The 132,677-nt window shown below is 39.1% G+C and overlaps 2 protein-coding genes across 5 annotated transcripts; one reads left to right on the forward strand and one right to left on the reverse strand.

Annotated features, from left to right (window-relative positions):
• Positions 1-38,834: 38,834 nt before the first annotated feature.
• Positions 38,835-113,771, forward strand: rasa1a (RAS p21 protein activator (GTPase activating protein) 1a). 4 transcript variants are annotated; one of them, XM_062050943.1, is made up of 26 exons: positions 38,835-39,832; positions 82,654-82,806; positions 86,914-87,049; positions 87,191-87,261; positions 87,529-87,646; positions 87,773-87,804; positions 89,741-89,793; positions 89,886-90,036; positions 91,678-91,756; positions 91,978-92,101; positions 95,500-95,656; positions 95,740-95,827; positions 97,316-97,396; positions 97,487-97,644; positions 97,724-97,800; positions 97,906-98,078; positions 98,160-98,319; positions 98,505-98,647; positions 102,456-102,571; positions 102,685-102,771; positions 103,660-103,727; positions 104,919-105,007; positions 105,078-105,155; positions 105,753-105,887; positions 109,793-109,872; positions 112,941-113,771. In XM_062050943.1, exons 1-26 carry the CDS (start codon positions 39,372-39,374, stop codon positions 112,987-112,989), a joined length of 3,117 nt encoding a protein of 1,038 aa, XP_061906927.1. In that variant the 5' UTR covers positions 38,835-39,371; the 3' UTR covers positions 112,990-113,771. The 4 variants fall into 4 exon arrangements, 3 of the variants coding, with proteins under 3 accessions (XP_061906927.1, XP_061906928.1, XP_061906929.1); XR_009826565.1 differs by having other exon boundaries at positions 38,836-39,832; positions 109,793-110,067; XM_062050945.1 differs by lacking the exon at positions 38,835-39,832 and adding an exon at positions 67,815-67,952 and having other exon boundaries at positions 112,941-113,770.
• On the reverse strand, positions 112,156-121,443 carry ccnh (cyclin H). Its single transcript, XM_062050946.1, has 10 exons — positions 121,307-121,443; positions 120,996-121,114; positions 119,675-119,797; positions 119,506-119,579; positions 115,934-116,147; positions 115,701-115,864; positions 115,557-115,627; positions 115,367-115,472; positions 112,322-112,385; positions 112,156-112,245 (listed from the first exon to the last, which is right to left on the reverse strand). Exons 2-10 carry the CDS (start codon positions 121,110-121,112, stop codon positions 112,219-112,221), a joined length of 960 nt encoding a protein of 319 aa, XP_061906930.1. The 5' UTR covers positions 121,113-121,114; positions 121,307-121,443; the 3' UTR covers positions 112,156-112,218.
• Between the last annotated feature and the right edge of the window lie 11,234 nt (positions 121,444-132,677).

Genomic DNA, 132,677 nt, shown 5'->3' on the forward strand with positions numbered 1-132,677 from the left:
CCCCACCTTCTACCATCCTAGTCATGTCCGTTGTGTCCTTGGGCAAGACACTTCACCCTTGCTCCTGATGGCTGCTGGTTAGCGCCTTGCATGGCAGCTCCCGCCATCAGTGTGTGAATGTGTGTGGGAATGGGTAAATGTGGAAATACTGTCAAAGCGCTTTGAGTACCTTGAAGGTAGAAAAGCGCTATACAAGTATAACCCATTTATTTATGTTTAATGTACCGTAAGATTTTTTGTTAAAAATAAAGCCAATAATGAAATTTTTTGTGGTCCCATTTATTTAAAAAAGTATCGAAAAATATCTAAAAGTATCAAAATACATTTTGGTACCGGTACCGATACCAAAATATCGGTATCGGGACAACACTACTGCAAATTGTTAGTGGCTTCTCCTAGACTGCTTTTGTATGTGTGCAGGCGCTCCCTGACTAGACCGCCATAACACCAATCATTCTATTTGGGCTGGTAAAAAATTGTATTACATAAACTTTTTGCAGTTGTGAAAAATATTGACAATTGTCAAATGTGTTTTGTAAAACCACTAATGGTAATTGATAAACTATGTGTTCTTGTAATATTTTTTGCTTAGAAAAATGTAACTGATGAAGTTGCAAACAGCACCTTTAAGCGCAAACGGTAGATTAGGGCCCTTACTGCAGATTTTAAAATACTACCAAGTACATGAGTAATCATTTAAAGGGGAACTGCACATTGACACTACACTGGAATCATTCACAATTCCTATCCCTATGTAAGACAAGAACACATAAGTTTTTCTTTTTTTATGCAGTCATTCATTTCATTTTTCATTTATTTATTTATTTCAGGCAATGACTAAAAAAAGTACAAAGTTGACAACACATAATAATATAAATTAATATAGTGCAAAAGGTAATGTATAGTATGTAATGCATGATTGTCCAGCTTTGCCTGAAAGGGAGTGGGAAGAAGATCATTTATTTAATCCCACCCCCAGTTCTCCATTCAGTGATTATTCACATGAGTTTCACTCTTACTTTGTTCAAGGATTATAATACAGATGTTGTATCATAGTGGCATTACCACAGGTAACAATGATTATTACATTGTAACAATAATTTGTATCAACAATGTAGGAATAATGAATATACCAACAATGGTAATAGACAACAAAGCAGTAATGGTAATAGACAACATAGCAATAATGGTAAGGAAACATTGAGTCTAACTTGTAAAATACAGCTCTCCTAAAAAAACATCCAAAAACTGCCAACAATACACCATATACATATTGCGACCTGTATATTCATTAATAATAATCGCTAACGCAGACTGACTATTTTAGTGGCGCCATAGAGCACTAACTAGTTTATGCTGCTATATTGACATATTGAGCCGGTGAGCTGCTGCATCACCTCTAAATTAGTAAAAGTTAATTCTAGATTATAATTCATGCCTCTCACCTGGATAGTAGAAAGTTGTGGCCATAAACCGAGAAGTCGGTCAACTTTGATGTTCAACTTAGACCCGGACATGGCGAGAAAGACACGAAAAGGCACTTTTTTTATACCCTTAATAATAAAATACTACGTTATTGTGAATGTGCCTGTTACAACATAAAATATATACTTACAGCGTGTATATGAAACAATAATGGAAGCTTTTGGATGTTTTTTAGAGATAATATGTCTGCTAATAGGTGCCATTTTGCGGTCCTTACACACGCACCATAATAATACTTGTATGTTTAGTGCGGCAACAATCCATCAAGTGGTGCGGCTTCATAGCTTACCAGAGTCGTACTAAAAACATTTTGACGGATTTTTGAGCACAGTGTTTAATGTTCTATATTCTCAAAGCAACATTTAAAGTTTTGCCCTTGTTTACTGGCGTATCTCTTATGTGTGACTGCCATCTACTGGTCACACTTATCATTACGCTATGTACCAAATATGATAGCTTTGAGGTTGGTAAGCACAACCAGAATTATGCCGTACGTTAGGCGCACAGGGTCATAAGGCGCGCCCGCGTCGAAGTCACGTCGTGACATTGCTGGTTTTATGAGCAGAGGAGCATGTTCGGCAGCGCACAATTACGGAGTACTTACAAGCAGACCCAGTGTGTAGACAGAAAAGGGAGAATGGGCGCATTTTGGCTTAAAAACTAACGATAAAGGTGAAGTTATAACACTGAAACGCCCTCAGGAAGAGGTGCTTTAAGACATGGCTAGCTAGCTAGCGGCTAACGTCCATCCGCTGTCGGCAGTGTTTTAGCTACTTCTAAATCACTAATCCTCGCCTCCATGGCGACAAATAAAGTATGTTTCTTACAAGTATCATCCCTGCAGGACGAGGAATAGCTTAACATTCTTCAATACACACCGTAGCTCACCGGCATCACAATGTAAACAAATTCCACGGGTGGATCTACACCTAACATCCACTGTAATGATATCAACTACAGGCACGTATATAGTCGATACTACTATGATTACGTCGATATTTTTTGGCATCACAACATATTCTTTTGGTTTTTTTAAATGTATAGTATGTTTATAAACTCAGGAAATATGTCCCTGGACACATGAGGACTTTGAATATGACCAATGTATGATCCTGTAACTACTTGGTATCGGATTGATACCCACATTTGTGGTATCATCCAAAACTAATGTAAAGGGTCAAACAACAGAAAAATAAGTGATTATTACATTTTAACAGAAGTGTAGATAGAACATGTTAAAAGAGAAAGTAAGCAGATATTAACTGTAAATTAAAAAGTAGATTAATAATTAATTTTCTACCACTTGTCCTTAATAATGATGACAAAATTAATAGAATGATAAATGACACAATATGTTACTGCATACGTCAGCAGACTAATTAGGAGCCTTTGTTTGCTTACTTACTACTAAAAGACAAGTTGACTAGTATGTTCACTATTTAATTTAAGGACTTAACTGCAATAATAAACATATGTTTAATGTACCCTAAGATTTTTTGTTAAAATAAAGCCAATAATGCAATTTTTTTGTGGTCCCCTTTATTTAGAAGAGTACCAAAAAGTATCGAAATAATTTTAGTACCGGAACCGGTACCAAAATATTATTACAACACTACTACGGGGTGAGGTCTGGAATTTCAACGATCTAATTTCCTATTTTATCTCAAACAGTACAACACTTTAGCATCTTGATAGCTACTCGAAATACCCTAAGGGCCAAGATCCCTGCAAATACAGTAGACTATTTATACCCAAGTGCCTATTGTATGTAGCCATGTCCCACATGAGATCATGATCTGAACGTGACACACGTGTGAAGGTAAGTAAGGCAACTCGGAGGAACGTGTCCTCACCACGGGAGACCTCTGACTTGTCAGCGCGTCTTTGGGGACGCTGCATTATTTACACCGGGCCTTCCTGTGACCCCAATGAGACATGACAGGAGCTACAGGAAGCTCATAAATTAAACACGGGGGCCTAAAAGCATAGGGGTGGGGTGGGCGGTGAGGGTAAGGCCCGGGGAGACGGCAGAGCAGTGAGGCTGCCAGATTGCCGCACGTCCCGGGGGGGCAAAAGGGAGGTGAGACAGGAAGGAAGGGACGTAGGAAGAAAAAGTAGAAGGGCATGCTAGAAAGCAACATGGACCCTTTTGGGAGCTTGTCATGAGGCAGCCCGGCAACAGCAGCCCTAATTTAGCCAGGAGACATAAAGCCCTTCCGGATGCACATAAAACATGATGTCATACATTGAGCGGCGGGTGTGATGTCTCAGCTGTTGCACAAATAGGCTTCTGGTGTCATGCAGCATGCTCAGACGCCACGGATGGATTGGATAACCTCATTTAGAGCCTTACTCACTGATGCACACGCTCAGGCCCATAAAAAAAAAAGAAAAGAAAAACGTCCCCCTTCCTTTAAGTGAAGTAATACAATTTGACTAATGGGTATTGAGGTCACACACAATTTGATGGGATGGCGACTTTTTTGTGTGTGTGTGTGTGTGTGTACACACATGAGTGGGCTTTTATAAGGGGCGGTTTCGCAAATGTTTATCAAGCCTAACGTTTCTGTGGAGATTAACCCATGATGCAAATCACTCCAAGAACTATGATGTCATTATTCTTTTTGTCCAGCTTGTATTAGAGGGCAACAAGCAGGGTCCTTCTCGACCAGGGGTGTCAAACGTACGGCCCGCGAACAGGTTTTACCCGCCCCGCGTGATGAGTTTGCCAATTATTAAAATGAGTTGCATTTTTTTTTGAGTGAAAGAAACTGCTGTTCTGAATGTGTCCACTGGATGTCACAATAGCAATTCTGTTAGGACCAGCAAGAGGTACAAAGTAAAACGTGGCTGTGGCTCCTCTCCCTCGACCCAAATGAAACTTTAAATCTATGTCTTCTGCTACGAACACATTGTTATTTGGCACCCTCACTCCCCCATAATGTCTCTGTCAAAAACGAGAAAACTTAACCCTTTTGAATAGTTTTTACCTCTGTTTCTTACGGTTTGTTGAGTTAGCACTGGATTGATACAGGGACATGACAAACGAGGTATTTAATACCTAGAAGAGTTTACATGTCTTGTTTTTTGTTCAATCCCAGAAAGACTGTGACTTAAAGTTTAATCCTGGCTTTATAGATACACTCAGACGAAGTCTAAGCTCATTGTGTTTTTGAAACTGCACCAATTTCCTCAGAATTTTCAACAAACTTGAAGTGTTTTGTCCAGAGGATTATTTGTGATTTGTATGTTTTCATAATGTGCTAGCTCTATTTTTGGCCAAAGGAAAACAAAGTAAACAACTTGGAGTTATCTTTATTTTTAAGTTATCATGCCATGATTTTACAATTACGGCCCACTTGGGAATAGATTTTCCTCCATGCGGCCCCTGAGCTAAAATGAGTTTGACACCCCTGGTCTAGACCATAAAATGCAAGGAGTAACCAAAACAAAACTGAGCAAAAAAATGTGGTTGGCGGCTTATAATTTAACAAAAAAAAACTGTATATAAAGAGATAGATATATAAATGCAAGTAGTGTTTATATTTTATACAGTAAATATATAGATACCAAAATAGACTATGCTGTATCCATATTATTCAAAAGAAAACAAGTCTATTAACAACAACGTAATTATAATATTTATTTCATTATAATAGTATTTCATTAATATTTTACAATTAATTACTAATATGAGTATGCTTAGTATTAGGGATGAAACAATTAATTGGTTCATTCAATCAGAAAAAAGCTTTAATTTATTTCCGGTTGATTCAATTATTTGTTTAACAAATGTAACATAGACTAATTGCATTGGGTGCCCTAAACTTTAAGTACGCCAACGTAGTTTCCGCACGACCGCTGCAATTGAGAGTACATGAGAGCGGTGGTGTGTGGGTGCTGTGATGTGTGTGTCAGCAAACAGCTGAGAGATTGTTGTTTTTTAATCTATTTTATTAATGCACCCATGTTAAAAGTGCAATTTTAATGTTGATGATGTGCATTTATTAAAAACAAGAATGAAGGTTATGGCATGCAGAAAAATTGTTTATTTCAACTTTTTTCCCTAAATTACGAATTAAGGCTTTTTTCCGATTACTCCATTACAAACTAACAAAGTAATCGATAGATTACTGAAATAATCATTAGCTGCAGCCTTACCTACATGTTTCTGAGGAAACGTTTAACAAACAGAGCAAATCTAAACAAAACAAATGTAATGAGTTAATGCCAAAAAAATTATATAATTCATGAAATAGAATTGTCAAAAATATTTTTAAGTATTTTTATTATTGTTGATGGATACATTTTTAAAATGCAATTATTAGGGTGATTATGTGTGTTTTGAATAAAGAATTAAGGTTATGGCAAGCATAAAAAAAATATATTTTCACTATTTTCCATAAAATACGCATTGAGGCTATATAATACTCGAATAGTTAAACAAACATAAACAAACTAACAAAAACTGAAATTAAAAAAAATGTGTAAATGCCAAAAATATATTAATTCATCAAATAAAATGTTTCCAAATGTTTTAAATAACTTGATAAGAATATATTTAACTGAAATAGTCATGCATATAAACATTCATTACGCATATATATTGTTTATGCGGAAACAAAAAATGACAAATAAATTAAATACAAAAATAATTATATTGACATTATTGGTTATAATAATGGTTGAATAATGTGAAATAACTTTCTTTTTTTTTACTTCTGTAGAATTATTGTTTTCACCCTGTCTTACAGTATTCATCATATGTATATATTTTTACACATACTGTACAAAGATATAAAATATAGGTATATATTTACTCATCATTATTTTGGGAATGTTGCTAGATTGTTCAAACACAGTTTTATGGAATAATCTAATACATTCATAATTATAGAAAGAAAGAAAGAAATACAATGAAAATTAGAACATTATATTAATGGTGTTGTAAAGTCAGTGGCGTGCAGTCACGGAAAGAAAAAAAAAGTAAAAAGAAAAAAAAAAACATTAAATTGTTATATGTATCCAGTGATTATACTAAAGTTATTTTCCATTTAACTTCACCAGTTTTAGATTATTTTTATTTTTATTTTCACATTTGCCGTTTATATACTGAGAAGAGACGGTGCGGTGTCAGCAGCCAGTTGAGGCACGTCACTGATTTGTGCCTCAACATGGATTGTGCGCAATGACTCGGCTAACTGCTGGCCTGCTGTGCAGTGAGACCGTATTGCTATATGAATTATATTATACATTTCCATAGTTTAGTTAGCATAATGTACAGTGTATTTTGTCAATAACTGTATGTGTGCAACATATTTTTAGTGCTGAGCGACCATAAAACTGCTGCCAAGACACACTGTGTGAGGCTCGTCTCATAACCCCGCCTCCTGGTGCCGGTTAACACTCCCGCCGCAGAATAGTGATGGGATCGGCAGTTCTTTTGACTGTACTGAATCACTAGAATCAGTTCCTTAAATAGATTCGTTCAAAAAATTTGTTCACCGAATCACCCCCCCCCCCAACCCCCCAAAAAAAATTGGGGGGGGGCGTGCGTAGTACAGACAGTACAGTGCAGACATTCGCGCACTGCGTAGGGACTCGCGTTAATCGAACAACAACAACAGTTGCAGTAGAATGGATAATAATAATAATAATAATAATATGAATCAGAATTGATCCCCAAGGAGAAATTTATTTTTGTTACAATAACTGTGTAAATAATAGCCTATGTATGTGTACATACATTAGTTATTATTTTTATTTTAAATCTTCTCAAAACAGCCTGCTTACACTTTACCCCCCGCCCCTTCTTTCTGTCTCCTCTACTAGTCTACTCTCATTTTGTTTTCATGTGGCTTGTTTTCATGGGATCGGCAGTTCTTTTGACTGTACGAATCACTAGAATCAGTGACTGACAACGCCACACTGTGGCCGCAGTTGAGTATGTGTACCGAATCTCTTCTGCAGTTCTTTTGACAGTACGGATCACTAGAATCAGTGACTGACAACGCCACACTGTGGCCGCAGTTGAGTATGTGTACCGAATCTCTTCTGCAGTTCTTTTGACAGTACGAATCACTAGAATCAGTGACTGACAACGCCACGCGGTGGCCAGTTCAGTACGTGTACCGAATCTCTTCTGCAGTTCTTTTGACAGTACGGATCACTAGAATCAGTGACTGACAACGCCACACGGTGGCCAGTTCAGTACGTGTACCGAATCTCTTCTGCAGTTCTTTTGACAGTACGGATCACTAGAATCAGTGACTGACAACGCCACACGGTGGCCAGTTCAGTACGTGTACCGAATCTCTTCTGCAGTTCTTTTGACAGTACGGATCACTAGAATCAGTGACTGACAACGCCACACGGTGGCCAGTTCAGTACGTGTACCGAATCTCTTCTGCAGTTCTTTTGACAGTACGAATCACTAGAATCAGTGACTGACAACGCCACACGGTGGCCAGTTCAGTACGTGTACCGAATCTCTTCTGCAGTTCTTTTGACAGTACGGATCACTAGAATCAGTGACTGACAACGCCACACGGTGGCCAGTTCAGTACGTGTACCGAATCTCTTCTGCAGTTCTTTTGACAGTACGGATCACTAGAATCAGTGACTGACAACGCCACACGGTGGCCAGTTCAGTACGTGTACCGAATCTCTTCTGCAGTTCTTTTGACAGTACGGATCACTAGAATCAGTGACTGACAACGCCACACGGTGGCCAGTTCAGTACGTGTACCGAATCTCTTCTGCAGTTCTTTTGACAGTACGAATCACTAGAATCAGTGACTGACAACGCCACACGGTGGCCAGTTCAGTACGTGTACCGAATCTCTTCTGCAGTTCTTTTGACAGTACGGATCACTAGAATCAGTGACTGACAACGCCACACGGTGGCCAGTTCAGTACGTGTACCGAATCTCTTCTGCAGTTCTTTTGACAGTACGGATCACTAGAATCAGTGACTGACAACGCCACACGGTGGCCAGTTCAGTACGTGTACCGAATCTCTTCTGCAGTTCTTTTGACAGTACGAATCACTAGAATCAGTGACTGACAACGCCACACGGTGGCCAGTTCAGTACGTGTACCGAATCTCTTCTGCAGTTCTTTTGACAGTACGGATCACTAGAATCAGTGACTGACAACGCCACACGGTGGCCAGTTCAGTACGTGTACCGAATCTCTTCTGCAGTTCTTTTGACAGTACGGATCACTAGAATCAGTGACTGACAACGCCACACGGTGGCCAGTTCAGTACGTGTACCGAATCTCTTCTGCAGTTCTTTTGACAGTACGAATCACTAGAATCAGTGACTGACAACGCCACACGGTGGCCAGTTCAGTACGTGTACCGAATCTCTTCTGCAGTTCTTTTGACAGTACGGATCACTAGAATCAGTGACTGACAACGCCACACGGTGGCCAGTTCAGTACGTGTACCGAATCTCTTCTGCAGCAGCAGTACAGTTTAATTGCAAATCAGCATTATTATAATGATGATGATAGCTACTAAACAACAACAACAGTTGCAGTAGAATGGATAATAATAATAATAATAATAATATGAATCAGAATTGATCCCCAAGGAGAAATTTATTTTTGTTACAATAACTGTGTAAATAATAGCCTATGTATGTGTACATACATTAGTTATTATTTTTATTTTAAATCTTCTCAAAACAGCCTGCCCTACACGTTACCCTCCGCCCCTCCCCCTCGCGTCGCTGCTGCTCAGCCTGCACGGATTTTCTTTAACTTTATGTGTTGAGATAATGGGGACGTGTGTTTGTTTTCATGTGGCTTGAGTCAACATTAGCCGTTAGCTTGGAGAATGAATGGAGAACGGATGCCAATGGCATGAAACATATCCCCGCGACGGGGGAGAATCACTCGCGGCATTGGGGCAAGCATAGCAGAGAGCGAGAGCGTTGACGTTCACTGAGTGATTCATGTCGTTAATCCGCGGTGAACGAATCGTTCGCTCAGTCCCTCCCCCCGCCCTCTAATTGGCTGCGTCGTTCGCCGACGTCGAGGGTTCAGTGAGTCACAGAATGCGCCAGTTCCACTCATACCGGCATGGTCGCGGCGGAGCTCAACTGAACTGAGAAAGGAACGAATCAGTTCATGAAGTGATTCGGTTCAGTACGTTCACTCAAAAGATTCGTTCTTTCGAACGAATCGTTCGCGAACGACACAACACTACCGCAGAATGCATCGCCCGGCGGGAGCGCCACACCAACCAAAGCCCACACCCAAACCCTCCACGTGCAAGACCGAATCCACCCAAAAAAAGTCACTTAACAAGAAGCCAAAAAGTGCAAAAACAACAATGCTCGCGCGGCGCGCCGGAGGAGCCGTGAACAGGAACACAACATTAGGTACACCTGCAGAATGCAGCGCGGATTTCATATTTCATTCATTCACAACGCTCCCGCATTTATAAGTAAAGGTAAGACCATAATAACGTTGTTTTAATTAAATGTGCTTTATTGTGTGCGACACTTTGTAAGTGTAAAGTTAAAGTTAGGTTAAAGTACCAAGGATTGTCACACACACACTAGGTGTGGTGAAATTTGTACTCTGCATTTGACCCATCCCCTTGCTCACCCCCTGGGAGGTGAGGGGAGCAGTAGGCAGCAGCGGCGCCGTGCCTGGGAATAATTTTTGGTGATTTAACCCCCAATTCCAACCCTTGATGCTGAGTGCCAAGCAGGGAAGAATACTGGTATGAGCTTTTAAACAAAACCCGTTAACTGCTGCCAATCAAATTGTGAATACGATACTATTTAGGGTTCATATGTTTGTAAATCTGACTGTGATAAAGTCAGTGCCTCACCTGACATGAACGTCACCGCACGCCACTGTGTAAAGTATTTCAATGGGGTGGCCGTTGGAGCCATAATTCAGGTTTACCATTGAGGGTGTGACAGGGAGGCACCCTGGGGAGGTTTTTGTCATTCCTAACAGACCCTAATGGAGTGTTATGCTCTAAAAGAAGCAAGACATTCAGGATGTGTCCGGAACAGAATATTATAGATCCTGCACACACACACACACAAATGCATACACACTATTTTTGATGTTGTATGATATTTGAGAGTAACATTTTTTTAAAACAAGAATCGTCAACCTCATTTATGATCCCCAGAAGAGTCTCTTTCCCAGCACATCAATGACGGCGTGTCCAGATGAGATAAGGAAGCGCCCAGACCAGAGTCATGCCAGGGTGATATCATCCAATCATCAAGCTCAAACATGGGCACTGAGCCACATAGTACATTATCATATACATCAAAGACCCCATCTCTCACTTCCCCTCTTTATAATCTGGACGTTTTGCTAATATCGATCCATTTATCCTGTCCTATAAAATGGGGATTTGTGAGCGTGATATACGTGATAATAAATTAGGCTTATCAACTTGAACATTAAAATATTACTCCAAACCTTTTAGGCTTAACAGAGCTTGTCTTATTGATGCCGTCCATTAGTTGTAACAGTAGTCGGTCTTTAGAGTATCACTTGTCCATCTACTTGTACTTAAGTGCTCTTAATCCCCCATGAAGCCCATCTGGACAATCATTTTTCAGGGCATTATGACAGAGCACAACTGCGCAAATAAGACAAACCTGGCACGAGCAGTATCTTTAGGTTGCATCTTATTGGCCATAGAATACATAAACATATAGCAATATGTGCATACTGCATGTTCTGGATTAAACAATGAAGCCATTAGTTTTGAGTACGGCCGCTGCAATCGAGCATACATGAGAGCGGTGGTGTGTGGGTGCTGTGATGTGTGTGTCAGCAAACAGCTGAGAGGTTGTTTTCTAAGTTTATTTTATTAATGCACCCATAGTAAAAGTGCAATTTTAATGTTGATGATGTGCATTTATTAAAAACAAGAATTAACGTTATCTAGGAAAAAAAAAAAAAAAAAAGCATAAAAAAGAATGACTGTGCATGTGACCTGTGTGCTTGGTATTTTTATGTATTTTATGTTTTTTTTATCTATTTATCAGAGTACCATGTTCTTATGTTTTTATGTGTTAATATGAATTTGCACTAAATTAGTTTGCTTGCAATTTCGTTGTACAAAGACAATAAAGATATATTCTATTCTATTCTAACGCATGCAGAAAAAGGGTTTATTTAAATATTTTCCCTAAAATACGAATATAGGCTTTTTACCGATTACTCCATTACAAACTAACAAAGTAAGCTATCGATTACTAAAATAATGAATAGCTGCAGCCCTTCCTACCTGTTTAAGAGGAAAATATTAACAAACAAAGCAAATCTAAACAAAAAAAGAGTAATGAGTTAATGCCAAAAAATATATAATTCATTAAATAGAATTGTCAAAAATATTTTTAAGTAATTTTTTTATTAAAGCATACATTTTGAAAGTGCAATTTAAAGGCTGATTATGTGCATTTTGAATAAAGAATTCAAGTTTTGGCAAGCATTAAAAAAAAATATTTTCATCATTTTCCATAAAATATTAATTGAGGCTATAAAATACTCAATTACTTAAACAAACATAAACAAACTAACAAAAACTGAAATTTAAAAAAAGTTAGTAAATGCCAAAAGTATATTAATTAATTCATTATGACAAAGCATAACTGCGCAAATTGGCAAACCTGGCACGAGCAGTATCTTTAGGTTGCATGTTATAGGCCATATAATACATATACATGCAGCAATATGTGCATACTGCATGTTCAATCAATCAATCAATCAATGTTTATTTATATAGCCCTAAATCACAAGTGTCTCAAAGGGCTGTACAAGCCACAACGACATCCTCGGTACAGAGCCCACATACGGGCAAGGAAAACTCACCCCAGTGGGACGTCGATGTGAATGACTATGAGAAACCTTGGAGAGGACCGCATATGTGGGTAACCCCCACCCCTCTAGGGGAGACCGAAAGCAATGGATGTCGAGTGGGTCTGACATAATATTGTGAAAGTCCAACACATCAGCGAAAGTCCAGTCCATAGTGGGGCCAGCAGGAACCATCCCGAGTGGAGACGGGTCAGCAGCGTAGAGATGTCCCCATCTGATGGACAGGCTAGCGGTCCACCCCGGGTTGGGAGCAGAGTAGAAAAGAAAAGAAAAGAAACGGCAGATCAACTGGTCTAAAAAGGGAGTCTATTTAAAGGCTAGAGTATACAAATGAGTTTTAAGATGAGACTTAAATGCTTCTACTGAGGTAGCATCTCTAACTTTTACCGGGAGGGCATTCCATAGTATTGGAGCCCGAATAGAAAACGCTCTATAGCCCGCAGACTTTTTTTGGGCTCTGGGAATCACTAATAAGCCGGAGTTCTTTGAACGCAGATTTCTTGCCGGGACATATGGTACAATACAATCGTCAAGATAGGCAGGAGCTTGACCGTGTAGTATTTTATACGTAAGTAGTAAAACCTTAAAGTCGCATCTTAGGTGCACAGGAAGCCAGTGCAAGTGAGCCAGTATAGGCGTAATATGATCAAACTTTCTTGTTTTTGTCAAAAGTCTAGCAGCCGCATTTTGTACCATCTGTAATCTTTTAATGCTAGACATAGGGAGGCCCGAAAACAAAACGTTACAGTAATTGAGACGAGATGTAACGAACGCATGGATAATGATCTCAGCATAGCTTGTGGACAAAATGGAACGAATTTTAGCGATATTGCGGAGATGAAAGAAGGCCGTTTTAGTAACACTCTTAATGTGTGACTCAAACGAGAGAGTTGGGTCCAAGATAATACCTAGATTCTTTACCGAGTCGCCTTGTTTAATTGTTTGGTTGTCAAATGTTAAGGTGGTGTTATTAAATAGATGTCGGTGTTGAGCAGGACCGATAATCAGCATTTCCGTTTTCTTAGCGTTGAGTTGCAAAAAGTTAGCGGACATCCATTGTTTAATTTCATTAAGACACGCCTCCAGCTGACTACAATCCGGCGTGTTGGTCAGCTTTAGGGGCATGTAGAGTTGGGTGTCATCAGCATAACAGTGAAAGCTAACACCGTATTTGCGTATGATGTCACCTAGCGGCAGCATGTAAATACTAAAGAGTGCAGGGCCAAGAACCGAACCCTGGGGAACTCCGCACGTTACCTTAACATAGTCCGAGGTCACATTGTTATGGGAGACACACTGCATCCTGTCAGTAAGATAAGAGTTAAACCAAGACAAGGCTAAGTCTGTCATCCCCAATACGCGTTTTGATACGCTCTAATAAAATATTATGATCAACAGTATCGAAAGCGGCGCTAAGATCAAGAAGCAGCAACATAGATGAAGCATCAGAATCCATCGTTAGCAATAGATCATTAGTCATTTTTGCGAGGGCTGTCTCCGTAGAGTGATTTGCCCTGAAACCGGATTGAAAAGGTTCACAGAGATTGTTAGACGCTAAGTGTTCATTTAGCTGCTGTGCTACAAATTTTTTCAAGATTTTCTAGATAAACGGAAGGTGGGACACCGGCCGGTAGTTTACAGGAGATCAGGATCGAGGTTAGGTCTTTTGAGTAGAGGATGAATAACCGCTTTTTTTGAATGCTAGGGAACAGTGCCAGAGGAAAGTGATAAGTTTACAATATTAACACTGATGGACCTAATATACAAAAAGCTCCTTGATAAGTTTCCCAGGAATTGGGTCAAGTAAACATGTTGTTTGTTTGTCCCATTTACACATTTTGACAACTCCTCCAATGTTATTTCATCAAAGAGAGAGAAACTATTTTGGAGGGCGGTATCCGTCGTATATACAGTCGTATCTGTGTTAATATAACCCAGTTGTAGCTGAGATGCATTGTCTTTAATCTCTTTTCTAATGACTTCAATTTTCTTATTAAAGAAATTCATGAAGTCATCTGCTGAGTGAGTGGAGCTACTGGGAGGAGTCCCTTGTTGGGTTAGCGATGCTACTGTACTAAACAGAAATTTAGGATCATTTTTGTTGAGGTGGATGAGATTTGAGTAATATTTAGCTTTAGCTGAGGTAAGCATGCGTTTATAAGTTATTAAACTGTCACACCATGCTTGATGGAAAACCTCAAGTTTGCGTCCAGCTTTCTACATGATAATTTCTGGGCTTTAGTTTCCTCTGTAAACCATGGGTATGCCTTTTAGGGGCCCTTTTAGCTTAGCGGTGCTACACTATCAATGGTGTCGCGCAGGGCGTCATTAAAGTTGTTAGTGAGGTTATCAATAGAGCCCCACATAATTTGGGAATGGTGCCATTACCCGAAGGCAGTAGGTCAGTAAGGAGTCGTTGTTGTGTAGCATTAATGTTGCGGCTGCTATAGTAGTTATTATTATTATTATTAGTTGTTGACAATGAGTCAGAACTTCGAATTTATAAGGTAATGATCGGACCTTACTTTAGTGTACGGGAGTATCGTAACTTTAGAGGTGGGTGACACCCCTGACAAGCACTAGATCTATCGTATTACCGTTGCGATGCGTGGGTTCATTTATTATTTGTGTAAGACCACAGCTATCAATTATAGTCTGGAGCGCCACGCATGGAGGGTCGATGGGGGTATTCATATGGATATTAAAGTCCCCCATTATGATTATATTGTCGCGGTGTGTCACTAGATCAGCAACAAACTCTGAGAATTCACTGATGAAGTCCGAATAGGGCCCAGGGGGGCGGTAGATAACAGCCAGGTGGAGAGGCAGCGGTGTGACAAACCTCAAAGTGAGCACCTCAAACGAGTTATATTTATTATTTAGGTTAGGTGTAAGATTATAGTTTTCATTGTATATTAGTGCGACACCCCCTCCCCTTTTAAGAGGTCGGGCAACATGTGTATTGGTATAGTTAGTAGGAGATGCCTCATTTAGCGCAAAAAAATCGTCTGGTTGAGCCAGGTCTCGGCGAGACCAACGACGTCAAGTTTGTTGTCTCTAATGACTTCATTAACTAACAACGTTTTTGGAAGATAATGATCTTATGTTTAAAAAGCCCATATTATAGGTAGTGGGCTGTTTTGAGGATTGTTTGTTGAAATTATCCGAAGTAGCAATATTAATAATGTTGCGTTTATTATGCGTAGTGCACTTTAAATAGTTTCGACCATATCTAGGAATTGATACGACGGGGATATTCAGATTGTTTGCTTGATATTGCGATAAACTGAACGCATCATAGTTAGCTACCTCAGTACAATGTATGTCTGCCTCTGACACGGTCACAAAAGAAAAAACATTATGTGAGTTGTGTTTTATTCTAAGAGAATTGCTATGTGTGCAGGGATTATCCAGCCTGACGCCGGCTAGTTCTAGTTCAAATGGCTTCTTACCCGGAGACTCCACGCTTCTTTGGTTAGCTTTTCTCTTTGTTGTTAGCCCAGCTCGGCATCCCCGCTTCTGCTTCCGCTCGCACCGCTTACGTGGTCTCCATTGGCGGTCACCGCTAGCACTTGACTCCGCTGCTACAAAGGCCGCTCGATGTAGCCCACGAAGTATTCCCATGCTAGCGAGGAGGTCCACCGTACATTGCATCTTTCAGTCTATAACGACCCGATCCATCCACATCCAGAATTGTCTGTCTGTATGTGATCACAGAGTGTTCAGCTTTGAGCCAGCCATGAAATTGACAGAAATGACGGGTGTTTTTTGCCAAATCGCTCTACACTCCCAAGAGCGTTAGCAAAGCCGCAGCATCGCCATCGCCATGCGCCGCCATTTTTATGTTCATGTTCTGGATTAAACAATGAAGCCATTAGTAGGAGCAAATGACAGACGGACTCGTGGCTGCTGTAAAAAGTGGTATGGTATACGACAGAGATGGGCAAATATTTTGACTCGGGGGCCACATTGAGAGAAAAAATGTGGCCGGGGGGCCAATGTGTATGTGTGTAAAAATTATACGTACACGTTTAGCTGTAAAAATCTGCTGTACAGTATGTGTTTGGGTCACTTTTTTCAGGAACACTATACCAAAAGTCACAATGTTTGATTGAGTTCTAAAAACTTTATGACAGACCACCTCAAAAAAAAGGAATGGAATATTACAGTTTTTACTGAATGGGACAACCCCAAATTTGAATTAAAATAAAGAAAGTGGGATTTACAATATTTACTATGAACATTAAAACACTGATATTAAAAACATATATAAGTCGCTCTTTTACTTCCAGCTCCTCGATAGACATCTTTTACAATCAAGCAAAACAGAACAAAATGGAAAAAACAGCAAAATATGATTGCAAAGTGTAATAAACACCTACAATATGATATGTTACCACTTTTATGCAGAACTCTGTTGTAGAAATCTGCTTCCGCATCTGTTTCAGGCTGGCTGCTCTGAAAACAAACCCCGCCCACTCTGGTTTGTTCCTTGTCTGAGCTGCTGTGACGTAGATTACCGTAATAACTCGTACAACACCCAAAAGCACAGATTTCAACCGTTGAAATACTTTCTATAGTTCAAGACTTACGGTATTTTAAAAACAGCACTGCACATCATAATGGCAGCTACAGTTTTGATGTTAAAGGTCTAAAAAAAATTATGTAGAACGTCTGGCGGCCGGATTGAAAATCTTAATGGGCCGCATGTGGCCCGCTGGCTGTATTTTGCCCAGCGTCTGCGATCTTTCTTGTAAATGCACAAGTACAAGGACATTTCATTTTCACCACAAACCCTTTCAAGATTAGACAAACAAACATTGTACAGGAACGGCGATGGCAACTCGTAAAAGGTGGGAAAAAAGGTTACGCTGGAGAAGGATGAGTAAAACAAAAGTCGATCTCGGATTGAGCTCCTTTGAGGGGGGGGGGGGGGGGGGGGTACAGACTGGGGCCGAGAAAAAAACTTGTAAGCCGATAAGCACATATATACACGTTGAAACAGAACGCACAAGACTTGCAACAGGAAGGGAGGGGCCAGGCATTCGGCCCGAAGCTGCCAGCCACTAGAGGTGCTGCTCCGTTGTCCGTCATACCACGTGGGGTGAAGGTGAAGGTGTGGGGTGGAGGTGGGTGTATGTGTGCATATGTAGCCATGGTCCATGGTGTGTGTTAGGTCTGTAGGCCTGCAGTCGCTCTGCATGCGGTGGCAAAGGAACAGAGCTTTTCTTTCCAGGTGTTGTTGACAGGGAAGGAGTTTGTTTTGCCTTCGCTGCACTGTCCTCGAGGGGAATCTTTAAGCAACCAGGAAAAACAATCAAGATTATTTATTTATTTGACAGGGACAGTACAATTAATCATTGCTACCTATAGGTAACCAATGTCAAAGTACATAAGACTTCTAGCCACAGGCTAATTTGCAATCCTCGTCCCTGGTTAGGCTTTTAAAGAAAAGTTGAGAAAAGTGAAAAACACATCCAAAAGGACTAAGACAAGTACGAAATAAAAATACATTAAAAAATAATTGGCCCCATTTGTCCATTACTACAACCCAGTTCCAGTGCTCACACTTCTGATTTTCCTTAAGCCACTTTTCAGTTTTGTGGAGAAAAGTTTAATGTTCGGCTGTGACTTTGACTCCAGTGGCAAAGAGTTCCATAGATGTGACGCCTTCACTGAGAACGCAGACTGACCCAAAGTCGTCCGGCACCTTTTCGGCTCTACAGCTCCCACTGACTGCAGATCAAGTCTGCCCACCTTCACTACTGTATCTTGTATTTCTTTACACATCACATCTATTTCTTTACACATCACATCCATTAAGACACTCAAAAATAGCTTTTAAAAATGAGAAATTTATAAAATTACCAAAACTCATCGTGTTATATTTTTGGATAATTTGGCAATAATTCAGTTTGTTTATATAACGACAACAGAGGCTTCACTACACATTTCGTGGCCTGTCCCCAGACCATGGCACAATAAGACATATGGGATACAATCATTGCAGCTTGAACAAATAAACAAGGTCTAATAAGCCTGAAACAGTTTATGTTTATTTTTATGGTCTTAGTAATTTTTATGATATGGCCATCAAACTTTAGCTTAGGCCCCAAAATAACACCCAAATATTTAAATTCCTTTACTTGTTCTATTTTAATTTGATTAATGTTGACCTGAATTTCATTTAATGATTGAATTACAATATTTGTGTTTCAGCGAGCAAAAACTAATGTAAACTTTTCACTCTAATTGTCTATTTCTGGTCCTCAAACTCATCCTGCAGGGCAGACAATCCGATGTTATCCAACATCACTAAAGTCTGAGTGTCCCACAGTTCCTCCAATCATTTGTGGCAGCTTTGGCAGCTATTCTCCAAGAGTCTGTCATGTGTCCAGCAACAACCGTTCCGACAGGACAGACAGGTTCCCCTGAACCTGAGATCTTGTCAATTTTGTTGAGAGGCAAGTTGATCAATTGCATTGTTTAGATTTTGAAGAGCAATGCAACAGGAACATTTACTTTAGTATCAATGTCATTCATAATTTCAACATGGTGCAACTTTATCAGCAAGCACTTGGACCACAACAACAAGAAGACCAACTGTTCATGTTAGTAGAACATGAAATTAATAATGGTGACAATGACAAGCAGATTAACACTTCAAAGTGCAACTTTCTATCCTGAAATTTGGACTGGAAACCCACCAAAATTCTCAAATAGTCAAACTAAGTCGTGTTTAACTTGGCCGCTTTGTGCTTTTTTTATGATGCCAACACAGAAGTGCAGGAAAGTACAAGTAAAAGTGTGATGAGAGTAACATTCAAGACGCGCTCCGAACTGCTAAGTACTGTACAATATGGCTAAGTGGACGTTAGGAATCATCAACAACAGCAAAAATAATATTGCCAAATATAAATGATCAGGCACTGAAAAAGTCACACGAAAACATGGCGGTCACTCAAGATTCGACATATCGCATAAGACTTCAGCTCAGTAAGCATTTAAAGGGTTAAGGGGCCTGTTCTACTAAGCTCTCAAATAACGCTAAACAGTCTTTGCAAACTATAATATAGCATGTACTTATACACTACCGTTCAAAAGTTTGGGTCACCCAAACAATTTTGTGGAATAGCCTTAATTTCTAAGAACAAGAATAGACTGTCGAGTTTCAGATGAAAGTTCTCTTTTTCTGGCCATTTGAGCGTTTAATTGACCCCACAAATGTGATGTCCATGTTTCATCGACATCACATGGACAAATATAAGACCTTCTGGAGGAAAGTTCTGTGGTCAGATGAAACAAAAATTGAGCTGTTTTGCCACAATACCCAACAATATGTTTGGAGTAGAAAAGGTGAGGTCTTTAATCCCAGGAACACCATCCTTACCGTCAAGCATGGTGGTGGTAGTATTATGCTCTGGGGCCTGTTTTGCTGCCAATGGAACTGGGGCTTTACAGAGGGTAAATGGGACAATGAAAAAGGAGGATTACCTCCAAATTCTTCAGGACAACCTAAAATCATCAACCCGGAGCGCTTGGGTCTTGGGTGCAGGTTCGGTGTTCCAACAGGACAATGACCCCAAAAGACACGTCAAAAGTGATAAAGGAATGGCTAAATCAGACTAAAATTAAGGTTTTAGAATGGCCTTCCCAAAGTCCTGACTTAAATGTGTGGACAATGCTGAAGAAACAAGTCCATGTCAGAAAACCAACAATTTAGCTGAACTGCACCAATTTTGTCAAAAGGAGTGGTCAAAAATTCAACCAGAAGCTTGCCAAAAACTTGTGGATGGCGACCAAAAGCGCCTTATTGCAGTGAAACTTGCCAAGGGACATGTAACCAAATATTAACGATTGCTGTATGTATACTTTTGACCCAGCAGATTTGGTCACATTTTCAGTTGACCCATAATAAATTCATAAAAGAACCAAACTTCATGAATGTTTTTTGTAACCAACCAGTATGTGCTCCAATCCCTCTATCACCAGAAAGTAAGAGTTGTAGAAACTCAAGACATTATGTTTTTTACAAGTGTATGTAAACTTTTGACCACGACTGTGTGTATATATATATATATATATATATATATATATATATTTATATATATATATATATATATATATACATATATATATATATATATATATATATATATATATTATATATATATATATATATATATATATATATATATATATATATATATATATATATATACACTACCGTTCAAAAGTTTGGGGTCAGCCAAACAATTTTGTGGAATAGCCTTCATTTCTAAGAACAAGAATAGACTGTCGAGTTTCAGATGAAAGTTCTCTTTTTCTGGCCATTTAAAGCGTTTAATTGACCCCACAAATGTGATGCTCCAGAAACTCAATCTGCTCAAAGAAAGGTCAGTTTTGTAGCTTCTGTAACGAGCTAAACTGTTTTCAGATGTGTGAACATGATTGCACAAGGGTTTTCTAATCATCAATTAGCCTTCTGAGCCAATGAGCAAACACATTGTACTATTAGAACACTGGAGTGATAGTTGCTGGAAATGGGCCTTTATACACCTATGTAGATATTGCACCAAAAACCAGACATTTGCAGCTAGAATAGTCATTTACCACATTAGCAATGTATAGAGTGTATTTCTTTAAAGTTAAGACTAGTTTAAAGTTATCTTCATTGAAAAGTACAGTGCTTTTCCTTCAAAAATAAGGACATTTCAATGTGACCCCAAACTTTTGAACGGTAGTGTAAATATATATATATATATATATATATATATATATATATATATATATATATATATATATATATATATATATATATTATTGAAATATGAACCACATATCACCAACCAGTGTCACAGCGAGTTACACTGTCTTTTTTTCAGTACACTATCCCAAGTAAAGGAATTCTAAATCTCAAAATACATATATCATGTACTTTCTACAGACCACTGGAGCATGACTATCCTATTTAACTTCCCGTGCCAAGCAACTCTCATATACTGTAATAAATGGAGAAGTCATGCTTGCACAGAGCTGCCTCTCCAGAGAGTGTGACTGAGCAGGACATGTGCTTGGTCGTTGCGCCTACCCCCACCCACACCTCCATATGTGCATTCGAGTGACAGCTGCAATATTCCCCATTTGCCCGTCAAGAAAAAAAAAGGGGGCGGGGATGGGTGAGACACAGAAAAGGCTTTAAAATAAACCTGAATTTCACATTAACCTTGTTTGGTTTTTACTTACAGACAAACATTTTGGTAGCAAATTCCTGAAAAACGCTAAAGCAGAGGTCGCAAACCATTTGGATATTTGTTTTATTCTTAAAAAAAAAATGCTAAAACTAAAAATATTTGTGTTTAAAGATATAACTTTGTGTCAGCTGTGTAATAAGTGACCTCATTATTAATTTACAATATCAATATTGGAGCCTTAAATATTGGCCGATACCGTAATTAATCTGAGGCGATATCAATACATACTTTTGTTTTGTAGTTTGGAATGTTAGAAAAGATTTGATGAAGTGAAAATTACTCAAACAGCGAACAATGACAACCTTTAACATATGTATTATTAATAGTCTGGAATAGACGACCCCAAAAGGGACAAGCGGTAGAAAATGGATGGATGGATGGATGGATGGATGGATGGATGGATGGATGGAATAGACGCATGCTTTTTTTTGGTGTTGTTTGACAACACCGAGTGGCCACAATAATTTACTAAACTCATGATGCATTAAATTGAGTGATGAGTACATGTTTGTCACCTTTGAATACGCCTTAGAGACCTTGTGTCTGAATTTTATATTTGCCTATTTTGACAAATATCATGTTTTAGACCACAATATTGTTAAATTAAGGACACTTTTATATTTATAACTAACTTGCGCAAATCTGATACTTGTCATGTTGCTTATATCAGATAAGGACAACCCTAGTTATTATGTAGTATCAAAAGTTCAGCTTTTTCTCACTACATTATGTCTTTTTTTTCCAATTTTTTTCTTGCATTTCTACTTGTTTTGTTCGATTTTATTTCAACAATATGGTGCGGACCAAAAAAAAAAAACAGCTGCGGGCCACAAATGGCCCCGGGGCCACACTTTGGACAACCCTACACTAGAGTACTCCTGTTGTATAGAAGAACTTGGACCACTGTAAACACACTGCATTGACAGCAAACATAGCACACTGGGGTCCAAACTTGTGGTTTACATAACTGAGGTGTTCCTCAAGGCTCCCCTTTGATTTTTCACCGTTTTTGGCAGTTATTTTTCATAATGTGAATAATCTAAGGTGTTGCTGTAGCTTGTTTACTTCAGGCGCAGTCAGTAGTCATTTGTTCAACTTTTAGGGGTGTGGGAAAAATTTGATTTGAATTCAAATCGCCATTCTCACGTTGTACGATTCAGTATCGATTCTCATTTTTCAAAAATCAAAATCGATTTTCTTCCCCCGCTCCCGGCAATGTGTATGTGCCTTCTGGGCTACCGTAGGTATTGTGCAATAAGCAGCTTGGCTACCTGGTGGCTAGCTATTAAGGGGAGTGTAGTGTTGCTGTGTTGTCGCTAAAATGCAGGTAGAAGAAAAAGACACAGAGCAGCCTAAAGAAGAAATACAACCGCCTCCGCGGACTTTGAAAGCAAACGTTTGGAGACGCTTTGGATTTTACTGTGGCAAGAAAGGGCTTGACATGACTCATGCAATGTGCAGACTTTGCAACACTAAAGTTAAGTATTTTGGGAATACTTCAAATCCCTGCGCTCACTTGGACAGACAACACCCAGAGTTATCAGAGGAAAAGGATCATCCACTATCAACACTGGTGGCTGATCAACGCACACTTCACCACTTTACAAAATGACCACCCAGTTCTGAACGAGCAAAGAAGATAACCAGATCCATCGCTTGTTTCATTGCAAAAGACCTGCGACCATACAGCGCAGTGGAGAGAGAAGGCTTCAGGTTCATGATCAAAACTATTGAGCCACGGTATGACATCCCATCAAGCTCAGAATGTTGTACCTTCACTTTACAGAGACAAAGCTAAAAGTGGGGGAAGCTGTGACTAAAGCTAGCAGAGTAGCTAGCAGACATTTTATAACTGCTTTTGTGTTTTGTTAAGAAAAAAAGAGACATAACTAACTAGTATTTGTGTAATTTTATTTTTGGAAGTGGCATGTTCTCAGAAATATAAAGGCAGCTATTTGATGTATGAACCATTTATTTTGTTGTTTTACACAAAGAAGTAGTTCATAATGAACAATTACAGTATTTTTGTATAATTTATGGTAATGTTTGGGCAAGTTCTGGCACAGACTGGCAGCTAGCCGAGCCTACCAATTGTATTCTATTGATGTTACAGTCACAGGAGTTGTATTACTGTATTTTATTGTTCTGGTAACTGAGTGAGTAGTAACTGAGTGTCAAATTCAGTCAGACGTTAAAACGTTTTGTTCTAGTTAAAATTTGTGCAGGCATGAATATATCAGACAACATATTGTTGTCTTGGATTTACATTTGTGTGTTTACATTATTGCAATCAGTTGATAAAACATTGTCCTTTACAATTATAAAAGCTTTTTACAAAAATCTACTACTCTGCTTGCATGTCAGCAGACTGGGGTAGATCCTGCTGAAATCCTATGTATTGAATGAATAGAGAGTTGTTTTGAATCAGAAAAATATGTTTTTTGAATCGAGAATCGAGTTGAATCAAAAAAATCTATTTATAATCGAATCATGACCCCAAGAATCGATGTTGAATCGAATCGTGGGACACCGAAAGATTCGCAGCCCTACTGGTTTTATTGGTAACAGTGTTGGGACTAACGCGTTACAAAGTAACGCGTTACTGTAACGCCGTTAGTTTCGGCGGTAACTAGTAATCTAACGCGTTATTTTTTATATTCAGTAACTCAGTTACCGTTACTACATGATGCGTTACTGCGTTATTTTACGTTACTTTTTATGTAGTATAAAGTGTGTTTTATCGGAGCGCTGCAGTGTCATCGTTCTGACGTGCGCTCTGTGTGTCTGGGTGTGGGTGTGAGTGTGGGGAGGGAGGAGAGGGGGGGGGGGCGTGTCTGATCATGGCGGAGCCAGAAGTCGAGTTTGTTAACATGTAAATATTTTCACTAATTTTCTTTTGTCGAGCACAAAGAAAATAACATTTTAGTTAAATGTAAATTGTGCTTTGGATCAAAGCTCCCATCTACTGCCCAAAACAGCAATTCAAATCTGCTGAAACAAGCTACATAAGCACCATGCTTCGACGAAGCTAGTAAAGAGAGACAGAGACTCCAATGCCACTTCACCTACACCCCCACCATTTAAGGATTAACTCTGCCTCTGCTCATCATTCAGCACTGAAGGTCTGAAGGTACACACTCTGTCAATCAATGTTCCCTCTAATTTTTCATGTGTGAGCAAACGCAAAAACTCCCTGAGCATTCAGTGGAGCCCATGTGAGCAACATCAGACGTGCACACTGTGGCTACACTAGCAGCACACTTGTCCCAAACCTGACTAAATAACAACTTCAATCTCCATCCATCCATCCATTTTCTACCGCTTGTCCCTTTCGGGGTCGCTGGAGCCTATCTCAGCTGCATTCGGGCGGAAGGCGGGGTACACCCTGGACAAGTCGCCACCTTAACGCAGGGCCAACACAGATAGACAGACAATATTCTCTTATTATTATAATCAAATGACAGCAGTCATTTCCATGAGATGATTTTCGAATATAAGTGTTTAGGCCCACTTACAATGACAATAACAAAAAATATTGTTTTTCATGAACAGTGTACTTGTATTGTTTGTCTGGGTGGAGGTCCTGCTTTGGAAATCATTTGTACCCCTTTCAGACATTGCATTTAGTTCCCATTAAAACATTCACATGTTGTACAATGAGATGTAAGCAGGGGATCATGTGTACATTCCTGCAACTTCCTGTCTGTAAAAAATATATTTTTATTAGTATTTATTTAATATACTAACAGCATTTCATGATTAATATTTATAAATTAAGGTTCCTAATAAATGACACTAGAATAAACACACATTTGATTGGTAAATCATAGTGTAACGACCTGGAATTACACTTAATGCGTGGTGTTGGAGTTGTCCGACTTTTTGAGTGGCTGTAAACGCATCACTGGCTAAGTGCCATATGTGCATGTGTTGGCGCAAGTGAGAAAGAGCGAGCGGTATAACAAAGTTGCTTTTGTTCTGGTTTGTACTGCAGAAAATGACCACTTTTGCTAGATATAATTGTATTTACTAATGTTTTGGTGATGTGTTTATGGCCGACAATAAAGAGTTTTGCTCAGTAAAGTGATGGATGGAATTCATGTCCTCAAAGCGTCTCGACAGACGGTACAATATTTGAACAAGGATGACGAAAAGTGTTTTCTCTGTTGTGTCCGTGTCGTGTCGAAAATTGTTATGCGCTTATTTTTTTATTTGATTTTGTGCGTGGCATACATTTGCCGTGCACAGAGGACGCTTGAGCAGTGCGCAATTGCACAGGCACAGGGAACGTTGCTGTCAATTCTCTTATATACTCTTTCATTCTAGACTTCTAGAGTGTTTGATTATCACATCACTCTAAATGTATAGACTATAAAGTTCACAAACATAAAGAGGGATCCTAGTGGACCAGGCCAATCTTCCCTTATCTCTAAACTAAAACTGGGGAAATGTGTAGAGTGTTCTGGGCTTCAGACATGATTTTGTGTCAGAATTCCTTGAGGAAAAAATGCCTGGTTAGGCTTTGTGTATGTAGTGTTTGCCTTTCTTGCTTTACAGCTATGCTGTTATTATGCTGTATGTTACTTATGTATGTTATGTTGCAGCTATTTAAAATAGTTTTGTCAATTTGTTCTGGCCAGAAACAAATTGGCCTTTGTAACATATCTTTGTCTTTGTGTGTTGTATGTAGACCACATTGCTAAGCAGAGTTCAGTGATGCAAATGCATGTCAAGTAGATCAACAGATTGTATTATTCTCCAGTGCAATAACAGTACTGAAATGAAGGCTAAAAGGGCATTAATGGGAGCCTTAAAAAAAAAGAAGAAAAAAATAAGTAACTAAATAGTTACTTTTCACAGTAACACATTACTTTTTGGTGTAAGTAACTGTGATAGTAACTAAGTTACTTTTGAAATAAACTAGTAACTGTAACTAGTTACTGGTTTTCAGTAACTAACCCAACACTGATTGGTAACACTTTAGTATAGGGAACATATGCACCATTAATTAGTTGCTTATTAACATGCAAATTAGTAACATATTGGCTCTTAATTAGTCATTATTAAGTACTTATTAATGCCTTATTCTGCATGGCCTTATTATACAACCAGTAAGCCATTAACTAAGAGTCTTCCCTCAATAACCTCAGAATTATTGCTTATTTACCCTAACCTTAACCCTTATATGTTCCCCTAGTGTCCAAATAACTCTAAATTAAGTCGGTAACACATTAATATGGGGAACATATTCACCATTAATTAGTTGCTTATTAACATAATATGTTCCCCATACTAAAGTGTTACCGTTTTATTAAATACACAAAATAAGTCTAATAGTGTGGGGAGAAATCCAGCCCTCCGGTCCTTAGCTTTCTGGAAATGTAGCTGAATATCCCTGGTTTTGGAGCCTATAGCTGCTATGTGGGTGAGAGGTGGGATACAGGTGGTCTGCAGGCCACACATAAACAACCATTGGTAAACATATGCACCATTAATTAGTTGCTTATTGACATGCAAATTAGTAACATATTGGCTTTTAATTAGTCATTATTAAGTATTTATTAATGCCTTATTCTGCATGGCCTTATTATACAACCAGTAAGCCATTAACTAAGAGTCTTCCCTCAATAACCTGAGAATTATTGCTTATTAGTAAACCTAACCCTAACCCTTATATGTTCCCCTAGTGTCCAAATAACTCTAAATTAAGTCGGTAACACTTTAGTATGGGGAACATATTCACCATTAATTAGTAGCTTATTAACATAATATGTTCCCCATACTAAAGTGTTACCGTTTTTATTAAATACACAAAATAAGTTAAATAGTGAGGGGAGAAATCCAGCCCTCCAGTCCTTAGCTTTCTGAAAATGTAGTGGAATATTCCTGGTTTTGGAGCCTATAGCTGCTATGTGGGTGAGAGGTGGGATACAGGTGGTCTGCAGGCCACACATAAACAACCATTGGTTAGACAATTAAAGTGTCTTCAATGAACCTAATATGCATGTTTTCGGCGGCTTGCTGGAGGACTAATAAGACTCAAAATAGAAACTATATCCATTGTCATCAAATCCCTAACCTGTGTCATCGCCAGCCAATCAGGAGTCCTTTGCAACGTGCAGATCAGGCACATGTTGCACATAAGCCAACCCGAGTATCAAAGGTGTCATCCTGCATCAGTAACGCGGTGGAAATAGGACATTATGTGCAGCCTGAAAGATGCATCAAACCACATGCAGTCTTGTTTTCGTGCTCTTCATTTGACACTCAAAGCCCCATTTGCAGCAATATGTAAATAAGCAGATCCAAAGCAAGGTTTTTTTTTCCCAAAGCAGGCAGAATTTTACAACCAATCACAAAATCCCTTCAAATCTCATATGCTCATTAAAATTTAACAATTTCATAAATCCCATGCAATGTTGGTAAAGCAGACCACTAATCCTTCAGGACCTTTGCTCACGCTATCCCTGCACATGCCTTTTTAAAAAGTTTTATATACGCTGTGAATTATTCACTCCAAGTCCTGATGGGACTACAAGTATCCTTATTGAACTGAGGCCAAGCGGGTTCATGCACGCGTGCACAGGATGCGTCTGAATGTGAGACACATGGTTCGATGTTTAACTCTCACTACTAACCATTAGGTATTCACTCACAGTCTAAAGAGCTCCAATAAGAGACACGGATATTAAAGAAATAGTCTGGACTGACATGATGGTAGGGTTGTCCCGATACCAATACTTTAGTACCGGTACCGGTACCAAAATGTATTTTGATACTTTTCGGTACTTTTCTAAATAAGGGGGACCACAAAAAATTGCATTATTGGCTTTATTTTAACAAAAAATCTTAGGATACATTAAACATATGTTTCTTATTGCAATTGAAGAACAAATTTGTCCTTAAATAAAATACAGCGCATACTAGACAACTTGTCTTTTAGTACTAAGTAAATAAACAAAGGCTCCTAATTAGTTTGCTGACGTATGCAGTAACATATTGTGTCATTTATCATTCTATTATTTTGTCAATATTATGAGGGACAAGCTGGAAAAATGTATTATTAATCCACTTCTTCATTTACTGTTAATATCTGTTTATTTTCTCTTTCACCATGTTCTATCTACACTTCTGTTAAAATGTAATAAACACTTATTCTTCTGTTGTTTGATACTTTACATTAGTTTTGGATAATACCACAAATTTGGGTATCAATCCGATACCAAGTAGTTACAGGGTCATACAATGGTCATAATGTAAGTTCTCATGTGTCCAGGGACGCATTTCCTGAGTTTATAAACATAATATGAATTTTAAAAAAAGGAAAAAAGATTTTGTGACAATAAAAAATATCAATGTAATCATAGAAGTATCGACTAAATACACTATTGTACTGTATCATTACAGTGGCTGTCAGGTGTAGATCCACCCATAGCATTTGTTTATATTTAGGGGTGCTAGCTTGCGGTTAGCTATCGTATCCTTTTTTGGTGTATAGTGAAGCATGTTTAGCTATTCCTCGTCCTACAAGGATGATACTTGTAAGAAATGTACTTTATTTATCGCTATGGAGGCGAGGATTAGTGATTTAGAAGTAGCTAAAACACTGCCGACTGCTGATGGACGTTCGCCCCTAGCTAGCTAGCCATGTTTTAAAACAAATTAAGTCAATAATTTATTTTGCGTATGTGGGGCGATGACGTTAGGTATAGGGTGTTGATACGACGTTGATTTTACATACATGTCCTTTAAAAGAGATTTCGAAACAAGGTCAATTGAGATAACGTTGATGTCTAACGTTGGATCCACATTGTTTGTTGGGAAATAACAATATTTCAATGGTCAAATCCACGTCACAACCTGACATTGAATAAACGTCGCCAGAAAGCATGTCGTTTCAATGTTGTATTTGTTTGTAGAATAGTGGTTGGGAAATAACAACATGTCAATGGTCAAATCAACGTCAAAACCCTACGTTTATTAAACGTCATCAAAAACCATTGTGTTTCAATGTTGTATTTGTTTCATAGAATAGTGGTTGGGAAAATAACAATATTTCAATGAACAAATCAACGTCTCTACCTGACATTGAATAAACGTCATCAAAAAACGTGTTGTTTCAATGTTGTATTTGTTTTGTAGAATAGTGGTTGGGAAATAACAATATTTCAATGGTCAAATCAACGTCAGAACCCAGCGTTGATTAAACGTCATCAAAAACCATGTTGTTTCAATGTTGTATTTGTTTGTAGAATAGTGGTTGGGAAATAACAAAATGTCAATGGTCAAATCAACAAATCAGCCGGATTGTAGTCAGCTGGAGGCGTGTCTTAATGAAATTAAACAATGGATGTCCACTAACTTTTTGCAACTCAACGCTAAGAAAACGGAAATGCTGATTATCGGTCCTGCTCAACACCGACATCTATTCAATAATACCACCTTAACATTTGACAACCAAACAATTACACAAGGCGACTCGGTAAAGAATCTGGGTATTATCTTCGACCCAACTCTCTCGTTTGAGTCACACATTAAGAGTGTTACTAAAACGGCCTTCTTTCATCTCCGTAATATCGATAAAATTCGTTCCATTTTGTCCACAAGCGACGCTGAGATCATTATCCATGCGTTCGTTACATCTCGTCTCGATTACTGTAACGTTTTATTTTCGGGCCTCCCTATGTCTAGCATTAAAAGATTACAGTTGGTACAAAATGCGGCTGCTAGACTTTTGACAAAAACAAGAAAGTTTGATCATATTACGCCTATACTGGCTCACTTGCACTGGCTTCCTGTGCACTTAAGATGCGACTTTAAGGTTTTACTACTTACGTATAAAATACTACACGGTCAAGCTCCTGCCTATCTTGCCGATTGTATTGTACCATATGTCCCGACAAGAAATCTGCGTTCAAAGAACTCCGGCTTATTAGTGATTCCCAGAGCCCAAAAAAAGTCTGCGGGCTATAGAGCGTTTTCTATTCGGGCTCCAATACTATGGAATGCCCTCCCGGTAAAAGTTAGAGATGCTACCTCAGTAGAAGCATCTAAGTCCCATCTTAAAACTCATTTGTATACTCTAGCCTTTAAATAGACTCCCTTTTTAGACCAGTTGATCTGCCGTTTCTTTTCTTTTCTTTTCTCCTCTGCTCCCCTCTCCCTTATGGAGGGGGAGTTGCACAGATCCGGTGGCCACGGATGAAGTGCTGGTTGTCCAGAGTCGGGACCCGGGGTGGACCGCTAGCCTGTGCATCGGTTGGGGACATCTCTATGCTGCTGACCCGTCTCCGCTCGGGATGGTTCCTGCTGGCCCCACTATGGACTGGACTTTCGCTGATGTGTTGGATCCGCTGTGGACTGGACTTTCACAATATTATGTCAGACCCACTCGACATCCATTGCTTTCGGTCTCCCCTAGAGGGGTAGGGGTTACCCACATATGCGGTCCTCTCCAAGGTTTCTCATAGTCATTCACATTGACGTCCCACTGGGGTGAGTTTTCCTTGCCCGTATGTGGGCTCTGTACCGAGGATGTCGTTGTGGCTTGTACAGCCCTTTGAGACACTTGTGATTTAGGGCTATATAAATAAACATTGATTGATTGATTGATTGATTAGAACCCAACGTTGATTAAACGTCATCAAAAATAATGTTGTTTCAATGTTGTACTTGTTTTGTAGAATAGTGGTTGGGAAATAACACAATTTCAATGGTCAAATCAACGTCAGAACCCTATGTTGATTAAACGTCGTCAAAAAGCGTGTTGTTCCAACGTTAGGTTTGAGTTGCTCAACACCAGGACCTAACTCAACAAGTTCTCAACGTTGTTTCAATGAATACCGTATTTTCCGCACTATAAGGCACACCTAAAAACCTCCAATTTCCTCAAAAGCTGACAGTGCGCCTTATAATCCGGTGCGCCTTATGTATGGACCAATATTGAGCCACAACGGGTCTCGCAACTACGGTAACTACGCCGACTTCATTTTCCCCCTTCTACGGCTGCTTACCGTAGAAGAAGTTCTTCTTCTACGGGGGAAAATGAATTAGGCGGCTGCTTACCGTAGAAGAAGAACTGCTCCTTCTACGGGGGAAAATGAAGTCGGCGGCTGCCTACTGTAGTTGCGAGACCTAAACTTTATGTAAAGACCCAAAAATGGCTCCTATTAAGAGACACGCTTTCGACGCAGAGTTTAAACTCAAGGCGATCAGTCACGCAGTAGAACACGGGAATAGAGCAGCAGCGAGAGAATTTAACATTAACGAATCAATGGTGCGGAAGTGGAGGAAGCAACATAATGACCTGCGCCAAGTAAAGAAGACTAAACAGAGTTTCCGAGGGAACAAAGCGAGATGGCTACAGTTGGAGGACAAACTCGAACAGTGGGTTGTTGAACAGAGAGCAGCAAGTAGAAGTGTCAGTACAATCACTATTTGTTTTGTTGACATTCCCTTTAGCGCAGCTCCATCTAATGGATGCATAACGTAATCCCAGCCTCTACTGTAGTGTCTATTCTATGCGCCTTATAATGCGGTGCGCCTTATGTATGAACAGAGTTTTAAAAAAGGCCATTCATTGAAGGTGCGCCTTATAATCCGGTGCGCCTTATAGTGCGGAAAATACGGTAATATTAAAGACCAAAGTGAAGCCACAAACAAAATCTTGTTTAGGTCCCCACAGTGTGCAAAGATACGAATATGCCCACAAATCTCAACAAAATTACTGGAAAACGTTAAAGGGGTAGATTATGGCCAGTGATGCAAAGCCTGTTTATTCCCTTTTGAAATGATGCCCCTATCGTAAAGAACATCACAACCTGATACCTAACTCTATCCTCCAAGATCACCTCCACCGAAGAGAGTTTATCCATTATTTACTCCATAATTGAGAAGTAGAAAGGGTATAACATGCTTTTTGTGCTGGATTCCCCAACACAACCATGTTGGTTAACTTGCAACAACTGGTTGAAAATTGTATGTCATCCCACAGCAGAGTGTGAACAGAGGCTATAGTGTGGTTTTAGTTCTTACACACAGCAGGACTGCTTGTTAAAATAATATGCTATCTTGTTATTCCTCATCCAATCCATCCAAAACAAAAAAACAACAAGCAAAATTAAGGCCTGTAGAGTAACTTTGTTGTTTGTTCCGGCTGCATCCTGGAAAACCCCTGATATCCACAAACGAGATGAATTTTCATATTCATGTGAAGATGACTGTCTCGCTTCTTTGGTCAGTCAGGGAAAACCAATTACCCATATCCTGTCGAAAATCTTATTAACTTCAGCCTGAGCATCCACAGCACACTGTCACATTCAGGTTGAAGATTGTGACTAAACAGTAAGGCCTTAAACTCCACATAAACAGTGTTGCTTGTTTGTGTCGATATAAAAAAAACAAGAATCTCACTATTCTCCCTTGTGTAATACGTATTTTACCGAAAGAAAAAACAAAACATCAGTATCCTGAATGACCCCAGAGGAACGCAAAGCGTGATTCACATTCAGGCCCATCTAGCCACGTCAGATTGGAGCCATTCTTCATGAGCGCTCCTAAGACACAACCTACACTCGTGATAGGTTGACAAACAGAGAATACTGCAAATCAGCAGAGCTTTGGAGGCACAGATCGGGGTTGACATCTCATGCATACTGTATATATGGATGCTTTTATAGAAATACTGTCAAAATACGGCAAGCAAGAGAAAGAAAGAATAGGGTTCACACATAAAAAACAACAAGAAGGGACCAATTACTGTATATATTCCAGTTGGTCTACAATTGGACAATGGCGATGGCCGCTGCCCTCAGGCCATAACTGGAGATGGTTGGTAAAGACTGTCTACTGCTGTAGCTGGCGAGTACTCCATAGGCCTTGATGAAATCTCTGCATCTATATACATACAGTATACTGTATATATGTGTGTGTGTGTATATGTACACTTGTTTTTGCTCCCATATTTCACGAGTTGAACTCAAAGAACTAAAACTTTTACTATATACACAAAATACCTGTGGCCGGCCGTGTGTTTCCCACCTAGGCCTTCAGTGATGTCCGACTTCAATGATTACCTCTCAAATTATGTCACCACATGACCATTGCTTGAGAAATACTATACAGAAACACATTTACGCACTATTGTGCATTGAATCACCACCAACAGTGTACAAAACGGGTTATTTTGTGGCGCATTTAAAAATCAATAAACCCGCATCAGCAATTAAAACATATCTTATGTGGTACTGTCAAATTTAAATCGCAAAAAACATATTAAACGTGAAAAAATAAAGAAATGAAATATCTGAACTCACAATTTGTAGCACCCATTAGAGATGTAGTTTATCTTTCAATATCCTTCTTGAAAATGGCCTTGTAAATATATGTGTCGTCTCGTCTAATCATAAAAAATGCAGACGAGGCGTGTCGGCTGAGTTCTTAAAGTTTACTCCACAGCGTGCTCATCAAAAACATCCCGCTGCCGGCATGGCTACATTCAACCTAAACGGGGCTACTGCGCATGCTTTTCACTACTGTGGCATGCTGGGTAATGGAGTTCTTATGTTACCTAACTCATAACATCACAATATATATCTGCCTTAGGCCAGCGAGAAGGCCTTACTGACAACAACTCGTGATCTGATTGGCTATCGCAACTGTCTGTCAAATGTTTGTGTCCGTTCACTTACAGTGCACGGACGCCCGCATTGTTGATTCTGAAGGCCTCGGGCAGATTTCGTACAGCATGGCAACATAAACTAGCTGAATTCTGATTGGATTAAAAACTCTATAACCTAAAAACAACAGCGCTGGAAGGAGCATAATATGACATGAAAAGAATATGAATACTTTTAGATATTTAAGGAAAGTAAATAAAAAATTACTTTTATCTTTAATTATGATCAGGATTTCTGGTTATGTTAGGCCAGCGGAGAAGGCACACCACTGCAAAATACCTATTCCTCCCAAATATTGTTCACAAATCTTTCTAAATCTGTGTTAGTGGGCATTTCTTCTTTGCCAAGATAATCCATCCCACCTCACAGGTGTGGCATATCAAGATGCTGATTAAACAGCATTAATATTGCCTTAGGCTGCCCACAATAAAATGCCATTCTGAAATGTGCAGTTTTTCTTTATTAGGGGTCAGAAAAGCAGTCAGTATCTGGTGTGACCACCATTTGCCTCAGGCAATGCAGCACCTCTCCAACGTGCCAGACACCATTGAATGTGAGCATTTGCCCACTAAAGTCGGTTACGATGACGAACTGCAGTCAGGCCGAGACCCTGATCAGGACGATGAGCATGCAGATGAGCTTCCCTGACACGGTTTCTCACAATTTGTGCAGAAATTATACGGTTATGCAAACCAATTGTTGCAGCAGCTGTCCGGGGGGCTGGCCTCAGACGATCAAGGAGGTCCTGGGCTGGCGTAGTTACACGTGGTCTGCGGTTGTGAGGCCGGTTGGATGTGGGCGGTATAGCTCGGTTGGTAGAGTGGCCGTGCCATCAACCTGAGGGTTGCAGGTTCGATCCCTGCTTCCGCCATCCTAGTCACTGCCGTTGTGTCCTTGGGCAAGACACTTTACCCACCTGCTCCCAGTGCCACCCACACTGGTTTAAATGTAACTTAGATATTGGGTTTTCACTATGTAAAGCGCTTTGAGTCACTAGAGAAAAGTGCTATATAAATATAATTCACTTCACTTCACTTATACTGCCAAAATAAGCGCTTTTGGAGATTGCTTATGGTAGAGAAATGAACATTGAATTCACGGGCAACAGCTCCGGTGGACATTCCTGCAGTCAGCATGCCGACTGCGTGCTCCCTCAAAAACTTGCGACATCTGTGGGATTGTGCTGTGTGATAACACTGCACATTTAAAACTCATTTGTATACGCGAGCCTTTAGATCTGCCGTCTCTTTTCTGCTCTGCCCCCCTCTCCTGCGTGGAGAGGTTTGTAGGTGACCACAGATTATGCGCTAGCTGTTCAAAGTCGGAACCACTCATCTGTAGGGATGATGTTTGATAAGAAATTATCGAGTTTGAGCCTATTATCGAATCCTCTTATCGAACCGATTCCTTATCGATTCTCTTATCGAGTCCAGATAGATTGTTGTATATGGAAAAAAACACAATATTTGGTTTAACAAATCACTTCACATTCTCTACTGCTCGCTACTATAGTATTACCATATCTGAGTTATTGTGCAGAAATGTGGGGAAATAACTACAAATGTGCGCTACATTCGTTAACCGTGTTACAACAAAAATTAATTAGACTGATACATAATGTTGGATATAGAGAACATACAAACACTTTATTTATTGAGTCAAAAATATTAAAGTTTGATGATTTGGTAAACAGCTAACATGATGTGGAATTAAATGATGGAATGGATGAAGTAAAGAAGTTAAACATTGTACTGATATGATCCAGTTTAAGAGGTTGTTCAAATGAATAGTGCTTACAAAGTACAAAGAAGAAGAATTATGAGAAATACTTTCAACCTTATTGAAAATAAGATTTTCTTCATCTCAGTATATTAATAATGACTGAATTAATTAATTACATATTACAAAACTGTTGTATATACTAATTCACAGATATTTTATTATAAAAAGGTCAGTAAATGATGTATATATTTGTAAACGCAATGAAGTGGGAAAGGGGTAGGATTAAATAAGCTTTACTTCTTCCTACTCCTGTAAAGTGAAATGATATGAAACTGTGATGTATTATGATGTGGTCGGATCATTGTTTAGTTATGTTCTGTTAGTTTTGGACTTCCTTAGTTGTTTTGTGCACTTCGGGGGTTTGTTTTAGTCACCATGGTTATTTATGATTTTAACCTGCCTTGTACACGCACCTGTTGCTCATCAGAGACTCTATTTAAGCCTGCCTTTTCCGGTCACTCGTCGTGGCTTCATTGTTTGCATTTGCAACAGTTACGTTGGCATTCTGGTTTTCGAGCTCATGATTCCTGTGCTAAGTTACCTTAGCTTCTAGTATTCCTGTGCTAAGTAAGTTTTTGCTTTAGCTTCTCGTGCGAACGGCACACTTTCCTTTTGTTTCGTTCCTGTCTGTTGTAATGTGTATGATTTATGAGAAATAAATCATCTCCTACCTGCACGCTTTCGCCCGGAGCCGTCAGTTTTGCGTCCCGGGAACTAACCGCAGCAGGCTGCACCCCACCGTGACATATGACTGGGCTACGTGACGTCATTTCTTGTGATGTCACACGGGGCATTTCTTGTCGGGACGGGAATCGTTCCCAGTGATTCCAATAAAGAACCAACTCTTTTTCTTTACTATAGTGGTCTCGATAACGGGTACCAGTTCTCAAAAAGGGATTAGAGTCCGAGGACTTGGTTCTTTTCGTATCGAACAACCGGGAAAACCGGTTTCGAGCATCATCCCTACTCATCTGTGCATCAGTTGGGGACGTCTCTGCGCTGCTGACCTGGCCCCACTATGGACTGGACTCTCACACTATTAACTAGATCCACTCAACGTCCATTTCACCGGTCGCCCAGGGAGGGGTCCCCACATCTCCGGTCCCCTCCAAGGTTTCTCATTGTATCCCATTGGGTTGAGTTTTTTTTTCCCCCTGATGTGGTGTCGTTGTGGCTTGTGCAGCCTTTTCAGACACTTGTGATTAAGGGCTATATAAATAAACGTTGATTGATTGATTTCAGAGTGGCATTTTATTGTGGGCAGCCTAAGGCACACCTGTGCAATAATCATGCTGTTTAATCAGCATCTTGATATGCCACACTTGTGAGGTGGGAGGGATTATTTTAGGAAAGAAGAAATGCTCACTAACACAGATTTAGACATATTTGTGAACAATATGAGAGGAATGTGTCTTTTGTGTGTCTAGTAAACGTTTTAGATCTTTGAGTTCAACTCATGAAAAATGGGTGCGAAAACAAAAGTGTTGTGTTTATGTTTTTATATGTGACTGTATATATCCATCCATCCATTTTCTACTACTTATCCCTTTCGGGGTCGCAGGGGGTGTTGGAGACTATCTCAGCTGCATTCAGGCGGAAGGCGGTGTACACCCTGGACAAGTCGCCACCTCATCACAGGGCCAACATAGATAGACAGACAACATTCACATAGTAGGGCCAATTTAGTGTTGCCAATAAACCTATCCCCAGGTGCATGTCTTTGTGGGAGCAAGCAGGGGTGTATATATATATATATATATATATATATATATATATATATATATATATATATATATATATGTCTTAATTAGATTATCAAAAAGATAGTGCCCGATACCGTGGTAGAGCGTAATATGTATATATATATATATATATATATATATATATATATATATATATATATATATATATATATATATATATATATATATATATATATATATATATATATATATATATATATATATATATATACATGTATATATATATATACACATGTATATATATATATATATACATGTATATATATATATATATATATATATATATATATATATATATATATATATATATATATATATACACATATATATATATATATATATATATATATATATACACATATATATATATATATATATATATATATATATATATATATACACATATATATATATATATATATATATATATATATATACACATATATATATATATATATATATATATATATATATATATATATACACATATATATATATATATATATATATATATATATATACATATATATATATATATATATATATATATATATATACATATATATATATATATATATATATATATATATATATATATATATATATATATATATATATATATATATATATATATATATATATATATACACACAGTACAGGCCAAAACGTTGTGTACACCTTCTCATTCACAACACAACTGATGGTTCCAACCTCATTGATAAAGCAAGAAATTCCACTAATCAACCCTGATAAGGCACACCTGTGAAGTGAAAAACCATTTCAGGTGACGACCTCTTGAAGCTCATCGAGAGAATGCCAAGAGTGTGCAAAGCAGTAATCAGAGCAAAGCGTGGCTATTTTGAAGAAACCAGAATATAAAACACGTTTTCAGTTATTTCACCTTTTTTTGTTAAGTACATAACTCCACATGTGTCCATTCATAGTTTTGATGCCTAGTTTGGATTGAAGAGCTCTGGGCTCGCTTGGCTATGTCTGCCGGGCGGCTGGAGGGGATTGGGCGAGGGGAGGGGAGACGGAGCGGGTAAGCAAGCCAACAGTCACCAACCTGCAAATCAACGCAAACTTCGCTTTAAAACAAGCCACAAATGTCTACTTTGACCCATCGATATGCTCGGACCGCGCCGTGGATTTAGGCGGCAGCAGCAGCAGCGTGTCGTTCATGGACACTTCTCGACACGGACGAGGATTACACACGGCACTGACAATAAAAACAACGAGGGAGAATTCCGAAAAAATAAAAGTATTTTGATATTTCGTCTTTAAACATGTTTGCGTCTCGATGAGAACTTTAATCCCAGGAAACAATGAAGACCGAGCGAAGAAAGAAGTCAAGTGTGTGTTAGCCATCCTTACCGTTAGCTAACCTTAGCAGGTTTGCTAAGCAAGGTTAGCTCGTCGGCTAACGCGAGCTACGTTTTTTTTTTTTTTTTTTTGACTAACTTTTTATTGTTGGAGTCTAAGCACTGACGAAGTGTTCCAACAAGAGAGGGGAAGGGCGGGCTCCCTTCTGGACTTTCCCCGGAATGATGGCAGCGGAGGTCAGCAGCGAAGAGACGAGCTCGGTCACAACAGGCGGAGGCCCGGAGACAGCGGCCCCGTCCCCCTGCTGTGCCCAGTCGGCCAGAGTGAGAGCGGCTGATCTGGGTCAGAATTTTAACACATCCCCGGACTCTCCCCCGGATATCAGCATGATCTACCCGCTGTCCAGTGGCGGAGGTGGACTGTCGGGGTTGCAAGGATCGAGCTCAGGGAACTTGGGCGGCATGTGCGGTTCTCCCACTTCGGAGGCACCGCCGGCCAGTCAGATTTCACCCACATCTCCAGGCCCGGATGGGGGGACCGACTTACCTCCACTACCACCGCCGCCTCCGCCGCCTGGTTTAACGGGTCTCGGCGGTACTCTGGACGAAAGCGACATGCAAGATGGGCCGGAGTACGAGGAAGAAGAGGTGGTGTTCCCACTGTCTGCACCTCCCTCTAACCAGTGAGTATCCTCGAAGTGTGAATGAAGACTTGCTCAATGGCACCTGGGAATAAACATTGTTACTCCTCATGCCCTTCTTCGTAATTGTTTCAAAAATGGAGCTGTGGTTATTAATAATTTTGATTACATGTGCTGAGTTGTCTCTTGACCAATACAGCTTTAATAGTCACTGTTATTCTAATTTTAAAGGGGAACTGCACCTCTTTTTTAAATTTTACCTACCATTCATAATACTTATGTGAGACATGAACACATGTATTTTTCTTTTTTGATGCATTCTAATAACCTGACTCTCGGCAGATCCTTGTAGTTCGCTGAGCTCCACACAAGGATCTGGGACTTCTCAATAGGAGACGTATTTCAGAAGGCGGGGCCTTGTAAACAAAATCATTGCATGTGATTGGATAAATCACTTGTCCGTTAACTTGAATGACGTGCTACTTCAACCACTCACATCGAAATCAACCCGTGACGCTGATGAGAGCGACACTGGGAAATCCAAAACAGAACAGCCAACATATTGGATAACGACAGAGCGAAAAGTTAGAACTTTTACTGAAACCACACAGCAACGTCTGTAGACGATCGATGTCGTTTGTGCAAAGAAAATATGCAGAATCAATGTCAGCAGACGACTGCTCGCTGCGTGCCGCCATTGTTGTTTGAATCAAACAGTCGCTTCGGCGCTATTCACATCTATGAAATCCCGCCCGGCGATCCTGATTGGTTCATTATTTTTTGCTATCTTGAAGGAGTTTGCAATGCCCTCAAGCCCAGATCCCTGTGTGGAGCTCAGCGAACTACAAGGATCTGGTAAGAGTCAGGTTAGCATTCTAACTCGTAAATAAACCTTAACAAAAGCCAGCTAACAATGGAGTCAATGGTAGTTGCTCTATTCCGCCTATAAAGCACTCTAAACACCTCCATAAACATTTGATTAGTGTTGTCCCGATACCAATATTTTCGTACCTTTAGGTACTTTTCTAAATAAAGGGGACCACAAAAAATTGCTTATTGGCATTATTTTAACAAAAAACCTTACGGTAAATTAAACATATGTTTAATATTGCAAGTTTGTCCTTAAATAAAATAGTGAACATGCATGACAACTTGTCTTTTATTAGTAAGTAAACAAACAAAGGCTCCTAATTTAGCTGCTGACATATGCAGTAACATATTGTGTCATTTTTCATTCTATTATTTTGTCAAAATTATTAAGGACAAGTGGTAGAAAATGAATTATTAATCTACTTGTTAATTTACTGTTATCTGCTTACTTTTTATTTTAAAATGTTCTATGTACACTTCTGTTAAAATGTAATAATCACTTATTCTTCTGTTGTTTGATACTTTACATTAGTTTTGGATGATACCACAAATTTGGGTATCAACCAGATATCAAGTCGTTACATGATCATACGTTGGTCATATTTAAAGTCCTCATGTGTCCAAGGACATATTTCCTGAGTTTATAAACATAATATGATTTTTTTTTAAACGAAAGAAGATCTTGTGATGCCAAAAAATATTGACATAATCATAGTAGTATCGACTAGATACGTGCCTGTACTTGGTATCATTACAGTGGATGTTAGGTGTTTAAGGACATTTAATCATTTTCGGAAGTTCATTTTGTACAAAGGACACTTCATAATTTTCGGAAGTTCATCTTGTACTTTGGCATTGTTTATAGGGTTAGGCGCAATAAGTGTTCAACTTCAGCCTAAACCCTTTCGGTCTGCAACATTTTAATTTTCAATCTATGAATGTACAACTGTTTGTTTATTTTGTTGACGATTGACCGAAGAATAATAAACTATTTATATATTTATTTGATCCACCAATGGCGTTTGTTTACATTGTGACGCCGGTGAGCTACGGTGTGTAGTGAAGCATGTTTAGCTATTCCTCGTCCTGCAGGGATGATACTTGAAAGAAACGTACTTTATTTGTCGCCATGGAGGCGAGGATTAGTGATCTAGAAGTAGCTACAACATTGCTGACTGGGGCTGGACTTTAGCCGCTAGCTAGCTAGCAATGTCTTAAAGCACCTCTTCCGGTGGGCGTTTCAGTGTTATAACTTCACCTTTATCGTTAGTTTTTAAGCCAAAATGCGTCCATTCTCCCTTTTCTGTCTATACACTGTATCTGTTTGTAAACTATTCCGTGATTGTGCACTGCGGAGCATGCTCGTAAACCAGCAATGACACGACGTAACGACGACGGGGGTGCGGGGAGTGGCGGACTGGTACTTTTCAGAGGCGGTATAGTACCGATTATGATTCATTAGTATTGCGGTACCATACTAATACCGGTATACCGTACAACCCTACATTTGATATACACGCTGTAAGTATATATGTAATGTAGTAACAGGCACATTCATAATAACATGTAATATTTATGTATTTTGGTCATTTTAAAGCCCCACTTAAGAACTTTTAGTTTTGGTTGATTTTGGCGGTACCAGTGGACCAAAGCGGTAGTGTTTTTTCCAGAAGGAAGACCACATTTCCCATGAGGACTTGCGCATATGGCATCAAACTAGGGGTGTAACGGTACGTGTATTTGTATTGAACCGTTTCGGTACGGGGGATTCCGTTCGGTTCGGAGGTGTACCGAATGAGTTTTCACACAAACATATTAAGCTAAGCTAAAGTCTTAACAAGCTGCTCCGCTTCCTTCTGCCTGTCTGTCAGTACACAGCACCCAGCATTGTCCCACCCACACAACCATCTGATTGGTTACATACAGAGCGGTAACAGCCAATCAGCAGTGCATATTCAGAGTGGTAACAGCCAATCAGCAGTGCATATTCAGAGCGCATGTAGTCAGTGCTTAGCGTTTAGCAGGTAAGCATCAGGCAGCGGACTCTCCCCAAATTATAATAAACACCTCCCAGTCAACTACTAGTAACAACACTATGAGCCCGTTGACCTTCTAGAAATATAAACTGCAGCTCAGCTCGCTCGCAGTCCTGGCTTAAGGTGAAGGCTAATTCGCTATTAGCGTAACGTTAGCTCATTTTGCGGTGTGTGTGTGCGCGCGCGTGTGTGTGTTACGGACAGCAAAGCCCTGTCTGTCTGTTATTTCACTTTACCTTTTTCTGTGTTGATTGAGCTGTGTTGAAGTAGCAAAAAATGACTATGTTAAATGAAGAGTTTCTGTCTCTGATAGTTGATATAATAATGTAACTGCATCATTAAGCCTACATGAACTCCATGGTGTTCAGGGATGAATAGTCTCTCCTATTGCTATTGTACTATTTTTTTCAGCTATAGTTACATTAATCATTAGTAATGGAGCAGCCTAGTTTTGAATGGCAGGGTCCCTGCTATCACATGTTAATAAAAATATAACATTTACATACTGTAATAAAAATCAACTACAGGCTTCCCAAATGCTGTAATAAATTAAGCATGATAAGTTGACTTGAAACTGTTTAATGTTGCACTTTTTATATGTAGAAGAAAAGTTGTCATTTTATTTAATCTGAGCAACAATTTGAGGCAGTTTAATGTGGATTAACGTGGGCAGAATTATTATAGTGTTCCCAATGTTAAAAGGATAAAGCCATTGTTTACAAATTTGGTAAATAAATAACCCAAAAATGTATTATTTGTTTTCTTACTGCACCGAAAATGAACCGAACCGTGACCTCTAAACCGAGGTACGTACCGAACCGAATTTTTTGTGTACCGTTACACCCCTACATCAAACTGACATGATGTCCGCTGTAATATTGGCACAAACATTACATTTCTAATGGCTATGCTGACTATCAAGAAATTATCTTGGATTGCGCTACAAACATGACACTACTACCAAGAATGTATCAAGGCGGATGCAGGTTCAAAGAAAAGAAAGATCAACAGGAGAGTTTTTTTCGATTTCCGATAGCTAACATTAGCATTATCATTTCAATGAGCATCAAAAGTCACTTACTATTTCAGCAGGAAGAGAGCCAAAGCAGAATCAGCTATACATCCATCTTCATTTTTGAGCTCACGCCAGCGATTGAAAGCTGGTGCAATGTTGGTCCTTGACTGTCCATTTGTCCGGGTAGGCTCCGTTTTTCTTTTTTTGTCTTTTCAAACAAAACTTTTTGTTTCTTTGGTTGTTTTGGTCATGACAGCAGTAATTGCACATAAGCCTTCTTCTTCTTCTTTTAGTTTTTTGGCGGCACGCAGGTGTTTGCATCGATGTCCATCTTCTTAAAAATTTGGGGAAGGGGCAGTGACGTATGCTGTAAAGCAAGTCAGCACATTTGTAGTTTTTTGCATGGCAGGCTTCCTGCCACCCTCCTCAAAGTCGCTAAATACCAGGGAAAGCGATACAGATCCCTCAGACCGTGACAGAGGTGTCCTTCAACTAGTTGTAAGTTGATATATTATCCCAAAAGTTTTGAAAATATTTTATGAAGGTATTTAGTGCTGCTTTAAGCATACGTTAGCATATTAATTTCAAAGACACATCACAATGTTCGCTTTTCCCTTCAACGATAACTACTAATCATGCAGACTTAATGAGAGCCATCACAAATTACTTTGGGACAAATAATGGACAGACTTTGATGACATTTTAAGGAAAATGGCCAAAAGAGGTCCTGGAACAAGTGCTTTTGTAGTAGTTATTAATATTCATTGATGAGCTTGTAAACATATTTGTTGTTGACATTCATTCTGTCACCATACACAATAAGTTGCATTCACATGATGTCCCGTCCGGCTCATTAAATATGTGAGACCAGCGAGCGTCTGTTGTCATAGCGTTCTTGACGGCATTTTGCCTTTCTCGAAGAAAAATGCCCTATGCTTGCGTTGTTTTAGGCTGTTGGAACCGTTCAAAATGCGAAAAGGATAAATGTTTTGTCAGAGTTCCTCGAGAGGTAATCAAGAATGGCAAAAGAGTGCAAGATTTTATGAAAAACGACAAGAAAAGTGGCATGCACTCCAGTCCAAGGGAGCAGATCGAGTCGAAGAATGCACAAGTTTACAGCAATCACTTTGTTAAAGGTTTGTTTGATTTACTTTTAACGTTTAGTATTTCCCATTTAAGTATTATCTTGATACTATTTGTATTTTATCTTATTTCGGATTTCTGAAAATGCATTTTTTCTACAAGTTTTTTGTAAACCACCAACTCAGCAAGTCAAAAAAAAAAAGCAAATGTGAGCAAAATCTAAAAAAGTTAAGTAAGCTTTTACTAAAAGCAGCAATCATAAATTAAGCTTTCAACACGTACACAATGTTGACAGCTATAGTTATATTTTGATAAAGATGGGGAAAACATGCCAACTCGTAAAGAGCAAGTGCAACAAACGTATCTGTATGTGAAGCTAAATCATGAAATGCAACCTTACCCGAACAAAAACGATGCATGATTTATTTGGGAGAGTCTTTTTACTAATTTCCTTGACACAGCCACGTGCAAATAAGTTGTAGACCTCCATGCTTCTCCAAGTTTTCATCTGTTTTGTAGTGTAGAATGACGTCCGGAGCACCAGATAGTTCGACTTGTCTAGCATCCTTCATATCACTCGACAATTTTTTTTTTTATAACGTATAGGGATAGACTCCATTGCCTTTTTTTGCTCGTATCTGATTTTAATAATAAGATCCAGGCTCCTTGTCCACTCAGAGACTTTGTACTCTGTTTGCTGCACAACAGCCATATTTGGTTGGTGGCCCACCACTTTGTTTACTTTGATTCAAAAATCACATGACGGTATACAACTTGTAGACAAACAACCAGCCATCCACTTTAAGTGAATCTAGGTTTAATACCCTATTTTTTTTGGTTTGTTTCCTGGTATGTACAATAATGCTAAAAGTAACCACAATATTGCAACTTTTTTTACCGTAATTGCTATGGTTATTTTGTTCGAAAAAACCTTTAGCGCTGATGCGCATCTGTGCGCATGCTTAGTAACATTTGGTAGCCAATTTTTACGGGTAACACATTTTATCACAACAACATAACCTTATATTTTTGAGCCTGAATATAAGGAGGAAGAGGTACAAGTTAAGAAGCTGTGCTAAATACAATAAAAATACAAACTACGAACATAACATCACTTACTTTACAATGTCTGCTCTCACTGGGTTGCCGACGGATGGGATGTTCATATCTTCTCGTTTATGCAGAATAATCATAATCCACCAGGAGGTGTAAGAAAAATGGTGCCCGCAAATGAAAGTTTTTTTGTGTCTTTCTTGCCATTTCTGGGTCCAAGTTGGTCTGTGTTAGTGCTTACAATAACAATATTGCTAATACTTGGTCAATATTCCGGTCACAACATGTAAATGGAGTATTGTTGGCATTTTTTTGGATGTTTTTTAGGAGGGCTTTATGAGTGCAATATAGTACTCTCATTAATTAGCTTTATCGTTAGCCACTTTGTACTTGCTGTATACTACAATTTTTAGAATGCATAAAAAAGAACATATTCTTGTCTTACTTACATAGGGATTGTTAGCAATAGGCAACATTTTAAAAAGTGCAGTTCCCCTTGTAAGAATAATGACTGTGACTATTATAGGTATGCTGTGCTTCAAAGACAAAACACACTAGTTTAAAAGCGTTATGTCCTCTTTTATGAACAGAACTGAGTCTGTATTCTAGAGTGATAAACATGGACTCTGTATTTAGATTCACCATGTGAGAGTGATTACAATCAAGACTTGATGACACGGTATTAGAATTTCAAGTGACAGGTGCTTGCGTCATTCAGGGTGAGGCCAACATTTGTCATGCTGAAATCGGATGTAGGGTTGCACAATAATCGTTTTTGAATCCAAATAGGATCATTTAATTATGACAAAGTTATAAGAAAAAACTTGTTAAATTGAATTTCCTGAAAACGCCTTCTTTCTGCCGCAGTGCTCTCCATAGGCATATAGCGCGAGTTTCCCATTTATTAATTTATTTGTCAAAAGTAGGGCTGCAACTATCGGTTATTTTAGTAAGTGAGTAATCCAGACGTTTTCCAGGCCACAGACCCCCAAACTGATGGCAAAATGGAGTGGGCACCCCCTACATCAGGGGTCACCAACGCGGTGCCCGCGGGCACCAGGTAGCCCGTAAGGACCAGATGAATCGCCCGCTGGCCTGTTCTAAAAATAGCTCAAATAGCAGCACTTACCAGTGAGCTGCCTCTATTTTTTAAATGTTATTTATTTACTAGCGAGCTGGTCTCGCTTTGCTCGACATTTGTCATTCTAAGAGAGACAAAACTAAAAAAAAATCTAAAAATCCAAGAAAATATTTTAAAGACTTGGTCTTCACTAACTGACAAAGAAACAGATAACAGATTTGGTGTCCAGTTCAAAGTGTGACATGATTTATTTAAAAATTTGAGAGTTGACTTTTGTATTTTACATGAGTTATTATTTGTACAAACATGGTGCAAAGTAATTCATGATTTGTTCAAAAATGTTAGTGGCTATAACATTATAATGGGATATTGTGATTTCACAAGACTGTCTTAGAAGTGATCATTTGAAAATGTTAAATTTGAAAAATGTGCACTTAGAGAAAATATAAAAATAAAGTGTTGCATATTGATATTTATCTGTTTCTATATATATTTATTGTGAGAAATCATTAAGATGATCAGTGTTTACACAAAGATAAATATCATTAATTATTAATAATAACATAGAGTTAAAGGTAAATTGAGCAAATTGGCTATTTCTGGCAATTTGTTTAAGTGTGTATCAAACTGGTAGCCCTTCGCATTAATCAGTACCCAAGAAGTAGCTCTTGGTTTCGAAAGGTTGGTGACCCTTGCCCTACATATATATATATATGTTTTGTAAAAAATTGTGTTTTAAGTTAAACTGATCCAAAGGTACCTTTGCCGAATTATCCTGGACAGAATACAAGAAGAAGAACCTCCTCTCTGAGCTGCCACCTTACCGTGGTAGAGGAGTTTGCGTGTCCCAATGATCCTAGGAGCTATGCTGTCCGGGGGCTTTCATGCCCCCTGGTAGGGTCTCCCAAGACAAACAGGTCCTAGGTGAGGGATCAGACAGAGCAGCTCAAAGACTTCTATGGAAAGGAAACAACAAGGATTCAGATTTCCCTCGTCCGGACGCGGGTCACCGAGGCCCCCCTCCGGAGCCAGGCCCGGAGTTGGGGCACGATGGCGAGCGCCTGGTGGCCGGGCCTGTCCCCATGGGGCCCGGCCGGGCACAGCCCGAAGAGGCAACGTGGGTCCCCCCTCCAATGGGCTCACCACTCATGGGAGGGGCCATAGAGGTCGGGTGCATTGTGAGCTGGGCGGCAGCCGAAGGCAGGGCACTTGGCGGTCCGATCCTCGGCTACATAAGCTAGCTCTTGGGACGTGGAACGTCACCTCGCTGGGGGGGAAGGAGCCTGAGCTTGTGCGTGAGGTAGAGAAGTTCCGGCTGGATATAGTCGGACTCACCTCAACGCACAGCAAGGGCTCTGGAACCAGTTCTCTCGAGAGGGGCTGGACTCTCTTCCACACTGGCGTTGCACGCAGTGAGAGGCGACGAGCTGGGGTAGCAATTCTTGTTGCCCCCCGGCTCAGAGCCTACACGTTGGAGTTCAACCCGGTGGACGAGAGGGTAGCCTCCCTCCGCCTTCGGGTGGGGGGACGGGTCCTGACTGTTGTTTGTGCTTACGCACCAAACGGCAGTTCAGAGTACCCACTCTTTTTGGATACACTCGAGGGAGTACTGGAGAGTGCTCCCCCGGGTGATTCCCTTGTCCTACTGGTTGACTTCAACGCTCATGTTGGCAACGACAGTGAAACCTGGAGAGGTGTGACTGGGAAGAATGGCCGCCCGGTTCTGAACCCGAGTGGTGTTTTGTTATTGGACTTTTGTGCTCGTCACAGATTGTCCATAACGAACACCATGTTCAAGCATAAGGGTGTCCATATGTGCACTTGGCACCAGGACACCCTAGGCCGCAGTTCCATGATCGACTTTGTAGTTGTGTCATCGGATTTGCAGCCTCATGTTTTGGACACTCGGGTGAAGAGAGGGGCGGAGCTTTCTATCGATCACCACCTGGTGGTGAGTTGGCTGCGATGGTGGGGGAGGATGCCGGACAGACCTGGCAGGCCCAAACGCATTGTGAGGGTCTGCTGGGAACGTCTGGCAGAGTCTCCTGTCAGAGAGAGTTTCAATTCCCACCTCCGGAAGAACTTTGAACATGTCACGAGGGAGGTGCTGGACATTGAGTCCGAGTGGACCATGTTCCGCACCTCTATTGTCGAGGCGGCTGATTGGAGCTGTGGCCGCAAGGTAGTTGGTGCCTGTTGTGGCGGTAATTCTAGAACCCGTTGGTGGACACCGGCGGTGAGGGATGCCGTCAAGCTGAAGAAGGAGTCCTATCGGGTTCTTTTGGCCCATGGGACTCCTGAGGCAGCGGACAGGTACCGACAGGCCAACCGGTGTGCAGCTTCAGCGGTCACGGAGGCAAAAACTCGGACATGGGAGGAGTTCGGCGAGGCCATGGAAAACGACTTCCGGACGGCTTCGAAGCGATTTTGGACCACCATCCGCCGCCTCAGGAAGGGGAAGCAGTGCACGGTCAACACCGTGTATGGTGCGGATAGTGTTCTGCTGACCTCGACTGCGGATGTTGTGGATCGGTGGAGGGAATACTTCGAAGACCTCCTCAATCCCACCGACACGTCTTCCTATGAGGAAGCAATGCCTTGGGAATCTGTGTTGGGCTCTCCTATTTCTGGGGCTGAGGTTGCTGAGGTAGTTAAAAAGCTCCTCGGTGGCAAGGCCCCGGGGGTGGATGAGAGCCGCCCGGAGTTCCTTAAGGCTCTGGATGCTGTGGGGCTGTCTTGGTTGACAAGACTCTGCAGCATCGCGTGGACATCGGGGGCGGTACCTCTGGATTGGCAGACCGGGGTGGTGGTTCCTCTCTTTAAGAAGGGGAAACGGAGGATGTGTTCCAACTATCGTGGGATCACACTCCTCAGCCTTCCCGGTAAGGTCTATTCGGGTGTACTGGAGAGGAGGCTACGCCGGATAGTCGAACCTCGGATTCAGGAGGAACAGTGTGGTTTTCGTTCTGGTCGTGGAACTGTGGACCAGCTCTATACTCTCGGCAGGGTCCTTAAGGGTGCATGGGAGTTTGCCCAACCAGTCTACATGTGCTTTGTGGACTTGGAGAAGGCATTCGACCGTGTCCCTCGGGAGGTCCTGTGGGGAGTGCTCAGAGAGTATGGGGTATCGGACTGTCTGATTGTGGCTGTCCGCTCCCTGTACGATCAGTGTCAGAACTTGGTCTGCATTTCCGACAGTAAGTCGGACACGTTTCCAGTGAGGGTTGGACTCCGCCAAGGCTGCCCTTTGTCACCGATTCTGTTCATAACTTTTATGGACAGAATTTTTAGGCGCAGTCAAGGTGTTGAGGGGATCCGGTTTGGTGGCTGCAGGATTAGGTCTCTGCTTTTTGCAGATGATGTGGTCCTGATGGCTTCATCTGGCCAGGATCTTCAGCTCTCACTGGATCGGTTCGCAGCCGAGTGTGAAGCGACTGGGATGAGAATCAGCACCTCCAAGTACGAGTCCATGGTTCTTGCCCGGAAAAGGGTGGAGTGCCATCTCCGGGTTGGGGAGGAGACCCTGCCCCAAGTGGAGGAGTTCAAGTACCTAGGAGTCTTGTTCACGAGTGAGGGAAAAGTGGATCGTGAGATCGACAGGCGAATCGGTGCGGCGTCTTCAGTAATGCGGACGCTGTATAGGTCCGTTGTGGTGAAGAAGGAGCTGAGCCGGAAGGCAAAGCTCTCAATTTACCGGTCGATCTACGTTCCCATCCTCACCTATGGTCATGAGCTTTGGGTCATGACCGAAAGGACAAGATCACGGGTACAGGCGGCCGAAATGAGTTTCCTCCGCCGGGTGGCGGGGCTCTCCCTTAGAGATAGGGTGAGAAGCTCTGCCATCCGGGGGGAGCTCAAAGTAAAGCCGCTGCTCCTCCACATCGAGAGGAGCCAGATGAGGTGGTTCGGGCATCTGGTCAGGATGCCACCCGAACGCCTCCCTCGGGAGGTGTTTAGGGCACGTCCAACCGGTAGGAGGCCACAGGGAAGACCCAGGACACGTTGGGAAGACTATGTCTCCCGGCTGGCCTGGGAACGCCTCGGGATCCCCCGGGAGGAGCTGGACGAAGTGGCTGGGGAGAGGAAAATCTGGGCTTCCCTGCTTAGGCTGCTGCCCCCGCGACCCGACCTCGGATAAGCGGAAGAAGATGGATGGATGGATGGATGGAATACAAGAACCACTAGATAAGATTTTCAGGAAGGAACAAGCAGGTTTCCGGAAAAACAACTCCTGTACAGATCACATTGCATCACTCAGAATAATTGTCGAACAGTGCATCAAATGGCAGTCATCGCTATTCATAAACTTTGTTGACTTCGAAAAGGCTTTCGACAGTCTATACAGAAACATCCTATGGAAACTGCTCCGACATTATGGAATTCCAATAAAACTGGTCAACATCTTTAAATGCATGTATGATGGATTTACAGGTCAAGTCATCTCTAATGGTAAGCTCTCGGACACCCTCCTTATAAAAACAGGAGTACGGCAAGGCTGTCTACTGTCACCCCTCCTCTTCCTTATCTCCATCGACTGGACAATGACAATTTCAGTGGATGGCCAGTGGACAGGATTACAGTGGAACCCTTTTGAACAACTAGAAGACCTTGATTTTGCTGACGACCTGGCTCTGATCTCAGGAACACACACACACATTCAACGCAAGACCACCAGATTGCATGAACATAGTAAACAGATAGGCCTCAGGATAAACACTGGGAAGACCAAGGTCATGAGGCTCAACACCAAATCCTATCAACCTATCACAATCGAGGAGCACCCCCTGGAAGATGTGGTCGAGTTTGTCTACCTGGGAAGCAACATCAGCACATATGGAGGAGCTGATAAAGATGTCAAGCTGCGCATCAGCAAAGCAAGACATGCCTTTGGAACTCTCCGACCTGTATGGCTCTCTTTCCAGCTCTCCAGAAACACCAAAATCAGAATCTTCAATACAAATGTAAAATCTGTCCTTCTTTATGGCTGTGAAACCTGGAAAACCACCAAATCAATCATCCATAAACTACAAGTGTTTATTAACAACTGTCTCCGGTACATACTGAGGATTTGGTGGCCCAACAAGATATCAAATGTAGACCTGTGGAGACTCATGAACCAAGAGCAAATTCAAAATTAAATCAAAAGCAGAAAGTGGGGATGGATCGGCCATACACTTAGGAAGGATCCGAGAAACCTAGCAAGACAAGCCCTGGACTATAACCCTCAAGGCAAGAGGAAGCCAGGGAGACCAAAACTCAACTGGAGGCGGTCCACTCTTGATGAACTGACCAAGATGGGGATCTCCTGGCAAGAAGCGAAGACCATCGCACAGAAGAGAGTGAGGTGGAGATCCATGGTAGACGCTCTATGCTCCCAAGGGGGCTAAAAGGATTAAATAAAAAAAAAAAGGTACCTTGTTATTGTCCAATACTAAGGTATTCAAATACAGTATAGTGCCGTTAATAGCACATAGAGTGCTACTTGCTAGCTGGCAACTAGCAGGCTACTCGCTAGTTGCTAATGGGCAACTAGTGTGCTAGACCCCCTGTCAAAAGAGCTGCAATTATTGGTTATTTTAGTAATTGAGTAATCTAGGCGTTTTCCAGGCCAAGGGCCCCCAAACGGTTGGAGAGTTGGAGCAGAGATCCCCTACATATATATCTTGTACAAAATTGTGATTTAAATTAAATCTGTCCTAAAGGTTTGATTGATTGATTGAAACTTTTATTAGTAGATTGCACAGTACATATTCCGTACAATTGACCACTAAATGGTAACACCCGAATACGTTTTTCAACTTGTTTAATCAATTCATGGTACGTTGTTGTTGTTGTTCAATACTGAGATATTAAAAAAATACAGTATAGCGCCATTAGCTCGCTGGCAACTAGCAGGCTAGTGTGCTAATCACTAGCTATTTTAAATGAACATAATAATACAATATATTTATTATTTATTAATGTTTTTATTCTAAAAAAAAACAAAGAATCAACCAACAATTTCACGACCCCCCTGCAGGGGGTCCGCAGACTCCCTATTGAAGACTTCTGGAGTAATCTATTGATTAATTTGTTCGATATATCGAACAAAACACACTTTCAATGTGGTATTTCTGACATGCAGTAGAGCAGTTGTCTTTTTGGAAAAATAGTTAAAATAAACAAATATTTCTCTAATGACCGTTATTCATTCTTCTTATAAATGCGCATACCATTGAAAATGCACTTTTATCACAGGAGTATTGCTATATTTAAAAAAAAAAAAAGTAAAAAAGTTAACAAAACAGTGTAGACAGATGAACATGAACCAGGTAATAATAAATAAATAAATGGGTTATACTTGTATAGCGCTTTTCTACCTTCAAGGTACTCAAAGCGCTTTGACAGTATTTCCACATTCACCCATTCACACACACATTCACACACTGATGGCGGGAGCTGCCATGCAATGCGCTAACCAGCACCCATCAGGAGCAAGGTTGAAGTGTCTTGCCCAAGGACACAACGGACGTGACTAGGATGGTAGGTAATAAATAACCAATACTGTATATAAATAATACAATAAATATGATTTGAAATCTTAACAAACCAAACTAAACAAACATACTCTGATAAAGTATGATACGTTACAATGTATATAACTATTTAACACATCTATATTTGAAAAGGTACTAATTAGAGTAGCAATGTTTGATTTTTGGACAAGCTTGTTAGCATTAAAATACAAATTGTAGATGCTGACATGCCCTTACATGTGTTTGAATAAAACATTTATTATGCAAGTCAAACATAAAACATGGTGTTAGCTACCAAATAGACTCATTTTACCATAGTGTCTGTCTTTTTCAATTCTTTTGACTGGTCTTTTTTACAGTATAATTGTTTGAAGATAAACAGCGCCACATTGAAGGACTCACCTTGTCTTAGTTATAATATTAAATGAAAGTCTACTTTAAACAAAGAATTGTACCATATTGCATCGGATCAAATCCTATCATATCAAATGGTTGCATTTTATAATGCATCGTTTTCTGAATCGCATTGTTCTCTTGTATCTGGCGAAGTTGGTAGAGTGGCTGTGCCAGCAATCGGAGTGTTGCTGGTTACTGGGGTTCAATTCCCACCTTCTACCTTCCTAGTCACGTCCGTTGTGTCCTTGGGCAAGACACTTCACCCTTTGCCTCTGATGGCTGCTGGTTAGCGCCTTGCATGGCAGCTCCCACCATCAGTGTGTGAATGTGTGTGTGAATGGGTAAATGTGGAAATACTGTCAAAGCGCTTTGAGTACCTTGAAGGTAGAAAAGCGCTATACAAGTATAACCCATTTATCATTATTTATCATTTATCTGGATTAAAATAGATCAAATGAAGGAATTAATGTCCTTTAAATTGTATTATAGCTTCTGCTAGTCACTGGAGGGTAAATGTTTGTCACTTCTTTTCTTAACTTTTTTGTGGATGTTCTTGGTTGAGAGCAATACTTTGTCTTTAAACTCCATTGTAAATGTCAGCTTTACATGGGGGCAGATAAAGACGTGTACCGCAGCACATGGTGGTATCAGTCATAGTGAAGAAGATATTTTTCCTGAAAGGAAATAAAAGTTGAGGTGTGGAACCTTTTCATTATGATTAATTGTTGATTAATTATTTATTTCAAATTACAATTTCATATCACAGTTATTGTGACCAAAATTTTCACGGTTATTAACATCACAGAATTGTTGCATGTGCTCAAAAAGTTTCTTAAATACACACACTGTCAGTCACGCTGTCAAAGAGTAGGTTCAATGTGCACAACTGACTATCTTAGTTGCTCAGACAGCAATGTGTTAAAGCTTAGATTGGGGTTTACATTGAGAGGATCAATTGAATGAAGCCTTCTAGTGTTTGCTTTGCCCCATAATTGTCTTAGTTTTTATACTGTAGAAATAATACTGTTTATCCTTTTTTGCTCCCCTTTAGAACTGCACAAAACTTTATTCACATACTTTCTAAATCAATTTTTTTTCTATTTTACTTGACAAGCTGAGTCACAAACAAACAATACCATTTTACTAAAGGCCAGATGCTGCACTCTTTGCTGGTATGATGGCTAACACTTCTTACTTGTCTCACTGTCCACAAGTGAGCCTTTCCTGCCAGGGCGAGTTGGCTTCACTGTCCTGGTTCTCCTCGCTGATAGTACCAACAAGCTTTACCAGTGGCTTTTATTATTCATCAGCTTTCTGGAAAGAGCGATTTCATTTGCATTCGACTTTTATTTTCATCTGTCTTTTTCACGTGCATCAATGTACTGTTTGGTGAGCGAGCGTGCCAAGTTTTCGACTTAATTATTTTAAGTCTTTCTGATTTTTCTATTGTTGCATTTATATTTTAAAAATCACTGTCAACTGTCCTACTGCATGTCAGAAAGACCAACGGAAGTTTATTTCTTCTTTCGTTGAGGTGTCTCCTAATATCGATAATAGCAGTTATACAAAACATTTAGAAAACACATGGCTCTGAACATGTTGTGCCTGAATTATCTGAAGATAATCAGTCTCAATTCTACGCAAAAAAAAAGATTCACATTTATTCCAGAATCTTTCAGCCCTAACCACTCTTCCACTCTGCTAAGTCTCTAAGTGAAGTCATGGGAAGATGACACGTCATTTTGAAGATGTTGCGATCGCTGATTTTCATTAACATCAACTTCACTATGCAATTTTTTGCTGTTTAAATAATGTGTTTGACACATGGATAATTTAGAATCAGTCACTTCTGCACTGCAATGATATTAGAGCTGAGACACTTCCCTATCGCTACTGTAGACACTTTAATGACCATATCAGTCAGGCGTGCGTGCGAGTTTCGCAATAACGCTAATACACTCTTCGTATTTGTTATACTCACATTAGAGAAGTGCAGAGCTTTGTCATTTCACGCTGTCCTGCTGTGAGGTATGGATAGGCCTGAGTGCATATTGTAGATTCAGCTCTTATTTTAGGTGCTGCCCTATATCTTCCTGTCAAATTAGACTGAGCAAGTAAGGGACTTTTTTATTGTAGCAGAAAGTCGAAATAGACTCAGATACAATTTACTACATGTCAGAGTATTAACTCAATAGATTGTACGATGCTTAAACATTTAAACAATATTAATTTGTATACCAGAAAGTACTGGTAAAAGCATTAGTATGTTAACTTACAATTGTACTTTAACAAGTATTTGGTTTATCATGTAAATACAGTAGTAGTTTAATTTGTTCTGTGATGCAGCTCACACCTTGAAAAATGTGTATTGCTAAACAGCGTCACCCATTGAAATGAATTGAAATCAATTCAATCCGTGCTTGGTCCACCCAAAACACCACAATTTCAACGTGTAAGGTGCCTTTTTTTAAACGTTTATTAATTTTCAGCCACATACAATAGATAGGAGTTGTCAAAAATACATCAAATGCTGTTTTCCCCCCAAAAAAGAAAAAATACAAAAATAGAAATTATAAATGAAGTAAACAAAACTACAGACAGATATTCACTTAAAACCACATTAAAAAAATACATCCGTCGTCATGTCTTTCATAATGATTAACGACAGGCAAAATTCCAAAAAAAAAGGGCAGTTCCCCTTAGCATTGATAGATGCACATAAAATATTCAAAAGCCTTGAAAATAATATAATAGTAAAGTATAATCTTCAATCTTCTTCAAAACAAATCTTTAGCTATGCTCAGATCTTCAGCTAATAACAAAAACACAAAATAACAACATGTAAAATAAAGTCACTGGTTAAAGAAGACATTGTCACTGCAGTGACAATATTGCCACTGTAACACCCTTTCAGATTGTGTACCTTTGTTGTGTCAGTGCTTCTTGAGAAAATGAGTTGTGACTGGGAAGTTCATTTAACAAATTCATTATTTCTGGCAGCTTTTTGTATTTTTCATACCGTTACAACTAGGAACATATGTATTTACACAAAGTTTATATTTTGGCACAAATGTCTTCTCGATCGTTTCAAGTGCATCCATCTCTTTCGCGTTGTTGATTTGATAGAATCACGTAAATTGCAAAAATATAATAAAGTATATAATTGCAATATAATTCTCAATACCGGTATACCGCCCAGTCCTATTCATCAGTGCAGCTGGTTATTACAGTGTGGCTGTGACACAGGCTGCAATCAGTGGGATTAAGCCAGCAAAAATATCAGATATTTATAGTGAAGTGAAGTGAATTATATTTATATAGCGCTTTTCTCTAGTGACTCAAAGCGCTTTACATAGTGAAACCTAATATCTAAGTTACATTTAAACCAGAGTGGGTGGCACTGGGAGCAGGTGGGTAAAGTGTCTTGCCCAAGGACACAACAGCAGGGACTAGGATGGCGGAAGCGGGGATCGAACCTGCAACCCTCAAGTTGCTGGCACGGCCACTCTACCAACCGAGCTATACTGCCCCACATAGTGTTGTGACGATATTGTAGATACCACGTTATTGTGGTTTTAAAGTTTTTACAATAATGCCGTGTCGTGTGATTGTATCAGAGGAAAACTTAGTGAGTGTAGTTTTTTCTGGCGCTTTAGCGGTGGCCGGGTCTGGAAATAAACTAAATCTCCCAGAATCCTCTGCTCAGCACGTGATTGCCAAAGTGGGGGCGTGGAACGCCGTAAGCAGGGAGCGAATGTTTTTAGAAGGTAAGAGGAATTGTGTTGTTTGGATATTACCTGAACATTTTATCAAACTAAAGTTATGTTGCAAACATAGTAACAAACCCATGTGAAAACGTAACCTCTTTGGCGGAGGTAAGAAAGTTCACGTTCTGCAAAGTAAAGCGCGGCCCTTTTTTCTCAAGCGTTTCCAAAATGATATAGCCAGCTGGTCACTGCGCAGCACACAAAGGAAAATCATCCCATAAAACTGAACACATCGAGGGGGTGGGGGGCTGAAGCCTACCCTGCTGCACTCAGGCGGAAGGCGGGTTACACCTTGGACAAGTTGCCACCTCATAGATCACATCCAGAAAATATGTTGATTGAAAGATGTTCACATTGTCACTTTATAAATGACAACAGTAAGTTATTGTATTTTAAATATTTGACTGGATCTCAACAATCTACGTCTGAGCATGAACTGATGAAGCCTACTCAGATGAGAGGCGAAACGTCTTCTAAGACAAACCAAACAGTCCAGTTGCGATCGATTGAATGCCCTGAGAGGAAATAATTGCTTGAAACAGTAGCTGTTTCCGCACTATTATTTGCAGTTAAAAATAAACTTTTGTAGTTATAAACATAATTTGAGCATTATATTTGTGTTCGATTACAGTAAGTGTGTTTATCCTAAACATGCCTGCCATTTCATTTTACACATTATGGCATCATTTTTATTCCACAGTACTATCGTACTAAGAGCTATTTATGTGTCTCCATACTAGAAATTGACCAGTTATCGACCGGGCCGATTTTCGGCTCTGATATTTGGCATTTTGACGTATATTGGTATCTGCCAGTTTTTTTTTCTGTCTTACAACTACAACAGAACTACATCAGCGAATCCAATTTATACAGTATTTAGTACTTTTTTTTACATGTTAAGTTGATAAATAATAACCACTGATCAAACACCGGCCCGTTTGCCCTGCATGAGAGAGGTTATTTTTCTTTCTTGTTGGAGCCCAATTTTATGTTTAACTCATTTAAGAATAAATAACTACTGTATTTGTCAATAATTCTCCCCAAATATGTTCTGATATCTGACAGGGCATTTATTTGAGTTTTTGCAGCGCTCACACGGCCACACACCTCATTCTCTTCTTCTAATGTAATGCTGGTCGTGTACAGGACGTCTCCTCTGTTTACGCGTGCCTGTCAAAACTTAAAGTTTTTGCCAGGAAATCCAGTTTTTGTCCTTCTTTCTTGGCGCTTTACTGGTTCTGTTTTGTTCGTTTCTGCAAAGCAGCGAGTCGCTTGACAAGCCTCCATCCGCAACACTTGCAGCGTGAGCTCATCAAAGCAGAGCGCATAGTTTAATGGATCAGGATTCAACCAAATAACGGTACAGGGATGGATGGACAAAAGGACAACAGAAAAGATATCTCTGCAAAAAAACATTAGGATACTTAAGAGATAAGTAAAATAGAGCAGGCAGCAGCTCACACATTCTCATACTTTGTGTAACATGCAGGAAGAAATTATGTCCCCCAGCTGGAAAAATGTCTCAAGTATAAGCTACGTGAAGGAGCCCAGAACTGTTTTTATTCAAATGTCTGCAATATTTCAGGGTTCCTTGCAAGGAAACCTTACAATGTATTGAATCCATTAACTGTTGTAAAATACAACACAAAACCAAAAATGTCATCAAAGATCTGTCATTGATGACAGCTGTCGATAACAATAGATAATTTTTGTATTCGTCACGTTTTAACAATACATACATGTACAGTACAGGCCAAATGTTTGGACACTAGGGGTGTAACGGTACGTGTATTTGTATTGAACCGTTTTGGTACGGGGGTTCCGGTTCGGTTCGGAGGTGTACCGAACGAGTTTCTACACGGACATATTAAGTAGCGTAACGCACGTTGTGTAAACAATGCACACCGAAGCACAACACACAACATGCTGGCAGCTAACGGGCTACGATAGACTGACCATGCGTCCTCTTTTCACTGGACATGTCCTCTTTTGCAGAGCTGTCAGGGCGGAGTTTCTTAAATGCCTCAAATGTCCGACATTTTGAGTTAGGGTTGCGTGTATTTTCAATGTACTGTAGCGTCCAGAAGAAGTGCACACCAAGTCTGATGCTCTTTTTTAAACTTTTATTGAGCAACCTATACTAACACAGCTCAACTTATCTCGTTCCTTCCAACCACGTCTATCCTCACTCCTCATTTCCGCAACAACAACACTTCCTCCTTCTTCGCCAATCACCTTACAGGCGTGCTACTTTAACAACAATGGGAATTCTGAATATCACTCACTCAAGAACACAGCATCAACTTCAGCAGGTCGTTACAGTACGTTCAGGATTAAGAAGGGGTTAAAAACAAAACATATTGTGCGAGCAGCAGCATTCGTGAGGGAGGGGCAGAGACAGAGAGAGCGAGACAGTTATGATAAACGCGCATGCGTCGCCAGGCTCTGCTTTTTATCCATAGATTTATCAGATTGAATTTTTTATTATCTATAGCAGGGGTGTCAAAAGTGTGCCCCGGAGGCCATTTGTGGCCCACAGCTAATGTTTTAAAGGCCCACGGCACATTCTAAAATTACTATTAAAGTAAACAAAAACATAACAAAGTGAAATAAAAAAGCTTAAAGGTTAAATGTAATTTAGAAAAAGTTGGAATGTTGACTAATAAAACAAAGCTGTTTTTTTTTCTTTCAAACTGTCATTGCTCAAGACATAATATTGAATCAAAATCAATGTTATAATGCATTATTGACCTATCCAAGGTTCTGATTGCTTCACATCAAATATTTCACTGAGAAAAATATTTTTGGTGGAAGATTTTGCAAATTTGGTAAATAACCAAAAAATGTATATTTTGTTGTTTTCTTACTGTACCGAAAATTAACCGAACCGTGACCTCTAAACCGAGGTACGTACCGAACCAAAATTTTTGTTTACCGTTACACCCCTATTGGACACACATTCTCATTCAATGTGTTTTCTTTATTTTCATGACTATTTACATTGTAGATTGTCACTGAAGGCATCAAAACTATGAATGAACACACGTGGAGTTATGTACTTAACAAAAAAGGTGAAATAACTAAAAACATGTTTTATATTCTAGTTTCTTTAAAGTAGCCACCCTTTGCTCTAATTACTGCTTTGCACACTCTTGGCATTCTCTTGATGAGCTTCAAGCACACCTGTAAAGTGAAAACCATTTCAGGTGACTACCTCTTGAAGCTCGTCGAGAGAATGCCAAGAGTGTGCAAAGCAGTAATCAGAGCAAAGGGTGGCTATTTTGAAGAAACTAGAATATAAAACAACAAAAAAAGGTGAAATAACTGAAAACATAAGTGCATACCTCCACACGTGTTCATTCATAGTATTGATACCTTCAGTGACAATCTACAATGTAAATAGTCATGAAAATAAAAAAAACACATTGAATGAGAAGGTGTCTCCAAACCTTTGGCCTGTACCTCGTGGGTGCAATTATCTTGAATGCTACAGTCACAGCAGATTACGCCAAGTTGTTTTCTGACCCTCTTAGTTGAGCAATTTCTTGCTATGTATGTCTTCTTTAACTGATCTCCAATTCCTGTGATTCAACAGCCTGTAAAGTGCATTTTACAGGAATGGAATGGACGGTGGAAAATCTTTGCCGCGATAATAGTGGTCTCCAAGGCGGGTTGCACACTGACCGTGAAAGCTCAACTCCGCACATTTAGCAGTGTGAAAACGCATCAGAGAGAGCGGGAGTGATAGTCATTTACAAACCTTGCAAACTGCGTGTCATTCATAGATTGACTTGGTGCAATAAGAATGTCACACTAAAGGTTAAACATAGACAATTGGCCCGACAAGTGTTGGATTCTACTGCCTGGAGAAAGTACAAAACTCAAGGCCTGGGCTTAAACAAACAACACTGGGAAATGAGTCGTAGATTTCAAGTTTCCACGAAGATTAGAGACTGCCTAAGTCATGAAGGGTTTTCCAGAGCGGTTGGTCTTACAAAAAGGAGGGTGGGAATTTGAAGATTATTGGCATTAGTATAAATAATTGATTGGATTCGGAAATTAACCTTGCACTGCATAATTGCCTACTGTGTGAAGTGTAGTTGAAAATAATAGGATTCACAAATGTCTCCTAATTCATATGGCACATAATTTCTATAGCTTACTGATGCAGTTAGAATTATTTACTTCCTTATTGTGGCGACTCTTCCTTTTTAGCGCTATGTCACTTTAGAAAAGTGTTATTCCTTTATGTTTGCTTTGACCTATGTTGCTACACCATTCCCTTTTTAGTATTTGAAGCTTTGTGTAGCGTATTGATAAGGAAAAACTATATGGTTTCCATACATTTCCAATGCATTATGCAATGTCCTGTCATGCCCAATATCCACTGTACCCTTTTCTCTCCAGCATCCTGTTTTTCCAACACCTCTGAGCTATTCCCTTTAAACTTAGCAGAATCCTCAATAGCATTTCAGTTGCATTTTACAAGATTTGTAATGCAAAAGACAGGGGATGAGTTTGGTTGTGTCTGGTATAGTGGCACGCTCGACTGTTCTGTTGTATTACAGGCATGTCTTCCTTTACTTTAATGACACGTTTGTTAGTAAGTTAAGAAAAAGCAGATACTAACGTTGTCAATTAACCGTGTATTATATTGGCCGCTTGCAACAAACTATTGGTACATACACATTATGCAAATAACATTTTTTTTTTGTAACCACATGTCTAACTTGTATGTAAAACTTTACAAAATGCAATGAACCAAAAACCCCCGTTTTCTTCTCTTTTCTGTAAATATTCACTAAAATAAGAATGTTTATCTGTCAGTTGTATTGATACATTCTATTCCAGTGCCCTATTTGTGTTAATGGAGCATATATTTGTGTAGCAGGACAACAGTTTCCTGACAGCGTATATCCTGTGTTTATTTATCTTCTGTTTTTGTGTTCAAAGCAGGTGGATGAGATCATATCAAATACAATTCAAGACGTAATGACTGTAATTAACTGAAGTGGAGACTGTAGTTCTGATCTCAAAAAGTAGTATTGGAGGGAATGTTTATAGTAGTAGCGTAACGTGGGTATGAGTCAGTACTTCAACATAGATGACTGTGCTTTAAAGACTGTGATAATGATACATTTTAAAATGAATGGTAATATTGTAAATCATAGCTGTCAGATGAAAACCCTGTATTGCCACTCTATGCCAGCTCATTCCAGTGACCCCTACTTCTCATAGATATAACACTAGAAGTAAACCTTTATTAAGAGGGAAAAATCGTCATCTATAGTGTACAAGCTTTAGTATAGCCTGTAGAGGCCCGATGATCTGGAATGAGATTGATAGCTTTATAAAAGAATCACATGCTTTAAACATTTTTAAAAAGCGCTTTAAGCAAAATGTATTGTGACTTCATGCTTAGTATATTCAGCACACCCTTTATGGTTAAGGAATTCACATTAGTCGCATCATTTTGGTACAGTATTGACCTCTGTATGTATGATGAGATTGTCTTCAAGATGCGACCTTTTAATCAAATTTCAATAATAGGATGTTGAGACTGATTTGGTGGATTTAAAGATTCCTTTTTTTTTTATGAATGTCAACCGGTTGGTAGGTTGGTATGAAATTGTAAATTTATTTGGTGGGTAGATTTGAAAAGGAATTGTATTTTGTATGTTATATGATGATGTATATTTTAACTGTGGGTCCCTGTCCATAAGGACACAAGGGATTACCTTTTTTGCAGAAGGAACTCTGATATTAACAAAAGAAACAATAATGTAATACAAAATTATGTCTGTAAATAAATAAATGAATAAATACAATAGTGTTTTCACTTATATGTCAACAAGCTTGGGTAACAGATTAATAACAATTAACAATATATATTGACAATATAGATGTATTTTCACTAGAATAGGTGTAAATGACACAGTTGTGGTCAAAGCTAGCTAAATTAGTCAAATGGACTATGAATTTTGCTGATTTTAATGTAAAATATAAATGCAATGCTTTGACAACATTTTGAGCTTAATGTGTAAACCTGGGTTTTAACATATTCGACTTAACTCTTTGTTCGTTATAGAAAGCCACTACAGTCCAAACAAGTTTGCCATTTAAAACAGATGTTCACGAACACCACATTTTCATTTGCTGTGATTAATAATCTGATAATAACTATCTGGGGTGTGTTTTGGATGTGACATAGATGGTTGTCATCGGATGTTTTTTCATCCAGTCATAAACACTGTAATTGCAGTCAGTTTTTCCAGCAGAACAGAAATCTATTTGTGGCGCTGGAGTCATGGTCAGGGCGGTGTCAATATAATATTGTCATATAATTTGCTTAATTGTATTTTTTTTAAGTCAAAAATATGTTATACATGTAAGACAAATTTGTGTTATGAGTTCAAAATATAAACATATCTTTTTCTTACTACCGTATTTTTTAGACTGTAGGACAAACCACATTATAAGGCACAGTGCCGATAAGCGGGTCTATTCAGGTATTTTTTCATACAAAAGGTGCATCGTATTATAGGGCGCATTAAAAGAGTCATATTATGATTTTTTTTCTACATTTAAAACACTTCCTTGTGGTCTACATAAAATGTAATGGTGGTTATTTGGCCAAAATGTTGCATGTTTTACATCTTCAAGCCGCTTTCTGACCGTCTCTTTAGGAAATGCCATTTTGTGGGAGGTCTTATTTACGTGTAGTATTTACAATGTCTTCAAAGTTTGTTTATTTTTATTGATTTTTTTGTCCCTGTCAGCTTTGTTGTACCGATAGTTTTTAGCACTTCCATAGCGAGTCTGCTGACAGATATGTTAGAACTATACGCTACTTTATATTAGAAATGGCTTATGGAGACCCTAAATATGCATCAGCAGGAAACATATAGGTAAGAAAAGTTGGTTTTGCATAATAGGTCGAAACAAAACGCCAGATGATGTATGCTATCAGGGGCCATTATACACACACCATAATAATACCTGTATGTTGAAGAACAGCACGTCTGACTACGGTTGCCATAATGTGCCGACAATCTGTTAAGTGGTGCGGTTTCATAGCTTACCAAAGTCGTACTAAAACATTTTGAAAGATTTTTGAGTGCCGTGTGTAATCTTCTATATTTTCAATGAAACATCAACGTTTTGGGTTTGATTCCTAGCGTCATTTTTTGAACGGGGACATCAACCTGTAGTCCACACGTATCTCTTATGTGTGACTGCCATCTTCTGGTCACACTTATCGTTACACCATGTACTTAATAAAACTGCTTCTAGGTTGGTAAGCACAATCAGAATTAATACGTACATTAGGCCCATCGGGTTAAAAGGCGCACTGGCGATTTGTTTTAGAAATAGAAAGGATTTTAAGTGCGCCTTATAGTCCGAAAATTGTTATATAATACAATTTTTGCTCTGTTTTTCAATTATTGCTATATCGTTTTTTTTATGATTGCAATGTAATACAGGCTGCACTTTGTACACCTAGGTTATTTACAAATATTGTCTGCTGTCCCTGAATGTTGGAATTTGGCAGACAGGTAAAAAGTCCTTAAGAGAAGAAAAAACTTACAACTTTACGTTTTTTTCATTGACAGTCTTACTTTAAAACAAAGCACACAAAAGGACAGCACATTATTATTAACATGAAGTGCACATACATGTTGACAATACAGTTTAGTATAAACAAAAAATGCAATGTGCCGCTAGCTTAATGCTAACATACAATGGACGCCACCATTGACAGGCTAATAAATATTAGCACCCCGACCGTTTTGTACAAATATTTAACAAATGAGATTTTAACGAATCAAAAGTTAATGCAAACAGCAAAAACACTTTTACTTAACAGCATATGCTGTTACCAAACTCTGGAATATTGACTGCTAACTTGGTACAATTGAGCCAGTCTGCTGCTCGTCATTGTGTGCTGACTAGCTAAGGAAGACTTCAAAGTCAAATTTTAAAACATAGTCATTGTTTTGTGGAAATTTTTTTGCCAAGAGGTGGCAATCATGGAAGGTGACACATTATCTTCCTGTAATGCAAAATCTTATAAAAATAATAAAAAATAAATACATTCCCCAAGTTTTTTTAATCAATGTCAGGGAAACACTGGCAGTAAAAGATCCAGAGTGTGGTTTAATTGCTTTTCCCGTCATTTTCGTTTTGATGGTTGAAAGCTTTGCTGAAGACAGCTTTATAATAATTAAATAACTTAAGCTCTATGCACGTCATATCTGCTGATGTCTATAAAAATGTGTATTATTGCTACAGTTGTCTGAGTGCATGGATGCCACTCCCTACTGTTGCTGTCTCACTGAGTCGGAAACCAATGGGCAGCATGCTCATGGTTTTTATGAGAGTGAACGGGGGAAGAGAAGTAAGCAGGCGGAGGCAAAGTAAGGGCAACAACTGCAGGGCTACACTTTGCCTCACTCTCCTTCATAAGAAAGACTGACCCCATTATGCCACTAATGGATAACAGACATCGTTAGTAAAAATAAATACATCCGGGGCGTTTGTCTGCATCGTTGTATCCTTGTGCTCGTCCTATTTCCGTGGATGTTGACGGGGGGATGAATGCATCAAGGCGACAGCAGCATCGCATCATCATGCCTCGTTTGGATTTCAAGCTGCCTCGGCTCCGCTTCCCACGTCGAAGCTCACAGTTGGCCACGTTGTAGCCGAATCAGTGGAGCGGGTACAGCTTGTGAAACCAAGGGACAAAGTGGAGGGAGATGCAGCAGAGGGGGACTTCGGCGTAAGTGGGGCATCACTTAAATCGACAAATCACACCTGACCTCCCAAGCAACTGCCTGCCTGTTCCAGATTAAAGTGGGATTTAAGATATTTGTGCATTTTTGTAGTGATACATGTACGGCTGTGACATGTGTTGGTCGAATACTGTATGCTTGAGACACCTTGAATACAATTTCATTCAATTTAATTTGCTCATTTCATGGCAATATCATATCATCCTGTGTAGTGCTGTTTTTCAATGTTTGGGTTGTGATATTTTGTGTAGAATTTGTGCTTTGAAAAAATTCTGTGCAGGTCCCCCATTACCTACATTTTGGCAGCTCTATTGAGGTAACACTAATGTCAAAGGACCCATTACCTCCCTGCTTGGCACTCAGCATCAAGGGTTGGAATTGGGGGTTAAATCACCAAAATGATTCCCGGGCGCGGCGCCGCTGCTGCCCACTGCTCCCCAAGGGGATGGGTCAAATGCAGAGGACAAATTTCACCACACCTAGTGTGTGTGTGACAATCATTGGTACTTTAACTTAAATGATTTCATGATTTTTCATGCCAATGAGGGTTGACGTAATGCCTTAAAATATGTTTTGTCATAGTTGCATCCACCAAGATGGTACACAATTAGGAAAAATATCCATGTGTGAGAGACGGACAGCAAGATCAGGTGCAATTGGCTTATGTTGAACCCATGTGCACCTGTCCTCTTACTCTACCAAAAGTCTTTTTTTTTTTTACAGAACTAGACTATTCAAGCAGATGAGCATTGAGATGTTAACCTACAATAACATCTGCATAATTTAATCACAGCATTTATTGTTATTGTGTTTGTGTATGTCTTTAGACAGGGCATGAGGAAAGAACACAGTAGCCTGTGCATGCTGTGTGTTGACATTGCAATTTAAAAAATCTGAGATAGGAATGGCCCATATGGCCTAACATCTAAATTGTGGTTATATATTGCAGCCTCCTGCATATAATAAATAACCATTACAAAATGGGTTGTAAAAGGTCCTAATTAAGTGGCTGACATATGGGGTAACCTATTACCGGTACATCAATTTCAGTTGTATTATTTTCTCAAAATGATTATTAATCTCCTTTTTAATTTACTGTTAATATCTGCTTACTTTCTGTTGCAACATGGTTCTGCATACAATTCTGTTAAATTGTAATAAGCACTTACTATTCTCTTGTTTATATTAGTTTTGGACAATTCTCCAAATTTGGGTATCGATCCAATACGAAGTAGTTACAGGGTCAGTATTAGTCATACCAATGCTGAAACTAATACTTAAAATTTTCAAGATCATTGAATAATTCAATTTTTAATCACAATTATAATCAGACAAACAGGATACCCGTGTAACAATATTGGCTCTGATTTAAATCATACATTTTTGCCCTTAAAACCATCATAAAGGCTATTCATGGTATCTTTGAACATGTGAAATCAACTTCCACTATGAAATGGACAGTTATAATTAAGCAACACAGAGGGAGTTGCATTTTTGTCACCATTTAGTGTATTTCATGTTTGTTGTAGTAAGACTCGCAGGATTTGAGCTGAGGTAGGTTCATATTGCTCAAATTACTTTTCTGTATTCTATTTCAGTAATGTTAAAGTGATATATTCTGCTTGACTGGTGACAAAATTGGATAAACTGGCTCAAAGGAGAAGCTGAAAATTCTGCCTTTTTTATTTTGTGTCTCAATGACATGATGGTGGGCCAGGCAGACTTAGTAGAGAATGTTGTTTTCTTAAGGTATTACTTTCTGATGCTTAATAGTCTGCTCTTGTAATAACTTCCTTAATTGGGATTTTTGTTAGCTGAGTGAAAGGAAATTTTAAGTATAACTGCTGTCCCCTTAGTTACTGTCAGTCAAGTAGGGAAACAGGACGTCACTGTGCTGCTGGCTGTTCATGTTCAGACATGACAAGGCATTCCTCAAGTTAATAACAGCACCTAATCCTATCACCACTCTCAAGGCCTATGCTTCCTGTCTGGTCTGCCATATGAAATATGTTCAGTTTTAATGTTTGTAGATTAAGTCAAAGACAACTTGATGATAAACTTGACATAAATGTACATGACACATAAAACAAACATAAATGCAGTTTTGTAACTTCTTGTAATGTAGACTATTTATTTGTGTAAAGCAGACCTGGGTACAATACAGACCGCGGGTCACATGCGGCCCATCAAGATTCTCAATCCGGCCCACCGGACGTTCTACATAATTTTTTAGACCTTTAACATCAAAACTGTTGCTGCCATTATGATGTGCAGTGCTGTTTTTAAATGACCGTAAGCCTTGAACTATAGAAAGGTACTACAATGGTTTAAATCTGCGCTTTTGGGTCTTATACGAGTTATTACAGCAGCTCAGACGAGTAACAAAGCAGAGTGGGCGGGGTTTGTTTTCAGAGCAGCCAGCCTGAAACGCATGTGTCAGGAACAGATGCCGAAGCAAATTTGTACAACAAATGTCTGGATAAAAGTAATAATAAATCATATTGTTGGTGTTTATTACACTTTACATTCATATTTTGCTGTTTGTTAAATTTTTGTTGTATTTTGCTTGATTGTAAAAGGTACACAACTATCGAGGAGCTGGTCTGAGAAGTAAAAGAGGAGCGACGTTCATATGTTGTTAATATTCAGTGTTTTATTGTTCATAGTTAATATTGTAAATCCCACTTTCTTTATTTTCATATACATTTTGGGTGTCCCATTCAGTAAAAAAAAAAAAATTCCATTCCGTTTTTATTGAGGTGGTCATAACTTTTTAGAACTATCATTGTGACTTTGGTATTAGTGTTCCTGGAAAAAAAGGGACCCAAACACACACACTGTACAGCAGATTTCTACAGCTAAAGGTGTATATATAATTTATAAACACATACACATTGGCCCCCCAGACACATTTTTTCTCTCAATGTGGCCCCCGAGTCAAAATATTTGCCCAGCTCTGGTGTAGAGAAACTAACTTCCAGACCCTATATGCTGGCCTTTATATTCTGGGTAAACTCACTATGACTGTTTACACAATTGTGGATGGTTACAAATGGAGGGCCGATAAACTCACTCTGAAAAAACAAAACGCCACAAAATGTGGTGATTATGTACATGATTTTTATTGGGCCATAGTTACACATTCATGTTTGTTCTTCATTGCATTACAATGGCTAATCAAATGTTCTGACCTTACCAACAGTCACCAATACTCCCACAAACGCCTACCAACAGATCACTCCCACTGATGCACCATTATTAGTCCTGCAAGTCAGAGGTTGACAATTTTATGCAGTGTACAAACCCTACAGTCACAGGCAGCCCAGCCAAGGTTGAAATGCCATTAAACCAATGCTAGTATACACAGAATATGTGGGATTTTTCAGTGACATGTTTTAACAAAAGCAGTAAAGCCATGATATGGAGTTAATGCTGTTTTATGTAGTAGTTGTAAAGTTGGTGTAGTCTCCAGTGAGATTAATTACTTTTTGGTGCAAGATGCACTGCCTTGTTTTATTTTTATTTAAAGGGGAACTGCACTTTTTTTTTGGAATTTTGCCTATTGTTCACAATCATTATGAAAGACATGACGATAGATGGGTTTTTTTGCATTCTAAATATTAAATACATGCGATCAAAAGTTTGCTTATAATAGAGCCTATGGAAGCCGTGCAATTCCACCTACAAAGCCCTTAAAAAAACATCCAAACACCTCCATGTTTTATATACACGATGTAAGTATATATCAGTGACGTGCGGTGAGGTTCATGACTGGTGAGGCACGGACTTCATCACAGTCAGATTTACAAACATACGAACCCTAAAGAGTATCTTATTCACCATTTGATTGGCAGCAGTTAACGGGTTATGTTTAAAAGCTCATACCAGCATTCTTCCCTGCTTGGCACTCAGCATCAAGGGTTGGAATTGAGGGTTAAATCACCAAAAATTATTCCCAGGCACGGCGCCGCTGCTGCCTACTGCTCCCTCACCTCCCAGGGGGTGAACAAGGGGATGGGTCAAATGCAGAGGACAAATTTCACCACACCTAGTGTCCATCCATCCATTTTCTACCGCTTATTCCCTTCGGGGACGCTGGAGCCTATCTCAGCTACAATCGTGTGTGTGTGACAATCATTGGTACTTTAACTTAACTTTAACTTTACACATAGAAACTGTAGCACACAAAAAAACACATTTAATAAAAAAAAACGTTATTATGGTCTTACCTTTACTTATAAGTGCGGGAACAGTGGTGTTCGTGTTGGAGGAGTTGTAAATGAATGAAATATGAAATCCATACTGCAGTCTGCAGGTGTACCTAATGTTGTGTCCCTGCGGTCGTTCGCAGCTCCTCCGGCGCGAGCATTGTTGTTTTTGCACTTTTTGGCTTCTTGTTAAGTGACTTTTTTTTGGGTGGATTCGGTCTTGCACGTGGAGGGTTTGGGTGTGGGCTTTGGTTGGTGTGGCGCTCCCGTCGGGCGGTGCATTCTGCGGCGGAGGTGCTTGGCACCAGGAGGCGGGGTTATGAGGTGAGCCTCTCACAGTGCGTCTTCGCAGCAGTTTTATGATCGCTCAGCACAAGAAATACTTTACACACATACAGTTGTTGACAAAATACACTGGACATTATATACCTCAGCTAACTAAACTATGGAAATGTATAATATAATTCATATAGCAATACGGTCTCACTGCACAGCAGGCCAGCAGTTAGCCGAATCATTGCGCACAATCCATGTTGAGGCACAACTGAGTGACGTGCCTCAACTGGCTGCTGATCACCGCACCGTCCGTCTCTTCTCAGTATTTGAACGGCAAATGTAAAAATAAAAATAATCTAAAACTGGTCAAGTTAAATGGAAAATAACTTTAGTATAATCACTGGATACATATAACAATTTAATTATTTTTTTTTTTCTTTTTACATTTTTTTTCTTTCCATGATGGCAGGTGAGGCCGTGCCTCCCCTGCCTCTAGTGACGGCACGTCACTGGTATATATTTTATGTAGTAACGGGCACTTGATAATTTTAAGCATATGCGGCGCATTAATTTCAAAACTTTTTTTTACCTCTTCATCACTGATTATTACTCACTGCAGACAACAAACATAATAAAACATCACTTAACATGCAAGGTCTGCTGTCATTAGGGTGGGATATTCATATATTTTTATTTAGATGAAAAATGACTCATAATCCTCATGAAGAAACAGGGTGAGGGGGGACCAAGCATCTTTTTGTGTCGTTCTGTCAAAGTGTACCACCTTGTCGGAATACCTACTCATTAATACGATTTTTTAAATTCTGATTCCATTTTCAATTCTGCTTAGCTATTTTTTCTTTATTGATTGTCTTAGTTAGGCTTGGGCCGTTTTTGATAAGTCAATTAACCGAACGATAGATGAAGATGTAGTCAGTATCTTTTCCAGCATCGATAACCGCCACATGCATGCGTTGGTATCTGTAACAACAGCGGTCACGCTTTTGCATATGTTTCAGCAGCGGCGGGCGATTGTACTACATGCGCAAAAGTGGCAATAATGAGAAGTACTATAAAACATCTGATGGTTAGTACTACTGTATTAAATTAAAATGATTGAAAAACGGTGATTGATAACTGCACATTGATAAACCTTGGAAGGACTAGCGTTAGCTTGCTAGCTAGCTTAAATGCTAACATAAAAACAAGCAACATGAACGTCTTTTCCCATTAAGAAACATCATACCCCAATTTAATCTTGCATAAACACATTGCTGTCTAAACAACTAAGATACAGTACAGTATTGACATTGAACATAAAGGCTGTGCAGTTAGAAGAGACGGATGTTCTCTCACAGGAAGTGAACTCGTGTGATGTCATATAAACCGGAATTGAAAAGTGAAAACCCAATTTGCATTTATTAAAAAAAAAAAATTCTAAAACATTTACAAATTAAACTGGAAGAAGATAAAATATGCAAACACACAATTAAAAAATAATATGGATCTTATGAACACAAAACAATATTTCATGTTTCCTCTACCAAGAAAGTATATTGTTTGTATGTATTTGAATTCTTAATAAAGAAATATACAACTTGGTTAAAAGAGTTCAGTTTGTTTAAGTACTTTTTGAGCACATTCAACAATACCGCGATGATAATAACCGTGATAATTTTCGTCACAGTAACTGTATTTAGCCATTTTATTTATTGCTTTGATCGTGTATATTTAAGGGTCTCCCATCCCCTCCTAATCAGAGACAGAACCTAATTTGTTGCTTTTGGTTGTGATTTTTATTCAATTGCAACATTTTGCTGACAGAGTATATCTATATTTTATTCTTGTATATTTTAACATTGTAATTGGAACTTTTAAATCTACAAGTGTATCGCATTTGAAAGGGTATACTTGCATTATTATGTATTATCATTACATCAGTGGTTATTTGGCCCCAAAAATAATGTTGACAATAATACTGGTTTATTGGCAGTAAGTTGTAGGTCAATATATCGTCCAGCAACATTTTTAATCGGCTTGGTGATTCTAATTAAGAAAAAAGGACAACAAAAAGTTCAATTAGACTCAACTTTAGTTAGAAGAAAGATAACCGTACATACCCAACAGTCAGGTCCTAAGAGGCTCACAACCTTGATGGGGTGCTGTAGGGTCCCCAGAAGAAGAAAAAAAAAATTGTTTTGAAAATAATTAACATAACAATAAAATAAATATTGTCCTTTAGAACACAAAACAAAGCTTTTTTTTCCCCAGAAAGATTGTGCGTTAGCAATCTTCTGGATTTACTGTGTCTACATTTGTGGAGAACATTTCTCTGACGGGGTGGAGTGCATGGGTGCCAGTATGTCCAGCTTTGTGTGGGAAACCCATGCATTTCCATTACCGTATTTTCTGGACTATGGAGCTCACCCACACAATTTTTAAAGAAAAAAAATATTTTTTTGTATATTAGCTGTACCGAATTGTAAGCAGCAGATATATATGTTGCAAAATGAGTTCTGTAAAAAACGGTTGATCAAGCAAAACAGAAGTCATCGTCATGGACTCACTAGCTGTCGAAGCTAGCTCTCCAAAATCAGCCAAACAGACTCAAATAACTCCACTGTGACGATTTGGTGAATTTACTGAGAAATGTGAAAAACTGAAACAATACAAAAAGAATGGCGTTGTAACATGCCTGGGCGATACGGCTTAAAATTAAAATCCCCGATTTGTTTCACAAAATTTTTTCGTTTATTTAATAAAAAAATAGTAGTTTGAAAATATACTGCATATACTGCAGTTCAATTCTAATTTGTATATTGCTGTTCTTTTTAGACCAGAACAGATATAAATTGTACTTTTAATGGAATAATTTTCAAATAATTAAATTTAGAGCTTCTGCTTGAATGGAATACTTTTGTTAACATAAATGTGGCAGCTCACATTTTGCATGCACATAAACAATCTCCAACATTGAGATCAATAAAGTGCAAACTTATGACTTAAATAACTTACTTCTGTAAATAAAAATGTAGTATTATACATTGTATCCAAATAAATAATGAAGTAAAACATTGAGATGACTCTAGTTTGTTTCATCAGTAAGTGGATAAATGAAACGCAGCCTTTTTCATTTACACATCTCTGCGGTGTGCAGAGCAACCGCTTTAGTGATCGCTTTCTGCAGTGTGCTTTTCTTGATTTGTAGCCCGTAGTTTTTTTGTTGTTGCGTCTTGTTCCCGCACTTGGCTGGAGGCTTCGGTTTCAGATGCTGGAATAACTCCGTTGTGCCGATGCCTTTTTGAAAGAATCTGCACAGTGCAGTCACTTATTACAGGCCTGTTGCCGCACTAACCAAACACTTTTTGGAACAAGCGTCTCGCTCTCGTTAGCGTAAGCATTAGCCATGTTTTGCTGAGGAAGTAAGGGGACGGCGCAAGATACGGAAGCTCCTGAGGGGCCAAAAGTAAGCCGGAGCAAGAGGAGAAAAAAATAGATTTTAAAATGTTTTAAATCGTCTGCAACAAAAAACTCTAATATCGATAACGTCAATACATCGCCCAGGCCTACGTTGTAAGTTAATAATACTAACACACACACTTGTAAATATGTTAGCATATTAGCTAATGCTAACGATGCTGGCGTCATTATTTACAATAACACGTACAAATATGCATAAAACACTCCTACAGACATCACACATGGTACGGTTTAGTAAGTATAAACAGTTTTTGTTATACTGTAAAACGTACAACTGTTGCTTGAAATGATTAGTGAAGAATCCATACAAGTAGAAAACGCTATGGCACTCCGGTCGGAAAAAAAAAAAGCAGAGAGTGAGTTTGTTCAAAAGATGGCACCATAGCAAAAAAATAAATAAAACACTGTGTTTTTGCTTTTTTTTAACAAAAAATATTTGTATTATGGCCGCCAGCAAAGAAAAATCCATAAATTAGCTGCACGGTCTTATAAGCGGCAGGGTTCTAAGTAGGGTTGTCCCGATCCGATATTTGGATCGGATCGGCCGCCGATATTTGCCAAAAAATGCGTATTGGCAAAGCATGGGAAAATGCCGATCCAGATCCAGTTTTTAAAAAAATTCCGGTCCGTGTTTTCCAACGCACCGATTTAAATTATACATTCCACTTTTCTGCTGCTCCCTAATATCCGTTACGCATTTTCCAGCACACCTTCAACACATCCACAGGTCTCTGTCCTAACCGTAAAGAAGGCCATGTGAATTAAAAGTTACCGGTAAAAATGTCAGCTGTCTGTGCGATATAGAAAATGACTATATGGTGATATTCGAGTATACGTTCTCACGCAGTTGCTTTAAAGGCCTACTGAAATGAATTTTTTAAATTTAAACGGGGATAGCAGATCCATTCTATGTGTCATACTTGATCATTTCGCGATATTGCCATATTTTTGCTGAAAGGATTTAGTAGAGAACAACGACGATAAAGATTGCAACTTTTGGTATCTGATAAAAAAAAAGCCTTGCCCCTACCGGAAGTAGCGTGACGTAGTCAGTTGACAGGCTCCTCACATTTTCCTATTGTTTTCAATGCAGCTAGAGCGATTCGGACCGAGAAAGCGACGATTACCCCATTAATTTGAGCGAGAATGAAAGATTTGTGGATGAGGAACGTTAGAGTGAAGGACTAGAATGCAGTGCAAGACATATCTTTTTTCGCTCTGACCGTAACTTGGGTACAAGCTGGCTCATTGGATTCCACACTCTCTCCTTTTTCTATTGTGGATCACAGATTTGTATTTTAAACCACCTCGGATACTATATCCTCTTGAAAATGAGAGTCAAGAATGCGAAATGGACATTCACAGTGACTTTTATCCCCACGACAATACATCGACGGAACACTTTAGCTACGGAGCTAATGTGATAGCATCGTGCTTAACTGCATATAGAAACAAAATAAATAAATCCCTGACTGGAAGGATAGACAGAAGATCAACAATACTATTAAACCATGGACATGTAAATACACGGTTAATGCTTTCCAGCCTGGCGAAGGTTAACAATGCTGTTGCTAACGACGCCATTGAAGCTAACTTAGCAACCGGACCTCACAGACCTATGCTAAAAACATTAGCTATCCACCTACGCCAGCCAGCCCTCATCTTCTCATCAACACCCGTGCTCACCTGCGTTCCAGCGATTGACGGTGCGACGAAGGACTTCACCCGATCCCAGATGCGGTCGGCGAGACGGAGAAAGTTAAGGTGAGTTTGGCGGCTAGCGCATCTGCTATCCATCTCTGTCCTCCTGGCTGTGTTGCTGTAGTCCGCCGCTAATACACCGATCCCACCTACAACTTTCTTCTTTGCAGTCTCCATTGTTCATTAAACAAATTGCAAAAGATTCACCAACACAGATGTCCAGAATACTGTGGAATTTTGAAATGAAAACAGAGCTTTTTTGTATTTTATTCAATGGGGTACCAATACTTCCGTATCAACCGTTTACGTCACGCGCATACGTCATCACATCTAGACGTTTTCAACCGGAAGTGTGGCGGGAAATTTAAAATTGCACTTTATAAGTTAACCCGGCCGTATTGGCATGTGTTGCAATGTTAAGATTTCATCATTGATATATAAACTATCAGACTGTGTGGTCGGTAGTAGTGGGTTTCAGTAAGCCTTTAAGCTGCTGGCATTACATGACAGGCTCTTCTCACTCTTTCCTGTGTCTCCTTCTTACACACGTCACATACTGTCACGTCATACGTCACATACGTATACGCCCTCTCCCAGCAGAGAGGTAGCAGCATGGGTAACGTTAGCTGTGATGCTAGCGCAGCCGTGCGAGTGGTAATACGGATGAAGGAAGAATAATTAATTCCCCCAAAAAACAGCAGGGGGTCCATTGACTGGCGGTGGTTTGGCTTCAAGTGGGAATATGTCGAACAGACAACTGTAATTTGTCAAGTGTGGAGCAAAAGCGTTGCTATGAAAAGTAGCATTACTGCTAATATGTAGCATCATTTGAAAAGACACCTGCTTGAATACATGCTCGGATAGGCCAGTATCGGTCTCGGATCGGAAGTGCAGAAACAACATCGGTATCGGAACGGAAGTGCAAAAACCTGGATCGGGACATCCCTAGTTCTAAGTGTATCAAACAAGTGGTGGCTTATACTCCAGAATTTACGGTAGTCTGTTTCAACATGTTCCGCAAATTGAGATGTCTCGCATTGTTATGACAGTCAGATTTACGTTTTTTTCCGATTCCCATACCTACTAACAGGCGTTATTAGGAGTTTGGAATCAGAGCATCAGGGTTAATTGCATGACACTTTTACCTCAAATGATTGATGTCCTTAATTGGCCCATGTAGCAAACTGGTAATTGCTCGAGTCTGATTCTTTCAATCAAAGATGTACAGATATTTTGAAATTGCTGCTACCTAATTAAATGCATGTGTATCTTATTTTTTAACCAGCCACGGTAAATAAAGGCATTGAATATTAAACGAGGTCGTTTTGTTCTTGTTAGTGATGGGTGATATGAACTAGAATCAATACTGTGATGTACTGCATGTTGCAGTCCCTTATATTTAATTTTACTCTACTAGTTTTGTCAACATTTTTTAAAACTATCTTTATTGCTTGTAGTCCGTCAAGTGAATTCTTCCCGGAATTGAAAACCAGTGGTGGTCAACCAAGCCAAGATGGCTGTTGGGCAGCAAGCAGCGCCCAAACTATCTGAGAACGCTAAAGGCCTAGATCTTCCTGCAAAAAGCAGACATGAGCAAAATAATTAATTGCGCAATGGAATAAATCCCTATACTTTATCAAAAAAATATTTGTGGAGTAATACCAAGGATTATTCGTCGGTGGAGTTCCCAGACATATTATCTACTCTAGACAATAAATACAGATAAAAACGTGAAATATCATGAAGGTCTACAATTTCTTTGTGTGTGGCTGGGTCAAGGACATTAGTATCAAGACTCTCCCAGATAAATATGCATAGTTTTTGCTCGGGTAAGTTTGCATTTCATGATTAAACTTTGCGTCTTGCGAGGACACGTCCCTGTAAACAAACGATTTGCACCCGACAAATAACACTCGTGACTGCATATGCATTTAACAAACTAACAATTACTGAATTACCTTATTTGATTTTTGTCCTATCGTCATATGTACTCTGACGCTTTTGTGTACAAAATAAACAAGAGGGGAGACGTAAAAGTACCTTTCCTGACAAAGTATCATTAACCATGACTTTCTGTTTTCTGTTTGTTAAAAATTAAAATACAAACTATATCAAGATAATACTTCAATGGGAATGTGAACGTCTCCTGCGTGGTGGGTTCTCCTGGGACTGACAGAACTCTCGTGAGCCCAAGATACAGGTTTGAACCAGTCTTTATTTATGTACTCTATAATGTTAAGGGCTGTGTCGCCAGTGGCCTCCGTGCTTCCTCCTTCTCGCTCGTGTGGGGTTTTTTCTGCTGTCATCAGCTCTGCCCCCTCATGGCCTCGGACCTTGCTGATAAAGGTGACAGGTTATTAGATCATTTTTCCCCAGCTGGGTAATCTACTCACCTGTCAGCTGGGCTTCAAAGCCGGGCCATACACACTCCCTTCCCGCAGGAGGCGCGCCGACCACGCCCCCCTCCACGGGGAAATACTAATCGAGTAAAGTATATTAAAAGTATATCAAACAAACCTTAACAAAGTGGTCACTGCAAACTTCTGCGTTCTTGGACTCTGCTTCCTTGGACTGTGGTGTTTGAGAGTCACTTTTCTTGTCGTCTTTCGGAAATCTTGCACTCTTCCGCCCCTCTGGATTACTTCTCGAAAAACTCTGAAGAAGTGTTTATCCTTTTCGCGGTTTGAAGGGGTCTTACAGTCGATAACAATGCAAGCCTAGCACATTTTCTTTCGAGAAAGGCTAAATGGCGCTTTGTACTCAGTGAGAACAGATGCTCGTTTGCCCACCACGCATATTTATTGAGTCGGACGTAGGCGGACGTGACGTCATGTAAATCCAAGTAATACAACATAACTTTGCAGATATATTTAAATGCAAACAATTTAAGTACTAACGCCAGAGACTTTAAATAATACGACTAAAGTATCAGCTAGTTTTAGTTCTTCAAAAGGGCACTGGTGTCTTTTTAATGCAAAAACAGATACTGTGAATTAAGTACTAAGGTGGCCTGGCTACTTAAACAAAATAAATAAAACATCTTCAAGTGTGTAGTGCACATAAAAAAAAAACATATTGCACAAGATAGCCTGAAACATTTAGGCTCTACACTTTTTCTTTTTTGTTTAATTACTAAAGTAATTATTTATTTAAACAGAATACTTACTGAATAAGGCACAAATACTTATATTCAAGTATGACTATTTTAAGTTAAATTTATGGGCATTCTTAGGATTTACTTTTGAATATTTTGCAGACTTCGGTTTGTCTTTTCTTCTGCATTTCTTGTCTGAAGTTTATTATCAACATTTGTGTTGAAAATGTCTCAATTCTGATAATGTTCTTCACATTTATTTACATTACAAGTGATGCCAACTACTTAACTTGCACTTAATATTTGTGGCCAATCTACTTTGGCTTGCATGTGCTGAGCTCTGCTTTCTGCCACTTTCACTTTCTTTTCCTTTTGCCTTTTCTATCTTCCTTCAGCGTTTTTCCCCACAGTTGTCTCCAACAATGGTCTTACTCTCGGCTCCATGGCATCACTCGCAAACCGCACTCAATTTCTCTCTTCAATACTTTTGTCATATCACACAAATTCATCCAAAGTCCCCCCTTCACAGACACTTTACTTTCTACCTCCTTGCTTCCTCTCAGCAAGCTGTCTCGGAAGAGGTCTTTATCACACTTGCTTTATAAAGACAGACCTCACGCTAGCTCATAACTAGATGGGAGCGCTTTTAGCTCTCCTGTAACAGAGGCATGGCAGATTTTCCCCTCCCCAAGTGTCTACCCTTTGAGAGGCACTTTGGGTTCTAAATTTGGAACAAGCATTTACATTTTTTATCCCAGTTGGATAGGGAGGACCAGATTCAGCCTCACCTGATAAAAATTACAGCAAGCATACCAAAAACAGAAATCATGAATTTTCAATATTTACATTAAATACAAACTAAATATTACGTCTGCATGAACATTGATATATCAGTTTTGTTACGAATTGCATCGATCACTACAGCACAATCCTGCATGTGATACAGGGTTAGAATCACAGTTTGGACCTCTGTGTGGACTTTGCTTGTTGTCCGTGTGCTTTTGAGGGTTTACTCTGGACACTCCAGTTTCCTCACACTTTCCCAAATTAATAGAACAATAAATAAAAATGAACGCTCACTTTACAGTCATTGATAAATTGCCATGTCTGTGTGTTTTCTTCGTCTTTAACTTTCAAACAAAATCCAAGAGGGTTCACTCTATGCATCATTTTCCGCATCTGAGCGTTTTTATTCCATAGCAGAATTAACTTAACTTTGTGAATTATTTTGTCAGTCATTCATAATCTTTGTCTCAGTAAGTGGAGGCGGGACCACTGGCTTACAGACACAGGATGTATAGACAGAGCTTCGCTAGTAGCAGCTCCATCCATTTTCTACCGCTTGTCCCTTTCGGGGTAGCGGGGGGTGCTGCTCACTCGTGGGAAATGTCGTGAGACAACAAAAATAAGAAGGAAAAAGAATGACTGAAAAGCCAAATGTCCGGTTTTGGAATATTACGGCTTGAAACAAATAAGATGAGACCATCGACACGAATGACTGCGCAAGTATGTAGGGCTGCAACTAACGATTAATTTGATAATCGATTAATCTGTCGATTATTACTTCGATTAATAATCGGATAAAAGAGACAAACTACATTTCTATCCTTTCCAGTATTTTATTGAAAAAAACAGCATACTGGCACCATACTTATTTTGATTATTGTTTCCCAGCTGTTTGTACATGTTGCAGTTTATAAATAAAGGTTTATAAAAAATATAAAAAATAAATAATATAAGATAAAATAATAATAATTGCCTCTGCGTATGCGCATAGCATAGATCCAACGAATCTGACTAAATTAATCGCCAACTATTTTTATAATCGATTTAATCGATTAGTTGTTGCAGCCCTACAAGTATGCCCAAAACAACAATACAAACCACTTGACCCAGTTTTTCCACTTGGGGAAAAACTGTACTTCAAGATGTTCAATATTTATTAAAGTGCAACTTTTGCTTACTGAGATTGAGAGTCAATTTTATATTTGTTTGTTTACTTATTAAGGATAATTACATGTTTTGACCTTCCAATTGCAATTCAATTTGGTCTCACAAAATGGTTGACAATGATATTGTTTATCTGCAATAATTGGTGGGACAATATATCGTCCAGCTAAATGTATTATTGACCCAGGTGTACATGTAAAATTAACTAGTCCCTGTTAAATTTTCATAAGTGTGAATCTGAGCGTGAAAAGAGGTTTCTGTGGCGACCGGTCAATAGGTGTGTACAAAAAAATCAACTCATATCCGAATCGCAAGTCTTATTCATCAAATCTATTCAAAAATCAAATGAATAAAAGTTTTTTTTTTTTATATGAATCATTTTTTCAGGCCATCTCAATACAACAAGAAGGGACTTTTCTAACCTGTAATCTGTTTTGAAAAAGTTTCATTGGAATTATTATACGAAATAATGCATTGCGAGAATCTGTTTGACTCAAGAATCTATTGAATTGAGAATCAGTTCTGAATCGAATCTTCACCTAAGGAATCGAATCGAACCGTTAAGTGCCCAAACATTCACACCCCTATCAGTGACTGTATTCCAGCTCACCTGTTACTTCAAAGCCTAAACAGGAAAAGCAATCAAAAATGAATGGCTAGATTGACTATGTCTATCATGTAAAATGTGATCACATTGTTTGGATTTTCAAACAATGGCGCAAGCAACCAGCAGAAAGAGCTGCAGTAAAGTAAACAACATGAAAGGCAAGTTTAGTTGTCACATAATGTTTAACTAAACAACATTGATTAGTTGCAAGTGAATGGAGTGAGTTTGCCTAGAGCGCAAAACCTGTTAATATGTTTACATCCCCCCAAATTTGGAACCTATTTTCAACCACTGGACTTCCTGCCATCAGGTTTCCTTTGACACGCTCATGTTACCTAACAGGAATCAATTAGAGGGAGTTACTTTTATTTTTGTTGCAGTTTGCTTGTGCATTTCAATGAAACGTTTAGCCCTGAGCCTCAGGCCCTTCTGGCTTTCTGCTCTGCTGATCTATTTTCCGCAATAAACAACCAAGTTAGTGTTTGATTATGAAGAGAATTGTTTTGATGTCATTCCTTCTTGGAGTTTTTTTCTTCCCCGAAAATGGTAACATAATCAATACTGACAATGGAACTGACCATCTTTACTTTATTTTAATAATTCAATTGGAGCCAACATCGACTTTAAAAAAAGATGATTGACAATAATTGTTGGGAATAAAGTCCCCCAAAACCCTTGGCAATAATGATGTTGTTTTCCGAAATGTCAGCATGCCTTTAAATCAATATGTCAAAATGTGTAATAAAGTTAAAAGTTATGTTTCCACAAATTAGGGATTATGTTTTAGAAATAGTGACATCTAGTGGTAATGTAGATGGTTGCTGGAAAGCTTTTGGCATGCTGGAGCACTCAGTCCAGAGACATGCAGGTCATGACTGTACGAAGATACCAATCTATCGCCATCCTCTAAATCACTTTGTTTTCTTGTGTTTGTCTCAGGTGGTACCATGGCAAGCTAGACCGAACCATTGCAGAGGAGCGGCTGCGCCAGGCCCGGACCCATGGCAGCTACCTCATCAGGGAGAGTGACCGCCGGCCCGGTTCCTTTGTCCTGTCTTTCCTCAGCATGACCAATGTGGTCAACCACTTCAGGTATAATGTAGTAAACCATATTTCCCTGTCTGAATCTTCTGCAAAATAATATTTTTGCTCTAATAATTTGCTGAAGGTGTCACTGACTTTTTCCATTCACTAAATTAGTTTGATTTCGCAAATAATTTAGCTCAAAAGAAGCTCCCTACAACCCATGGAAACGCCTTAGTCTGATTGTTTGACTTTTGAAAAATCGGACTTGCATACCTAGATCATGCGTTTGCAAACCAGATCTCTCGAGTAAGTGTGTGCTGCCTTCGTATTGCACATGCGCCAGTCTCAACACGCGGGATATAACCCGGAACAGATCCCATTCAATCAACAACTGGAATGAAGAGAAGACTGTATACAGTGCATCCGGAAAGTATTCACAGCGCTTCACTTTTTCCACATTTTGTTATGTTACAGCCTTATTCCAATAGGGAATACATTAATTTTTGTCCTTAAAATCATAAAGACAATACCACTATTGACAATGTGAACATTTTGCAAATGTATTAGAAATTGAACAAAACAAATCACTTGTACATAAGTATTTACAGCCTTTGCTCTATACTTTGTTGATGCACCTTTGGCAGCTATTACAGCCTCAAGTATTTTTAAATAAGACGCCACAAGTTTGGCACAGTTTGAGCAATTTTCCCCATTCCTCTTTGAAGCACCTCTCAAGCGCCATCAGGTTGGATAACAAGTATTGGTTTTCATCCAGGATTTGTCAGTACTTGATTGATTGATTGAGACTTTTATTAGTAGGTTGCACAGTGAAGTACATATTCCGTACAATTGACCACTAAATGGTAACACCCGAATAAGTTTTTCAACTTGTTTAAGTCGGGGTCCACTACGTACCAGTACATTGCTGCATTCATCTTTCCCTCTGTTCCTGCCAATGAAAAACATCCCCACAGCATGATGCTGCCTGCCACCAGCATGCTTCACTATAGGGATGGTATTGGCCTGGTGATGAGTAGTGCCTGATTTCCTCCAAACATGATGCCTGACATTCACACCTAAAAGTTCAATATTTGTCTCATCAGACAAGATAACTTTGTTTCTCATGGTTTGAGAGTCTCTCAGATGCATTTTGGCAAACTTTTTTACTAAGAAATGGCTTCCGTCTGGCCACTATACGGTACAGGCCTGATTGGTGGATAGCTGCAGAGATGGTTGTTTTTCTGGAAGGTTCTCCTCTTTCCACAGAGGAATGATGTAGCTCTGACAGAGTTACTCTCGGGTTCTTGGTTACCTCCCTGACTAGACTAAGATGAATGCAACAATGTACAGAGGCATCCTGGATGAAAACCAACACTTCCCATCCAAACTGATGGAACTTGAGTGGTGCTGCAAAGAGGAATGGGTGAAACTGCCCAGAGATAGTTGTGCCAAACTTGTGGCATTGTATTCAAAATAGTCTTGAGGCTGTAATTGCTGCCAAAGGTGCATCAACAAAGTATTAAGCGCAGGCTGTGAATACTTATGTACATGTGATATTTTTAGTTTATTTTTAACAATTTTGCAAAAATTAAAAAAAATAAAACTTTTCACATGTCTTTATGCCTGTATAGTTTTAAGGACAAAAATTGATTAATTCAATTTTGGAGTAAGGCTGTAACGTAACAAAACATGGAAAAATTGAAGCGCTGTGTATACTTTCCGGATGCCCTTGTACTTGCTTCACAAATTTTAAAAAATGAACATTTTGAAGTCCATTGATGGGAGAAAAAAAAGAAACAGAGATAATGGAGAATGCCGGCTTCTTTCAGACTCCAGAACAAATACGAGTGAGATGGAAGAGAATAAAGCAGGTATATTACAAGGCAAAGAAAACCGCATACGCAAACCTCTTCATGCTGCATTTGTGGACTCCAAACTTGTTAGCAATAACTCTGTTTTCTCCATAACTGACAAACTTGTCCAAAACAATGGCAACCCTCATCCGAGGCAGGCATGAACTGTCTTTTCCTTCAGACTCAAAACTCCTTCCAACAATCCACAGATTTTCTTCCATTCTCTGTCTGTTTGCTATTTAACATCAGCATAGCTATTAGAGACGTAATATTTGTAATCTGTGCCAACATTACAGCAAACATAAGGTACAACTAGAGCTGGGTTGTTGACTCGTGATTTGTGAGGATGCTGTCACGCCAATTTTCTTCCCATCACAAAAACCTTCCTAACCCCCATTTACTTCCGGGGTAATTTCCGCTTACGTCAGTTCCTCTTACTTACGTCATTTCCTCTTACGTCATTGCCAGCGATCGATAAATCCAAATCTCCTGAAAATGGTGGTGTCACTGGATGATATTCGTCTTTATCTGTCCCAGGGGACTTATGTCAAACACCAGCAGGCTTCGCAACATTTCAAGCGGAGTGTTAGGGCCGCTGCTGCGAACTTCTGTCTTCGTGGTAACGTGCAAAAAATATTAATTAATATATAATACTGTTAAATGTCTGTACTACTTTAAATCAACATTATTGTTGAAACCATTTCACTAATATTAATTAATATATAATACTGTTAAATGTCTGTACTTTAAATCAACATTATTGTTGAAACATTTCAGTAATATTAATTAATATATAATGTTAAATGTCTGTACTTTAAATCAACATTATTGTTGATAATTCAGACGTTTTGTTAACGCTGTATTATAAAAAAGAGTCAAACGAAGTGCTATCGATCGCTGTCAATGACGTAAGAGGAACTGACGTAAGCGGAAATGACCCCGGAAGTAAATGGGGGTTAGGAAGGTTTTTGTGATGGGAAGAAAATTGGCGTGACAATGCCTTGTTTTGGTGTGACGTCATAGGTCAACCGGGAGAGCAATACATTTATCGTGCTAAAAGGAAATAAGCGCCCTCTAGTGTACGGTAGGCACACGGCGTATGACCAAAAGTAGCAATAGAAAGTGTGCATGGACACTGGGACTTCACATGTATGTGCGGGGGAAAAAAACAAAAACTACATATTTAAGAAATTAGACTAATTTATGCATGAAAACTTAGCCGTTGTCAGTGTATAATAGTGTGTTTATGTTTAGCAAAATGTGATATTTAAGGATAGTAGCGAAAGCAAATAGGAAGATAGCTGCATGAGATCTTACTTTCAAATGGTGCATGTAAACAAAGTAAAAGAGAAGTGTCTTGGCGAAGCTTTCCAAGCTTGTATTATTACTTTCACACCAGATTATAGTTTTGGAGAATATGTGCCTTTCTGATTAAGTAACAATGATGTAATGTCTCCCACTCATATCGTTTGTGTGGAGCAGTGATGTCATTCATGCTGGAAGGGAAAAAGCCCCTCTCTAAAGAACATCAGGTTTAATTGCATGCCACTTGCGCCTCAAATGGTTGATGTCCTTAGATGGCCCGTGTATCAAACTGGTAATTGCTCAAGTCATAATATGCCAACCAATATGTACAAATAATTCAAATTAGCTGCTACCTAATTGAATGCATTCATATCTAATTTTTTGGAACAGCAATATTATTATAACATATTGTATATCAAAACCGATAAACATGTTTTATAGACATCATTTTATACAAATGCATTGTTAAAACGGTAGTTGCATGCGGCTCAAACAAGTGTAGGGGTGGGCACCAAACCCGGTGCCATTACCACATAAACGTTAGTTAGCGGTCTGCTTTCAGTGCCTCGTTTCAATTCTAAGTATTTAGAATGCAGTCTCACTCTCCGCCAATTGCAACAAGTATTTGGCGGAGTTATCGTGGAAGTGAAGTCTTGTAAGTAATGTAGTAATTTTCTAACTTTAATACCGACCGTAACACACCAACAGCAGCCTACGTACCACCGCTTCCTCATTAAGCACCAATGATGGTTATATATACACCTCACAGTCATATAAGTTGGTACTTGATGTATGTTAACTGTTAACATTGGCATGCTAACATGCTGATTTTTTTAGACAATTTTGCAGCCATACACCTCAGAGTCATATAACCTGGTACTTGACGCATGTTAACTGTTAACATGGTAACATTAGCATTTCAGTTAAGCTTATGCATTTCAACATTCGCAGCCAATTTTTCCCGAAAATGTCTCTTTTAGTTAATGATGGTTATTGCTCTTTGTGTTCTCTATAGGATAATTGCCATGTGTGGGGACTATTACATTGGTGGACGGCGGTTCTCTTCCTTATCAGACCTAATTGGTTACTACAGCTATGTGTCTTGTCTGCTCAAAGGAGAAAAGCTGCTATGGCCTGTGGCCCCTCCAGAGGTGAGATTGTTTCTGTGCATGGCTGGTGTAATATCGTTTACTTTTTACATTTGCGCTAAACTAAACATTGTAAGATGAGGGAATGCAGAAATGTGATTTTCAAACTATTCATTTAATTTGAATTTGTTTCTCTTTCCCTAGCCTGTAGAAGACCGGAGGAGAGTAAGGGCCATACTGCCATACACCAAAGTGCCAGATACTGATGAGATCAGGTAGGCATTCCTATGTGTCTTACACATAAAAAGATGCCCATTCACATTGTACTTTACATTTTATGACTGAGCCATACAAACCTTAAACGTTGCACAGCTTCGACCCCTGCTGGTTACTCTTTAGTACTTCACCCAAAGTGTTCATGCACATATAGAAGTACCACAAATAACATGTGTGATGATTTATTTCAGAAATAATAGCCTACATTGTGTCTTGCTACATAAAACCGCTTTGTAACAATCATTGTCGGTGCAATATGTCCTCAGCTTCCTGAAGGGTGACATGTTTATTGTTCACAATGAACTGGACGACGGCTGGATGTGGGTGACCAATGTTCGCACAGAGGAGCAGGGCCTCATTGTGGAAGATCTGGTGGAGGAGGTGGTAAGTGAATCATTCATTTCGGTGTACTTGTATTTGTTGCACAATGAAATCCAGTTGCATTGTATGGCGATACAACTAATACTCTACTGGCGCTGCTAAAAATACTTTCCATTATTGCAATTTTAGGGGCGGGAAGAGGATCCACATGAGGGAAAAATGTAAGTCTATTGGTTGATCTTAATTTTAACTAGGGATGTACCGATCAGGGTTTTATGCTCATTGCTATACCGATCATCCATGAGTGAAATCGGTCGATATCAATACCAATCACATGTTTTAACTGTACCGTATTTTTCGGACTATAAGTCGCTCCGGAGTATAAGTCGCACCGGCCGAAAATGCATAATAAAGAAGGAAAAAAACATAAATCGCACTGGAGTATAAGTCGCATTTTTTTGGGAAATTTATTTGATAAAACCCAACACCAAGAATAGACATTTGAAAGGCAATTTAAAATAAATAAAGAATAGTGAACAGAATAGTGAACAACAAACAGGCTGAAAAGTGTACGTTATATGACGCATAAATAACTAACTGAGAACGTGCCTGGTATGTTAACGTAACATTATGCTAAGAGTCATTCAAACAACTATAACATATAGAACATGCTATACGTTTACCAAACAATCTGTCACTCCTAATCGCTAAATCCCATGAAATCTTATACGTCTAGTCTCTTACGTTAATGACCTAAATAATATTATTTGATATTTTACGGTAATGTGTTAATAATTTCACACATAAGTCGCTCCTGAGTATAAGTCGTACCCCCGGCCAAACTATGAAAAAAACTGCGACTTATAGTCCGAAAAATAAGGTAAATGTTTCAATGTATTTTTGGTGAGTGTTATTGGCAGTTTAACAACATCAACACAATATTTAAATGAGTTCCCTATTCTCTATATAACACAATTGTTTGAGCAAAACAAAGTCAGTAGTACACGATAACTAAACAAAAGTAAAAACTGTCTACTTATACTTAGTTTTTTCCCCCCCTAAAAGTCGTCCTGTGTCCATTGAGTTAAACATGTATAAAAACAACAAAATAAAAGATTTGTAGAAAATAAAAATGTCAACCTAATCCCCCCAATATCGATCATATACTGATACAACCCTTGGTATCAATTGGTTGGTAATTTGGTTTGGTTTTAATTTTCCTGAGGGAACTCTCCTGAAGGAATCAATAAAGTACTAGCTATCTATCTATCAACACCACCATTGTATGGATCGAATGCACTTCCATCTACACTTCTTTAAGTTAGACTTTGAGTTTATTTCGAACATGCAAGCATAAGTTAAGTTTACTCAGCACTTATTTCTTGTTCTGTTTAAAGCTAGCTTAGCAGTTATCTTAGCAATTAGCATGCTTGCTCCTGGCTTGCTCTCATGTTTACCCTCGTCCTCCAGTGCCAATGATACTTACTAATGACACTTACGATACTAAGGAATGCAGTGGCCGAAGTGACGGCGTGGCGAAGTTGGTAGAGTGGCTGTGCCAGCAATCGGAGTGTTGCTGGTTACTGGGGTTCAATTCCCACCTTCTACCTTCCTAGTCACGTCCGTTGTGTCCTTGGGCAAGACACTTCACCCTTTGCCTCTGATGGCTGCTGGTTAGCGCCTTGCATGGCAGCTCCCGCCATCAGTGTGTGAATGTGTGTGTGAATGGGTAAATGTGGAAATACTGTCAAAGCGCTTTGAGTACCTTGAAGGTAGAAAAGCGCTATAAAAGTATAACCCATTTATCATTTATTTATTAGTTTATTTGCTGTAATGAAGGTGATCATTACTAGCTTAGCGGAGCAGCTCCACATTGTTAATGGAGACATGTAATTAGCTGCTAGCCGCTTGTCAGCCGGGTGACTAAAAATAGATCCAGTGTCATCCAGAGAGATTCGACCATTGTGATTGGTATTAATCAGCAATGGCGATCGTGTCCATTTTCACAAAAATCGTCCGATACTGATCATTGGCTGATTGATCGGTACATCCCTAATTTTAACACACAGGTACATAAATGAGAAAGCTGTCACTCTGATTGTTGATTTGAATTGTTCGACCACCACATAGCTAACTGACCTGTTGAAACTTCCACAGCTGGTATCACGGAAAGATTACTAAGCAAGAGGCCTACAACCTGCTGATGACAGGTGCCGTTATTCTTTGACGCTGACAAACACATTTTTATTTCTGACAGCTAAGCGTGCACTAGCATACATCTTGTCTTCCCCTTCATTCATAGTTGGACAGGTGTGCAGTTTCCTGGTGCGGCCATCAGACAACACACCTGGGGACTACTCCCTTTTCTTTCGCACCAATGAGAACATCCAAAGGTTTAAGATCTCTCCCACCCCCACCAACCAGTACATGATGGGGGGGAGGTACTACAACAGGTTAGTATGCCAATATAATCACGGTAATATAAAAGTATAAAACATACTTTTGGATGTAGAAGATAATAGCCAGCTGATGTTGGGAATTATTTTTTAAATACCTTATTTTTCGGACTATAAGTCGCTCAGGAGTATAAGTCGCACCGGCCGAAAATGCATAATAAAGAAGGAAAAAAACATATATAAGTCGCACTGTAGTATAAGTTGCATTTTTTGGGGAAATTTATTTGATAAAACCCAACACCAAGAATAGACATTTGAAAGGCAATTTAAAATAAATAAAGAATAGTGAACAACAGGCTGAATAAGTATGTTATATGACACATAAATAACCAACTGAGAATGTGCCTGGTATGTTAACGTAACCAGGTGTGAATGAATGATGGGTTCTACATGTAAAGCGACTTTGGGTACTTAGAAAAGCGCTATATAAATCCCAGGTATTATTATTATTATATTATTGTAAGAGTCATTCAAATAACTATAACATATACAACATGTTATACGTTTACCAAACAATCTGTCACTCCTAATCGCTAAATCCGATGAAATCTTATACGTCTAGTCTCTTACGTGAATGAGCTAAATAATATTATTTGATATTTTACGGTAATGTGTTAATAATTTCACACATAAGTCGCTCCTGAGTATAAGTCGCACCCCCGGCCAAACTATGAAAAAAACTGTGACTTATAGTCCGAAAAATACGGTACTGTATATCAGACCTAGGCAAATTAAGGCCCAGGGGCCGCATGCGGCCCGTTAAGCTTTTCAATCTGGCCCGCCGGACATTCCCAAATAATTTTTTTAGATCTTTAAGATGGAAACTGTAGCTGCCAATATGATGTGCAGTGATGTTTTCAAATTACCGTAAGTCTTCAACTATACAAAGTATTTCAAGGGTTGGAATCTGCGCTTTTGCATGACATACTAGTTACTATAGTAATCTAATTAGTTACTATGGTAATCTAAGTCACAGCAGCTCAGATGAGGCACCAAGCAGTGTGGGTGGGGAGCGTTTCCACAGAGTTTATCCAGAGCGGCCAGCCTGAAATGCGGGTTTCAGGGACAGGTGCGGAAGGACATTTTTACAACAAAGTTCTAAAGCTTAGTGATATATCAGATTGTAGGTGGGGTTTTTTACCCTTCACGTTCATATTTCGCTGTGTTTGTTGCATTTTTGTTGCGTTTTGCTTGATTGTAAAATATGTCGATCAAGAGGGGGTGTGACATTCATATGTTGTCAATATTCAGTGTTTTATCGTTCATAGTTAATATTGTAAATGCCACATTCTTTATTTTCATGTACATTCTGGGTGTCTCATTCAGTAAAAAAAATTAAAATTCCATTCTTTTAAGGCAGTCTGTCATAATGTTTTTAGCATTCAATCAGACATTATTGCAGGGTTTTGTATTTGTGTTCCTAAAAATAGATATACCGGCCCCCAGACGCATTTTTTTCTCTAAATTTGGCCCCTCAAGTCAAAATAATTGCCCAGGCCTGCTGTATATCATGCCTCATTCTGACTCTACTTCCAGTAGAGAGTTTAAGACCCGTCTGTTATGTTCTACTGTTCTATTCTATATTTTTATCTAAACCAAATTGTTCTTTATGTCCCATTTGTGCTAATTTTTTGTCAGTGTCGACGATATCATCGACCACTACAAAAAAGAGCAGATTGTCGAAGGCTACAACTTGAAAGATCCTGTTTCAGTGCAGGTTGGTACATGCCTTCTAAAAACATGCTACTATAATGATTAACTATAAAAACAAAAATACATTCTTTTTTATAAACTGTAAAAGCAATCAAGCCATAGCTGACAAATTGTCTTCTTTGTTTTCTCTTTTACAAAATATTTGAAGTATGTTAATTGTAATAGTATATGGAGGCTGGGTGGTCTTGTCTGTATTTGTGTTGTTGACCGTATGTATTTCATTAGCACCAAGAGCAAGTCATCACAGACACAGTGGATGGGAGAGAAATTTACAACACAATCAGGCGAAAAACAAAAGATGCTTTCTATAAAAACATTGTCAAGAAAGGCTACCTCCTCTTCAACAAAGGTACGTAACATCAGTAGTATCATCTCTTGTGAATCTGTGTTAATTTAGTTTTTTCATCTTAGTTATCGTCCACAACCTATTTTAACATAAAATAAGACGATAACTTATCAAAACAAATGCACGACTTGACTAAGACTATGACCAAATTAACTCAACAAACAAAAACAAGATTACATTTATAAAAACGAAATTCAATTATATTTAATTTTGTCATGTTGATGGGTGGGACAAATTAAGGATATGTCTAATCACAGCTCTTTAACAGCGTGCATATGAAAGAGGGACCGGGAGTTTATTACGAAGGGGAGACAATCGGATGCTTTTCCTCGTGAGATAGTAAGTTTGATATCTGACTGCCAAAACAATAATGAATGGATTTAACATGTTTCAAATCGGAATATGTGTACATCTGGGAGAAAGTGAAGAGGACACATTTAATTTTTTAAGCTATGATGCCATCAGGCGAGCCATCGTGACATCTATACAACTGTAAGTCAAAGCTAATTCTACAGTATTACTGTATTTTCCAGACTATAGAGCACCCACTAAATTTCAGGGTACATTTTTTTATTCCATATATCCTTCGCACCATAAGTCGCAGATATATACTTTGTGAAATGAGGTATTTACACAGAGAGATTTTGTAAATGTTTGTTTACATACCTTAAAGGCCTACTGAAATGAAATTGTTTTATTTAAACGGGGATAGCAGATCCATTCTATGTGTCATACTTGATCATTTCGCGATATTGCCATATTTTTGCTGAAAGGATTTAGTAGAGAACATCGACGATAAAGTTCGCAACTTTTGGTCGCTGATAAAAAGGCCTTGCCTGTACCGGAAGTAGCGTGACGTCACAGTTTGAAAGGCTCCTCACATTTCCCCATTGTTTACACCAGCAGCGAGAGCGATTCGGACCGAGAAAGCAACGATTACCCCATTAATTTGAGCCAGGATGAAAGATTCGTGGATGAGGAACGTGAGAGTGAAGGACTAGAGTGCAGTGCAGGACGCATCTTTTTTCGCTCTGACCGTAACTTAGGTACAAGCTGGCTCATCGGATTCCACACTCTCTCCTTTTTCTATTGTGGATCACGGAATTGTATTTTAAACCACCTCGGATACTATATCCTCTTGAAAATGAGAGTCGAGAACGCGAAATGGACATTCACAGTGACTTTTATCCCCACGACAATACATCGGCGAAGCACTTTAGCTACGGAGCTAACGTGATAGCATCGGGCTTAACTGCAGATAGAAACAAAAGAAATAAACCCCTAACTGGAAGGATAGACAGAAAATCAACAATACTATTAAACCATGGACCTGTAAATACACGGTTAATGTTTTCCAGCCTGGCGAAGCTTAACAATGCTGTTGCTAACAACGCTATTGAAGCTAACTTAGCAACGGGACCTCACAGAGCTATGCTAAAAACATTAGCTCTACGCCAGCCAGCCCTCATCTTCTCATCAACACCCGTGCTCACCTGCGTTCCAGCGATCGACGGCGCGGCGAAGGACTTCACCCGATGCATCCGTGCGGTCGGCGGCTAGCGTCGGATAGCGGGTCTGCTATCCAAGTCAAAGTCCTCCTGGTTGTGTTGCTGTAGCCAGCCGCTAATACAACGATCCCACCTACAACTTTCTTCTTTGCAGTCTTCATTGTTCATTAAACAAATTGCAAAAGATTCACCAACACAGATGTCCAGAATACTGTGGAATTTTGAGATGAAAACAGAGCTTTTTGTATTGGATTCAATGGTGTCCAAATACTTCCGTTTCAACGATTGACATCATGCGCATACGTCATCATACATAGACATTTTCAACCGGAAGTTTAGCGGGAAATTTAAAATTGCACTTTATAAGTTAACCCGGCCGTATTGGCATGTGTTGCAATGTTAAGATTTCATCATTGATATATAAACTATCAGACTGCGTGGTCGGTAGTAGTGGGTTTCAGTAGGCCTTTAATGGTTTCCAAACGGTGTCTGTAACATGGCAGTAAAACGGCTGCTCAAACAAAACAGAAGCCATCGTCATGGACCCAGCAGCTGCGGAAGCTAGCTCTACAATCAGCTGAACAGACTCAATAAGTCCACGGTGACGTCTTAGTGGATTTACTAAGGAAATTGTGAAACTGGAACAATACAGAGTGCCATTGTTAGGTGGTAATACTAAGAAAACACTCATAAACGTGTTAGCATATTATCTAATGCTAACAACGATAGCTTCATTACATTACGATAGCAGATATGCTTGAAAACACTCCTACAGACATCACACATGGGATGGCTTAGTAAAAAAACATTTTATTATTTATTTATTTATTATTTTCGTTATATTGTAAAACTTACAAACTTTGCTTGGAGTGATGACTAAAGAATCCGTATGAGTAAAAACGCTATGGACGTCTAGAGGACTGCTTTTCTACTTCCAGTTGAAAGCACTAATTGAAAGGGAGCAAACTTGTCCAAACGATGGCACCATAGCACAAACAATAACACACCTTTTCAGTGTATTAGCTTGTTTTTTGTTTTTTAAAAGCTATTTCCATTATGGCCATCAGTGAAGAAAAATCCATAAATTAGCCGCACCGTTTTATAAGCCTCAGGGTTCGAAGTGTAGGAAAAAAGTATCGGCTTATAGTCCGGAATTTACGGTACAACTTCTATACTTCTCTGCCTCAAGGAATCGTTTATTTAATGGTAAATCTAAAGGCATGACAACTTATAATGTGGTCCAACGCGCTTACGTCACATGCAGCAAAAGTAGAAATAGATGCAGTGTTTCCTATATATTTATTTATTTGAGGCGGACATATACTAACAAACGAAAGATTCCCCCCTCCCCCATCCACCACGCGCGCTTGTGAAATGGACAAGCGCTAGAAAATGGATGGATTAAATTTGCGCTGCCACATATGTGTATTTGCTGCTTCTGGTTCTCCCACAATCATAAATAAATTATGATAATAGCAAGCATTGTAACTCCAAATTTACATACCTGCTTTGCCAGAGAAATAGCATAAAAAAATATATCAAAAGTGCCTGAAAGGTATTTATTGACATTGACCTGTAGAGCTAAATATGACTAAGTACATAATTCCTGACCATGCTACTTATGTGTTAAACACATGCTTTGCAGGTAGTCTAAATAAATGTGGTATCAAATCATCTTTGAAGAGGTCTTATCCTTCATACTTTATATTTTAGTCCACTAAATTCACTGTAATTTTAGCTGACTAAAATGTTGTGCAATTTTGTTGACTAAATCAGTTTAGAGGACTTAAACTAAAATACATTTTTGTCAAAAAAACTTTGAGTAGAACTAAATCAAAGTCAAAATGAACACTGTTGTGAATGTGTTCTTATATTTAATGTTCTCACCATCAGGCAAAGGCAAACGGTGGAAGAATCTTTACTTCATCCTGGAGGGCAATGACGCCCAGCTGATTTACTTTGAGAGTGAGAAAAGAGCCACAAAACCCAAAGGGCTGATCGACTTAAGCGTGTGCTCCGTATATGGTGTGCACGACAGTCTATTTGGCAGGTTAGGTGTCTTTGGTATAATTTAGTGAAGTTAGGAGGAACCCGTAGGTAATTTTTAAGTTCCTTTCTTTCCCCCATTTTCAGGCCAAACTGTTTCCAGATTGTTGTCCAGCACTTTAGTGAGGAGCAATACATCTTCTACTTTGCAGGGGAGGTTCCAGAACAGGCACAGGTATTGCTGGGGTGAACTTTAAAAAAAATCTTAAAACATCTTAATCTCTGTTTTTTAAGAGGAACTGCCCTTTTTTTGGACTTTGCCTATTATTCACAAACCTTAGGTAAGTCAAGGACACATGTTTTTCTTTTTTTAATGCATTCTAGCTCGTAAATAAATGCTGGCAAGAGTCAGCTAACAATGGTAAGATAAGCTTTCCAAAAACGTCCTTCAACGTTTTATATACACACTGTAAGTACAGTATATATATATATATATATATATATATATATATATATATATATATATATATATATATATATATATACATTTAATGTAGTAACATTCATAATAACATGTAATATTTACGTTATTACTATTTCTAATCATGGTAGACTGCGACAACTTATATTTCGAGTTTAAATGTACAGTGGGTGGGCTACAAGTTTTAGAAGCTTAGTGATACACGGATCCAGCAAGTAGCAGTATTGCTAAGTGCTAGTTAAAAAGTACAAACTACGAAAATAACACAATCACGTACTGTACAATCTCTGCTCTTACTGGGACTGATGTTCATATCTTCTCGTTTAAACAAATAATTAATAATAATCCGGGTTATAAAAAAAAAGGTGACTGCAAACAAGTGTCTTTTGGTGTCTTTCTCCTCATCTTCTGGTCTAAGTTGAAGGTCAAAGTTGATAAACTACTTGGTGATGTAGAGGTGATCTAGCAGCTCACCGGCTCAGTATGTCAATACTACATAAGCTACTTACCTCTATGTGATCAAGACGGCGCTAAAAGTAGTTCCTCGGCGTTGGCGCGTATAATAACAATGTCGCTAATACTTAATAATCAGGTTACGACATGCAAATGGGTCAGTATATGCTTTGGTATTTTAATTTTCTTTTCATAAAGGGATATTGTATAACAAAATGACTGGTTTATTTGAATTTCGTTTTAAAATACAAAAAAAGACAATTGAAAAACAAAGCATTTTTCTTTTTTAGTTTTGAAAAGAAAAATGAAGATCCCCAGTAAACAAAAATGGAAAAGCAGGCCAAAACGGATGGTTTTTCATCTGCTGACACCGGAGGTTTTATTTTTATAGTGAAAGCGGGGATACTACAGTACCCATGTGTCTGGCTAAAATGTCTTTGGATCTCTACACAGAAAATATTTTCGAAATGGCACAACGAGGTCTGACATCTGCATATGCACATATAATACGAAGTGGAGGCAAAAAGGGATTCGATCGCGCTTCATAATACAAATTTTCTTACAGGACAGTCCGCGGCTGCATTGTAAGCCACCTAGTGCTTGCTGTATATTAAAAATCTAAATGCATTAAACAAGAAAAACATATGTGTTCTTGCTAACATAGGAATAGGCCCAATTTAAAAAGAAAAACAAAGTGCAGTCCCTTTCAAGAACTAATCTTTCAGTATTATACTTTTACCATGCAAAGCGGTTTTAATCTTATTTTTTTTTATCTTGACTTTTTCCAAGGATTGGATGAAATGCCTTCAAACATTCTGCAGTAATTTAAGGAAAACAACACAACCCACTTCTAACAAAAGGCTAAGACAGGTATCCATGCACGAGTCTTTAAACTGCTAGGTGACCCACAACAATGTATTTATGTACTTTTATAGTACTGTACCTTTCTTTCTTTCTCAGGTAAGCAGCCTGGTGCTTTATGTGGAGGAGGCCCATAAGCTGCCAGTGAAGTATTTCACTAACCCTTACTGCAACATCTACCTGAACAATGTCCAAGTGGCCAAGACGCACCCTAGGGAAGGGCAGAACCCTGTTTTCACTGAGGAGTTTATTTTTGAGTGAGTCTCCTTCACAGTGCACAGTCGACTTTGTCTCTTCTTGTTTTCTAAATTCTAAACTTTACTCTTCTGTTTTTAGTGATCTTTCAAGTGAAATCAACAGATTTGAAATCAGCCTGAGCAACAAAACGAAAAAGAGCAAAGAAAGTGACATATGTACGTGCCTATGTGTTTTGATACTGCATGTATACTCACCAGTTTTTTCCATTATTCAACTTTTTTTTTTGATATGTTGATTTCCTCCATTCTACTCTCCATCAGTATTCATGCGTTGCCAGCTGAGCCGTCTGCAGAAGGGCCAGATGAGCGACGAGTGGTTCCATCTCAGCTCTCACGTACCACTCAAGGGCATCGAGCCGGGCTCATTGCGTGTACGCGCCCGTTACTCCATGGAGAAGATCATGCCGGAAGAGGAGTACAGCGAGTTTAAAGAGGTCAGATCCAGTGGCAATTTGGTTAGCCCTACGCTGTCTAGTAGTGTCTACAGTGATCCATGTCTGTGTGGCCTCCTGTAGATGATACTGCAGAAAGAGTTCCATGTCATCTACGCTCTGGCCCACGTGTGTGGTCAGGACCGCACCTTATTGGCAAGCCTCCTTCTAAGGATCTTCAGACATGAAAATGATGAAGCCCCCCTTCTCAGGACTCTCAATGACCGAGAGATTAACATGGAGGGTAAGACTTGGACACACACTCACAGCTGAGATGTTTTAAGACAGAGTATTTTTCTCTTGGAGATAAAATTAATCATCCAATCAGTCCACATGGCGCTCTAATTATTGCATCCACAGAAGCAAATTAATCACACAAAGGAGAATAAAACAATAGTCTGAGATAACCCTTTTTTTTCTTGTGGACAGATGAAGCCACAACTTTGTTCCGAGCGACCACACTGGCCAGCACACTGATGGAGCAGTACATGAAGGCCACGGCCACGCCCTTCGTCCATCACGCTCTGAAGGACACTATTCTCAAGATCATGGAGAGCAAACAGTCATGTGAGGTAAACTTAAGAATCTTACTCAACTCATTCTCAAGTCAAGTTAAATTTGAATTAGGACCAATTCACAACAAAAGGCATCGTGTTGCAAATCCAGTGCAAAAGTGTCTGCTTCTCAAACACTAAATCAATTATATGAACCCTACAAACACAATGAAAAACATCCCCTCTCTAAAGAAGAAAGTCCTGAATTGAGACTTAGCATAAAGGTGGCTTTTTTTTCTTAAGATACAGGGACAGAGAGACACTACAGTGAAAACAATCATTCTTTTTTCATGATTTTACATTATGTGTTTGATTTGTGCAACAAAAAATAGAAAATATTACAGGAGCTCCCCATATATATATATATATATATATATATATATATATATATATATATATATATATATATATATATATATATATATTTTTTTTTTTTATTTTTTTATTTTTTTTTATTATTATTATTTTTTATTTTTTATTTTTTTTAAAGTATAAAAGTATTCCACTTGAATGCAACCGACTAGCCCATCTTGAAACATTAGAACAGATTACAAAGGACATTGAGTGATGGTAATCACTGAATTTATATTTATAATAATGGTTTAGTAATGGGCGGAACGGTGGGACAGGGGTTAGTGCGTGTGCCTCACAATAAGAAGGTCCTGCATATATACACATTCCCTCTGTGTACTCCGGCTTCCTCCCACACCCAAAGACATGCTATGTCGGTTTCCTCCATGCTACTGTTCCTCAGTAGATGGGATAGGTTGATTGGCAAAAGTAAATTGGCCCGAGTGGTTGAATGTTGTCTGTCTGTTGGCTCTGCAATGAGGTGCCGATTTGTCCAGGGTGTACCTCGCCTTCCGCCTTATGGAAGCTGGTAAAGGCTCCAGCCCCCCGCAACCCTGAGAGGGTCAAGCGGTAGAAGATGGATGGATAGATGGGTATGGTAATAACAATAGGGCCTGAAAGGGCACTTCATTTTGCAATGCATTGGGGGGTCTGGCTAGCTATAGGGCTTAAAAGTGCGACGTGAGAGTTTGAGAAGGATTTGTCCTGCTTCTTTTTCACACTTCATATTCACTGTTGTGAAGGAAGTAAGGTCGTATCGATAGCTGCTGATGTTAGCATGTAGCAGCTAAAAGACACCACTGGGACTAAAACATGACAAAACCGAGAAAAGAAACAAAGGTTTGGAACCTAAGAAACAATCCAGAAGAACACAAAGAAGAAGGAGCAAACATGTTGGTAGGAAAAGTTGAAGCAGAGCCGGAAAAGATGAATAAATCTTTCAGCTACATGTCCGGGGAGCTTAGCGTCCTTGCTAAACATTAAATCGTGCTGCAGGTCCTGGTGAATGAAGTGAAACAACTACAGCAAGTTGTGAAGGAGAAGGATACTAAAATTGACGGCATGGAGAGACAAATTGAGGAGCTGGAACAGTACACACGGATGGAAGATGTGATAATATCAGGCCTTGAAACATCGCACCATTTCTATGCTTCCACGGTCAGGGGGGGAGACGCTGGAGGAGACACCCCGACCGAGGATCAGGAAACACGGAAACGGCAAGTGTTGAAGTTCCTACAAGCCAGGACATCAACATACAGAGCTCCTGTGTAGCGGCTTGCCACATGCTTCCCAAGAGGGACAGAAACACAAAACCTGCCATCATCATACGGTTTGCAAACCGAAAAGCATAAAGTTGAGCTGATAAAACAGGGCTACAAGCTAAAGGGAACGGGTGTTCTTGAACGAGCACCTTACCAAAATAAATGCTGATATTGCCAGGCATGCGCGCATATTAAAGAAGCAGAACAAGATACAAGGAACGTGGACACGCCACTGCATGGTGATGAAACGGCTGAACGGGACACCAGAAGAGGCCAAAGTCGTCACCATAAGAGAACTCAAGGATCTAGATCGGTACAGATGAGCTGCAAATGGACCGCAGCTTCTTTTTTTTCCCTCTTTTTTTTTTTTTTGATCATGTTTTCTATTTTTTGGGAGACTGTATTTAATTTTTTTGTTTTGTTTTCTGGCTGGATTATGTCTCGTTGGACTATAAAATAACTATAAATGTCTGAAAATGAGGAGGACCTTTCGTTTTGTTTGGGAAACGAGATTGACGAAGAAGAGGATTTTACTGGCGCGGTCGGAGGCAGAATGCACGAACAGAGACGGTTCAATGGGTATGATGAACATGTGAACACAGAGTACAAAATATCTGAAATAAGAAAAAGATATTGACCCTGAAAGCTATTTTTATAGTAATATAAATCGTGAGTACCGTATTTTTCGGAGTATAAGTCGCTCCAGAGTATAAGTCGCACCGGCCGGAAATGCACAATAAAGAAGGAAAAAAACATATATAAGTCGCACTGGAGTATAAGTCGCATTTTTTGGGGAAATTTATTTGATAAAACCAAAGATAGACATTTGAAAGGCAATTTAAAATAAATAAAGAATAGTGAACAACAGGCTGAATAAGTGTACGTTATATGACGCATAAATAACCAACTGAGAACGTGCCTGGTATGTTAACATAACATATTATGGTAAGAGTCATTCAAATACCTATAACATATAGAACATGCTATACGTTTACCAAACAATCTGTCACTCCTAATCGCTAAATCCCATATGTCTAGTCTCTTACGTGAATGAGCTAAATAATATTTGATATATTACGGTAATGTGTTAATAATTTCACACATAAGTCGCTCCTGAGTGTAAGTCGCACCGCCGGCCAAACTATGAAAAAAACTGCGACTTATAGTCCGAAAAATATGGTATTATACAGAGGAGGGTTTCAGTAATCAAGTTAAAATGGACAATGTCTTATCAATAATTCACTTCAATAGTAGAAGCCTCTAAACAAATCTAGAGAGAATTATACTTTAAAAATGTCAATGTAATTGCTATATCTGAAACTTGGTTAAATGAAGAAAAAGTTGATGACATGAAAATGAATGGATATGAGCTGTTTACGACAAATCGCATTGGTAAGACAGGAGGAGGGGTGGCCTTGTATATTGACACTTCATTAAGATGCAGTATGGTGAAATCTGTCAAAAACCATAGACAATATTTTAGAATGCATAACAATTTAAATAAAAGTCGAAAAAACATCAAACATCATTATTAGCTGGGTGTACAGAACCCCAGGGACCTCTGTGGGTATTTTCAATGAACAGCTGGCCAGTATGTGGGACAAGGTTAGTGACAGACACATACACCATACTGTAGGGGAGGGCAAGGTTTGAGGAACCAGGCAGCAGCACAAACCACAACAGAGAGACGAACGACAAACAGAGATGATAAGCCTTTATTATTACCAGCTCATTTTACCGGTTGATTTTTCCTATTCGGGATTATTGATGTGACATCAACATTTCCATTATCGGTTGCTAATTATTGTCCGCTAATATTGTGCATCTCTAGTTTTGATCTTCCTTTCAGCTCTAGTTGCACATATTTGCTTCAGAAACTAGAAAATCACTCGAGAGAGTGCAGACTTCCACCACGCCCTATCTCCCAATAGTAAATAATTATATTTTTTAAATCCTGTATTCAGACAGTGGTCCGACCTAATCAGTTGTTCCTTATCCCATTTTGGACATTTCCTAAAAGTTTAATCAAAATCCGCCCATAACTTTTTGATTAGTGTTGCTAGCTAACAGACAGACAAACCCTGGCGATCCCAAATGCCTCCTGGTGGAGGTAACAGAACTATAAATTAATCTGTTGTTTGTTTAATGAACCCAAGTGTTTTTATTGTGTTGTTTGTACCGCATGTTCATGAGTCAATTTATTTAATTTCCAGTTGAACCCATCCAAACTGGAAAAGAATGAAGATGTGAACCTGAACCTGGCACATCTTCTCAATATCCTGTCAGAACTGGTAGAAAAGATCTTCATGGCCGCTGAGATCCTGCCATCGTAAGAACAATCACTTTACACTTCTCTGCACTTTTTTTTTTAAATACCGTGTCTTAACTTTTTTTTTTAATATTGCATCTTAACACTAAATAAATCTTTCATTGATGTTGCAGGACCCTGAGATTTATTTATGGCTGTTTGCAAAAATCTGTGCAGCACAAGTGGCCCACTAATACGACCATGAGGACCAGAGTCGTTAGGTAACCTCGCACGCGCCGTGTTGACTGAACGGTTCTTTCATGTTAAATGTCTGATTGCCAATCCATTCTCATTTTGTCACTTCATCAAACTAACCAGAAAAACAAAACATTGGGAAATGTGCCGAGTAGCAACAATCATCTTTTTCAAAATAGCTGTTGATTTTGACAGTGAATATACAAAACTCTTTGTCATACATCACATGATCAAACAGTGAGGGCATGTTCACAGTGGTGAACATGCCCTTTCCCAACTACTTTGGCACGTGTTGCAGCCATGAAATTCTAAGTTAATTATTATTTGCAAAAAAAAAATAAAGTTTATGAGTTTGAACATCAAATATCTTGTCTTTGTAGTGCATTCAATTGAATATGGGTTGAAAAGGATTTGCAAATCATTGTATTCCGTTTATATTTATATCAAACACAATTTCCCGACTCATATGGAAACGGGGTTTGTAATATTATTTGATATTTTACGGTAATGTTTTAATAATTTCACACATAAGTCGCTCCTGAATATAAGTCGCACCCCCGGCCAAACTATGAAAAAAAACTGCGACTTATAGTCCAAAAAATACGGTACAGTACACAGTTACACAGAAATAAGCTTCTTTATTCAAGATGGCGTATGATATTCTGTGTACTGGTGTGCCTTACTGAACATTGAAAGGAAAAGACCAATATTTTCAGACAAATATCAGCGCTATGCTTGAATAACTTAATTATCATTGCTATTCTCGAGTCACTGTCATGTGCTGATGGCCCTACTTTGGAAAATCAGGATTTATTAGTTATTTATTTATTATAAAATAAGGCATGTAAGGAAATTCAATGCTGGTAATTTGCATGTAAAAAAAAGTGTCTCTTTCTCATCCTTTTGTCTCCCAGTGGTTTCGTCTTTCTCAGACTCATCTGTCCAGCAATCCTCAACCCGAGAATGTTCAACATCATTGCTGGTGAGTGTTTATAATCTGGATTCACGTTATTTTCTGGACCATAGGGCGCACATGATTATAAAGCAGCACTTCGACAGCGTCTTCTCCCTGCCGGTTGTTTTTAGCGCTTCTAAAGCAAGTGTACTGACAGATACAAGTTAGAACTGTATGCTACTTTGTATTAGAATTGGCAACAGCGTAGGATGAATGCCCCACAACAAGAGGATGGAGAAAAAGAAGGAGCTCATTGACTACAGCGCAGACTACAATGGCGGACGTGTACAAATTTTTGGGATTTATGCAGATCCCAAATACACAATTGCAGGTACCAATAGGTAAGAAAAGTTGGGAGAAAAGTTGGGTTAGCATCATATTGCGAAACAAAATGTCACATATCATGTCTCCTAATAGGATCCTCATACACACAACATAATAATAATAAAAATAATAATAATAATAATGGATTAGATTTATATAGCGCTTTTCTAGACACTCAAAGCGCTTCACAGAGAAGTGAGAACCCATCATTCATTCGCACCTGGTGATGATAAGCTACTTTCGTAGCCACGGCTGCCCTGGGGTAGACTGACGGAAGCATGGCTGCCAGTTTGCGCCTACGGCCCCTTGGACCACCACCTATCATTCAAGGGCAAGGGTGAAGTGTCCTGCCCAAGGAAAAACAATGGCAGCGATTTGGATGTCAAGAAGCCTCAGGTTTCTGGCAGGGCCGCCATGCCGCCGCAATAATACCCGTACGTTGAAGCACGGTACGTAAGACTACAGTAGCCGTAAGACTACAGTAGCCGTAATGCTCCGCGTTTTATCAAGAAGTATGGCTTTGTAGCTTAACAAAGTTGTACTAAAACATTTTGACAGATTTTTGAGCGCCGTTTGTAATATTCTATATTCTCAATGAAACATCGTTTTAGTCTTGATTGCTTCATTTATTAAACATGCGTCAGTGAACCTGCAGTCCACACATCACTTATGTGTGACTGCCATCTACTGGTCACATTTATCATTACACCGTGCACCAGATAAAATTGCTTCGAGGTCAGTAAGCACCACCTGAATTAATCTGTACACAAGGCGCACTATCGATTTTTGAGAAATTGAAAGGATTTTATATGCGCCTTATAGTCTGAAAAATACCGTACATACGGTATAAGTCAGCAATATGGTTTCATTAAGCTGTTTTTTGTCGTTTTGCAGACCCTCCATCATCAACAGCAGGCAGGACCCTGACACTGGTGGCAAAGTCTGTCCAGAACTTGGCCAACCTCGTGGAATTTGGTGCTAAGGTATGGGATGTCCTACTGGGAGGTGCTAACCATTATGTCATCATCTGAACTAGTTGTGTCCTGCAAATAGGAGCCTTACATGGAGGGTGTGAATCCTTTCATCAAAAACAATAAGCATAGGATGATCATGTTTCTGGATGAGTTGGGGGTGAGTACCATTTGTATGAACACACATACAGTACAGGCCAAAACTTTGGACACACCTTCTCATTCAATGCCTTTTCTTTATTTTCATGACTATTTACATTGTAGATTGTCACTGAAGGCATCAAAACTATAAATGAACACATGTGGAGTTATGTACTTAACAAAAAAAGGTGAAATAACTGAAAACATATTTTATATTCTAGTTTCTTCAAAATAGCCACCCTTTGCTCTGATTACTGCTTTGCACATTCTCTCGATGAGCTTCAAGCACACCTGTGAAGTGAAAACCATTTCAGGTGACTACCTCTTGAAGGTCATCGAGAGAATGCCAAGAGTGTGCAAAGCAGTAATCAGAGCAAAGGGTGACTATTTTAAAGAAACTACAATATAAAACATGTTTTCAGTTATTTCACCTTTTTTTTGATAAGTCCATAACTCTACGTTTTCATTTATAGTGTTGATGCCTTCAGTGACAATCTACAATGTAAATAGTCATGAAAATAAAGAAAACACATTGAATGAGTAGGGGTGTGTCCAAACTTTTGGCCTGTACTGTATATAAGAGTGGACTCTAACTATGTCTATGGTTTGTTTCCAGAACGTTCCTGACCTCCCTGAAGCCACAGAGCACTTTAGGACTGATCTGTCCCGAGACCTGGCTGCGTTGCACGAGCTCTGCGCCACACACTCAGATGAGCTGCGGACGCTCAGTAACGAGAGAGGGGCTCAGCAGGTGAAACGTTTTGTTTTGTCTGCAACACTGACTGTCACGCTCACAATTTAGCATCTGGTAGTCACCAAGGGACAAGCGGTAGAAAATGGATAGATGGATGGATAGTCACCCTGTGTATCGTTCCTTTATGTTCTCAGCTTTGTACACGTCAAAGCTAAAGTTCTCGGCTAAGGGTGTTCAAAGTTATTATTCTATTTTTAAAACATTTTTTACACATTCAACAGACAAAATCAACATGTCCCGGATTAGAACATTCCACAAACTGAAAAAAAAGAAACTAGCCCATATCTTTGCATAAATTGGACACCCAAAATGTCCGATGACCTGCAAAGGTCTTTGAGACTGCCTTGCGTTCTGTCATGATGAACGTGTGCACGCATTTTTTGAAGGAAATGGTAAATTAATCCCTCAAAAATGTTTAGTTGGCAGAATAATAATAAGAACTACAAATTTACCGATCAACATTTCTGGCGTCAGATCCAATCCGGTTTTGTGTCCTGATCCAATAAAATGTTTGACAGCAAATAACTAAAGTAAACATTTTTATAAAACGTATTTTATTAGATTAGAATTTGCTAGTATTGTTGTAAATCAGACAATGTATTAATTGTGTGGTATTCAATACTCACAAAACAAAGTAGCTAGTGCACAGTAAATAAAAGGAAAAACTATTATTGGCTCCCATTTAAATCATTTGGGTTTTGCCCCCAAAGACTTCCTGTATCCGGATACTTATTCCCTGACTTTGTAAACAATAACAAAAAACACCAAAAATATATATATATTTTTAAATGGTGTACCCCGCCTTCCGCCCGAATGCAGCTGAGATAGGCTCCAGCACCCCCCACGACCCTAAAAAAGGGAGAAGCGGATGAATATATTTAAATATAAAAAAAATATATAAATATTTAAAAAAATGTTTTTTATCTTATCACTTTAATATTGTTTATGTATTGGGTATCGACATAGTATTGACATCTGCATTGATCACCCCGACTTTACATTGAAGCTTTAGTGGTTAGCTTCTTGTGCCGTCTTGCTCGGTGTGTAGCATGCTTAAACGCTCCCTTTCCTGTAGTCCTCCGGTGATAATAATACTTGAACAAAACTTACTTCATTTCACGCCATGGTGGTGAGGATTAGTGTCTTAGAGCCGGTGTTCTTGCAAGACACGCACCCTCCTGGAATTCCTGCAATTCCTGCATGTGCGTAACAAGGTATATGGAAATGTAATTGTTTCTCCCTGTTGAAGAAATCTTTCATGTGAGCACAATCTTTATCCATGTAAACACTGGGACACAGCTGCGGTAACGATCGGTCAGGCACAACAGCTCATCGGCCGATCTGTTAAAAAAGTAAATATCGGGCCCCGATCCAATTCCAGGATCGGGACATATCTCGTAATAACAACATTATGTTCTATGGGCACACAATCAGACATTGTGCTTAAAACTCAACCGCTTGATGAAGATGGAACTAAATGATAAATAAAACTAGCAAGTTGCTGATCGATCAGTCACCAATCAGTATTGGCCCATTTTCCTGGGAAAATATGCATTTTTATGCCTTTTAATGCCGATCACCAACGGGGATCTCCTCTGGCTGACACTACATTTTTAGTCCCCCGTCTGACAAGCGGCCAGCAGCTAATGTTTGTCTCCATACATTGTGAAGCTGCTCCACTAAATTAATAATAATCACCTCCATTATGACAAATACTAGGGGAACTGCGCTTTTTTTTGGAATTTTGCCTATCGTTCACAATCATTATGAGAGACAAGAAGACAACATTTTTTTTTTTTTACGCTTTCTAACATTAAAATTGTCTCGTTCTTTGTAGCTAGCAATACAGCTAATGGGAGCAATCAAATCAACCTCTAAATCACTTTTAAAATACATTCAAAAAATGTCAACAGTACTTCATTCAGTTCATTTTTAATTACCAAGCTGTAGTGACATTGTTATTGTAAGCGCAAACACGGAGGAATTATTTTTGTAGCGTAGTAACACATCGCCGTGCTTCGGTATTAGTCGTAAAAGCTAACTACGGCAAGAGATAAGCTAGCTTCCACGAGAACACGAAACGCATTTGAGTTTGTAATACACAACAATGTGATAGGACACCAATCTGTACTGACTGAAAAACATGAACAATCATATTACAGTATCTGTAAAGTATTAGCCCACATTTCATGTTTTGTTTGTACACAGCTAGCTCGGCAGCATATGCTGTCTGTCATAATACACACATGATGTGCTATGTGTATCATGATCAGTATAAAGTGTAGCACACTTGATAGACAGTTGTCTGTTTGGTCCAGCTGGCCAGGGATGTTTTTTCCAGTTTATTTGGGTAAGCACTCGAATTATCCCAAAATAGTTTGGCTTCTAATTCCACATTTTGCAGCATCAATTCACCTAACTCTCTTGGCTTCCGCCTGCTCCAACGTCTCACTCTTCCTTCGTCCTGACTTCTATGAGCAGCAGTTCATCCTCCATACATTCAGCTTAAAAAAATAAGGTTGTGAATCCTCAATTTTTCAAAAATAGTCGTCTTTGTTGTTTGTTACTGAATCTGCCCTAATTAGAAAACACACTGGCGTTTGTTCCTGTTAGTAGGAACACATTTGTTGCCAGAAGTCGGAAGTGCGCTGCTATGAAAACAGAAATAAATGCGCCGTGGAATTTTTTCCGGCAATGATTAAAATTACCAAAATACGGTAAATATTGAACATATTACATATTGCTAAGAAGGTGTCTGTTACTACATTATATATAGACTTGCAGTGTGTACGGTATATAAAACATATTACATATTGTTATGAAGGTGTCTGTTACTACATTATATGTAGACTTGCAGTGTGTATATAAAACGTTGATGGAGGGTTTTGAAGTTGTTTGAGTGCTTTGAAGGTTACCTAGGTGACTCCCATTAGCACATCTTCCAAGCGTTGTTTATCATCTTTAGAATCCTAAAGAGAAAAAAAAAGACACTTGTTCTTGTCTCTCATAATGATTGTGAACGATAGGCAAATTCCAAAAAAAAGTGTGGTTCCCCTTTAAGTGTCATTATCACTGGAGGATGAGGTTAAACATGTAACACACCGAGAGCAAGCTAGGAGCAGACATGCTAATAACTAAGCGAGCTTTAAACAACACCAAGAAATACGTGCTTGGTAAAGTTTAAGAAGTGTTGTAGCATAAAGTAAGCAGTTATTAACAGGAAATTAATAAGTATATTAATAAGCGTTGGAGAGAGGATAATATAACGTCTGTCTGTTGGTCAGTATTGTCGTAGTAGGTACATGACACGTAAGAGGAGGGCTGATTCGTGTTGTCGATACCAAGGGTAGCATCACTATTTCATTGATACTAGAGGGATTAGGTCAATATTTTGAATTTCCCCTCTGGGATTAATAAAGTATATCTGATTCTGATTCTGATTTAAAATGTTTCAAAATAATTTGTAGTAATGTTTACAAACTGAGCTAATAATTCCCTGGAAACAGGAGGACTTTAGGGGCAAAACCAAAATGAGTAGCAGATAGGAGTTTTTGTTTTTGTTTACTTGTTGTGTACTAATGACTTTGTTTTGATCAACGAATTGGATGTAATAAACTAAATTAAAGGAATTAGTTTAAATACTGTGTTGATATTGGTACACAGTCAATAACACTCCCATTGGAAAGTCTGCAGTTAATGCATGTCATCAGTACTGGCGTCGGCCGATCTCACTCATGGATGATCGTATTGGAATCCGCAATTAAAAAAACTCCAAAACATCCCTAAAAGGTCGCCAATTTTCAAAAATCAACATTAAACATGTCTTTGTCACCATCATGTGTAAATATCCTCTGTAACAACGTTGTCAAACTTGACGTTACGTTTCTCTGTCGTTACCGCAGCACGTGTTAAAAAAGCTGCTGGCCATCACGGAGCTCCTGCAGCAGAAGCAGGCTCAGTACGCCATGTCCAACAGCAACAGGTAGTCCCACACCCTCTCCCCTCCCTTCACTCCCATCTTCACCCCCACACAACACACGCCAACTCTCCTCCACCCCGGGTGCTGCACTGTGAGGAGACCGCCGCATGTCCTCCACCTCATCTCCATGGCAACACCATCATGTCCCATCCATCTTGTCGTGTCGGCCACCACCAAGAGCTATGCAACAACAGCTGAGTATGCAGTTCGAATAAGACAACTCTTTATTTCCGTTCCTACTTGGGTCGCTTCAAATCCCTTCTCATGGAGGGAGAAGGTTTGGATTGGATTCTCTGTTCCTTGCTAGCACAGATTGCCAAAGTAACCCCACCCCCTTTTGCTTCATATGAGGAAACTGACATGAAGAAGCTAAATCGTCTCTATTGTTTTTAACTGGATTCAGAGCGAAGATGCTTTTATACTGTAATTAGTGACTGACTTCTTTAAAGTTTGTGATCCGCCAAGTGCTGAGACAAGCATTATTTTTTTTCTAGATTGGAGAAAAGAAAACTGGTTATTTTATATAAGAATAAATTATCTTGCTGGAATCATGAGTTTGTAAATGAGATGAGCTGAATTATTCTCCCTCAGCTGTTTTTTGATTGTTTGGTTAAGCTTTTTTGTTTTCCTTCTTCAAACTTTGCAATGCCAGGCATAATCAGAGGATCCAAGTATAATGCAAAGTGTTTACAGCAGATGTTTTTTGACAATAGTACAGACTGTATCAGACATGCATGCACTTATTAAACAGTTTTTGTAAAGTAGTCCATGCATTGCTTTGTTGTCACCTTTAGGGCTGCAACCAACGACTAATTTGATAGTCGACTAGTCATCGACTATCAACGACTAATCGGATTATAAAGCGTGCACAAAGTCAGTGGCTTAGATTTAGAGACTGTCTTTTAAATTCAGCTTGAGATATTTTTTCGCATGTACTTATTAACAACAAAGATGATTAATTCATTGATACGCATTTATACTGCAACTATGTTGCTCATTCGGCTGTTACAGAAATAAACGTGTCCATTTAAAAGCAAGGACAGGCAAAGCACTAAAAATAAATAAATGAATAAATAAAAAATACAAATTATGTAAAAAAAGATAGCAATTACAACAAATGATAAAACACTGAAACTCTTAACTTGTTAAACATTTTTTTGTGATCTCTAATAAGCTGCACACTGATATTCTTTTTATAAATCTAATACTCAACATATATAATTGTATCATTAATTTTTAACATTTTAGCTATCTATTACAATATGTGTTTAATTTTTTATGATCTGTGTTGGCCCTGTGATGAGGTGGCGACTTGTCCAGGGTGTACCCCGCCTTCTGCCCGAATGCAGCTGCGATAGGCTCCAGCACCCCCCGCGACCCTGAAAGGGACAAGCGCTAGAAGATGGATGGATGGTGGTTTTTCACCAATTACTACCTCAGAAAACACTTTGCTCTCCAAGTGCCATAATAATGACCAACATTAAAAAACAGCGTTGTAGGCCTAAGTATTCTAAAAAACAATGCGGAAGAGGTGGTGACTTGTCCAGGGTGTACACCGCCTTCTGCCCAAATGCAGCTGCGATAGGCTCCATCACCCCCTGCGACCCCGAAAGGGACAAGCGGTAGAAAATGGATGGATGGACAGTGGTTTTTCACCAATTACTACCTCAAACACTTGGCTCTCCATGTGCCACAATAATGACCAACATTAAAAAACAGCATTGTAGGCCTAAGTATTCATTAAAAACAAGGCAAAGGTTTTATCTAACAAGTATATTTAATATATTTGGCCACTAACATTATACAGTTTGAACAGTAATTTGAATATCGGAAAATAAAACACTGCACTTAAATCAAATGTTTCTTTGGTGTAGTTTGAGAATCAGTTTTATGATATGGGCGTGTTGGTGCCTACTGTTTTGTGTCTTATTGACACGTTTGTTATTGTGCATTGCAAATTGACAAAGTTTAGCTGGTGGACTTTGATTGAAATGATAGTGGAATTGATTTTTCACACAACTTTGTCTCACACTTGGTAGCGAGCTAACCTGTCTGACATTGCAGTGCTTTAAAGGCTCCATCACAGATGTAGTGTCATCGAAACACGATTATGTTTGCAAAATACCAGTAAGCAAGGTATTTGTCTCTCTAAAAGGAATAAGAGGAAATGTTGCCACACTTTAAAAAAAATTTCCCCCGCGGTGTTGTTCCAGTGACCGCACTAACTTGTCCACCCCGCGGAAAAACACGAATCGTTGCACCCCAAATCACATTAAGAAGACAATGTTTAGAAAAATAGCTTTTATTTTTTTATCATCCCAGAAGCAAACAATTGTTGATGAACATCACTCAAATCAGGTCTTCGTCAGTCCACTCCTGTAGTAAAAGAAACACTTTTTTTAATCGCTCCTTTGCAACAGTGTGAAACAGAAATATTGGATTATTGCCTCACCTCTTCTGTCAGGCGCGGCTCTTTTGCGACATGGCCGTCGTCCTCGTAGCCTCGCTTGCGTTTGCTGTCGAACGAAGAGACAAAAAGTGACATGTTTGTGACCATCTTCCATCGCCATTGACATACAGTACAGGCTAAAAGTTTGGACACACCTTCTCATTCAATGTGTTTTCTTTATTTTCATGACTATTTACATTGTAGATTGTCACTAAAGGCATCAAAACTATGAATGAACACGTGGAGTTATGTACTCTAGTTTCTTCAAAATAGCCATCCTTTGCTCTGATTACTGCTTTGCACACTCTTGGCATTCTCTCGATGAGCTTCAAGAGGTAGTCACCTGAAATGGTTTTCACTTCACAGGTGTGCCTTATCAGGGTTGATTAGTGGAATGTCTTGCTTTATCAGTGGGGTTGGGACCATCAGTTGTGTTGTGAATGAGGTGTGTCCAAACTTTTGGCCTGTACTGTGTGTGTCGTTTCCATCAGACATAGTCTTTCCTCATATCACTCTAATCAAGTGAGTACATTTACTACAGTAGTAAATAGTGACAGCGTGTACCCTTTTCTTTTCTTTTTTTTTTTTACCCCCTCCCCGACATGTTGACTTTATCTTCCAGGACCGAGTGCACCATCATGTCGCTAGCTGCCGCCATCCAGGTCATGTGAAGTGAAGGAGGCCGGGAGTTGTATTTTGCAGCATGTGGCCTGCGATCCCCCCATAGATCAAAAAAGCAATATGGCCGTCCTCCGTTGGAGAGGACATATATAAACATTGTCCTTGCCTTTCCCAAATATGCTTTAGACACAGACGCCGTGTTGAACGATGGACCTGAGCTGCAGTGAGCTATGGACGTGGGCATGGTAGCAACCAAAGTACTGAAGTAGCATCGTCTGCGTTCTTCAGGGAATTTTAACACAAGCCTTAACGTCCTTTCGACACACGTCCAGCTCTTCCTCTTTTAACCGTTTTTGTATCGTCAACTTCTATAGAGTTTGTAGCAAAACAGCAGAAAGGTGGTCTTACTTAAGACATACTGTACATAAGTGCATGTGTTAATAACTTCATCGTCACCAATTGTTCACTTCTCTGCAGTCTCTCCAGCCCAAGCAGGTGCTGGAACACACGCATTTTTACACTTTTCGACTGTTCTCTTAGCTTCAAGCGCAGATTTCACCTCGTGATTGAAAGCTGCACTGTCATACTGTTCACTGTAGGAACCTCACCGAGTGTTGGGTGGCGTGCCCTTGCTGTCCTTTCTCGTATTTCATACAGGCCAATGTGTTCCTTTTTATTTTTCTACCTGATTCTGAACCTTTTTGCATCTTAGATACGACAACCTGGCAGTTGAAATAAAAACAAAGTGGTGTGACGTGACGTACAACTGTCAAAGGTTTGTTAGCGGAGCTGAAAATGTGTGACATAGAACGTAGCTCGCAAGTTGTCCAATATCATACGATTAAAACAACGCTGCCTTTACAAAGATGATAATGCTCTCTGTCTTTAGAAAGATGTTTTATTTTTGTGGTTGTACTTGTCTTGTCAAGATTTGGTCCATCTAATGTAGCCAAATAATCGACCAAGAGCTCAGAAGATAACCTTGATAATACACTTTTTTAAAATAAATACACAAATTATGAATATTTATCTCACTTTGATTTCATTACAGTTGTATTAACTGTTATTTAACAATAATTTTAAATATTTTTGTGTCTAGTAATGAATACAAAAAACTATTAAATGCCAAAAAATGTTTTTTTTTTTAAAATATAACATATTTCTAAAATGTATAAACATTTATTTTAGTTTTAAAAAATGTATAAAATTAAAACATTTAACATTAAAAAATGTTTTTCATTAAATTTTCCATTTTACAGTCACTCAAAACAAAGCATTATCTTTGTGAAGGTAGAATGTGTTATAAATATATTTAGTTTTGTTTAATAACAATTATGTATTTTAATTGTCTTTTATTGTAAAAAAAAAAACTTAACTTTTTTACAACAATTTTTTATATATAGAAAAAAACCTTTAACATACGCAAAAAAACAGCTCCAACAGATGGGACATTTTCGAAATTGAATTAAAATTTATTTTAATTTAAAGTTAAACATTTATTTTGTTTCACTGAATTTTCTATTTTAGAGTCACTTTAACGGAACGATATTTTTATGATGGAGGAATGTTTTGTACATATATTTAGTGTTATTTACAATAACTGTATTTTTCCAACATTTTATATACTAAAAAAACCTACTTAAGAAACGCAATACAAAAAACACACCAAAATATGGTTGTTTTTTTTAATGTATAAACATATTTGAATTATTGAAAAAAATTAAATGTATCTTTAAAATGTTGTGTTTTTTTGTTTAATTTGTATTTTACGTAGTTACTCAAAAACAGAGCATTATTATCTTTGTGAGGATAGAATGTGTTGCAAATATATTTAGTAATTTTTAACAATAACTATTTTAAATATTTTTGTTTATCTTAAAATAAAAAAAATTTCACCAAATAAAATGACCTATTAAACTTACACAAAAAACCTAACATCTGCAAAAGATGGAACATTTTAAAATAAATATCTTCAAAATGTATATTAATTCTAAAAAAAGATTTAAAATTAAACATTTAATATTGAAAACATTACATTAAAAATGTTAAATGTGTTTTATGGTTAAACATGTATTTAATTTTGTTAACTTTTCTATTTTACAAAGTCACTTCAATTAAATAAAGATTTTTGAACGTTATAAAATTTGAAATTAAATATTTACATTTTTAATGACAAATGTTTTCATGGTTAAACGTGTATTTTGTTTCATTTAATTTTCTATTTCACAGAGTCACTCAAAATGGAGCATTTGTGAAAGTAGAATGTATTATAAATATTGGATATTATTAACCCTCTGAGGACATTCAATTGTATTTAAAAAAATATATAGGGACAAGCAGTAGAAAATGGATGGATGGAACCAAACAGAACATAAAAAATTTTAAATTTATGATGTAAAAAAAAATATGAATTTTTTCCAGCCTTACTTGTTTGAACTTCCAAATTCCGCGTGGATCTTGGCCAACCTTTGCTTGCAAACATTCACTTCTGCAGGTTGTGGAAGTTGGTATTTCTTCAGGAGGCTTTTAATCCCTACACCAGGCATACTGCAGTCAGCTTTAAGAGGATGCAACGTCGCCATCTTGTGGCAACAAGCTGAATGTGCGCTTTACTCACGTCGCATGGAATCGTACATCTTGGAGAGGGTTTCCTTGTCATCCTTCAGTCCGAAGCATCCAGTCAGGTAGCTAGCAGATAAAACATTCAGCCATGAGATAAATGAGGCTTTTTGTTTGTAGAATATAAAGAGTCATAGGATACCTTTCTATGTTGAGACCAGCTCGTGAGACGCTATTCAGGATTGCAGTGAGGGCGATCTGTGACGGGGGAAACAGCAGCCCTGCGTCTGTCATGGCTGCATACCCCAGAAAGTCATCCACATTCTTCCTCAGTGACTCTGGGTTCTCCAGTGGAGGATATCTGGTCTGAAAGAGAAATTTGATTGAGATCTCTTAACGGCGACACAACGATGTTATCAGTCCACAAACACGCACCTTGAGGTCGATGAGCAGGCCCTCCAGGGGTCTGTAGGGGTTGTGGACCACCAGGTGGAAGTTGAGTTGCTGGACAAGAAGCAGCTCGTACTCCAGGATCTGCTCTGAAACGCGCTCCTGCTCGGCCGGAGTCTCCTGCACGAGGTTGCCCACAAACTGGCTGTTTGAAACGTTGAACTCTTCCACCTTGCAGGCCAGGTACGCACACGTCAGCCTGGACCCCAAAAGGACGAAAGTAAGGCTACAGTTTTCATCAGGTATTTCAATTTGACCATAAGGATGGCCAATATGGCCTTCTCATTCAATGCGTTTTCTTTATTTTCATGACTATTTACATTGTAGATTGTCACTGAAGGCATCAAAACTATGAAAGAACACGTAGAGTTATGTACTTAACTCAAAACATGTTTTATATTCTAGTTTCTTCAAAATAGCCACCCTTTGCACACTCTTGGCATTCTCTCGATGAGCTTCAAGAGGTCAGTCACCTGAAATGGTTTTCACTTCACAGGTGTGCTTGACGCTCATCGAGAGAATACCAAGAGTGTGCAAAGCAGTAATCAGAGCAAAGGGTGGCTATTTTGAAGAAACTAGAATATAAAACATGTTTTCAGTTATTTCACCGTTTTTTGTTAAGTACATAACTCCACATGTGTTCATTCATAGTTTTGATGCCTTCAGTGACAATCTACAATAGTTTTAAAAACAAAGAAAATGCATTGAATGAGGAGAAGTTGTGTCCAAACTTTTGGGCTGTACTCTATATAGTATTGCAGTCTCATGCGAAGACAATTAATATCCCTGTATTATTTGGCATGAATGAATGATAACAGAACCATTTGGTAACAGGTTACAAAGGCTCCTAATTTAGTTACATATTGCCTCATTTTCAGTTGTTTTATTTTGTCAAAACTATTATTGATCTACTTGCCAATTTACTGTTAATATCTGGTTATTTTCTGTTGTAACATGTTTCAATCTACACTTCTGTTCAATTGTAATAATCACTTATTCTTCTGTTTAAATACTTAGGCAAAGTTGTAGTGTCGTCCAAAACTAATTTTATCGATCCAATACTAAGTAGTTACAGGGACAGTATTGGTTATACCAATGTTTACACTTAAGATTTTCCGGTACATTAATTGATTACATTTTTGATCACAACTGTAATTCGACAAAAAAATATGGCAGTATAACAATCAGTTACTAGTTGTGATATTTCCTTATTCGCTTTCATTACGTTCACAATTCATAAACTTCCATCCATTTTCTACCGCTTGTCCCTTCTTGGGGTCACGGGAGCCTATCTCAGCTGCATTCGGGCGGAAGGCGGGGTACACCCTGGACAAGTCGCCACCTCATCACAGGGCCAACACAGATAGACAGACAACATTCACACTCACACACTAGGGCCAATTTAGTGTTGCCAATCAACCTATCCCCAGGTGCATGTCTTTAATAGAGCAAATATGTATTCAAGCAAAAACTACTATTAGCTCTTATTTCTTAAGTAAGTTTGTAAACAATTTTGTGGTGATAAAATATCTATCTAATCTACTAAACTTGGTATCGTTACTGTTGTTTGTATCGATCCGCCCACCGTTGTTTACATTTAATAGCTCAAGCTTGGCGGTTAGCTATTTTTGCATCCTCCTATGGGGAGTAATATAGCATGTTTAGCTCTTCGTTGTCCTCTAGTCCTTCAGTGATAATGTTACTTCTAAGAAACAGTTTATTCATGATTTAGAAGCTGCACTGTGGAGGAACGTTGGCCACGAGCAAGGACGCTACATTGCGTTGATGCCTTTATCCGCTTGTCACTGTCAAATTTGCGGACACAGCTAGAATGTGTCATCAACATGCATTACCACCATATGCCGATAGTATTAAAAGCTTTATCACCAGCCAAATTTATATAATTTATATTGTCTATATTGCGGATCACGTGCATTAATACAGCAATTACAGAACTTTCTATATTAGTGGCCTCTACTTAGACTATGTCCTAATTATTCACAGACTTTCATGAATAAAATGCCGCACCTCATACAGAATCATTACTTTTAAGAAAAACTAAATAGTCCTCACTCATCAGATCGCCCTCTTAAGTATTGTGGCCACTGATTGGCTCGCGCAGCATTATGATACCGAGTTGGATCAAAAACATTTAAAAGGTGATTAAAGGGTGTTATTTAATGTTGCTCCCATAATGTTAACACCTGGATTTAGAAGGTAGTAAAATGTTTTTTATGCTCCAGCGATGAAAATAGTTGATTTATAATTAATGTCTACTTTGCAGAAATACATTTACCACGTGTACACCCGGAACCGATTAACAGTGATAAACGAGGGGTTATTTTCATTATCAAACCACATGTTTATAGTATATATCCCTGTATGAGTAAACATGTTATCTGTACTTATTTCTTTGCTAATATATTTTATTGAATTTGACAATCATACTTTGCACACATCCACACTCCCATGCACGCTTGAGGAGAGAGGTGCACTTGGGCTTTAACAACTAAAGGTTTACAGTGTAAACATTATTAGAAAAACTACCCAGATATTGTATATCCATCCATCCTGCTCTGGCTCAGGATCAGCAGACGATCCAGACCATAGCAAGATGGATGAATATTCCTCGGCATCAAGAATCCTCAGGAAGTGATCACTCGATCAGTGTTTTTCAACCACTGTGCCGCGGCACACTAGTGTACCGTGGGAGATTATGTCATTTCACCTAATTGGGTTAAATATATTTTTTGCAAACCAGTAATTTGCAAATAATGTGCCATTGAGTGTCTGTGCTGTCTAGAGCGCGGCAGAGTAACCATGTTATACGCTTCCATATCAGTAGGTGGCAGCAGGTAGCTAATTGCTTTGTGGATGTCGGGAACATGGTTTGTCGTGATCAGCAGACGACAGTGGGAGGCAGGGTGCAGGTAAAAAGGTATCTAATGCTTAAACCAATAATAAACAAAAGGCGAGTGCCGCTAAGAAAAAGCATTGAAGCTTAGGGATGGCTATGCAAAACAAAACTAAAACTGAACTTGCTGCAAAGTAAACAAAAACAGAATGCTGGACGACAGCAAAGACTTACAGCGTGTGGAGCAGCAGACGGCGTCCACAAAGTACATCCGTACATGACATGACAAATAAAAACAAAATAGGAGCGCAAGACAAAACTAAAACACTACACACAGGAAAACACCAAAAAAATCAAAATAAGTCATGGCGTGATGTGACAGGTCGTGACAGTACACCTACTTTGAGACAAGAGCTATAGTGATGCATGGTTGTTTATGGTTTGAATTGATATCCAACAATTGCGAGAACGACTTTTTACTGTCAATATCGGCTGCTAAGTTTCATTTTTTTATGTTTTCTGCTAGTGGTGTGCCTCTGGATTTTTTCAATGAAAAAAATGTGCCTTCACTCAAAAAAGGTTGAAAAACACAGCACTAGATCACCTCCCGGGGACCTCTCCACCGTTCACACTTAAAGAAGAAAGTCACATTTTCGTGGCTTGATCAGATGCAAAAAAATAAATAATAATAGTTTCTACTTACATAATAATCTTCGGATGGTACTCCATTAGAGAGTTGTTCATGTAGAATCTTCTGAAGTACATGAGGGCTGTTCCCTGCACCAGAAAGCACAACTTTGATCATATCTACAGGAAATAACTACTTAACAGTATTGGCATGATGTAAAAAAAAATATAATGCAAATACGTACAATGACAGATTTGGGCATTATAGGTTTAAACACATTGCAGAAGTCCAGCAGCCTTCTCTCATAGTTTCTGAAGAGGACATCTTCTTCATGGCGCTCCAGGAACAAGGACTCATGTATTTTGTGCTACAGAAGCAAACAGGAGGAGACAGGATCAGGTCGACATAGGGCTGGACGATATATCAAATACACTTGATATATCGTGGGTTTGTCTCTGTGCGATGTAGAAAATGACTATTTCTTGAGTATTCGAGTATACGTTCTCACGCTGTTGCTTTTAGCTGCGGGCATTACACTACAGGCTTTTCTCACTCTTTTTTGTCTCTTCTTCGCACAGAGAAATAAAACAAGTGCACCTTCTTACATACGTCACATACTGTCTGACGCACGCGCAACGTCATATGCCCTCGCCGAGCAGAGAGGTAGCGGCATGGTAACGTTAGCTGTGGCAGGTGGTGCAGGCGGAGCGAGAGAGAGAAGGTGTGAATCTGGGTACAAATGGAGGATGAAGAATTCATTCCCAAGAAAAACAGCACAGGGTCGATCATCTGGCGGTGGTTTGGCTTCAAGCGAGAAGATGTTGAACAGACAACCGTAATATGTAAAGTATGCGGCAAAAGCGTCGCTACCAATTTGTACCATCATTTGAAAAGTCACCTGCTAGAGAATAAAGAGTGCTTGAAACTCCACATGTTAACATCTCGGCCGGGGCCACACCAACAAAATGCTGAAGCAACCAGCACTGACCCAATTGAACCTGGCGTCTTCCATTTCCAGATCAACACAGTATGAAAAAAATAGGAGGAGATAACGTCCGCAGTAACCTACCACATAGCGAAGGACATACACTATTTGAATTCCTATTATGCAGCTACATTTTTTTTTACAGTTATTGAAATATCTTGTGTGACATCATGCACTTTATTTGTTCTAAACTATTGTAGTGGCGTTCTGTACAAAAAGTGCACTATCATTTAGTGTTGTTTTGATATGTCATCTTAGTGACATCATGCACACAAGTGCACTAATAGCTTGTTTTAAAATGTCTCTGACAATCTTGCACTTTCTGTTTTGAAATGACATGAATGTGTGTGCCACTGCTTAATAACTGTTATAAATTCAGTTTTAGACACATAGAATTATCATACTGCTGTGATTATATGCATTGAGTGTTAATTCAAGGCTCAGGCAAACAATCAAGATATATATCGTGTATCGTGACATGGCCTAAAAATATCCAGATGTTAATAAAAGGCCATATCGCCCAGCCCTAGGTCAACAGTGTGCAGGGTTTGAAGTTTGGGATTAGTAGTTCTGTGTTTACCTTCCCACTCTCCAGCACCTTCTTCCTGAACTTCTGGTTGGCTTCACTTCTCAACTGCTCCACTTTGTCCTCGCTGTGAAACGTCCAGTATGTTCTCTGGGAGCTGTCATGAAACATGTCTGCAAGACAGAAAGTACGTTGTTGTTGTGCAGCATATAACACGTGTCTCACTTAGCCTGTACATGCTAGCTAGCTGAGCTAAAAGGATTAGATTGTTTACGTTTGTTTGAAAGGCGCATTTGATAATGGTGTCCGCACATTTTTATGAAGTCTAAAATATACCAGCGGTAGTTATAAAAAAAACTATTTACCGTTACTGACAACACTTCTGCAGGTACCAGCTTGTTCGCGTCAGTGAATCTTATTCAAAGTTGATTATAACTAAAAAATGGTCGCATATGTGTGCGTCACGTCGTCGCTGGTTGATGACGCTACCGTAATTATTAGACCTAATGCGCACTAAAAGTTCATTTTGCACAATGTTGTATTAATAACTGTTGCACTATAATATTCCCACAATATATTTTTGTTTGAATAAAATAAGATGTTTGATTACAATTTCTCATTCACAGAAATAAGTTTTAACCCCATGGTGCATACCTAATTTAATAGCCACCTGGACAAACAAGTCCTCACAGATAGATAGATAGATGGATAGATAGATAGATAGATAGATAGATAGATAGATAGATAGATAGATAGATAGATAGATAGTACTTTATTGATTCCTTCAGGAGAGTACCCTCAGGAAAATTTAAATTCCAGCAGCAGTGTACAGAATTGAGATCGAATTTAAAAAGTAAATGAAGGGGTTGTACATGGAAATAAAATAGAACATTTAACAATTAGAATAAACATAAAAAGCAACAATAAGAATACAAATATAACAGTAAAAATAAGAATATAACAAGATAAACTAGGCAGTAGTGACCATGTTATGAAAATGTATTGCACTGTTAATTGGTTTTTTTTTGTTGCAGTTTATTTCAGTATTGCTAAGTTGGTAGAGTGGCCGTGCCAGCAATCGGAGGGTTGCTGGTTACTGGGGTTCAATCCCCACCGTCTACCATCCTAGTCACGTCCGTTGTGTCCTTGGGCAAGACACTTCACCCTTGCTCCTGATGGGTGCTGGTAGCGCCTTGCATGGCAGCTCCCTCCATCAGTGTGTGAATGTGTGTGTGAATGGGTGAATGTGGAAATACTGTCAAAGCGCTTTGAGTACCTTGAAGGTAGAAAAGCGCTATACAAGTATAACCCATTTATCATTATTTATCCTAGTAGCAGCTTTGTAGCAGCGGAGTCAAGTTCTAGCGGGGACCGTCAATGGAGGAGACGTAAGCGGTGTGAGCGGAAGCAGAAGCGGGGATGCCGAGCGGGGCTAACAACAAAGGCTAATTCTCAAAGAAGCGTGGAGTGTCCGGGTAAGAAGTCATTTAAACTAGAACTAGCCGGCGCCAGGCTGCATAATCCCTGCACACATAGCAATTCTCTTAGAATAAAACACAACTCACATAATGTTTTTTCTTTTGTGACCGTGTCAGAGGTAGACATGCATTGTACTGAGGTGGCTAACTATGATGCGTTCAGTTTATCGCAGCATCAAGCAAACAATCTGAAAATTCCTGTCGTATCAATTCCTAGATATGGTCGAAACTATTTAAAGTGCACTACGCATAATAAACGCAATATTATTAATATTGCTACTTCGGATAATTTCAACAAACAATCCTCAAAACAGCCCACTACCTATAATATGGGCTTTTTAAACATAAGATCATTATCTTCCAAAACGTTATTAGTTAATAAGGTCATTAGAGACAACAAACTTGACGTCGTTGGTCTCGCCGAGACCTGGCTCAAACCAGACGACTTTTTTGCGCTAAATGAGGCATCTCCTCCTAACTATACGAATGCACATGTTGCCCGTCCTCTTAAAAGGGGAGGGGGTGTCGCACTAATATACAATGAAAACTATAATTTTACACATAACCTAAATAATAAATATAACTCGTTTGAGGTGCTCACTATGGGGTTTGTCACACCGCTACCTCTCCACCTGGCTGTTATCTACCGCCCCCCTGGGCCCTATTCGGACTTCATCAGTGAATTCTCAGAGTTTGTTGCTGATCTAGTGACGCACGCCGACAATATAATCCTAATGGGGGACTTTAATATCCATATTAATACCCCATCGGATCCTCCATGCGTGGCGCTCCAGACTATAATTGATAGCTGTGGTCTTACACAAATAATAAATGAACCCACGCATCGCAACAGTAATACGATAGATCTAGTGCTTGTCAGGGGTGTCACCACCTCTAAAGTTACGATACTCCCGTACACTAAAGTAATGTCCGATCATTACCTTATAAAATTCGAAGTTCTGACTCATTGTCAACAAACTAATAATAATAATAACTACTATAGCAGCCGCAACATTAATGCTGTCACAACGACGACTCTTACTGACCTACTGCCTTCGGTAATGGCACCATTCCCAAATTATGTGGGCTCTATTGATAACCTCACTAACAACTTTAACGACGCCCTGCGCAACACCATTGATAGTGTAGCACCGCTAAAGCTAAAAAGGGCCCCTAAAAGGCGTACCCCATGGTTTACAGAAGAAACTAAAGCCCAGAAATGATCATGTAGAAAGCTGGAACGCAAATGGCGTGCGACTAAACTTGAGGTTTTCCATCAAGCATGGTGTGATAGTTTAATAACTTCTAAACGCATGCTTAACTCAGCTAAAGCTAAATATTACTCAAATCTCATCCATCCATCCATCCATCCATTTTCTACCGCTTATTCCCTTTGGGGTCGCGGGGGGCACTGGAGCCTATCTCAGCTACAATCGGGCGGAAGGCGGGGTACACCCTGGACAAGTTGCCACCTCATCACAGGGCCAACACAGATAGACAGACAACATTCACACTCACATTCACACACTAGGGCCAATTTTTTGTGTTGCCAATCAACCTATCCCCAGGTGCATGTTTTTTGGCGGTGGGAGGAAGCCGGAGTACCCGGAGGGAACCCACGCAGTCACGGGGAGAACATGCAATTTTTGTTTAGTACAGTAGCATCGCTAACCCAACAAGGGACTCCTCCCAGTAGCTCCACCCACTCAGCAGATGACTTTATGAATTTCTTTAATAAGAAAATTGAACTCATTAGAAAGGAGATTAAAGACAATGCATCTCAGCTACAACTGGGTTCTATTAACACAGATACGACTGTATATACGACGGACACTGCCCTCCAAAATAGTTTCTCTCTCTTCGATGAAATAACATTGGAGGAATTGTTAAAATGTGTAAATGGGACAAAACAAACAACATGTTTACTTGACCCAATTCCTGGGAAACTTATTAAGGAGCTTTTTGTATTACTAGGTCCATCAGTGTTAAATATTATAAACGTATCACTTTTCTCTGGCACTGTTCCCCTAGCATTCAAAAAAGCGGTTATTCATCCTCTACTCAAAAGACTTAACCTCGATCCTGACCTCATGGTAAACTACCGGCCGGTGTCCCACCTTCCGTTTATCTCGAAAATCCTCGAAAAAATTGTCGCACAGCAGCTAAATGAACACTTAACGTCTAACAATCTCTGTGAACCTTTTCAATCCGGTTTCAGGGCAAATCACTCTACGGAGACAGCCCTCGCAAAAATGACTAATGATCTATTGCTAACGATGGATTCTGATGCTTCATCTATGTTGCTGCTTCTTGACCTTAGCGCCGCTTTCGATACTGTTGATCATAATATTTTATTAGAGCATATCAAAACGCGTATTGGGATGACAGACTTAGCCTTGTCTTGGTTCAACTCTTATCTCACTGACAGGATGCAGTGTGTCTCCCATAACAATGTGACCTCGGACTATGTTAAGGTAACGTGCGGAGTTCCCCAGGGTTTGGTTCTTGGCCCTGCACTCTTTAGTACTTACATGCTGCCGCTAGGTGACATCATACGCAAATACGGTGTTAGCTTTCACTGTTATGCTGATGACACCCAACTCTACATGCCCCTAAAGCTGACCAACACGCCGGATTGTAGTCAGCTGGAGGCGTGTCTTAATGAAATTAAACAATGGATGTCCGCTAACTTTTTGCAACTCAACGCTAAGAAAACGGAAATGCTGATTATCGGTCCTGCTCAACACCGACATCTATTTAATAATACCACCTTAACATTTGACAACGAAATAATTAAACAAGGCGATTCGGTAAAGAATCTGGGTATTATCTTCGACCCAACTCTCTCGTTTGAGTCGCACATTAAGAGTGTTACTAAAACGGCCTTCTTTCATCTCCGTAATATCGCTAAAATTCGTTCCATTTTGTCCACAAGCGATGCTGAGATCATTATCCATGCGTTCGTTACATCTCGTCTCGATTACTGTAACGTTTTATTTTCGGGCCTCCCTATGTCTAGCATTAAAAGATTACAGTTGGTACAAAATGCGGCTGCTAGACTTTTGACAAAAACAAGAAAGTTTGATCATATTACGCCTATACTGGCTCACTTGCACTGGCTTCCTGTGCACCTAAGATGCGAATTTAAGGTTTTACTACTTACGTATAAAATACTACACGGTCAAGCTCCTGCCTATCTTGCCGATTGTATTGTACCATATGTCCCGGCAAGAAATCTGCGTTCAAAGAACTCCGGCTTATTAGTGATTCCCAGAGCCCAAAAAAAGTCTGCGGGCTATAGAGCATTTTCTATTCGGGCTCCAATACTATGGAATGCCCTCCCGGTAAAAGTTAGAGATGCTACCTCAGTAGAAGCATTTAAGTCTCATCTTAAAACTAATTTGTATACTCTAGCCTTTAAATAGACTACCTTTTTAGACCAGTTGATCTGCCGTTTCTTTTCTTTTCTTTTGTACTCTGCTCCCAACCCGGGGTGGACTGCTAGCCTGTCCATCAGATGGGGACATCTCTACGCTGCTGACCCGTCTCCGCTCGGGATGGTTCCTGCTGGCCCCACTATGGACTGGACTTTCGCTGATGTGTTGGACTTTCACAATATTATGTCAGACCCACTCGACATCCATTGCTTTCGGTCTCCCCTAGAGGGGGGGGGGGGGGGGGGGGTTACCCACATATGCGGTCCTCTCCAAGGTTTCTCATAGTCATTCACATTGACGTCCCACTGGGGTGAGTTTTCCTTGCCCGTATGTGGGCTCTGTACCGAGGATGTCGTTGTGGCTTGTACAGCCCTTTGAGACACTTGTGATTTAGGGCTATATAAATAAACATTGATTGATTGATTGATTGAAGATCGAACCCGGGACTACTCAGGACCTTCATATTGTGAGGCACATGCACTAACCCCTGTAGCACCGTGCTACCCCTATATATATATATATATATATATATATATATATATATATATATATATATATATATATATATATATATATATATATATATATATGTATATATATGAATGAAAATGAGACACCCAGAATACACATGGAAATAAAGAATGTGGGATTTACAATATAAACTACGAACGATAAAACACTGAATATTGACAACATATGAACGTCGCTCCTCTTTTCCTTCTCAGACCACCTCCTCAATAGACATCAACTTCCGAGTCCCTGATCTATGTTGCTGGCTGACTGTAATGTAAACAAACTCCGCCCACACTGCTTGGTGCCTCCTTTGCCTGAAGCAGTTGCGATGTAGATTACTCTAATAACCTGTATAGCACTCAAAAGCGCAGATTCCAACCAAATATCTTAAACAGCTCTGCACATCACAATGGCGGCTACAATTTCCTTTTTAAAGGTCTAAAACGTTATTTAGAAATGTCCGCTGGGCCGAACTGCAAAATATGGCCCGCAGGCTGTATATTGCCCATGTCTGCTCTAAGGGTTAATACTTAAACAAAAATAATTTTCATTCAATGAATTTATGTCTTCAAAGTATTACAATGATCTTTATATTTACATGTATGTACATTCCCAAATACTTATTAGTTATTTTTAATCAGTGCTTCTCAATTATTTTCTGTCACGCTCCCCACAGGAAGAAGAAAAATGTTTGCCCCCAACCAACTCTCTTCAGCAACTATAAGTAGTATCATTTGTCCTTAAAATTGTTATTTGTGCACCTCTGTATGACAATGTATCCTTATTAACAATGAATAAAACAAACAGAAATAAATAAATAAATAAATAAATAAAGATCAACTTACAACAAACAATAACTTATTATGTTTTTTAGTCCCTAACAGAAACAATTTAAAGTGCATCAATTTGCCTGAAATTAAAAATAAAATAATAATAATAGTAATAGTATAATAAAATCTTTAATTCAAATATACACTTTTTTTTACTGACTTGAACCATTTGAAACCGAAAAATAAAATTAAGAATTAATAAAGAATTAAAATTAAATACATACATTTATAAATAATAACACATTTGAATTCAGCTGAGATAGGCTCCAGCACCCCCCGTGACCCCGAAAGGGACAAGCGGTAGAAAATGGATGGATAGATGGAATTGATAAGCAACATTAACTCAGGAGCATATATATATATATATATATATATATATATATATATATATATATATATATATATATATATATATATATATATATATATATATATATATATATATATATATATATATATATATATATATATATATATATATATATATATATATATATATATATATATATATGTGTGTATGTATAAATATGTGTGTATGTATAAATATATATGTGTATATATTTATGTATGTGTGTGTACACAAGTAAAAACCCAAAACCGGTAAAGTTGGCAGGTTGTGTAAATCGTAAATAAAAACAAAATACAATGATTTGCAAATCCTTTTCAACCTATATTCAATTGAATAGACTGAAAAGACAAGATACTTAACGTTCGAACTGGTAAACTTTATTATTTTTTGCACCTGTTATCTCATTTGGAATTTGATGCCTGCAACAAGCTTAAAAAAAAATGGCACAAGTGGCAAAAAAGACTGATAAAGTTGAGGGATGCTCTTCAAACACTTATTTGGAACATCCCACAGGTGACCAGGCTAATTGGGTACAGGTGGGTACCCATGATTGGGTATAAAAGCAGCTTCCATGAAATGCTCAGTCATACACCAACAAGGATGAGGCAACTTTGTGAACAAATGCGTGAGCAAATTGTCAAACAATTTAAGAACAAAATTTCTCAACCACCTATTGTAAGGAATTTAGTGATTTCACCATCTACGGTCCGTAATATCATCAAAAGGTTCAGAGAATCTGGAGAAATCACTGCATGTAAGCAATGATATTACGGACCTTTGATCCCTCAGGCTGTACTGCATCAAAAAGCGACATCAGTGTGTAAAGGATATGACCACATGGGCTCAGGAACACTTCAGAAAACCACTGTCAGTACTACAGTTTGTCACTACATCTGTAAGTGCAAGTTAAAACTCTACTATGCAAAGCCAAAGCACCCAGAAATGCCACGGGTTTCGCTGGGCCCGAGCTCATCTAAGATGGACTGATGCAAAGTGGAAAAGTGGCCTGACGAGTCCACATTTCAAATTGTTTTTAGAAACTGTAGACATTGTGTCCTCCGGAACAAAGAGGAAAAGAACCATCCAGATTGTTATACGAGGAACGTTCAAAAGCCAGCATCTGTGATGGTATGGGGGTGTATTAGTGCCCAAGGCATGGGTAACTTATACATCTGTGAAGGCACCATTAATGCTGAAAGGTACATACAAGTTTTGGAGCAACATATGTTGCCATCCAAGCAACGTTATTATGGACGCCCCTGCTTATTTCAGCAAGACAATGAAGGCCAAGCCACGTGTTACAACAGCGTGGCTTCATAGTGAAAGAGTGCAGGTACTAGACTGGCCTGCCTGTAGTCCGGACCTGTCTCCCATGGAAAATGTGTGGCGCATTATGAAGCCTAAAATACCACAACAACTTAAGCTGTGTATCAAGCAGGAATAGGAAATTATTCCACCTGAAAAGCTTCAAAAATGTGTCTCCTCAGTTCCCAAACGTTTACTGAGTGTTGTTAAAAGGAAAGGCCAGGTAACACAGTGGTAAAAATTCCCTTGTGCCAACTTTTTGGCAATGTATTTCTGCCATTAAATTCTAAGTTCGAACATTAAATATATTGTCTTTGCAGTCTATTCAACTGAAAATAAGTTTAAAAGGATTTTCAAATCATTGTATTCTGTTTTTATTTACGAATTACACAACGGGCCAACTTCACTGGTTTTGGGTTAAGTATGTATATACACCAGGGGTAGGGAACCTATGGCTCTCGAGCCAGATGTGGCTCTTTTGATGACTATATCTGGCTCTCAGATCAATCTTACCTGACATTGCTTAACACGATAAGTAATGAATAATTCCGCTGGTAATCACAGTGTTAAAAATAACATTCAAAATATAAAACATTCTCATGCATTTTAATTTATCCATCCATCCATCCATCCATTTCCACCGCTCGTCCCTTTCCATCCATCTGTTTTCTACCGCACCAGTTCAAGAAGTCGCATTATTGGTAAGAAGAATTGTATTTATTATTGGTTAGCTTCAGGAAAACAGTGTTATTAAAAAGAATAAGAGACTTAGTATACTCTAAAAATGTTGGCATTACTTAAAAATGCATGCATTTAGTTGTATTCAGTGTTAAAAAATATTATATGGCTCTCACGGAAATGCATTTTAAAATATTTGGCTTTCATGGCTCTCTCAGCCAATAAGGTTACCGACCCCTGATATACACACACAAACATACATACATACATATGTACTGTATGTATGTATGTGTGTGTATATATATATACTGTACATATATATATATACTTACTTTGACCTACAAAACCAGAATTAATAAAACAATTTGTGCTGATTTCTTATATTATATTTATCAATATGAGAAAGTCAGAATTAATGGCTACAATGAGCACATTTTGGAATGCACAGCTTCTTAAAATGGTGTTTGAAGCATAAAACTGCATGATACTGATAAAGCATGTTCGCTGGGGTCACACCCGCCCGCCCTGGCATCGCACCGCGGCTCCTCAGAGGCGTCCGCCCCACTATTTGAAAGGGACTGCCTTAAATGAAGGTCAACTACTGTACATAACCTCTGCACTTCAATCAGATGACCTATTTTATTTCCAACCAATTCGGTGATGTATTAAGAATACCAATGAGAATATTCCAATACTTCACAAAAACATGATATTAATTTCAATATTGTATTTTCCCCCACTATTCGCTAATGTCCCCGCCTTCAGTTTATTCGGACACAAAGCAGACAATTGCAGTCATTTAAGATCAGACAGCACGACAGCACTCCAATCAGACAACATCAGTTCCAACACCCACCCGGGTTTCCGCCATACCCTCATTTGCATAAACAGGAGTCATTTATGAATAATGAATGTACGTGCATTCAGCAGGAGCTGCTAATTTGCATATCACCGCGGCAGCCGTTTGATTTCCTAGCCTGGGCTGTTGTTGTCTTTACCTCACAGCCAGCCTGCATTAACCGTCCCCATGCAAAGAACTAAAGCTCGACCAGGTACGTGCTTTACTTATTGTCGGAATATTTTTGGAACGTGAGTCTGTCTGTGATTGGCTTGTTTGTTGTGAGCATTGTCCACGCGTTTGCAGCTTGGCCGCCATTGCATAAACATAAGAAAATATGCAATATTGATGAGAGCGCTGCTGTGTGTGTGAGACTAGGGACATGCCCTACTACGACCTTTTGGATGACATCAGTGTGTACTAGTGTTGTAACAATACCAATATATTGGTACCGGTACCGGTACTAAAATCATTTCGATACTTTTCGGTACTTTTCTAAATAAAGGGTACCACAAAAAAATTGCATTATTGGCTTTATTTTAACAAAAAATCTTAGGGTACATTAAACATATGTTTATTATTGCAGTTAAGTCCTTAAATAAAATAGTGAACATGCTTGACAACTTGTCTTTTATTAGTAAGTAAACAAACAAAGGCTCCTAATTAGTCTGCTGACGTATGCAGTAACATATTGTGTCATTTATCATTCTATTATTTTGTCAAAATTATTAAGGACAAGTGGTAAAAAATGTATTATTAATCTACTTGTTCATTTACTGTTAATATCTGCTTACTCTCTCTTTTAACATGTTATATCTACACTTCTGTTAAAATGTAATAATCACTTATTCTTCTGTTGTTTGGTACTTTACATTAGTTTTGGACGATACCACAAATTTAGGTATCAATCCGATACCAAGTAGTTACAAGATCATACATTGGTCATATTCAAAGTCCTCATGTGTCCAGGGACATATTTCCTGAGTTTATAAACATAATATACATTTTAAAAAAACGAAAGATGTTGTGATGCTAAAAAATATTGACGTAATAATAGTAGTATCGACTAGATACGTGCCTGTACTTGGTATCATTACAGTGGATGTCAGGTGTTGATCCACCCATGGCGTTTGTTTACATTTTGATGCCGGTGAGCTACGGTGTGTAGTGAAGCATGTTTAGCTATTCCTCGTCCTGCAGGAATGATACTTGTAAGAAACTTACTTTATTTGTCGCCATGGAGACCAGAAGTTGCTAAAACACTGCCGCTAACTAGCTAGCCATGTCTTAACGTACCTCTTCCTGAGGGCGTTTCAGTGTTTTAACTTCACCTTTATATTTAGTTTTTAAGCCAAAATGCATCCGTTCTCCCTTTTCTGTCTACACATTGTGTCTGCTTGTAAGTACTCCGTGATTGTGCGCTGCCGAACATGCTCCTCTGCTCGTAAAACCAGCAATGACACGACAGGACTTCGACGCGGGTGTGGGGCCGGTATGCTTCAGAGGTGGTATAGTACTGAAAATGATTCAATAGTATCGCTGTACTATACTAATACCGGTATACCGTACAACCCTAGTGTGTACTCTCTTACATTCACAGGCAGGAAGTTGGGTGCTGGTGTATGGAAATGTTCCAGGTCACCGCTTTGTCGTGTGAATTGATATTAAGTGTGACTGAGCATGACAAACCTTTTCACGCACAAAATGGGAAAAGATTGCAGTCCGTATACACGCTAAGTCTCCTGACTGAAGGATCGGTGCGTCACCCTGACTCAACCGTCGGGGCTGATGAGGAGGAAGAGGGCCCGCCTTATTCAATATGAAGCCTCGGTTTCTTGTATGAAAGGAAATAATCAGGAAACGACCTTGGCCATGCAAATGATTCCACCTGACCAATGAGCTCGCTCCATCTCATTTCGGTCGTTTTGTCGTTGGGTGCATCCTTCCAAGGCAGCCCGGCTCCACGCGCCAACGACTGCAATTAATTCTAAATCCTTCCATGTGCATATTAATTATGCCGCCCCCCGCCCCCACTGCCCCCGTGCAGTCGTTACCTTGGCAACCCGGTGCCTGATGTAATCAGAGACACCTCCAAGGACACTCGTGCAGGCATCAACAACAAAACACAAGATGGCCGCACCTCCTCTGTAAACAAAAGGTTATATATTTTAAATCGTGTCTACATATGCCTTGCTTTTTCTTCCGCCCTTCCCCCCTCCTCCCCTGCAGACACTTAACGCCAACCCCCCCTCCCCTCGCCATCCTTCCTCCCGTTCTCTCTAATTGAGCTTTGTGTCTACCCCCATTC

The sequence above is a fragment of the Entelurus aequoreus genome, linkage group LG06 (assembly GCF_033978785.1).
Source record: "Entelurus aequoreus isolate RoL-2023_Sb linkage group LG06, RoL_Eaeq_v1.1, whole genome shotgun sequence".
Taxonomy (NCBI): Eukaryota; Metazoa; Chordata; class Actinopteri; order Syngnathiformes; family Syngnathidae; genus Entelurus; species Entelurus aequoreus.

Bases quoted from the DNA above. Each gene is read 5' to 3' on its own strand.
- rasa1a (XM_062050943.1), top strand. From the start codon at position 39,372: ATGATGGCAGCGGAGGTCAGCAGCGAAGAGACGAGCTCGGTCACAACA. The intron at 95,828-97,315 runs GTATTGCTGGGG...ACTTTTTCCAAG, and splicing joins AGGTTCCAGAACAGGCACAG to GATTGGATGAAATGCCTTCA. The intron at 103,728-104,918 runs GTGAGTGTTTAT...GTCGTTTTGCAG, and splicing joins AATGTTCAACATCATTGCTG to ACCCTCCATCATCAACAGCA.
- ccnh (XM_062050946.1), bottom strand. From the start codon at position 121,112: ATGTTTCATGACAGCTCCCAGAGAACATACTGGACGTTTCACAGCGAG. The intron at 115,628-115,700 runs GTATCCTATGAC...TTTATCTGCTAG, and splicing joins GCTGGTCTCAACATAGAAAG to CTACCTGACTGGATGCTTCG. The intron at 112,246-112,321 runs GTGAGGCAATAA...CTTTTACTACAG, and splicing joins AGCCGCGCCTGACAGAAGAG to GAGTGGACTGACGAAGACCT.